Raw genomic sequence first — 144,179 nt, forward strand, 5'->3', positions numbered from 1 at the left:
ACTCCATCCTGGGAAACCCAGGTTAAGCCCAGGGGTAGCTGGGTGAGGGGCAAGAACAGGCATCACAGGGAGCAGGACTGGCATATTCTGGGATGGAATGGAAGGGAGAGTCCTCTGCTGTTCAAGGAGTGCAGTACAGCAGGGCAGAGAGGAGGGAAGGTCTCCAGGGAGTGATGAGAGATGGGGCAGAAGGTGGGCAGGGGCAGCTCATGGGGGCCTGGGCCGCTGAGTTGGGAGGAGTTGGGCCCTTGTCCTGAGGGCAATGGGATGGGTTTGCCACAGGGAAGTGGCAGGGTCAGATCGGCATTTTAAAAGTGCTTTCTGTCTGCAATATGGGGACAAACAGGAGGAAGCACAGCTGGAGGAGGAGCTGTCCCCAGGCTGGGGTCTCTCTACTAAAGCAGTAGTAGTGGAGACTGGAGACGGAAGGGCTGGGTAGAGCTGAAATCCCTTTAGGATGTAGAACCAAAAGGTCTTAGTGACTGGATTAGGGAGAAGAGAGAAGGAGGAATCAAAGATGACACTACTTGTGGTTTGTGTTTGTTTTAGGCTACTTGGTAGATTGTCTTGTCATTTGCTGAGCTGAGAACAAGTTTTGGGGTAAAATGATGAGTTTGTTTGGGGGCATCTACTTGGAACTCCTTGTCAACGGCCTAGAGCTGGTCATCAAGGCCATGGAGTGGATGGGGTCCCAGGATGTGAGTCCATGGAGATGAGGGGGCCAGGACTGAGATCTGAGAAATGGCACCATTTAAAAAACTTTTTATTTTGCAATTATAGATTCACAGGAAGTTGCAAAGATAGCACAGAGAGGTCTCAAATACCCAGTTTCAATGCCACCATTTTAAAAGGAGGATTCATCAAAGCCAACTGCTAGAAGTGTCCCAGAGAGGATGAGAAAATCAACAGGGTCTGACATCAGGAAAGCAATTTCACTTAGGATTCATTTTGGCTGTAAGTAAGAGTGGCTTGAACAAGTGAGAAGTTAATTTATTCTTCACATAATTGTCTAAGTATAGGTGTCCAGCCCTGGAATAGAGGCCCTGTTCCTCGAAGTCCTCAGGCACACAGCTTCTTCCAGCCTCTCCACCATCTCTAGCATGTTGTCTTCGTCCTCATGGTCCAAAATGGTGGCTAGAATTCCACCCATCACATTTGCTCTCCAAGCAGCAGGATGGAAGGAGGGACAGAGAAGAAAAGAGATGACAACAGGTATAAACAAGCTACCTTTCTAAGGAAGGCTCCCAGGAGCAGCCACATGACACTTACTGTTGACTAGAATTCAGTAGCAAAATTTAGTTGCAAAAGACTCTGAGAACAGTAGTCTTTATTCTTGGACTCAAAACCAGAGGTTCTATTGCCAAGGGCGAAAGGGAGAGTGGATACAGAGAAGCAACTAGCCGCCTGTGTGCAGAATCCAAGGGCAGGGGTCGTTCTGGAAGGAAGAATGTGTCAGCATCCTTTACACAGACAAGAAGTCAAGAAGGTGGGTAACTACTGAAATGCCCGGTGGATTTAGGGATGAGAAAGTCAGTGGAAACAACTTGGTGGGGATAATGACAATCGTCCATCTGACCCCAGAGCCCTTGATTCTGAGCACTCTACTTTTTCCAGAGTCAGGATGTGTCAGGTGGGCGGGGCAGAGAGACAGGTATGAGGGTGTGAGGACAGAGGTATGAGAGACAGGGGATGAGGGTACTGGACAGAGAATGCAAATCCAGACCGAGTGGTAGAGCAAGCAGGAAGTGAAGATGAAGGAGTGAAGGGCAGGATGACAGACAGCTGGCGTGTTGGGAAGAACCGAGAGGGACTGTGAGAAGGGCAGGAATGAGGACAGAGAGAGATGGCAGATTTCGTGGGCACTCCAAAGTGGGGCCCAGGAGTGGGTGGCTACAGAAGACAGAAAAAGGAAGTCTTGGCGGGGGCGAGGGTCAAAAAATTGAGGGATCGGGGTCCAGGCAAGTGTGGAAACCCCCCAGGATGCTGGCGGGGTGTCAGGTAGAGGCAGACATTGAGGCCCCTTCACCAACACTCCTCCCCGCCACCAGCTCTGCTGTCCAAACAGCCTCTTTAACATTCCCATGGTCATTATGACACCTGGCCCAAATCTTGAATGGTTCCCAGTGGATTCCCAGGAAAATGTCCAAACCCCTGACCCCTTCCCTTGATCACCTTGCATGGATTAGGATGCTTTCAGCTGTAAGCAACAGAAGCTCCTGAACAACAGACACTGCCTGTGCCTGGCTCTCTATCCCCCACATGAATCATTTGTGTCTACCAGCCCAATTTCCAACTGCCAGCTCCTGCGACTCTTTGCTGAAGACTGTGTCTGTGCACAGGAGCAGCCCTTGACCAGTGACTGACAGCCACGCATAGATAAATACCCCAGCTCCCTTGCTGTGCCAGTGGAATAACAGGCACCTTCCACGTGGCTCCTGAAGTTCCCCAGCAGGATTAAGCTCCAATTGCCCGCATTTTCTTCCCTTCCTTCCCTGTCTCTCTTCCTCACTCTCCTCCCAGTGTTTCCCAGGATCACCTCAAAATTAATGACATGCACCCAAATCCTCATCTCAGGATCTTCTTCCTGAGACAATCCAAACAACTCGAGTACAGATGCTGGGTGGTTCTCAGCTACTGTACGAGTGGCAACTCAATGACATCCTCTAGGACCTGGGTCTCTGTGGCCCTCAGGCTACAGAAAGATAGTGGCAACCATGACAACATCTTACAAGTCCCTCAACAGACTTCCCTTCAGTTCTCATTGGCCGGAATAGGGTCGCATGACCTTTCTTGAACCAATCACTGACAAAAGGTTTGCCAAGACTGGCTTAGATTAGTCATGTATGGGCAGAAAAGATGTTGGGATCAACCACAAGGACCAAAACACAATCCCTTCCAGTATGAATCTCTCACCATAGATATGTGAAATAGTGAAACCATGCCAACCAGCTCTGTTTCCTCACTATTTCACATTCATTCATTCATTCATTCATTTGCCAAGCATATAATGAGCATTTACTATGTCCCTGCCCTTGAGGAGCTCACAGGCTAATTGCTGGGGGTGGAGGTTGGGGGAGAAAAGAAAAACACAGGGGGGTGAATGTGGTAGGGTCCAAATGGCAGAAGCATGGCCTTAGGGATACCCCGACCCAGCTGTTACACCAGCTGGAATGCCCTCCCCTCATCCCCTCAGGATATGCCAGCCCCATAAAGCCACTCTCCTCCAGGAGGCCTTTCCTTATTTCCCAAAACCTGGAGGCTCCATCCTGCCTCTGTGCTTCCCTGGGTGTTCCAGGCCCTGGGCAGACACTGCCTTGGCTCTCCCAAGTGTCCTTGTGTCCCCACTATGGGTAAGGATGTTTGTCTTCCCCATTAAGGGCAAGAGCTCTTAGGGGGAGGGCTCTGTGTCCTCAGGGACCACCACATCCCTCCAGGGCTGACCCACAGCCTGGACCGAGGCCAGCCCGATCCCAGCCCCCACACCTGCTGCCCAGCCTCCTCCACCTCCTCCTCTTGTCTCTCCCATCAATTTCTTATTTCATAAAAATCAATTTCTGTCCCGTTTTTGCTGTGTACATAAAAGACTGTGGCATCAATTAGCCTTCGTTCTCTCTCTCCCCCTCTCTTTTTCTTCCTCGTCTTTTTTGGAAACCTCTTTGTAGGGAAAATCTCATATTTCAGCAATTTGCATTATCCACACACTCAGCTTTGAAGTTCTAAGTTATGGTAAGAAAAGGACCCACTTATCTGCCCATAAAAAATGTTCAAAGCTTATAAATTCCCTGAAACAGATGTACATTATCATTGGATTTGCCTTTCTTTTTGCTAGAGCATGCCTAATAGAGTTTCAGCCGCCCCCTGGCCCCCTTCCCCCGCCCCGTTAGCATCTTGTCTCCACAGAAGCCCGCTCCCCACTGGGCCAGACCGACTTCAAAGGTCCCAGGCTGTCTGTTAGAAGCAAAGCACAAAGTGGGAACATAGGGGCCTTTTAAATCCCCCACGTTTAAGTCAATATCATGCCTCCCTCTTTCCCCTCTCCTGGCAGAGGGACGTAAGTCAGCCGTCCCCTTTCAGCCTTCACGAGTGCCAATTCAGCAATTACCAGAGAGGAAATTGAGGCCTCTTTTTCTCTCTCTGTCTTTGCCCTCTCTTTCTTTCCAACTTTTCTTTGTGTTCTTTCCCTGCTTAAGATGTTGTCCAACAACAGGGAAGGAATTGCTGATCCCAGGTGTAGACAAACAAGTGTATGCCTAGCACTTTTATGAGTAAGAATGTCATAAACAACTTCTATCTACCAGGTCACCATTGTATCCTACAGGGACAGCCCCTGCTCCAGGCTACTGTTTCCAATTCCTTCTCCACATGGTGGCCAGAGTGTCACATCCTGCCCCCCCCCCGACCCCCCACATTCTTGATGCGTCTCTCAGGGTAATGAGCAAACTCCCCACCATGGCCCCCAGGCTCTGCCCAGTCTGGGCCTCCCCCTTGCCGCCTGGGCGCAGCCATCCTGGCCTCCATCGTTTGTCCAGTCTCCAGCCCTCACTACCACTGCAGGGCCCTCACTCCAGCTCTTCCCTCTCGCTTTTCACTTGGCTAATTCCTCCTCATCCTTTGAGGTCTCCACCTACATGTGGCTTCCTGGAGCGTTCCACTCCAGCCACCAATCTCAATGCTGTCCCTTCTGTTATTCCCTCGCATGTCCCCCAGAAGTTATCACAGTTGATAACAATGTAGTTTTTGTGTGACAGCCATCCCCCCACTAGACTGAAAGCTCCATGAAGGTGGGTAGAGATGATGTCTGCTTTATTTAGTGCTGAGCACGGTTCCTGACACATAGTAGTTGATCACTAAATACCTGAAAGTACGGGTGGAGAGAGGAGTTTGGAGATGAACATGGGATGGGGGTGGGCCAGGGGAAGACCAGCTGGGCCTGAGCAGGCCCTCTCTGGGCACTGAGTGACAAGTCTGGGTCACTCTTTGCTCTGCCCAAATCTTGCCCAGCAGCTCGATTTTGGCAGCTCCTTGCCACCAGGGGGTGGTCACACCCCAGAGACTGACAGTTTAGTGACTTGCACAAGACTTAGTGAGATACTTGAATGCCAAATTCTTTCTATCCAGTGAAGGAAGAAAAGAAGGGAGGGAGGAAAAGGAGAAAGGTCACATGTACCACACTGGAATATTCTGTCAGGAATTTCTGGGTCAAATCACAATCAGATGCTGCTTTTTTGAGTACAGAGTTGCAGGAAATGGAATCAGGCGTCCTCAGCTAAAATAGCCAGGGGCCTGTCTCCATCTGGAGAGGGTCTGGCCAGGGGACCTCAGCCACTCAAAGTCACTCAGGGCCCCTGTACCTGGACTGTGCTGAGAGCACAGGCTGAGTCCAGTGATGCTGCCCAGAATATCTCCAGTAGCTACCCCTCTCTGGTGACAGAATCAACACGCTAATGCATCTGTGCACTGGGATGCTGTGAGAGTGATGCTCCACTGCCCATTGGTGCTTATAAATCCAATCAACAAAGATGCATTAAGCACCGACAGCAGGCCACATGCTCGGTCCAGCTGGGGGCCAGGCGGGGGAGGCCAGGAATGTGTTGTCCTATGTTTGCTGAACAGATATCCAACAAGCACCTTGTCCTTGCTGAGCCTTTCGGATTACAAGATAATCTTTGGTGAACGTGATAGTGCATTGGTCGGTGGTAACCAAATAATCAGAGGCATAAACAAGTGTGTACAGTGGATCCTCATTATTCATGGATTTTGTATTTGCGAATTCACCTACTCACTAAAATTTATCTGCAACCCCAAAATCAATACTCATGGGGCTTGCACAGCCATTCGTGGACATGCACAAAGCAGCAAAAAAAATTGAGTTTCCCAACCACACTCTCTGTCTTCTTGTTTCAGCTCTTATCCTATAAACAAATGTCCTTTTCACGGTCTATTTAGTGCCACGCTTTTTGCATTTTTGTGCTTTGTGTTGGTAATTTTGCTGCTTAATATGGCCCCCCGGCACAGTGCTGAAGGGCTGCCTAGTGTTCATGAAGGCTGTGATATGCCTAACTGAGAAAATATGTGTTAGATAAGCTTTGTTCAGGCATGGGTTACAGTGCTGTTGGCTAAGTTTGATGTTAATGGATTAACAATAATATAGAAAGTCAGGTGTCTTTAAGCAGAAACACACCTAAAACAAGGTTATGTATTGATTGGTTGATGAAAGAGGCTTGCAGGAATCTAATCCTGTATTTCTCCTAGGAGCGTTGTTTCAGTATTTGCTATTCAGTGTTCGAGGTGACTTTATAGAACATAACACTTTGATTAATGAGAATCGACTGTAGTTCCAAATGTGATCAGCACTCTAGATGAAGGGGACCTCAGGGCACCATGAGGGCTTGGGGCACCATCTTGCCAATGCTGGAACCTCCACCAGGCCCGCAGCCCCATCTCCCAGAGCTCTCCTTTGCTCACATTTCCCTGGACTTTGCTGGGGTGATGGTAGACAAGTGGGTAGGACTGGTCTTTGCCAATGCCTGCAGGACCCTGGGAAGGCAGGGTCAAGCTTGTGTTTAACCCCATTACGCATTAATCACAAGTTGGGTAAGTTCCTTAACTGAACCGTAACTCAGTTTCCTCAGTGGTTTCTTCACAAGGCTGTTCTAAGGACATCAGCAAATGTAGGCTGAGCATACAGTAGGTGCTTTCTATGTAGTAGATATGACAATTTAGACATCTCAGCAATCCTGGGGCTCAGGGATTGGGCCAGATTCCTTTAAGGCAAGGGCAGCCCCAGATGTAGGGCAGCCAGGAACTGTTCCAAAGGCTTTCCCTTCCCCCCACCCACCCCAAAGAAGGAGCTGCTGGGCATGGCTTTCAGGCTGCCCCACCACTGCCTCAACCTTTTACGGCTCTGAGCTGCCACCCCCAAGGTCCAGCTTCAGAGCCAAGAGCAGTCTCATTATGCAAATATGGAATTTAAAGCCCAGAGAGGGTGGGGACTTGTCCAAGTTTAAGTCAGGTCAGGAAGGAATGGAGTGACCCCATTGAACTTGGGAGAAAAAAAGCAACAGGGCAGGTAAAATGGCCCTTGAGTGTGTAGCAGAGGTGGCATGCTGTCGCAGCTGCCCGCAGGGTGCTTTATCACTCAGGATGGGCACCTCCTTCCCTATATGCCAGATGGGGTCACCTTCTCCTAACAGCAGCTGCCATTTATTGAGGGCCTGCTATGTACCAGGCTAATCTGATCCTCACAACAGCTCAGTGAGGTGGGTAGTCTAATTAGCCCTGTTACACAGAAGGAAACCAAGGCACAGAGACATCAGGTCACTTATCCAATATCATACAGCTGGGAAGTAGCAGAACCAAGACTCAACTCGGGTCCAAAGTCCATACTCTCAACCATTGGCTGTTCTGCTTATCTCAGCTGAGACCCCAATCCTGTATTCTGTGATTTGGCTGCTGGATCCTGCCACCGCAAATTTAATCCACTAAGCCAAATGTACAGGATCCAGGATGTCAGGTCCAGAGAATTTGGAGCCACATGCTCCTGAGTCTGCAGATGGAAAAGGACCAAACTAACCCAAACAGTGAGATGTCCAGAGAAGAGTAGAGTGACAGCCAGTGCCTGGCCTGGACAGGGCAGCATTGGGATTCCCCACGTGCCCACTCTGAGAGCCCCTCCAGATCAGCAGACTTTCTGCTCCCCCTCCAAGACAGCTGAGGGGAACTCTTTCAGAGAGCTTGCTATGTAAGAATCTCCTATCAGATTTCTTGACTTGCTTAAATCTCCAAAGACCCTGGAACTGAATCAGAGCAGGCCTCATTAGGCCCACTCCACAGAAAAGCAAACTGAGCCTCAGACAGGGGAAGTCACTGGCCCACCGCCAGAGACTCACAGGGGCAGATCCAGATGGAATCCAGTCAATCTTGAAGTTGGGGCTCTTTCCACCCATTTTGGCTCTTTAAGGAGTATCAGGCAGGGTCTCCTTTGCCAGGGTCCTCCAGCCAACCCTGCCCCACCTAAAGGAGAAAGGGAGCCATGTTGTGAATGAGGATCTCCAGGACTGCCCCTGAAGCCCTTCCTATGAAAGTCCTCCCGTGCCTGAAACAGCTCCATCAGCCATTGTCTCAAAAACACTGCTGTGAACAGGCCAGTTTCTCACTGGCATAGTGGACCCCCAAAGGTAGGTGCTTAATGATACATGGGGGTCATGAGCTGAAATGCCCCAGGGCTAGGCATGGAGGGCACAGGCCGACAGGGGCCACAGGCATGGCACCGTTCAAAGGGGCAGATGCTACTCACCTCCTGCGGATTGTTGCCCTGTGGGAATGTGAGCCTGGGGTGACCACATTTTCTGGTTTTTATGAGAAAAGCCAAAAATCTAGATTTTCAGGTGGAAACCTTAGATTTTGGAAACTAAATCAAAATTTTGGGAACCTTAATGGGTCAAACATGGATGTTGGTGGGCCAGACTAGTATGGTCCCAGCGTTCAAAGGGTAGAATCTCAGAGGCTCCGAGTGGGCAGGGAATGGGAAGCGGAGGGGAGAGCCAGAGTTCTAGACCCCTCCACTTCTTGGGAAGTGTGGCTCTGAGCAGCTCAGCCTCAGCCCCACCATGACCCCTCTACCATGCACCAAGAGACACAGTACAGGGCTGGCACTGGACTGGCCTCAAGCAGTCTGGCTGCAGCTGGACCCTGCAAACACAAGCAGGGTCACCACAGGGGCTTCTGCAGAATCACTGAGCTGTGATCAAGGCCCTGGAAATCCTCCTCCCCAGACAGCACAGATGCTGCTTACCCCCATGTCCTTGGGTAGGCAGCTGAGGCCATAGACTGGAAAGGGGCCTGTGAGCTGGTCTGCACTCAGCTTCAGAAAGAAGTGACATTTTGGACTACACACCTACACCTGGAGCCTCAATTCTCCCATCTCTACAATGGGAGAGTAATTCTCGCCATGTCACAATTAGTTGTTCAAAAACACAATGAACATCTGACCAAATTCTCACTGCTTTCCAGGAAAAAGAAAAAACAAAACAAAGACAACACAATGAGGGTTTTTTCCTTTTTAAATAAAGCTAAATTATGTCCTTCCTTTAAATAGTAAGAGACTACAGTTTTTTCTTTTCTATTCTTTTTCTTTTTTTCACCATCCTAATTTAGCAAAATTAAAAGTTGGCAATGCTGTGTTCTTTTCCCAAACTTTTATTTGAAATGCTACTGCTTTGTAAAACTCCAAAGTCAAGGACTCACTGGCAGGAGGACATCATAAATTGACAGGAAAGGATGTGAAATCTTCAGTCCCCTTTCTCCTCCCTCCCTTTCTCTCTCAATCCCTGTCTTCATTTATTAACCACCTACTGTGTGCCATGCCCTAAGGAAACAGCAATGCTTCACAAGCAGCACCTGCCTGCAGGGGCTGTACACTCCAGAAGGGAGCCAACCACGGAAGCGGGATTCGACAACCCCTGCCGACTGCCTTCTGCCTGGGCACCCACTAAGTTGGCTCCAGGAAGTGAGGTCTTGTTGGAAAAGAAAAAAATAGCGAAGGTCAGCTTTGATGAACTCATTAGAATTTTGTGATCATAAATATCTAGAAAAGAGTTCTTTTAGTGAAGTAAGGGGAAGCCAAAGCTCAGGGTAAGGGTGGGGGTAATTCTTTCAGTACTTAGGGACCTTTATGACTCTGCTCTGCTTGTCACCCTGAGATCTGAGCAATGGCCCAGGGGTTCCTGGACTGTGTTCCTCCTCCAGACCTGGCAGTTCCCCCAAGGCCGCTGGACTTTAGTCCTTCTTCTAAGCCTCTAGTGTCCCTCTCTGCCTACCTCTCCCATCCTGAGGGCTGGGGAAGGACTCTTTGAAGGGTCTTCCCAAATATGACCCCCAAAGCAGACCCTAGAAGAGGTGTGTACCAGATCCTGTATGCCTGGTCTGCCGTGCAGCAAACTGGGACAGCTGGTGCTTGCACCAATCCCTATTCCCCAACACTGGCCTGGACCAAGGGCCCCAAAAGTGAAGTGGGAAGATTGGGAAGTTTTCAAGAGGCCACTCACATCTCTCTAAATCCAGGTCCCAGTCTTGAGCCAAGGTAGGAAAGAAATTGGGGGGTCCACTCACCAGGGGTCACTGTGGATCCACCCTAGCTGGAGGATACTCAGTCTCACTAAATCTGGCTCTCTTTGGGTGCCTGTCATTTCATGACGAGAGAAGAGGTGGGTTATTTGGGGGCCATATGGCAAGGCCGCTAGGAAGAAGCTATGCTCCCACAGAAGGCTGTCACTGAATCCTCCAGTCTTGTCCTATGGTGTGGTCATGGCCAACATCCATGAGGTGTGGTGCGCACAGCAAGTGTGGTGTGCACTTGCTCCAACATCCATGAAGTTTCTAGAAGCCCTGGTAGGGTAGGGGTCAGTGGGAGCTCTCTCTGCCTCCCCCACCACCTTACTGCACATACTCCTTAAGGCAGGGCTACTGGGATTTCCCCCTGCTTGTGCCAAGGCACAGACAACTGGGATTCTCAGACTGTGGTCTATGGGTCCAACTGTAACCCCATTTCCTGGGGATGGGGAGCTTGTTAAAAGCATTGTGCCCCACCCCCAGACCCACCCTATCCCACCTAATCTCTGGGGGTGGGCCTGGGTATCTGCCCTTAACATGCTCCCTGGGAGATGTTACAGCCTCTGAAATTAGGCATTTCCCTCAAAGGGGCCCTCTGAGGTCATCTGGAGAAAACACAGGGCTCTAGGGTCTTAGCCTTGCTGCAAAGGAAGTCACCTGGGAGCTTGAAACATCTGATACCTGGGTTACATCCCAGACCCTCGAATCAGCATCATCAGAGGTGGGACCCTGGCATCAATATTTTAAAAAATCTCCCAGATGATTCTGAAGTACTCATGGGATGAGAATTACCGGTTGTGAGCACCCACTCTGCCCTTCCCATCCCTGCCAACCTGATCGATGCCAAAGTCACATCTGGAGGGTCTCATGTCTAGGTGGGAATCCCTCCCAGGCCCATGGACTAAATGTACCAGGAGTCTCCTACTTTGTGGGGGAAAGTGGAGAAAGGGGAAACCCATCAGTAGGTCAGCCGGGGATGGGGAGTCTTGGTCAGACTCCTCCTTTTCCTCCCCAGGGTCACCTTCTGGAAAATGGGTCTCAAATCCACTTCCACTTCTCCTCCTAGAGGAAGACGCAGGGTGTAGAAAGCCATTCGCAGGGAGATACATTAACCAGGACAGTCATTCAGGGATGTGAGAAGAGGGGTGGGGTTCAAAGGTCTGCTGGTTGGCAGAAGGTGATGAGACAAAAAACCAGATCAGAGCCCCAAACAAAGGGCATGACTGTGGGAGGTGATAAATCTTTAATGACTGGGGACAGGTGTCCTGGGCACAGTTTTTAGGAGTCAATAAAGCACATGGCTGAACCATCTGTTAATACTCTGCAAATCACAGCCCTGCACACATCTGGAGAAGGGCTGATGTTGGGGCTGGCTGCAGCCGGCCTGGGGAAGCAGAGGCAGGGGCGGGAGTGTGGCTGCTGGAATGTGACCGGACAAGGGGCAAGGCTGCCTTGGGGTCTTTCGGGACGTGCAGTCCCCTAGTGTCTGCTGTGTGGCAGGCAGCCCCATCTTAAATGAGGTGAGGATGGTGGGTGGGAGTGTTCACAGCCCGCTGGCACTGAGCACATTTCAGAGGTCCCCTTTCATTCCCGAGAGTGCTGACAGGCATCACAGAAGCCGGGTTATTAGTGCTGGCATGTGACAGAAACGGGTGTTGAGGTGCAGCAGCCTTCCCACTCCTCCTGCCACCACCGAGGCTGCCTTGCCTCTGGCCCAGTAATGATTTGAGATCTAAACACTAAGAAAAAGGGGGTAAAGTGAGAGAAACAGCTCTTGACTATTTCCTTTGCCAAAAAGTGTAATTGGCATGGCTGGGCGTGAAGTGCACCAGCCCTCCCGGGTGCCCCCAGGAGCCTCCCTGGGCTGGCTGCCTTGAACACACCAGGTGTCCTCAGCGCCCAGCAATAGATCAGCAGAAATGGGCCATCCTTGTGCCCACCAGGTAGTGCTTGCGGTCACCACGACTGCCGGAGGCTCATCTCCCCTACAAGCTCTCCAGGACCCAGAAGAGGCCCCCATGCTCCTCTGGAATGCATGTCAGGAGATCTGCAAACAAGACCCAACTTCTCGCCCACACCAGCCCACAGGAAAACATGCTCAAAGCCTCACTAAGAAGCATGGTTGTCCCTTCCCGTTTGCTTTCCCTTCCTTCCTCCCTCCCTCCCTTCCTCTTTCTTCTTCCTTCAATTTCTCATTTTTCAGTACAACCTCTTTTAGAGGCCATTTACAATGGCATCGAAATTGGAATCTCGCTTGCTCTTGAACTCAGAAGCTCTGCAGGGACACTTTGCCTCGCCCCCGCTCCTGCTGGTGGGCGCCAAAACAAGCCATGCACAAGGACCCTCAGTGCAGTGTGTCTGTCGGAGCCCAGGATGAGAAATGACCCTCATGCCCACCAGGAGGGGAGGGGGCAGTCCCTGACAGCACCTCTGAGTAATAGAAGGCTGAGCAGCTGTTAAGAGAAGGGGACAGAGTTCTATGACCAAGGGGGGAAGATCTGCAAATATATTAGGTCGCAGAGGAAAGGGGCCTAAGTATGACTACTATGCTACTCCTGTGTAAAAATAAAAGGGTGGGGTGGGAAGGGGATTAAGCAGTAACTGCAGGGTTTTCTTTCTTAAAAATAGATCTGAACTAAATATTGCAAAATGTCAGCATTTGTAAGTTCTGTGTGGTGTGTTCAGTTACTGTTATACAATTTTGTTTCAAACTTTGTGCCTGAAGTATTTTAAAAATTTTTAAAATTTAAGTGGAGAGATATTTTATATAAATGCATATATTCTTGTAAAGGATGACAGGGAACACTGTGACAGCACTCACACAAGCCAGGCATTTTAACTCCTTCGATTCTGTGAGGTAGGTACTCCCACAATTCTCCCTTTATAAAGGGGAAACTGAGGTACAGTATTTCACTTGTAGCACAGAGCTGCAAAGAGAGGGAATCGGGATTTGAACCCAGGCAGCCTGGCAAAGTGTGTGTTCACAACCAACGCATTATACAGAAGGGTCCTGGTAGGCACTCAGGGAGCCAGTATCACAGATGCTGGTGGGCCTGGGATGGCGGGAAGTTCACACCTTTTTACTGTACACATTTTTGTACTATTTGAATCTTTTATACGTACACGTTACTAATTTTTAAAAGTTGGGTAAATGCCAGTTAGCCAGAAATAACAGAATCCTGACAGGTGTGGAGTATTGGGGGGGAGCGGGGAGGCAGCAGGGGACTGACTTCCTCCCAGAGGCTGAGGAACTGCCCTAAAATTAGAGGCCCCCATCTCGCCTCGTTCCCACGGGTGCAGAAATTCTGGGTCTGGAGTGCTGTTAGCTCAGGTCTGCTCAGCACCCTGCCTGCCCCCCCGTCTTCCAGTACAGACCCCGTGCCCTTGCCACAAGTGAACAGTGTGACCCAGCTGGGCCACGGTGACTAATCCAGGGGTAGGTACCATATCTAAGCCAGCCAGTCAGAATCCTTCCCTGGGGTTCCACTAGTGGAAGATCCTTTTCCTTCAGGCTGTGGGATACAGAATGCCAGCAGCCAGGGACCCGCGACAAAGCAGGTCATGGGTGAAGCAGTATATATCCAGGGAGGGATTGACAAGAGCCAGTCTCAGCTTCATTCACATCCTGGATCCTGTCATCTCAAAGCCAGCTCCCTCCCTGTCCTCCCCAGTTTGTTTACATACACTCACCTCGGTTTGAGCTGGATCCTGACTGAACGGAAACCCACAACCCAAAACAAGGGAAGCTCAAAGTCAGTGGTTAAGCCCGTCACCAGTGGTTAAGGGATCATGTGCAAGACCAGAATCCCAGCTCTGCCAGCTACTGTGTGGTCTCAAGCCAGTTACTTACCCTCTCTGAGCCTGAGATGTGCTCCCTGAGCTTCCACTGCTTGCCTCATAGGATGTCTTAAAGATTAACATATTAATCCAGTCCCAGGCACACCAGTAATTAGTAAAGCTAATAATGCGGTGACAACAACTAAAGCCCAATACCTTCAGAAATAACTGCTTACTAACTACGTTAAACCCTGACTTGAGGCTCTGGAAAAGAGGATACCAGTGGAGACACAAAACAGCAGAAAGGATGGAGGCTGGAGTCGCTTTTCCTTCTCGCGTCCCTTCAGATCCACCCTCCACTCTCCTCTCTGCCCTGGACGAATGCCCATGTGACCCACATCAACAAGCTCTCTGGCCCTCTGGCTCCCAGTGCTTTCAGCCAATGGTGCCACAGTCCAATTCAGAGGGGGGCAGGAGAGTGAGGTCAGGATGTTAGTTTCCCTGTAGGGTCCCCATGGTGGGCTGCATCCCTCAAGTGAAAGTCATAGCTCCTTTAGGTGTCCCTTCCCAGACCCCCAACTCTTTGTCTGCTGAAGGTGACTCCTGCCTTTGCCCCTCAGGCCCAGGGGTAGGAGTGACACCCCATAGGACTAGCCCCAGGATTTTCTCGGGAGGCTTAGCCCATACTTTGCAAATATTCCCTTTATTAAACTCCTCAAGTTACTGAATTTGAGTGTGATCTATTTTTTGTGGAGACTCCAACCGGTTGACAGTGGTCCTTTACCTGGTCTCCCCAGGTTCCAGCCAGACAAAATCCTTATCTGCAGAGCACACTGCTCTATGGTCCCAACTCTAGCCACTGTCCCCATTTCCCTCCAAGCTTCTGTACCCTGGCAGATCTCTCCAAAACCTGTCAGATCCCAAATCCCAAGAAAGGACCTCTGACCAGAGGCAAGTGGCTATTCACATCTGAGGGACATCGGCCCAACAGGAGACATGCAGTCACCTCTGGGCTTAGGAAGCATCCAGAGAAGCAAACCACTGATTTCTGCACACTAGAAAAAATACCTGAGAGTGTATATTTATAGAAAGATACATAGAAACGGACAGATGCCATCTATCTATAGATACAGAAAGCTCTGTTAGAGAACCACGTGGGTACATATATATTTGCCAAGGGTAAAACATGAGGTTTCCCCATCCTTGGTCACAACCAACAACATACAATTGCCCGATCTTGGAAAACCATGCTCGTTTATGAGGTTGGTTCTCTCTCTAGCAGTTTCCAAAATGAGCTGGTTTGGGGGACAGTCCTTAAATGTGTGTGTTTGTCTTTCTAAAGATGAGAAGAGGAGGGGAAAAAAAAGGAGTAGCAGTATATTTGACAGAAAAGATGGCAGTGGTTTGGGGCAAGGGAGTGATCCCACTGGAAAGGTAGGGAGGATAACTCCAGAAAGGACAACTAAGGTTTCTAGGTTGGAACATAAAAACACAACAGCAAGGAGGCCGTGCATCTGCAGTCCGTTGAAATCCCTTGTAGCATGTTACAATCAGTGAAGGGCAAAATAAAATCAGAATAATACTAAGAGGTAGCAGCTGTTTATCTTCTCGAAGATTTCGAGGGTCTCTGGAAGCCGGGCCAGGAAAGGGTATTCTCCTGGAAGAGACTGGGGTGGGCAGAGTTTTGGGCCGAGGGCTCCCATGGTGTGGTGCCATGTCCAATCCATGTGGACACTGCAGCTCCTCAGACCCAAGGGAGCCTCTGCCATCTACAGGCCACTTCCAAACCCAGAGTTATTTCCTGGGTAAGTTATACAGTCCCCCCCACATATAAATAAAAGTTTAGTTCTGTGTTTCCATATATCTTCTACATGAAGGCTAGCTAAATATTAGTGGAGTAACAATAATAATTAATAACAATAATCGTCATAATAACAATAATTAATAGAATAATAATGCCTTGGGGATGTTGGGGGAGGGGGTCCTTCATATGGTGGGGGGAGGGTCCCTGGGGAGGGGCTCTATGTCTGGTAGAAGTGGTGGTAATGGTGGTGATGTTCATGGTGGTGGTGGTGCTCGTGTCTCTGGACCGCCTGCCCGGCCTGGCTCTCGTACACCACCACGGCAGGCAGCTCCCTCACCTGCTCCCGCCCCAAGACGGCGCCGCCTGCAGCCAGCGGTGCCTGCAGGCCCCGGCAGCCCTGCTGGCTCTCCTTGGCTCGGTGCTTGTGCTTCTTGTGCCCGAGGGGTGCCAGGGTGGGGAGGAGGACTGGGCTGGAGGCCAGGTGGGTGGAGGGGGACACTGCAGGGACGGTGGGTCCCAGAGGGGGCTTGCCTCTTGCCCCTCTGGCCACGTGACCCACACCCACACTCTTGCCCTGGGCCTTGGGGGACCTCACAAAGTGCTTGCTCCCGTCCTGGGTGCCCCGGAGCCGCTGCTGGAGCTCTGAGACCTTGGCGGTTGGGGTGTCAAGGAAGAGCAAGGAGCCTGGGTCCGCGCCTTGGGGCTTTCGGTGTGGGACGTGGATGGCTTCCGGCTCATGGGAGCGAGATCGAGTGGGGTTGGAGGTGCGGGGGGGCAGTTCTGACTTCTGGGCCACTGAAGGGGAGCCTAGGAACCAATCCAACAGACATTTCATGAGCCCCTCCTGTGTGCCGGGGCTGCACCGTACCCCAGAAGTCACCCCCACTCCCAGCTCTCCAAGACCGATAAACGCCAGGTGTCCCTTCTCAGAGCTACCCACCACTGCCCAACTGTCCCTCACTGCCTTGAAGGAAAACTCTCTGAAATGGAACTTTCCCATCTGCTAGGTCTTCAAAAATAATAAACTCTCCTTCTGAGAGAGAGCTGAGAAAGAGAGATGGTGGCAGAGACCCTGACAACTGTCTAAGGTCATTGGGGCAAGAAAGAATTCTAAATCTACTACTGAACATGTATAGAGGTAACCCCTAGAGGAATGACATACATTATTAGCAGGAAGGGGAGGAGAAGGGAGTTGGGGAGTGAAATTTAGCAAGAGGCCAACGGCTGTTGAAGGATGGTGAAGACAGAGAAGGGTTGTGCGTAGTGAAACCGAGGTCCTCGCTGGAACAGCCACGAGAGGTCAAAGTGGTTGTCTTGGGAACAGGGCTGGGGGTGGGTTGGGATGAGGCACAGAACTATTGTTTTTGCTATATTCTAGGCCCTTGGATACTATTTGATCTTGTTCAACTTTATGTGTATATGTATTACTTTAATTTTGAAAATGTTTTTAATGTCACTTCCTCCAAGAAAACTCTTTGGCCTGTCCAATAAAAGCTACGTCTTTCCCCAGCCCAGGGGGAACACCACCAGCATGGCATGCCTGGCCCGTCCAGCCACACACCCCCACTCCCTGCCTCGCGAGGTGCAGGAGGGCCTTACCAGGCCCAAACTGGGACGTATAGTTTTCTATTCCGGCGAGATCTAAGTAGTGGTTTCTCCTCTCGATGTTCTCATCCACGCAATGGTGGTAGCAGCCAGAGTGCTCCAGGCGGCTGTCACCCTGGAACCTACGGTGGGGAAGACAAGTGAGCAGGTGGGCACTGGCCATGGGGTCGGTCGCCCCCCCGGCTACTGGGAAGCCACCAGGACAAATCCTTCATTAATTTCCTTCTTGGTCTTGGGAAGAGGGTGGGGGAGGAATAGTGATCACTGCAGTCTGCACCCCCATTTCCTCCCCCACCAACAGAGAAAGAGACCACTGCCGGGTCTCCATGGGGCTTCTGGGAGGAGTGAATGGGGACTTTGGTGTGAACAGGCCCAAAGCAAATGTGAGGGGTTACTGGTCAAAATGTAAAGATGCTCCAAAGCCAGGCTTCAAACCATGTGTGTCGACTGCAGGCAGGCAGCCTGATGCCGAGCCTGGTGCCCCAGGGGGTGTGGGCAGCAGAAGCCCCCCAAATTGTTGGAGTTGAGGCTGCCGACTCCATGTCCCACCCCAAAGCCCAGAATGGGCCTTACCATTGTGATTGTGTGTGTGTGTGTGTGTGTGTGTGTGTGAGTGTGTTGGGGGGGGTCTGAAGAGAGGTGCTGCCTGAGGCTTCCTCTCTCCCCTGTAGGACTCTGGGCTCTCTGACCCTCCCCTTTAGAAATCTCTGAAGTCTGCCTGCCCCCCACATGCCTGTCTTCCTCCCCACACACCCCAATCTCCAGCCAGCCTAGATAACTGTGATTCTCAGCCCTCTCCCCACACCACGCTGCATCTCCTGCCTTGACTGCCTTTTCTTTCCCCTGCACTTGCACTAATCCAACTGCAGTCACTTCCTTACCATCTGCACATGAGTTGTTAGCATATGCTCACACCTGCTCTATGACTGTTATTTACTCAATGCTGATTTTAAAAGCAGTCTCTCCCTTTCCTCTCCTCCCTCCCTTCCTTGCAGGTACAGAAATAACAACAGGTGAAAGGTAACTGAAGCCCCACCATCCCTTAACCACAATTCTGAAATCCAAAAAGGCTGAAAACAAAGATTTTTCCTGCCCATTTGGCAACCACGCCCACCCTAAAGGGATGGGGATCTGTTTATGGTCTTTAACTCCACTATTGTGAATATCCACGTATCTCCCAGCAGAAATATCAGTGTGTTAAACCCTGTAGTGCTGTCCAAACTCCACATATAATTCATGAGGAATACACTGGAGCACCTTTCAAAAGCCCAACAAATCCCGAATGCCTAATTATGTCTGGCCCAAAATGTTTTACATAAAGGGATGGGGACTTAATGTTTAGTTATTTTTTTAAATTTAGAGTTTAATTTGTAAGTCTGTGCATCTAAAGAGAGCACAGACTGGAGCCTCGTATTCTGAATCCCTCTGATATAAGTATACAGCTGGTGCTCAATACGTGCTCATGTGCACCAGGCTACTGCCTCCACCCGTGCCCGCCATACCTAAGGGGGGCTCGCTGCTTCTTCTCCCAGCTTCGTAGCTCCTCAGCAGGCTTGGTCTCCGCTCTGGGCCTTGTACTCTGCAGATCTGAGTCCCGCCCAAGAAGGACAAGAGACACCTGTAAGCCATTTGTGGCTGGCCCTGCCCAGATGACTGCCTGGCATGCTGCCCTTGAAAACACCCAGAGCAGCTTCACAGCGGCTCTGTGACAGAGCTCTCCGGGCTGGGACTAAACAGAGGGATGCCATAGCTACCTGTCCCACTTACCTCCTCCCCCAGACTCTTTAGCTGGCCTTCAGGGCCCTGCCCCACCACCCTCACCTCAATACATGCCTCACTATAGCTGCCTGCCATGCCCACGCCCCCCTCCATGGCTTTGCCTCTGCAGGGCCACCCATCCGGAATCCTCCTCTTCCCTCTCCCAAGCCTATTCCTTCAAGGACACATTTATACCCCACCTGTCCACAAGGAAGCTCCCCAAGAAAAGCCCCCAGGACTCCCTCCCACTCCTCCCAGGCAGGCTTTGATCCTTCCTGAGAAATGGGACTGGGCTGCCCTGCAGCCCCTCACCGGCGTGGTTGAGAAGGACATTCCTCTTGCTCTGGCTCCCGTCGGGAGCCACGGTGAGCTTCACCCGCAGTGTCTTGCTTGACGTTGGGGAGTGGTTAACAGAGGAGTCAACCACCTCATAGATGGTGTGCAGCAGGCTGGTGATGTCCTGGATGGGGAGGGAAGTAGGAACCCATGCAGAGACGGCAAACAGAGGGCCTGGTTGACGCTGAAGTGCTGAAACCCTTCTGGTTCCCCCAAAGTAGAGCCAAAGGCAAAAACTTAAATGTCAGAGGTTCATATGGCAGGGAGGAAATCCTCGGAAGCAGGAGTAAGGGAGTAGAGAGAGTGAAGGAGGAAAAAGCCATAAAGAAAAACTGAAGGAGAAGGTTACGGCTGTGGGTAACTGGGGCTCAGTTGCACTGGGGCCCTGTGGGGGATAGTGAAGAGTCACCTCGAATAGTCTCATCCAGATGGGGATTTATAAACTGGCTCTCATACCCAGTGGTTGAGAGGTGCCCCAAGGATGCAACATTCCCATACTTTTGGGCAGCCCTGCAAGGGCTGAGCCAGCCCCCTGCACCAGCGAAAGCTCTATGGTGAGCTCTATCTACCATGGCAACAGGTGAACTTGGAGGTGGGCCCAAAGAATATAGGGCTGGGGCATCAACAGCATCTGCTTCAGGTCTGATGGGCGCAAAAATGGAAGAGGAGACATGTCCCTGCCATGGACTGAACTGTGTCCCCTCAAAATTCATATGCTGAAGCCCTAATCCCCAATATGACTGTATTTTAAGTCAATATGGATATAATTAAGGTTAAATGAGGTCATAAAGGTGGGTCCCTAATCTAATAGGGCTGGTGCCTTTATAAGAAGAGGAAGAGACACCAGAGTTCTTCCCTCCACCACCTGAGGACACAGCAAGAAGGCGGCTGTCTGCAAGCCAGGAAGAGCACCCTCACCAGGAACCAAATCAGCTGGCACCTTCATCCTAGACTTCCAGCCTCCAGAACTGTGAGAATTAAATTTATGTTGTTTAAACCACTGGTCCATAGTATTTTGTTAGGGCAGCCTGAGCAGACTAAGATTGTCCCTAAAAGATAAACTATTCTGTGAGAACTTGACCAAATCTCTTCTCTCTAGGCCTCAGTTATCCTCTTAAGACCAGAACAGAGTCTTCAAACAATGCTCCATGAGAAGTCTCAGACTTCTGACTAGGGGTGGAGAGGTACGTATTCCCCACACCAGGCCTCCCTTTGTACTGGCATCTGTGAGGCCATTTGTCTGAGGGGCAGCTTCTTGCTTTATAATGATGCTGGACTCCTCCAGAGAAGACACATTCTCTCCACCGATTAGGCCAACAGCTGGTCAGTTATCTGGCCACCAATTCTTCATGAGTTCAGACAGACTTGGTCCTCCCTTAACCTCCTGCCTGTAAGCCTTAGGCAGAGGAGGCAGAGCCCCTGCGGGTACATGGATGGGTGGCCGGAGTGGTAGGGACCAACTGGGCACTGGCCTCCATCATAGGAGGTGGTGGCTGCTCAGCTCAGCAGACTTGCCCACTGACAATGTAGACCCAGGGTTATCCCAGAGAAGCCAGAAATCCAGAATCTTCTGTTAAATCTTCAGAATCTTTGATACTGGCAACCAATTTAATTTTGCTCTAGGGACCAGACCAGAACATCTGGGAGCCAGATTGGGATTGTGGGGGTCACCGGTTTGAGACCAGGCTTTAGTCACTCGCTTGCTGGTGTACTGGTGATGCCAGCTCTTCCATAAGGCCCACCAAGGACTCCTCTTCTGCCTTCCTTGAGCTTCTCTGTACAACCACTCACCATCTTGGGATGCCCATGGAGGAGGCGTCATTATACAGATGAGCCAGCTGAGGTCCACCAACATCATCCCCCTGAGCATCATGTTCCTTAGAAGGCCAGGGGCCTGGTGTGTGATCCCAGCAGGTTTGGCTGACTCAGGCCTTTAAGCGGGTGTGTCTTTGCCATTCCAGGTTGAAAATCAACCCCATGGACTGCACAGGGCCAGGCCCGTGGGAATAGGTGCCCATGAATATTTCCTGCACAAATGAACACCCGAAGGATGAATGGGTACCTTTCTCCAAGTTGGAAAGTCAGCCCAGACGCCGCTCTGGGCTGTGGATGCAGTGAAGCGGGAGCCTGTCAGCTCTGGCACACAGAAACGTACGTGATGAAGTCCAGAAAGCGTGGAGGGAAATGGTATTTATAGCCAGATTTGAGGAGCAACTTTGGGCTAAAATTAGACCAGGGGAAACACCAGGCTTGTCCTCCCTCGACTGGAAGCCAGTCTCCTGGCTCCTGGGTAGGAGGAAGCCACAATCCAGTGGACACTTTCTCCAGGGCCAGGCTGGGCCACCTTCCTTGGAAACCCTCTTGTCCTTCCTCTCATTACCAAGGCGGTTAAGGAGGACATGGATACAATATAGATCCAGAAAGCAGCATCTGTCTGCAGGTTTCTGCAAGAAAAGGTTTGGGGACAAACCTTTTGTGGTCAGCATGTGAGGCTCTTCAGCATCTTCTGACTAGAAAGTAATGAAGAAGGCAGCTGCAAGGGGCTGAGTTGTCTTTACTGCTGCACATGTGACAAGAGGGAGATGCCACCATACCCCCGTGAGGAGAAGCCCAGCCTGGCTGTCAGAGCAGCCAGTGAGATTTGGTTCTGGAACTTCTAAAACTGGGGGGTTGCCAAGAGGATGTGATATGGCTTAAAGCTGTCAGCAATCATCTTGATACTGCCAAGGGGAGAGCCTGCCTGATAATAAGGGAACACAGAGGAAACAGCCACAAAGAACACCTAGTCCTGAAGACACGGAGCCTCTGGATCCAGCCATGCCTGAAGTCAGTGCCCAGGGCAAATTTCAGTCACATGAGCCAATATATTTCTTTTTCTTTTCCTTTTTTTTTTTTTTTTTTTCCTTATAGCAGTTTGAGCTGGGATTCTGTTACTTACATGTCAGAGTCCTGAATGATAAAAAATCAGTCATAGCTTCCTCGTCCAATCGTTCTAACATCCCCTAAACCACAGCCTGAGGAGGAGGTAGCCTTTTAAACCCACGTTTCCCCTCTGGCAGCTTAAAGGCACTATCCACAGGGAAGAAAATACTCAGCCCTGACTCAGGGTGAGCAAATAAGACAGCAAACCTTCACGCCTCTCCGGGAGCACCCTGAAGCCCCTGCATGCCACACAAGAGAGGGCATAGAGCCCAGCCATGCTAATCTCAGGCCTCTCTATGCAGATGCACAGGACACTGGATCTGTAACAGGTCACACACCTGAAAACGGCCTCCTGGGGAGGGAGAGGAGGTCAGAGAGTGAGGGGGAGGAAAAGAGATAAGGAGGCAGAAGGAATGATTCCAGCCCTCCAGCCATTCCCTGAGCACCCAGAATCAAAGCCAAGTTCCTTGCCGGAGCCTCCAAGGCCCCACAGAACTGGCTCTGCCATATGCCCAGCCATAGCTGTGTCTCTCCCAAGAAATGGCCACCGTGCAGGTCTTCTTCAGTTCCTTAAATACCCTGAGTGCTCCCACTCCCCCTGCCCAGGACTCGCTCTGCCTGCCCTGCACACTGCATGCTGCACAGATCAACGCCTATGTTAACTCCTCCAGGAGGCCTTCCCTGGACACTTGGCCAATCTCTGTCATACCACCCTGCTTGTTTATTTCACTGAATACATCACAGCTGACAATTGTCCTATAATTGGATCTGCCGCCCTCATCAGACTGTCAGGGCCACAAGGCAAGGAACTGTGTCTGTGTTATTCCCTGCTGTGTCCTCATGCCTAGTACACAGTAGGTGCTCAATATGGAGCGACACAGTCATGGAGAAAGGGTGAGAGGAACTCAAGGAGGAGAGTTGTGGGAAGAGGGCTCTGAGAGGGGAGAGAGACTGAGGCATGCAGAGGGGAAGGATGAGGAAGGACAGGCTTGGGATGGAGCTGTGACCAGAGCTGGGACCACAGAGCTGCTCGCAGGACCCATAGAGCTGGGGGTGCTTGTTCCTGTGCCCTGTATGTCAGGGACTGCAGGGACTTTGTGTGCTGTCCCCACCCCAAACTCCTGTGCAGTATAGCTAAGTGCGGGCAGTGGTGGCCTGGGATGGTCCCAGCCCTGCCTCTAGATCTCTGGACCACAGAGAGAAGGAAGCACTACAGGACTCCTGGGGCTCGGGGTCCTTCTCTGGGCAACCCTTGGGGCTCTGCGCCTGCCCCTGCCCCTTCCCCAGCTCGAGCTGTGCCTCGGCTGAGTGCAGGGCAGCCTGGCTACCCCTTCCTCTCTGTCAGCTCTCTCTACTCCCTGGCAGCTCGGGGACACCCCTCCAGGTCTGCCAGTAGCTCCAGCTGCTGCCTGTGAGAGCCCTCTCTTAGGAGCAGGACTGCCTTCAGCAGAGAGGGCAGTGGTGGCAGGGTGCTGTGCCTGGTCCCTTTGCCCAGGAACATGGCAAGTGGCAGGAAGCTAAGCAGGCACACTCACCTCACGGGTGACCTTGCCATTGTTGTCAAAGTCGTACAGGGTGAAGGTCCACTCCTGCCGGCTGTCCTCCTCCACGGACACATCGCACTGCAGCTCCTGGACACAATAGACAGGGGGGCTTGTCACCAATCAGAAGGAACAACAACCAAGGGGTGGGGGGTACCTGGGCCCAGAGGCTATGCCAAGGGGAAGCTACCTGCCCTCTGCCCTCCCAGACCCTGCATGAAGGAGCACGATGACCAAGACATGGCCAGCCAGGGGGAGAGGCCAGAGCCCGGCATGGGAGGCCTGGGAGAAATGACTGTGGGAGGGAGGGGGCTGAGAGAAGGCTTATGGCCTCAGAAAGGCTGAACTAGGACCAAGGGCTAGAAACAACTAGAAGGCAATGGGGAAGAGCAACTTGGGAAGCCCAGGCAAGACTTCCAGATTGGGCCCCCTGAACTGGAAGCAGGAGAGGACAGGCATTAAGAGCTAAGATTCCAGACTCAGCCCAGGTTCCATCCCCTGCTTGACCCTGGACATGTCACTGAGCTTCTCTGTGCCTCAGTTTCCCACATACAAATCATGGAAAATGACAGTATCTATCCCATAAGGTTGTTGGGAAGACTGAATGTCCCATGTCCCCTCAGCCCACCTCAGAGTTTCCCTGAAGCTGTGGTAGACAGTTTCTGAACTCCCAGCTCCGGCGCCTGCTTCTCTGCCTGAGGGCAGCCCTGAAGAGGCAGGGATTAAATGTCCACAGACAACCCGAACAAGGGACGGAAAGGAGCCGGTGGACAAATGCCCAGCCTCTTCAGGCCTCCACATTCCCCAGAGGGACTCAGCCCCAGCGGCCTGTGCCCATGACCCACACATTAAGCCCCTTTACTGGCCTCCCCTTCCCTGCTCCTCTGCACCTGCCCCCGGGATCTCCTTCCCAATATACCACCTGCTCCCAAGGCCTTGTCTAAGGGTCTGCTTAGGGCAACTGGAAACAAGAAATGTAGTGTAAATACTTGTGTAGTTTACGTATGCACTTGCACACTGTCTGGCACATAGGAAAGCCCAATTAATGGTAGTAGCTGTTACTGTTTTTGCTATAATGATTAATCCAACAATAACTTCATTATTATTACTCGCGACAACCCATGGTGTCTAACTCCAGGGAATCTGAGCGGGGAAGTGGTGAGCTCCCTCACTGGAGGTTTATATGTGGAGGCTGGTCGAGTATCACAGGGAGAGTTCTAGAAAGAATGCTGTTTTGGGAAAGAAGTTCCACAAATGGCTCTTAAATCCCATAAGATTCTAGATGCTCCCAGACCATCCTGTCCCACGTCTTGCCTCACTCTACCTTGCCTTCTTCTGCTATGAAGAAGCTGGCATCCCAGCTGGTGGGTCATGAGGACAGGCTCAGGCCCCAGAGAGGGGAAAGGACCTGGTACCTGGTGAAAGTGTGCCTGAGGATGGCGTTCCCACCCCTGGCTTCTGCAACTGGAAGCCATTTCTCTCCAGCAGTTATTGGGCAGCCCATGCTGAGTTCAAAGTCAGCCTTCCCTCAGTTGTGACATGCCCATCTGATACCTGCCAAGTGCCCACTCTGCTCTCCTGGGGACCGTTTCATGTGCATGACGCATGAGCCACACAGACACACACATGCACACACACACAGCGTTTACCTATATCCAAGACAGCTTTGGTTTGAAATTCAGAAACACGGGTTGAGTAACTGCCCCCACCTACTCCACCCCTGCCATGTGTGCATCTTCCTGGCCCTCCACCCCCACCCCAGCTGGACTTCTCAGGTGAGTCCTCCTCACGGATCATGGTTCAGTCCCAAGCAGCCAGCCCCTCTCCAGAAACAGACACACTCGGCTTCCAGAGAAGAAAGAAGCCTGAGTCTGGGCCTTCCTCCTGCTGCCGGGCTCAGAGGAGACCCTGCAGGCACTCAGGTGGGCTTAGCACAGGAGTGGACACCAGGAAGAAGCTGGCAACCCTAGCTCCTCAACTAGATGCAGCCTGTCCCCCCTCAACTCCTGCATGCAGAGCTCTTGGTCAACGGTCTTGCCCCCTTTTCCTGTGCTGTCTCCCCGCATGCCCCACCATCCCTATGCAAGCCACACACTGCAGCTTGTTACTCCAGCACCGTCAAGCCTCTGGGCCTTTGTTCCTGCTGTTCCCTCTGCCTGAAACACCCTTCTTATCCCAAAAACTCCCTTGTGTGGCCCCTCTCCTGGCTCTGCACAGTCGAGAACTGCCAGTGTGCCTCACTCTGCACCCCTCCAGCCTGACTTAGGCAACCACCCGCTGTGCTCCCAGACCCCCAGCATATCACCATGTGCGCTGGCTGGGTTGGGGTCTCTCATCTGTCCCCCTTGCCACACTCCACACTCTGTGAGGACAGGAACCACACCCAGTTCACTGCTAGGTCTCCTGGCAACTGGCAGGTGCCCAATCGACATTGGTTGGAAAGAAGGAAAGTGCTTATTCTGTACCAGGTGCCCTCTGGAACACTTTAAGTGTGTGAACTCATATGCTTATGCTATCCTAGGAGGTAGATATTGTTACCATCCTCATTTTACAGGCAAGGCGAGTGAGACCACTAAGACACTGAGGGACTTGTCCTCAAGTCACACATCTACTAAGTGGTATAGCTAGGATTTTAGCTCCAGTCTGCTGACCCCAGAGCTATGTCCCAGTCGTCTCAGGACGGAGAGAGGGAAAAGGGAGGGTGGAGAGAAGTGGTAAGCTCCATGTGGGCAGGCCTGGGTCTTGCTGTCATCACCAACACTGTGCTTGATGCACAGAAGGAGCTTAGTACACTGCTGGGGTTAAGGGGAGGGCAGGATGGATAGCCTGTGAGTTCTGGGAGGGCACACCCCTTGTACTGGCCACACAGGGAAACTGAGGCCTGGAGGGATAACAGCAACACCAGAGCCCCACGTCCACTCTCATGCCCTTTCCTGGGCAGCTGGGCCACTGCCCAGCCATATGCTCTGGCCACCCCCACGTGGAGAGGCCAGGGGCTAGGCTGAGGGGGATGGGCAGTGGGGCTTGCACTGAGTGGGGGCAGCCCTGGAGGTGGCAGGAGGAACCCCCCCACAGAGGGTAGCTGTTCATGCAGGAGGTAAGGGGCCCTCCTGTCTGGATGAGCCTCAGCTTCCCTCCTCGCAAAGCACCACCTAGAAGATGAAACCCATCTCCCTAGGGCCCAGCTCCTGGAGAGGAAACTTACGTCGAACTTCAGCTGCTTCTTGGATCCCAGGCAAGATTCACCGGCCTTCTCCATCCTCTTCTCATCTCCACTGCCCAGTCCGTCGGTCTTCTCAGGTGGCAGGGCCACTGCCGGGGAGGCAAGTGAGAAGGCATGAAGAGGGGGGCCCAGAAGGAGGCCAAAGCGCTGTCCCAGGCCTTGCCCCACCCCTTTGCTGGGTCAAAACCACTCTACTCTCTAGCCTCTGGTAATGCGCAGGGCTGCCTCAGGGGAGACCCCCTCTGCATGCATGTGCATGGGCCTCTCAGGCCCCACCCTCTGCCCCAACTTTGCAGCCCGTGACTTCAGTGCCCTGCAGAGGCACATGGCCACCAGGGCAGTGTCAGGGCAAAGGGGAGATAGGGGAGGGCTGGGGGGAGCCCCGAGAGGGCGCTCAGGGACCACGGCCATTTGCTGCACAGTCTTGCTGCTTTCCATGCTCACATTTTGCCTCCTCTCACCTGCCTGGGCTCAGCATGGGGCACGTTGGTCAGGAGTGACAGAAGCAGATCAGTTGGGTTGGCGAAGGGCATGTGTGTGCATCAGCATGCACATGCACCCGCACACAGACACCCACACATAAATGGCATCTCGGGGAGCAAGCTCACCCTGTGCCTTACATCCAGCCTCTGCTCACCTCTCCCCTCTGCCAAAGGTCCTGGTCCTTCGTGTGTCCTTCCAGGAGCAGTGGGGGGGGGGGAATGGGTGGGGGTGGGGGGTGAAATTCCATGACCCACTGACACCATTTTCCCGTGAACACCACCAAGAGGTGCCTGGCAGGCAACTCGGGGTGGCACCACTGTTCATGACCTAGGACCCAGACTACAGGTTTCCTCAAATCCTGAAATGTCCCATGAGACTCCTTTGGCCTTTCTGCACATTTGTCTCTGTCTGACAGACAGGGCTCAAGATGGCTTTTCTAGAACACACCCAAAGCTCCTCTCTCATTAGATTCTCTACACTGTCCTGGCACAGTGATTTTTTTTTTTTTAATTTAGATTTTACTTTTTTTATTGTACATGTTTATGGGGTACAGTGTGTTGTTTCAATACATGCATATATCGTATAATGATCTAATCAGAATAGTTGGCACATCTATTACCTAATCATTTATCATTTCTTTATGGATATATACCATTCAAGGTCCTCTTTTCCTGGGGTGGTGATTCTGTTGTCCTGTTTTGCAGGTGAGCTAACTGAGCCTGGCTCTGACTCAAAGGACCTTCCCCCACCCACCCTGACCCAAGGGCATCCAGGGCCATGTGAGCTGAGACGCTCCACCAGAGAGACTTCTTTGGTAAGTCCAGAGCATGGGGAAATAAGGCCGCCAGGCCAGGAAACTAGGAGGGAGGACAGGGGTCTTTGCATTTCCCCTCTTCAGTACCCAGCACCGCACTCACACACCCCAGCTCTGCAGACCAGGACCCAAGAGTGGCCACTGGGGAAGGTATGGTGGGTGGGGGAGGATGCTCAGGTGGGGACTCCTGTCCTGCGGGCCCCCAGCTCTCTTCCCAGCAGGTATCCAAAGCACTTTCTGTGGTGCCTTTCGCCCTTGCACCACCATGCATGAAGACGAGGCCACAAACCCACACAGTGCCAGGCCCTGCACAGCGCCAACTAAGCACCTGCTGTTCATCAATGCAGCCCTCACTGCAACCCTGTGAGGCAGTTACATTATTAGTTCCATTTCCCAGATGGGAAAAATGAGGCATGGAGAGGCTAAGTGCTTTGCTAGTGAACAACAGAGACCGAGTGACCTGAATCAGGCTCACAGACACTCCACAAGCCTGCCTCTCTGAACCTCCAGTGGCTTGATCTGGGACATGTGGTACCTCTCGGGGCCTGCCTCTTTCCATCTAACAGAGGCAAGCCAGCGGGGGGAGTGGTCCATCTCTGCCTGGGTTCTGACCTCTTCCACACTGTGTGACCCTGGGCAGGTCACATAACTTCTCTAGACATCTCCTTTTTCCCAGCTGTAAAATGAGGATGCTAACAGTCCCTTCCCCAGAGGATTCTTGTATGGACTCAAGGATCCATGACCGTAAAGGGCATAAGAGTGAGATCCTGGGCCCAGCAGACAGGATCCTGGTCATGAGGAGTAACAGTCAGGGGAGTGACAGCCCCACCCCACTAACTCTTTTGGGAGCCAGGCTTTTGGGATACGAATGGACACAAAAGCATCATATCAGAAACACACAGTCCAGGTGGGGAGGAAGAGGAGCCAGAGACAGGGATGCTCAGCTCACCAGCTCAGACCAGGCGGGACAGGAAAGCCACAGCAACAGCTGACTGACCAGCACGGCAGCTCCATCACAACAGCTTCCTTCCCCGGCTGGGCCTGGGAGCCCCTTCCTTCTCTTCACCCCGAGCACACCGAGTGGCATGCAGGGAGCCCGTGGCCCACAGCACCCACACGTCAAGGCAACCACTCCCTACAGCCACCGGGAACTCCAGCTAGAGACCTGGGGGCAGTCTTCGTCACTGATCCTTCCTCCTCTCCTGGTGTTTCCACAGAATGAAGACAATGAAGAACAAACCTAAAAGAGTATCTGACTCCCCGGAGGACCCTGAGAGTGGGGGTACTGAACATCCTCACTATTGGGGTAGTTGTTGGGGAAGGCCACTGATGTCAATGACTTCTGATGTAGTCGATAAAACAAAGTCCTGCCCTCCCTGCTCCTCCAAAACAAACACCTCGGTGGCCAGGGTGTCCCACTGCATTGGAACCCTGAGCCCCAGGGAAGTCAGGTGGGCAATTAGCCAGGGACCCAAGGACAGTCACGCATACAGCCTTGGCCACCCTGACTCCTCCATCCCAAATCTACCTGGTGCCCTGCTGGGCCAGAGCTGCCACCATCACGGGACCAGACAGAGTACAATGCACAGCCACTTCCACCAGGCCACAAAGCAGTAGGCACTACTGTCATCCCCACAAGTTTGGGAGCTGGGGCTCTCCGTGTTCCCAGTGCTAAGTGAAGCCCTCAGCTCTAGAAGCATCCAGCATCTCTGGCAGGTGTAGCTGAGCTAGATGACAGTGTCACAGTGGAGACGGCCTGTTCGGATTCACATCCTGGGTTCATATGCTGACTCTGCTACTGACTAGCCTGGGCAGGCTTGGACAAAGCACTTGACCTCCCTGGACCTCAGTCCCCTCATCTGTAAAACGGGGATATCATGGTCTCTCCCTCATAGGGCTGCTGGGAGAGGGCAATGAGCAAAGTGCTAACTCAGCACAGTGTTGGCACACAGTAAATGCTCAATAAATGCTGGCTTGCAAAGGATGTAGATGAGCCATGGTCTCAGCTGGCAGCCTAGATCCAAACGATCCCCCTTGCCCCAAAACTTCCCCGCTGGAGAAACCATAGTGATATCATGGCCTGCAACATCCTCTATTCAATCCTCCCAGGGGGGAAAACATGAAGAAAAAGAAAAAGAAGAAAGAAAAACAAAGCCCAGCTCCATCTTCAAAGCTGCTGCCTCCCTCTGCAGAGGTCCTGGCTGGAGATGCAAGCTGGCCAGGCTTATCGAAACCAAACTTCAAGTTCAAAGGGAAGTTATCAGAAAACCACCTTCAGGTTCAACGTTGCCTTTCATGTTCCACTTGATAAAACTCAAAGAGAAGCAACCTCTGTCCCTGCTTTCTCCTTCTCTGGAGCACCCTGCCCCCAGCATGCACCACCCAGCCTGTCCTCCCCTCAGGTCCTCCCCTGCCTCCTTCCTTTCTCCTCACCCAGAAGGTGGAAAACATCTCCCTCGACCCTTCATATGTCTTCTCCAAAGACCAATGTGGTCTGGATTGTTCTCATTTCTCCAGTGGGTCCCTCATCCCATCCCAGCTCAGAAAACCACTGGACATGCACGGAGCAGCCAGATGTCAATGAACCTGCCAGGGGGTCCCTCCCAGCACAGGGCTGGGCACAGATAGGTGGAAGGACTGTGATCCTTCCTGCTCTGGGGCCTTAGGGGTCAAGAACGAGGACAGTCAGCACCCTCTGCCCCCACCAAAGACGGCCTTTCACCCTCTTGTTGTCCGTTGCCCAATGGCCAGAAGAAGTGGCAGAGAACCGGTCAGAAAGCCATGCAGACACTAGTGCCAGAGGCGAGAGCTAGGACTCAGGGCCCTGAGTCTATATCCACATATGAACCCTATGAAACCAAACCAAGTCAAACCGCCATGGCCCGCAGGCATCCCTGTGCAGATCAAATGACCCTCCACCCAGCCTTTGTCAGGCTCGCTGGCAGGCGGAAGAAGGGCAAACGGTGCTCACTGCAGGCCACCCGGGTCACACCAATCAGGGAAAGAATAATGATATTTCTGTTAAAATAAGCTTTGGTAACAGAGTCTGAGTCCATTCTTTGTCTCATTTCTGTTTAGCCTAGCAATTTTTTTTTTCAAAAGATTATCTTTTGGGGACCATAATTTCAGGGGGACTCTGATCAATTGCAAGTCAGAGTAGCTGTAGGAGACACTGTTAACGTAAAAGAAGAAAGGAAAGCAAGAAGAGAAAAAGGAAAGGAAGAGATGGGGTAAGGAGGAAAGCAAAGACTTCCACCTGTCTGCGAAGCTCCTTTGGATGACTTTGAACAGGAATTGGCAAACTAAACTGCATACACCAAACCTGTCCCACCTGCTTTTGTAAATAAAGTTTTACTGGGACATAGTCACGCTCATATGCATTGTCTACAGCTGCTTTTGCTCTATAACAGCAGAGTTGAGTAGTTGCAACAGAGACCATATGGCCCACAAAGCATAAAGTATGTACTATATGGTCCTTTACAGAAAAGTTTGTGGATCACTACTTGAGGTGAATGCAGCCTTCCTTCCCCACCAGGGTGTATGCTTGATGAGCAGGGCACAGATTAGATTTTACCTACTGCTTGCTTACTTGATTGGACACCCTTGTGCAGTACACAACCTACCCAACCATACACAGAGGTCATGGAGGGAAGAAAATGTCAACTTTGCTTTCTTAAAACCAATTCTCAGCCCAAACAAGTCTGGGGTTGGTTTGTGGAGCTCCTTCTATTTGGAAGCTGCTCTGTGTCCTTCCTCACACCACCACCACGAGGAGTTGGCTCTCTGTGTTTACCAAATGACGGTTCTCTCCCACATTAGCTCCCAACCTGGCAGCTCTCCACCCCCAGCAACTGCCAGATTAAATGCATTACTTGACCATCTTCACCCGGCTCCCTTTGATGTTCCCTTCTCAAGCTTCAAAATACCTTTTGGAGGGAGATCAGACAGCATTAAACAGAATTACTAATTAATTAAGCAAAGTTAAATTTTAAACACTGTTTGTTGTGTTAGCCAAAAGCCTGAACAGAACAGACTTTTTTCCTCCGCTGAGATCAAAGACAGTCTCTTCCCTCTCCCCTCCCCCAGTTTAAAAAGGTGGGGGGGAGGAAGAAAGGGAGAAAGAAGAGGGAGGGAGTACCCAAATGGTGGCAACCTTGATCACGGGTCTGGACTCCCATCCCCACCCCCACCCCCGCCCCCCGCCATGGGCCCAATGGGAGGCTCCTTTGGGACCACATGCTGGGAGAGCCAGGGTCACTTCCTCGGGACTGCATACCCTGGCAAACAGCAGTGACCCAGGGGAATGATGGCACAGGCCACCCAGCCAGAGCTGCTGACAGCTGGCACCACCCAAACAGCATCAGAAGAAGGGCTGTGAAATAAAACACATCCTCCTCCCACAGCCCCACCCTCCCACAGCCCCGTAGGATGAGCACCTCAGGGCTCTCTTCCCTTGGTCTGGGGTCATTTGGGGTCACTGGGAGACTAGCTCTGAGAAGCAGGCTATGCACTCTATAACTCCAAGAGGTGCCATTCACATGATAGATATCATTGATATGTGTATTTCTTATGACATTTTGGGGACAGAGGGCAGAAAGGTGTCTTGAGGAGGGGCACCTTTTTCTAATTTGTACAAACGCGTTCGGAGCTAGCAGGGTGCTCTCTACCCCCATTCACCTATCACTTTTATTCTGTACAGTCCTGTCTGGGACCTTCTGATCACTTCCCAGGAGCCTCCACATCTGCACAGCCAGAATGCAAGTTTCTTGAGAGCTGGGGTCCTGCTGGCTACTGCTCCTGGGTTGCCCACAGTGTCCCCTACATGCACAGAGCAGAAATTTCACTTTGGTTGGCTGAATTGCCCCAAATCCTACAGGTAGGCATAAGGAAGATTGGCAACGTAGCAAACAAGGCATAAATTCTGGCTTGATCGAAATTGAGAACTGGGATGGGAAGGGGATTGTTGAAATTTAGGCTAAAATCTAAATCCTGGATGATATTAGCAAATGCCAGCTTATTTTAACATAATCCAGAAAGGCCTGGTTGATATTAAACTTTGAAAGAAGAGATAAATTTGAAACACAGTTATGATTAAATCAGCCCCCTCTAAAGACCAGAAATTACTAACACTTCAAATGCATGGTGGACCTTCTCTTAGCCCCATTACCTGGCAAGTTCTAAGTTGATACAATGTAAGGTTTAACACAAACCAGAGCTTCCTTGCTGGAGTTTGGACACTTGCCCTAACATATCCACAGTCCTTTCTCAATTGTCCACGTACAGATTATCTGCTGCAAATATTTTAGTCTCAGGGTAGCTTGCCAGGATGTTTCTGAGTTTCTCCGACAGCAGCTGTTAGAGGGAATGCCGATGAATTTTAATATTAGCCTATGCCAAATATAATTAGGCGGGTAAATCGGCTGCCAGTAAAAAGAGAAAGATATCATATGTGCATTCCAGGCCAAATGGTTTCTTGCATTATGTGCAGCAGGCTCTCCTTAGGGAGTAAGGGTCCTAGATACGCAAATGTGTTTGTAAGCGCAGGCACACACATTGGCGGGCTGCACGGAAATGCTGGTGAAGTTAGCAGTTACACCATTATCTAAGTCCTCTTAATACTGTTTGCATTTTACAAAAGGGTAAACTAAGCTTAAAAAGCAAAACTGATCAAGTCGTTTCCCTCCAGTGGCTCCCTACCCTACAGATGGGTCCAAAGGCTTCCACGATCTGGTTGCTGCTGCCTCTCAGCCCCATGTCTCCACGGAACTGCTTTCCACATTTTGACCCTGCTGTGCTCTCATGCTGTTATCACTGCCAAAACCACTCCTTCTACCTCTGCAGCTCCTGCTCACCCTTCAGGTCTTCATTTTAAGCCTCCCTTCCTCTGAGAAGTATGCCCTCACATCCTCAGGGCCTGGGTTAGGTTTCCCTGCACAGCGAGCTGTATTGCACCATTATTACCATCAATCATTTAACCATCTGAATCTTCCTTCTGTTGCCCAATATATATAGTACAGTGCCTGTTATTCCCTAGGTGCATCGTCATCACCATCATCGTCATCATCAAAATGAAACAACAGTAAGTAGCAGAACCAGGATTTAAATCCAGAAGGTGTAAAAAGAAAAGAATTAAAATTCCAGTTTCCCAACTCACCAGCCACGGGTCTTTCTACTGTGGCACACAACAGTTGACACCTGTTCCTGCCTGTCCAGCAACCGTTCTCCTTCTTCTGATAATAGCATCTGGCCTTCCTCTAGTGAGCCACATTCCCCTACTCTCGATCTATGTGGTTTGTGTAGGGCTGATCCCGCTCCAGCTTCAGGGATGCACCCAGTACCCCCACAAGACCCAGCTTATTTCATCCTGACAGCCACTGTGGCTGGTCCTAAATCGTAGCAAAGTAGAGTTCATTGTGAAGCTAGTGAAACTAAGCTTTTGGGCCCTCTCACTTTCAAGGGCCCCTTCCAAGTCAGAAAGGGCCTTCGCAATGTGTTCACACGGTCATATGCTTTGTGATATTTTCAAAATCAGGAATTTTATCCTCAATTGGTTAAGACTGCTGTCTCTTTCCATTCTGACCTCCCAAGCTTCCCCTTGTGTCAGGTGGTGTTCAGGAAAAATGGGCATTTCTGGAAATGAGCTAAGGGGAGGCTGAGTGGGTGATATATTTACTTAGCTTTAGCAGGACATATATATATGTGGTTCATGGTCATGAAAAATTGAGTATTCTTTTTCTTAAAAAGGGCCTCCCAAACTCGTACAAGCTTTGGGTCCCACAAACCATAGATTCAACCCAGTCAGTTAAGTGAGAGTCAAATATCTGCAGGAAACATTGCAACTTGGGATCTCTCACTCAGCTGTCCTTGCCACCTTCAGGGGAGAGGGTAACAGGAGGGCAGAGGGGGAGATGATGGAGAGGGAGAGAGAGAGAAAGTGTGTGTGTGAGTGTGTGAGTGAGAGAGTGTGTGTGTGTGTGTGTGTGTGCGTGTGCGCGTGCACGCGCGCACGCGCATGCTCCTGAATGCAGCCAGGCCTTTTTAGGCAAGATCTAACCTAGGATTTTTTCAATTTCATGAGCCAAAAGCTTAAGCAAGTTTGGTTGAGTTTCCAAAAGAACCAAAAGAATCCCGACTTAACTAATCCATCACTTTGAGCTCCTGCTTTTCAGGAAAAACAACTACTACCACCACCACCACTACCACTACCACTACCACCACCACCACCAAAACAGTAATTTACCCAATGCAGTACCCTCTGGGGTGGTTTCTGGCTCTTTCCACCAGGGGATGTCTACTCTTCCCTGACACCAGAAATGCCACCTGGAGTCTTTTTCTTCACAATCCCGCCTCTCCATGATGCATTTTACTGTTACTAGATTTTGCTTAAGGGCCAGTTGTAACTGAGGGGAAAGAGAAAAAGGAAAAAAGGAAAAAAAAAAAAAGAAAAGAAAGAAACCTTCCCAACAAATAGCATTCTGGCCTTTTTTTCTCATCAGAGCATGAGGTTGATGGCCACTCTGCTTTGAGGTTTGAATAGGACTGAGAAGAAACATCTGTTCAAGGAGGGAGGGGGACACAGAGAGAGGGAGAGGGAAAGGGGGAAAAAAAGCCTTCTATGGGCTAAAAATATCATGTCCCTTCCCCTTTTCCCCCACCCCACCCAAGTTAAAACACGTGATGAAATTCAACTTTTACAATGTAACCCCGAGCTACTTGAAACTATTAAAACCTCCTCGGTATCTGACACAAGTCAGAATTTCCACTGTTCAAGCTGAGCTTTTATGAAGAACAGACTTGAGAGAAACTGCCGAGGTAACAAAGTCCACTTGTTCTCTCTGTCACCGCTGAAGCTCAGGCACTGGGGGGACTGCAGGGGAGTGGAGTCGGGGCCACCGACACTCCCTGACAGGCCTGGCTCTGAACTGAGGAGGGAAGCAGTGGGGTGTGGCCCGCCTGCTCCTCCGCCTGGGGGTCCCCGCAGCTCTCCAGTCAATTCTCCTCCTCTCAGTCTTCCAGGGAAGTCACCAGCCAGCCCTGTGGATCGGCCAGCCTTGCCTGGGAGTCACATGATGCTGCTGTGGCCACTTCCTGAGAAGTCCTGACTCTCTCTCCCTAGCTAGCTGCTCCCTGAACCCCCAGCTCCCACTGCTGGGACACCCCCCCCCACCTCTGCTGGCATCTCCATGGCATATACAATGGGCAGTATGACCCGACATGTCTGAAAACAGAAGGCCTGACAGTCACCCACCAAACCTCCACCCCAGAAGTGACACTGACATTTCCCCAAAGTCTAAGGTGTGTCCGTGACCCCTGTCTTGGCCTCATCTACCTCCTCACCCCACAACCCAGGCCCACCCACTTCCTTCCAGACCTACAGCTCCCATGCCAGGCCAGCGCCATCACCTCTCGCCTGCAATCCTGCAGCGGCCTCCTGGTTTTCACTGCCCCCTTCCTCCCTCCCCACAGGTCATTCTACCCAGAGCTAGAGTCACCTTACTAAACTGAAAGTCAGAGTCTGGCAGTCACCTACCTAAACCTCTTCAACCCAAGCGCGTGGTCCGTCCCCTGCCGACTGCCCCAGCCTCATCCCTGACGTCTCCTCCTGCCAAACCCACCTCCTTTCTGTTCTTCCCAAACGCCAAGTTCCTTCCACCTTGGGTTTTGCTCAGCCCTACCGCTGCTCTCCTTCCACATTCTCCCACGGCTGGCTCCTTCCTGGCATCTGCATCTCAGCTGACATGTCACCTTCTCAGACAGGCCTTTCCATGCTCTACTTTCCACTGGGTTTTACGTCGTGGCAGACCACCGCTATCAGAAACTCATGTGCTCATTCACTAGTTTATGTTTTCACCACCTGCCTCCCTCGCAGGAACATCCTAACCACAGGGCCTCCCAGTCTTGTTCATGGTTGTGAACACAGGGCTCAGCAGGACCTGCAGTGGGTGTTCAGGAAGTACTAAATGAGGAGGACACGGAGGCCTGGATTCTGTTCTCGGTCTGCCGTGTGACCTTGGGCAGGTCACTTCCCCTCTCTGAGCCTGTTTTCCCACCACAAATGAAAGGGACTAAAGGCCTCCCAAGGGCTCTTCAGTTTTGTCAGTGGTGATGAGTCTCACACCTGGGAGCCTGGAAGGACTAGCCTGGGCCCCAAGGAGGGTACGCAGGACCTGAGCAGCCGGAGGGAAGGAGTCACCTGATTTCAGTGACTTCACAGTGTTGACTTTCATTCTTCTAGTGAGTATTCATTGAGCACTTACAGCATGCCAGACCCTCCGCCACACACTTGGAGTACAAGGAGGCATTCAGAGATCCTAATAGGATTAAAGAAGCTTTGAAAACAGGCTTTCTTTGATCTGGACTAGGTAAATGATTATAAACATGGGCTGGCCCCTCTTCAAGAAAACTGGGCCCATGAAACAAGAAGAATCATGACAGCTCGCATATATCGGGCACTTACTCTGAGCCCAGGCTGTTCTCAGGGCTTACATAAATTATGTCACTGTCTTCACAATAACCCTGAGGAGGAAGTGCTATGAGGACCCAACAAGGAAAGTGAAGCACAGAGAGGTGAAGTGACTCACCCAAGATCACACAGTGAGTTGTGGTAAAGCCAGAAAGTCAGAATTAAGGGAGAACACTGCCTCTCGGGGGCTGATGAGGAAGGCAAAGTTGGAAGCCAGTGCAGAGTTGAACAGACCCCGACTCACAGAGGGAGGGCTGCTCAGCTCCTAAGTCTCAGTCCCAACACTGCTGCCCTGTGTGGCAGAATCAGTGACTGCAGGCACACCCATCCTCGGGCCTGGAAGCCCAAGTCATGCTGGGCTGCCAAGTCCACACCCAGGCTCGAGCCAGTGGGGAGCGGGCTGCTGGGTCAAAGCAGGACCTGCCCAGCAGCAGCGGTAGGAGCCTCGAGAGACGGGCCTGGCCCCTGAGGGAGAGGGGCCACCTGACTTCAGTGGCTTTGAGAGCCTTTTTTATGAGGGCAGGACCAGCAGGCTCTATACAGTCTTTCTATAGAAGATGCCAAGAGGTCAAAAGACAAGGAAGGAGGCACCTAGGGATGTGAGGGCCAGCAAGCAGAAGCCAGAGGGTGAGATACAGAAGCAAGTCAAGAGGCTGGGCAGGGGCAGGGACTGCACTGGATGGAGGCAAAGGAAGCCCAGGCAGAAGGGGATGCAGGCATTTCTAGGACTTTCTCTTCCGGTGGGTGGGGAGGACACCCTCAGACACAGCAATTCCTCGATGCCATGCAGGGTGACGTGGGTCTGCCAAACAAGCCTGGCACCTATTTTCACCCCAGGGCACAAGCCACAGGCTGCCACCACCTGGTGTCCTGCCAAGCTGGGGAGGCAGGAAGCCAGGTGGGTGCTGGGGGTGAGTGTGGGATCTCCGTTCCCCTGTCCTCACACCCCTACAGGGTCAGCAGAAGGAGGGTCCTGTTCCCCTCCTCCTCACTAAAGCCTCCCCTCCTCACCCCTGCCACGCCCAACCAGCTCTCAGAGCTTGGGACTTTTTGATGTTTACTTTGTTCTTTCCACAGTTCAAAAGGAGCTCCGTAGCCCCAGCCCTCGCACCAAGCCCAGCCTTAATCTCCCATCCCTCACGCTCCCAGCTGGCCAGTTAAGGCGGTTAAGACGCTGGATTAGGGCCGGCTTTACATAACAACGCAGGAGCTAAAGCCATCCTCTCCTGGGATGGCTAAAAGACTTCTTTTTATCTTCACGCCTCAGATGGCCTTTTTTCTCTCTTAAACAGCTCTCCAGCCCTCCAAGAGGCAATGAACTTGGCCAACAGGAAGACAAAGAGGAGATTCAGGACTCAGCTTGTTCTCCCTCGGCCAGTAGCACAGAGGGACACCCACAGCCCCAGGTCCAAGGCAGGTGGATGGTTCTCCACAGCCAGGACTCGGCAGCACCTGCTCTCACCAGACCTAGCCATGTGGTGGCCTGCCATCCACAGCCACATCCCCCACCCTGTGTGGCCAGAGAACCACAGATGGCAACTGGGCCCAGGGTCCCTCCAAGAGGTCTTAGGCCAAGCAGACAGGTCCAGGCACCCACCTGGCTCAAACCAGAGCAGCCTCACTCTTACTGCCTTGTTTCTATATTGTTTTCACTTTTAAATCCTATCACTAGTTTTTAATTTCACAAGGAATGCATGATTACATTCTTTTTGTAAAAGTTAAAACATTATTACAGATAATTCTACAAGCTTCTTTGACCACCCTTTCCAGTTTTAGTCTCCTCGCATGTCTATTATTACTGTCTGTCTAGGTCCCTAGCCACACAATAATATACATATGCGGTACCCCAAGAAATTACAGACGATTGTCTGGTGCCTTTTTTTTTTTTTTCTTACATAAACGATATCATACTGTATGCATCTTTCTGAAACCTGTTTTAACTATTTTACATTTTGTGCTTCTGTGTAAGTTTTTGTTTGAAGAAAAGTGCTGAAAAGCTTGACCAACAACCTAGCCCAACCCCTACTTGTGAAACTGAGGCAAGACAGTGGCTCCCAACCACCCCCGCCCCCAATCAATGGTGGTACCAATATGCCCAGTAAGGTGCCCAGGGTGCCCCGAAGCCCAACATGCAGCTGGTGGGCCATGGGGTCAGATCAAGCACTACCAATCCCACGCCCTTTCTCTAACAGGAGCTGGGACCCTCAGGCCCTGCATGTTTAGCCCCCACCTGTCAACCAGTGTATACAAGTGCTACACTCAGAGCAGTTCATCCTCCCTATGAGGTTTCCATGTCCTCTGAGCACCCACCAAGTCCAGCTCCATGTCACCTCTCATCATGTTACAAAGGACGAAGGGGAAGCCCAGAGAAGGAGGGACCTGCCCAAGGTCACAGAGCAAGTCTCTGCTAGAACTGGGAGGGGAGCTAGGTCTGTGGCTCATTTCATGTCTGTTTATAGGCAAAAACATCTCATGTGAAAGCAATTACATGACTTCAGACTGAGCCCCAGTGGACAGAAAAGCCCGTAGTGTTTGGCTCTAACCAGGGACCCAATAAATGATGGATAGGTGGAGAGACTGATGGTAAATGGAGGATGGTTAAATGGATTAAGAGATAAGTGGACGGATGCTGGACAGACAGTGCAGCATGGGAAGTGGAGGGTGAATAATGGATGGCTGGGTGACAGATGAGGGCTGGTTGGCTCATGAATGAGTGACAGAAGAGTAGGTAAATGAATGAATAGGCAATAGATGGAAGGATGAGTGGGCAATGGGTGAAGCAACAGACGGATGGACAGATGGATGTGTGCTGGATGGGTGGCCACAGATTAGTGGGTGGGTGGCTGATTGGAAGGTGACAGGAGAATGGTGGATGGATGAATGGATAGACAGATGAGTGGATGGGTGGGTTGTCTGATGGACAGTGAATGGATGATGGCTGACATAGACGGAAGGATGGATGGACAAGAGAATGAACTTGTTAATAAGTGGCCGTGTGAATGAGCAAGTGTGTAGATAAATGGAATGAATGCTGAAGCCCATGTAATACGTGTCAGAGGTCACCTCGATCTCCAGGGCCTGCATCCTGCAAACCTTCACCTGACTCCCCAGATTTCCTCTAGATGTCAAATCCTGGCATCTCTCCATGGAGCCAAGGATGACGGCCTCAACTGGGGAAACCCAGAGAATGACAAGAATCAAAGCCACTGAACCCAAGTGCAGCTCCAGGTCCACAGGCAAACACACTTAAGGGAAATACCCACAGCCTGGACAAGGCTTTCTGCCCACGGGATTCCTCCCCCTTGATTCAGGGCCTGCTCATGTTTGAGCAAAGTTCGACAGATACCTGGATCCCCAGCCTGCCTCCAACTTCTGGGCAACTGGATGAATGTCTTCACACAGTGCTTCTCCAAGTGCTATGTGCATATAAGTCACCTGGGGAGCTTATGAAAATGCAGTTCAGATTCAGCAGGCCTGTGGTAGAGCCGAGATTCTACATTTGCTACAGCTCTCAGGCCAGATATGGCCACCGTCCTCAGGTCTGGTCCTGGCTCCCTTATAGAACCTCCTAGGACTGTCTGCTCTCCTCTTCAGGCTCTCAGGACCTCCAAGACCTAGATCCCTCCAGAAATCTTTGCACCACAGCCCCCCTGGCTCTCCAGCCAGCTATCTGCCCTTGCCTCAATAAAGAGGTCTTTACTCTCCTAAGGCTGTCCTGGTTTGGGGATTCTCCTCTCTACCTCTGAATGAAAAATGGAAGCACTATCCCAATAGGCAAACACTCTTAGCTTCACGACACCATCTCTTCCTTGTGCCAACTCTGGTAGCCAAGCAGGGAAAAGCCTTTATTCGCATAATACAATTGTAGAAACCAAAGCTCAGAAAGGTGATGTGCTCCCCGTGGTCGAATCAGCACGCCAGTGGCCGGCCCTCTACTCTAGGGTCCTAGTTCTCTATATAATACAACGTTACCCGTTGAAGAAAGGAAGGAGTGAGAGCTGCAGATAGAGAGGTGGAGGCTGGCTCGGTGTGTCTCTGTGTGCGCACGCACTTGTGCACCAGGGGAGAGATGTGAATGGAGAGATGAGGAAACAGAATAGCTGCTATATGCAGTGCTTGCACAAGCCTAACACTGTCTGAGGGTCTGCAGACATTGAGGAGCTACTCTTACTATCCCCAGAGGGAGAAGCTGAGGTTCAACAACGTGTCCAAGGCCAGAGCTGACACAGCGCAAGGCTGGCATGTGAACCGAGGTGGTCGGGCTCCAATCGGAGCTTGGGCCCAGGAAGCTCTGCCCTCCCTCTTACTCCTCACTTCCAGCCCACCCCCAGAGCCAGAGAGTCCTCCACTGCGTCTGCAAATTTTCTGGAGTACATGGGACATGCAGCCAACTGGACAGCCCCTTCCCCACCTCGCTGCTGCTGCGAAGAGAGCAACGGACTCCAGGTACCTTCCAGCCGAAAGTCCTCCTCCTCCTCCTCGCTGAGAGTTTCTCTGAAAACTTCACCCACAAGCTCCTAGAGGAAGACAAAGTAGAGACATCAGGAAAGTATCGGGGTCAGGTGGGAACCCAGTGTCAGTGCGGTGAGGACCCTGTTCTGCCTTCTGATGGAAATTTAGGTCAACTGAGGTGGCTCCTATTGCATTTGGAAAGTTAACTATCGCGATGCTTTGTAGGAAGTAGCCTTCTCAGCCTACGGCCCACCATGAAATACTACACTGGACCACACTTCTCTCCGAGAAAGGAAGTTCCACCGTCCACCCTGGAACTGCAAAGACAAGATCAAAAAACGGCCATCCTCTATCCTGTGGAGCCAACTTGATAGATACAGGACTGACAAGCCTCCCCTGCAGGCCCCAACAAGAGATCTCCATTGGGATCTTTCCTCTAGCAGAGGATCCCAGGAAGGTTGTCTTGGTGGGCTTATAAAGAAGCCCAGAGGGCCGGGTGTGTGCAGTGAAGGGCCCCTAATACCCTTAGCATAAACCCAAGCTCTTCAGCACAACATTCAGGAACCTGCATGCTCGGACTACAGCTGGGCTTCAGTGAGGTCTGCCATATTTCTCTGGCACACACCCCTTCCAGTGACTAGCCTGATCCCTGCACTCGCCTTGCCTGTTTCCCACCAGTGAGTTAAAAATGTCTAGTATCTCATCCACACGACAGTGCTCCTCCCAACCAGCCCAGTCAGGCTGCCGCTCAGGTGTTGGCAGGTTGGTAAAGGGAGTTTGGTTGGTGCACAGGCTGGGAAATTTCTGGGATGTCAACAGACAAAGGCCCCATTTATCTGACCCACCCCAGCAGGATGACTCTAGATATGGCAGAAGCTAGACAAGGGCTTGTTAAACTGTCTTCTGTATTTATTCTGCCAAGAAGAGTTCTGTGATCAAAGAAGATTGTTTTAAACAAAGTCAAACAAGGTCTCTTACTGCAGGACTTATCAGGGCTTTTACTGCAGTTATAAATAGCATGAACGGTTATATGGTTATAAATATGGGTATAAACACTGTGAATCTCTAAGTGCCAGCGTATACTGCATTTTCCAAACCTATTTAGACCTTGGACGTTTGTTTTTCAAAAGCATCGCATGGGATTCATGTTCCAAGGAACTCACTTTGGGAAATACTATTCTTTTGGGGGACAGACAAGGTTTGGAGGGTTACCCCACCTTATCTCTCTTAACAGCCACAATGATGCTATGGCAGCAATTCTCCAACCACAAAAGGACAAGCAATAAAAAAGCCCAAACTCAGCAGCTGTCATCAACTTCTCTTTGTGAAAAGAAAAAAGAAAACAAACACCTTCTCCTTGAAAAAAAAATCCCACACCTCAGATGCTTAAAAGAAAATCCAGTCCTCATCTTGATTAACAAAAGAAAAACAATGCTTTGTATAGCTGATCTCATCAACTGGACACAGCTGGAGGTAAGCCTCTTGTTTTTCTGTTTGTTTTAAAGAGAAACAGCTAACATTTTGTGGATTTAGGGCTGGCTGTTCTTTCTTCTTTCAAATCCTTCTAGGGCATTACGCACTCTTTCTTAAAGGTTGTTAAAATGTGGCCATTCAGACTCCTGGTGTCCTATTTACTTCAAAACCAGGCGACTTTATTCCTTAAGTCAGGATGGCTCCTCTCTCCTCCTCCACCAATTATTATAATCACCGAACATTTCCTGGGCTTGTAAACTGGCTGTTTGTGTTAACAGAGCCCGAGTTGACAGGGGAGCTGGGAGACAGTGACAGGAAGGGGACGCACACAGGTGGCATCATTAGATGGCTGGCACACCCCGGCAGCCAATTAAAGCCCATCTTTCATGCCGGAGAAAGACGGGTGCCGCCTCCCCTGAAAGGCTGGCAGGCAGTGCATCCTCATAGGAGCAGGCAACAGCCTTCAAGGGAATCACAAATGTCTTCACGCTGAGGTCTTCTGCAGAGGGGGGCTCAGTGCTGACATGGGCCGCCCCCGACCGCACACTGCAAGGCTGACAGGATCAACGAGACTTGTGAGTCCTTGCATCTTTTCACCAGCATGCTTGGAAGAGTTTTAAAGACTCCAAACTTCACCACCAACAAGGTAGCCATGTGGGACCCCTATAACGAAGCTCGTGTGTAGACAAGGCACCCATTGTCACCATTTTAATGACAGCTTCAGTGCTCTCTGCTGGGAGGACCAAGCTCTCTGACATACTCACAAAGCAGAATTCTGGCAAGTTCTGGGGTTGGCCTCTTACTGCTGAAATGGTACCCTGCTCTGTAGAACACTGAAAGCTCCTCGGCACCACGGTCCACTGACACACTGTGCCAAGCAAAGGCTCAACTGTGGCAAAAATTCTTCTCATCCACTGAGCCGCATAGCCCAGCGTTTGTCATGTGCAGTATCCGTGCTCCTCAAGCTGTGAGTTGCCAGGCCAGAGACAATGTGGAATATTGAGCCAGACCCAGGATTGTGTCCAGGCTCTACTGCCTCCCTTGCCATTGGACCTCAGTCTACCTATCTGTAAAATGGGCACAGTACTAAACTACAACAGTAATAGAACAGCTGACACTTACTGTGTATTTCCTATGTGTCAAGCACCATGCTAGGCACATACACATATTAACTCCTTTCATAATCACAACAGCCCTGCTCTTCCCATCTCTCAAGAAATAAATGCTCACAAAATGATTTTCAAATTGTAAAGTGAGAGGTGTAATTGTTAACATTTTTTTTCCACAAAGAAAATGGCCCCACCCCTCAGGGAAAAAAGGACAATGATAATGAGACAGACAAACAATGCTCATGACAGCCACCCACACCCTGTACCTCATGGTGTAAGAGATACTGCTCGATGGAATCCTCACAAGAACCTCTGTAAAAGGTCTCCCAAGAGCCCTGAGTTAAATGAGGAGGAGGCTCCGACAGGCCAGGTGACCAGCTCTGGATACTTAGTGCATGTGGGGACAGATAGGATTCAAGCCAGATCCTGGGGAGGCCTCAGCCCAAGCTCATACAGTGGAACTGGGGCTCCTGTGGGCACGGGAGCAGAGGAGGGTAAGAGTCCTGGCACTTGCCAGGAACCAAGGATCACGCTCAAAGAAGTGGAAGAAAAAGAGCCCGGCCAGCACTTCCAGTGGGTCAGTGGCCAAGTACTCCCATCTGCCCAGTGGGATTCAAAGGCAACCTACAGCTCCTCCCCCAGTTTGGGGACTTGGCCCTGCCCTCAAGGTCCAGAGACCTGGCCCTCAGCACTAGCCTGCAGGAAGGCAGGTGCTGCTGGGAGCCAGGCACTTAGACCCCTTGGCAGCCATGAGCCCTGCTGGGAGCCATGGTGCAGAGGGTATGGAACTGGAGATGGTCAAACCTTGGTTCAAATTCCAGCTCCGCCTCGAACAAGCTGCATTATCTGGTGAAGGACTTTTATCTCCAGTGCACATCAGTCTCCCCATTTGTAGACAGGACAACAGCAGTCACGACATCTCAGGAGTAAGGAAGTCATTGCATACGAAGTGCTGAGTGGGGCTCAGCACACCAGTGTTACTGATGTGTTGTTGTTTATTACTTCTACTATTATTATCAAATGACTACCAGAACACTTCTGGGAGAAGCTGAAAGACTCACCAAAGGACTGCCATTATTATCTCCACTATACAGATAAGAAAACTGAGGCACAGACACAGACCAGGGGGTAACCATCTGGAAGCCAAGGACAGAGGCCTCGGAAGAAACCAAACCTGCTGACACTTTGGTCTTAGACTTCCAGCCTCTAGAACTGTCTACAGATCAAGAAAAATTGTACTTGATAAGCTGTAATTAAGGAACTACACCTGAGAAACCTCATGCATACATGGACCTCATATATATGATCACATTTTAGATTTGAGCTAATGTAGTAATGAGACAAAATTTTGGAGAACCCTGGGATAAGCTGAATGTATTTTTTCATGTGGGAGAGAAATGAAGTAAATGAATAATATACAGCAAAAAAAAAAAAAGAAAGAAAGAAAGAAAGAAACAAAACAAAACAAAACAAAACAAAACTGGGGCACAGAAAGGTTAAGTGACTTGCCCAAGGCCACACAGCTAGTAAGTGTCAGATCCAGAGCCCACAACCTTCACCACTGCACTTACAAGAAGCCTGAGTGTGGGGCCTGGTATGCAGTGACTCCCTTCGTTGCTTCTTTTGTTCACTCAGCCGTCACTCTGGCCTCCAGGTCCCATGTCCCCACCCCTCTGGCCTCCAGGACAGTTGGCCTCAGCCTCTGCTCCAAGTCCTGATCAAAGACCTTCCTGGATCTCCACAGCCCCTGCCACATCCAACCTAGTACCAGGCTGCCCCTGCCCAGTGGCCTGGCTTGATGGCCTCTCAGGCCACATGGCACAGACCTCCCTCCCTCCCAAGTCCCAGTGCTGTCCCCTCTGCTGGCCCTGGGAGCCCCTCCTCTACCCCACACTGGGCCCCAGGAAGAGAGGCCAGCTCCTCCGGGCTCTGGGCTGCTCCGGGCACTGGATGTGCGGCCAGCACCAGCCCAGAGCCCAGAATTGCAGGCACAATGCCTTATAAGGCCTCCGGGGACGGGAAAACCACATCAAAGCGGGGCCTTGGGGAGCGGGCTGGAGTCGGGTTGGGGTTTTTCCTCTTTGTCTTTGAGATTTCATACTCCTGAACTTAATATCTTCCCCCACCCGCCTGCCCCAGCAGTTCTGTGTCAATCTTTCTGTTCTTTAAGAGCTAACAGATGTTGGTGCCACAGGGTTTCAAAGCAAACTCCTGGTGCCCACAGAACACGGCACAACTTATAGATTCCAAGAATGTACAGGGCTGAGACACGCCAGGGGAAGAGAAGGGTGGGGGGCAGGCCCAGGCCACCCCCATAACCCTTAGATCCAGCAGCCTGCCCTGGAGCTGCCCCAGGAAATTCCTGGCAAGCTCTCTCTTCCCAGCATACTGTATAGATGCAGCCTGGCCAGGCGTTCCCAGGTCCTCACTGAGAGTTAGCTGTGGCCTTCCTCTGTCCCCTCTCAGGAGGAAGGACAGGGATGTTCTATTCCCCAGCACCTGGGTGTATCTGAGAGTCAGGGTGCCAGGGCCTAGGCCCAACCCCACTCTCGGCAGCTGAGAGGCAGCAGACACATTACTTAACTTCTCTGGCCCCCATTATCTTCTTCTGTAAAATGGGCATTTAGATGTCAAAGAGGAGTCAAGGAAAAAATGTAGACAAAATGCTCAGGATGGTGTCTTATCCAAAGTCGGGGAACACTAAATATCAGCTTCTTTCCTCCTCCTTTAGAGCCATACTTCTGACACGTGCTCAGGATCATTTTCACAGATCCTCCTTACAGTCACCTAATGCCCAGCAACTCAAGACTTCAATGCCCACCCTGGGACAATACTCAGTGCATGTACCAGGAGGCACATTCATGTTCAGTGATGCTTAGGGCAACACAGTTCCTATCAACCAACAGTAGAAACACCCCAATGCTATCAAAAGAAGCTGCGCTAGATCTCCGCACTGGAACACCACGCAGCGGTTCAAAGGACAAGGAGGACCTAGAAATCTCGGCACCCAGAGTGCCATGGCACAGGAAGACACATGACCTGGACATCGGGAGAAGCGCCTAACACTCAGTGTGCCACCAGCTCCTCCACACATAGGTGGACACATGGAGACAACAGCCATGGTCACCTCCAGGGGGTTGGGGGAGGACAGAGATGAAGGGGGCAGGGTGTGGATCAGAAACCTAATTTAACAGAATCCAACAATTACTCACTTTACAAAAGAGGGAACTGAGGCTCTGCCAGGAGATTAAGCGACTGGTCAAAGGTCTCATGGAAAGTGTCAGAGTGGGTTAGAATCCTCCAGGCCTCAGCCCCCTCGTCTCTAGAATGGGGTGGCAGGCCAAGATGTTGCTTGTAGTCCCCTAGAGCACAGACCTTCTGGGGCTCCGGCCCCCTGTCCTAGCAGTGGAGCAGATCTCTTCCCTAGGGCTATACCCAGGAAACAAGAGAGAGAGAATAAACCAAGGCCGTCCACTTCCTGGGCCTCAATTTCCATATCTGTAACATGCACCTCTCACCTGGGGACCTCTGTTATTTCTGCACACACAGTCCCCCTTTCTGGACGCCTCAGGGTTTTCTCTACCCATAAGCACGGCAGGCTAAAAGTGCCAGGAAATTACCCACCTATCCCAACCATATTCAACACGCAGGCCAGTGATGCCAGAATCATTATTGTCCAAGGGCTGGAGAGATGGGAAAGAGGGTACTGGCCACAGTTGTTAGGAATGGCTCCTGGAGGCACTGGCTCCAGTGATGGGGGACTGGGGATGCCCTCCTCCCCAGAGATGGGAGGGAAACAGGCTAGCTCCTCTGGGCAATTGTCATCAGAAAACAGACCTCAATGTGCTGCTTCCAAAGAGAAATGGCATCTCTTCTCAAACGAGCTAAAATGTCGGGGAGTGCCTGATACATAGCAGGCCCTGGATAAATATCTGGTGGATGAACCCTGGTCCCGGCCCACCCTCCTCTGCTTTTCCTGCGGATGGGATCATTACAGAAGCCACAAAATTGCCTCATTGCTTACAGCAATCCAGGGTGGGCTTCTGTTACTTGCAACTGAAAGCTCTGACTCCCACAGACCCCATAACCCATCCACAGTCTCCTACAACCTGAGTCCAAGATTCCCAGCCAGGCCTGGGAGCCCGCGGGAGGAAGCTTCTGCCACCCTGCTGTCCCGCGGGCCCCTCCACAAGTCTCCCCCACAGACTGGGCTCTGAGCAAGCACGCGGAGGGGAAGCGGGGAGGCAGGCTACCAGGGCTGCGCGTGCAGAGCTAGCTTTTCGTGCTCAGCTAGCTTTTCGTGCTCAGCCTACAAGGACCAGGCCTTCGAGAGTCCAAAGATGTGGAGCAGCAATTAAAATTCCTCAGATTTCTTCCTGCTATTTTTATCTGCTCTAGATGAAATCAATGTGCTCCTAACTTTATATCCCCAGCCTTTAGCTCCCCACATCCTGGGGACTCCAGCCTGAGCTTGCTTCCTGGACATGAGGGTTTGCTTACGGAAAAGTGGATGGCCAGCGGGGAGTGGGATGGCAGAGTTAGCAGGAAGGACTTCAGACCCTGGAGCCTGCCTCTGAAGTTACCATGTTCCCTTCCTCCAAGCCTCAGGCCCAAAACCCTACAGGTTGCAAATCATCCCCAGAGATGGGTTTGCCCACTTCTGGAATACAGCCAGCCATAGGGATCGATGGGCCAGCAATGTCCACCTCCTGGGCTGTCACCCCAGCAAGCTGTAGGCATCCACTGCCAATGTCCCAACTTCCTCCACAGCCAGGTCCCAGCTGGGCTTCTATGAGTGCTGAATGCCTCTCTCTAAATTGGCCCTCTCTGTTTTCTTTTCTTCCTTTTTTTTTAAACCTAGTCTTGCCATAAGTAATACGATCAGTGAAATCATGGCTGTGAGTCCTAGTTACACTTGGGTTTTTTTAAAAATGTAACTCACATTAAACAACTACAGAGTCAGGGCCGACCCCGTGGCTCACTCGGGAGAGTGCGGCACTGGGAGCGCAGCGGCGCTCCCTCCGCGGGTTCGGATCCTATATAGGGATGGCCGGTGCGCTCACTGGCTAAGCGCAGTGCGAGCGACACCAAGCCAAGGGTTGTGATCCCCTTACCGGTCACGAAAAAGGACAAAAAAAAAAAAATACCAACTACAGAGTCATTCAAATACAAGCTGTCTACCACTTATACCTCAAGTCCCAACCCCTCTTAGAATATGGACCGTGCTTTCGGAGCTACAAGATTTAAAGAGCCCATTGGTGAGGTCCTCTACCCTCCAAGTGGTCAGGCTGCTTCCAGCAGGTGGGGAGAGGGGAGGGAGGAAGAAGAGAGAAACCAGGCAGGGCAATGTTCTTCCCACCTGGCCACAGGCCCGCCTCGAAGGCTCGTGTGATTTCTGGGCATGTAGAAAAAATGGCTGATAGAAGAAAAAAGAGAAGACCAAAAGCAACAGAAAACAGCAAATCTTGGCATTACCCAGAATGATCTCTAATCTCAAACTATCGGCATTACAGTGCTCTCAGGAGATGACATGACTTAGAGCAGACTGTCCGGAGCTGGGCAGGGCACAGGGCTCAGAGACTTTGCTGTTGGTCTGACTAGGATTTTCCCACTACACCGTGTTCAAAGGCATTTTTACAGTGGAAACCAGGATCCAATGGGCTTGTCGGGTCACGGGGGGGGAAACTGAGTTCATGAATATAAAGGACTCAAGGATAATCACAAGCATTTAGTAAGTGTGGGATATCTGCCAAGTGCCTTGCTAAGCACTTTAGGTGCATCACTAAATACTCCCAACAGGCCTAGAAGCTGGATTCTGTTATCATGCCCATGTCAGCCACAGTGAAACTGAGGCCTGGAGAGGTTAAGTGACTCACCCGAGCTGTCAGTTAGGCCTGAGTTTCAGCCCTGGCTCCTCTGCATCATACTGTGTGACTTCGTACAAACGACTTCACCTATCTGTGCCTCAGTTTCCTGAGCTGAAAACGGAAATGACAGTCCCCGGCTGGCAAGGTGTTGTGGAGGGGAAATGAGAGCGCGGGTGTAAAGCGCTCAGCACGCTGCCTGGCACAATCGGTGCGTCCGTTAAACCGCAGCTGTTGCTTTCTCTTCTCTCTGGGCCCTGGTCTCTCATTCTCTCCCCTCCCACCCTCTCTTCTGCCCCCACCGTCTTCAGGGATGATCAAGGCCAGACCCAGCCCAGCCTCACACACCCCAAGGCCTCAGGCAGCCCATCTCCGGCTGGCTGCCTGCACCCAGCACTGGTCTGAGTCTCTGACCTCCCACCACACCGCTGGCCTGCATGCCACCACCTGCCATACCACTGACCCCATGGTGCCACCACCTGCCATACCGCTGACCCCACCATGCCACACCACTGACTCCACCATGCCACCACTTGCCATACCACTGACCTCACCATGCCACAAAAGTGACTCCACCATGCCACTGGCCCACCACACCGCTGACCTGTCTGGCCATTGGCCCGCCAGGCTGCACAGCCGAGTGCTAATAACAGGAGAGGCCAAAGGGGCTGTTTGTGCCTCTGGCCACCAAGCAGCTGGGCTGCTTCTACCAGCAGTTCCTGGCCCTGGGACAGGCCTTGGATCTGCTGCCAGGGTCCGGTGCATGTGCCCTGCTGAACAGGGTGGCCTCGAGCCAGGCTGCTTATGACAGACAGCACTGTCATCTGTTGACCAAAGAATGGTGCCCCCTGCAGCCCAGGGGCCACCCCACTGTGGGGAAAGAGTGTGTGCTCCTGCCTGGGCAGAGGCCAGTGGTCGGAAGCCCCAACAAAGCCTGGAATTCCTCACTCTCACTCAGGAGGGAGGGACTTGGCCTTTTTGCTTCTCCTGACTTAAATAAGTGCACGGAATAAGAGCCTTTCATTTTGTACATCCAGGGAGTCCTCATTTTTTGGAGAGGACAGGAGAACAGTGGTTCAGGCCAGACTCTGAGACCCTCCCACCACTGTGGCTACACACACACACACACACACACACACACACACACACACACACACACACACACACACACACACGCACACACACACACAGTCCACCCCAGTACTCAGCACTCTGCAGAAAGCATACTGCAGAAGTTACATTCCCACCTGCTCTGATCCTAGTCCACCCTGGACTCCATTCCTCATCTCCAGGCTGCTCCTGTCCCCTCAGCCCGAGAATACAGCTCTGAGAGACTTGTCACCATCCCTCTCACAGGCTAGACCGCCAGCTCTAGCCTCCAAACCCTTGCGTGTGCTGTTTCCTTCACCTGGAGAGCCCTCTTCCCTTCAGTGCGGTGACATCTTATACCTGCCCCTGCACCAATGTGGATACTGACTCCCCAAATCCCCTCCTGTTCAATTTGAGCAGAATCAAGGGTCGTACCTCTGAGACCCTAGAAGACTCAGTTCATTCTGAAACTTGGCAGTGTATGTGTCACCAGAACTGTGCTTTTAAGTCTCAGTGTCCACATCTGGAAAATGGGGGCACTGATCCCACCCTGCCTGCAACACAGGAGTGCAAGAGGGTCACATAAGGGGGTGGAAATGAGAGAAAACAGGAGAAGAAAAGGTGCCATTCGGGAGTGAGGGCTCCCAGGGTTCACGGTGCTGTCAGGTGGGACAGCAAGTGAGGTACAGTGTAGAGTCCAATCTCATTGTGTCAATAAACAAAAGAGGCATATAGATTCTATTCATATAGACACACAGAATATTTCCAGAAGGACACATTACACTTGTCTCCTTCAGCTGTCCACCTCTCTGGACTATTTGAATTTTGGGTTATTTTTCTTCTCTTCTCCTTTGGTTTAACTGAGGACATGTAATGCTTTTACACTAAAAAATTGTCTAAAAGCAGCTGTTCCATTTGAAAGAATGGGATGGCTCCCTGCCTCATGACATCACCGAGATGCCCAACAGGCATCTCAAACTTCACATGTCCAAAACTAACTCGTGGCATCCCCCAACATGTGCTCCCAGGTGTCCTCCCTGTGTTCAAACATGACAGCATCCTCCTTCCTGTTGCTCAAGCCAGACACCTGGGGTCCCCCTGATGCTTCTGTTTCAACCCTTCATTCACTCTAAAGTCCTACCAATGCCCAGCAAAGCCCCACCCAATCTGTCAACCCTGTCACCTCCCTGACCTCATCTGTTATTCCCTTTCACTTACTCTGCTGCAGCCACACAGGCCCCTTGCAACTTCTTGAACATGTTTGGCACATTCTCACCTCAGGACCTTTGTACATGCTGTTCCCTTTGCCTGGAATGCTCTTTGTCTGGTTAGGCCCTCCCTCCTCCCCCTCCTCCACCACTTGCTCACTGTCACCTCGTCACCTGGTGAGGTCTTCTCAACCTATTTAAAGTCACAGTCTCCATCCCCCACATTCTCTTACTCCCTTCCCTGACTATCTTTCCCTGGGGCACTTACCACCATCTGACAAACCATATATCAATGCCTGACACAGGAGGCACTCAACGAGTATGTGTCCAATAACCAAACGTGGCTCTATCTTTACTGACTCAGAAAAACATTCCCTACATTTTCTTGAAAAAGAAAAGCAGTTGCCAAAGAGCAAAAAGAACGCGACCGCATCCGCTAAAATTATCTTCCTATGTTTCCATGTGTCATAGTGAGAGGCGCACATCTGGAGACGGCCACCAAAATGCTTCCGGAGGTTGTGCCTGGTGCTGGATTCCCAGTCATCCAATTGTCCACCAGGAACATGCACAATTACTTCTACAATCGGAAATGACAGCAATGCATTTTGAAGAAAACTCATTGAAGCAAACAGAGATGGGGACCCAGATTGGTTCTAGGACTCACACACAGAAGTCTGCTAGAGGAGTCTTGGCCCTAGTGGTAGTGAGTGCAATGAAATGGGCGGTCTTTTGATTCCAGCTGGGAGGGGAGGTGCAGGCTCAGGCTTCCGTGCACCCAGACCCTACGGTTCCCTCCCACGGCCACGCCCTGCACAGACACCACTACCAGAAACCCACCTGCTTCTCACTGCTCTTGGCTGTACACGCATAGGAAGCCGGGGGACTACAAGACCCTTTTTTGTGGCCGTGTAATGCAGACAGGGCTTTGATTCCAGAAATGGCATGAGGCCAGCTGAACGTGTCAAACCAAGCTGTACTGGGAGCCTGGGGGGAGCAGGGTGGTGGCTGCCCCCCCACCCCCACACACGAAATTCTACTGTTTCCATCTCAGGCAAACAAGATCTTGAAAAAGAACAGTAGTGGGGATCTGGAAGGCAGCCGCCTGCCCCTGCAGGTGTGGTCAGCAGCCCATGTTGGGGGCCCATGTAGCCACAGAGTGGTCCCCGGAGAAGCCCACAGAGGTCTGGGAGAAGCTTGGGGTCACCATGGAAGGTCTGAGGACGCTCTTGACCTGGGGGTAAGAAGGTATTCATTGGCAGAGACTCTGCCCATCACACCTGTACTTAAGAGGTCAATAGGTGAGCTACCACCCCTTTTCCAAATGGGGAGACTGAGGGTCTGAAAGGGGAGGCAAGGAAGTGGTGCGGATGGGAGGGGCCGAGTCCTCCAGAGAGGATGGCCAGGGGTCTTGGGACACTGCGCCGGATATGTGCCTGGAGTAGAAGAGAGGCCTCCTGAAGTACAAGGTCCACTCAGCCTCCCCAAACAGAGCCGTCGGGGCCAGACCAGAGCCCTGGTTAACAGGTTCTGACCTGTAAGAAGGCCCAAATCCCTCAGAGAACGTGCCCCCAGAAAAATGCCACACAAATAAAATTGCACACTGAACATCAGGGATTCGTGAACCGCGCCGCTACAAGTCCATTTGCAAACTTTAGTTTAAGAACCTCTCAGAGAACAGATGGGGAAATTGAGGTCTCAGAAAAGGACAGGACTTGCCCAGGGTCCAAAGCCAAAGAGTAGCAGAGCCATGATTAGAATCCAGAAGACACAAAGCAGGCAACCAAAGAGCCAGTCAAAGACCGGTTCCCTAAGGGAGCAGAAAGAAATGACCAGAGCCCCCCGACCCCACCGACAGCCAGGAAGCGAGTGCACCCACCAGCTCAGTTCCTCAGACGGGTCTCCATGACAGGGTTCTGTGGCCCAGGCAGTTGCCACATAAACAAAGATCCACATAGTTGTTAATACAGGACTTCTCAAGCCTGAACAGACCATTTGCGTCAGGAACCCCCACTAGGTACACACAGCATGCCTGATTTCCCCAGCTTCTCCAGACCTTTTGATTTTGGCCCACCTCCCTAGAGGCATGCCCTCAGGTCTCCTCTACGATTTTTGTGTGCCCCCATCCCCACCTTCCATGTGCATTCCCTCCCAGCAGCCCATACCTGTGAGGCTTCTTCAGAGGCCTGCCCTAAAGCAACCCCCGACACCCCATCCAGGTGGGCCTGAGCCTGGAGCAGGAGAATGGAAGCCCATACCCCCAGTGGGGACAAACCTGGAACATACTCTAGAGCTACCCCATAGGGTCAGGCTGAAACCAAGACTTTACCTGAAATGGCACCTTTGTTTATCTTCTTTCCCTCCTCTGTTCTGCTTCCTTCCCTCCCTCACTGGTCGGCCCTGGGAGAATACCCTTAATGAACCACTTGCACACAATCCTCGCCTCAGGCTCTGCTTCTGCAGTACTGGCACCTGACCTAAGATGGCTCTCCTCTGAACTACCTGGGTAGCTAGAGGAATCCTGACCCATTTGGTGAATTCACAGGGAGCAGACAGGCCAATGGGTAGCAAGCTGGCTCAGACAAACCAGATGCGATATTGGTCCAGCCCAGGAAGGCAACAGTTGCACCATGGCCAGTCCAGATAGGTGAGGAGCCAGGGGCCCTAATGCCAGGACTCGGGCCTGACTAGCAGGCAGATGGGAATGGATATTTTCTCTCACCCAACCCCATCCCATCCCCACTTCAGGAATCCCTCTCTCTGTCTTTTGGGGCCTAACTGAAGTACAGAAGCCCTTTCTGAGCATCCCATTTCCTAGGAACTTCTCTCGCTGAACATCCACAGCTCTTAAGGCTGACTTCACAGACTGTATCTTCAGGAGGAGTTCCAGGCTGAAGGAAAGCTCTTTGCCCCTCTTTTTGCTTCTGCAGCAAGCATCTGTGATTTGGAAGCCTCTGTCCCCTGCACCCATTCCTTCTTCTGGTTACACTTTGATTTTCCTTGAAGAGCCACCACTCCACAGGCTTTCTAGACTTCACAAATAAAAATATAGGACATTCAGTTAAATCTGAATCTCAAACGACAAATAACTATTTAGTATAAGTATGTCCATGCAGACTTTGAGATAGACTTATAACAAAAAAATTATGTGTTATCTAAAATTCGAATTTAACTGGGCATCCTGTATTTTATCTGGAAACCCTTCCCCTCCACTACTCTCATCCATGTGGTGCGGGCAGAGCTGATTTTGCCCTCTAACCATGAGGGTAGGCACATGACCCAAGCTAGGCCAAGAGATACAATCCTAAGACATTTGCTCTCTTTCCACTGACATTGGTGAGATGTAACGGTGGGAATCTAATACTGCAGAGAACATTTTACCTCCGTACAGGGAGATCCTAGCTAAGAAAAAAACCAACACAGAGGACAACAGAGCCACAGGGTAAAGCAAAAGAAAATGGGTTCTGACAACATCATTTGAGCCCCTGGATCAAACCACGCCTGAAGTTAGTGCTTCCTCTAGATTTTTCAATGACACAAACCTCTAAATCTCCCCTTTTTGCTGAAGCCAGTTTGAGCTTATTTTCTACCGTGTGTCATTGAATGAGTCCCGCTCAATCTATCCTCTCACCCCGCCTACCCCTAGCACAATGTTGGACACAGAGTACAGGCTCAGAATATTTAGGTTTATCCTTCACCGTGGAAGACAGTATGGGATCATGGGAAAGTCAGGGCTTTCATGTCAGATGGGCTCAGTTCCCATCCAAGCTCTGTCCCATCCTCATTCCACGGCCTTGCACAACTAACTCAAGTCTCAGTGAGCCTCAGTTTCCTCATCTGTAAAACAAAGATATATGCATCTGGGGTGCCCATATAATTTTACTGCCCAAACTGGGACAGTTTTGACAGTGAAAGGGAATGCCATTAATAACCAAGCCAGGACAACGGAAGTGACTGGAACTGTCCTGGGTACATCATCCAGTGAATGTCCTGCCTACAACTAACCCTACCTATTTCCACCCCCCACTCCCCTGTGGCCAGAACCTTCTATTCTGCCCATCTTCCCCTCTCTCCATCACTGCCCTTGCTCGCGGCACGCCCCACCTCTCTTCTTCTAGCTTCTTCTAGCTCTTTCCTAATTAATTCTCCCAGCCTCATCTGTAACGTCCCCTCTCAGAGAAGCCATCCAGGGAGCCCCAGCCTCAGCATAGCCCCCCTCTCTGTGTCCCCCATTGCAGCCCTGAGTGCTCCTGTGCATTGCCAGTCTCTCTGCCTGGCTAAACTCATTATGGACAGGGTCTGCAAATTTCTCCCTCCTTACTAAAGGCCCTCGGACTTGGCACGGTGCCTGGAACACATAAAACAGCACAGCAAAAAGTAAGCCTCCTTTTCCTCCTCTCTGCAGGTTCTGTATTCTCTCTGTGTGTTGATAAAGCCATCCTAGGTGAGAAGTCAAGCAGGGACAAGTGGGACTATGAATCACAGAGTGGGCAGGGCATAGGGCATGAAGCATGGGCAGGGGTAGGACCCACCTCGTGTGGGCCCAGGACATGCTGATAATGTTCTCTGGGGACAACAGCCCCCAGGCAGTGGCGGCGGCAATGCGCTAGCCCTTCGACAGCTTTCATTGATCTGAGGCCAAGGTGGACTGGACCTGAGCCGGCTGCCTAATTCAGCATCTAGCCCTGGCTCCTGCTCAAAACGCAGGCCTGGCGTCTCCCTGCGGCTTCAGCCAGCTCTGTCCTCAGCGACAGCCAAGTCACTGCCCAGAATGCAAATTGGGCAGGTGGAAAGGGCCTCTCCGAATCAAGACCGAGGCTGTCCCATCCCACACATGGCCCAGGTTGTTCCACTCATGAACAGACAGCGTCCCCTCAGGTTGCTCAGCCGCCTCCTACATGGCTCTCCTGGCCCACACCAGGGCTGCCTCCCTGCCTGATTTCTTGGTCAGACCAGGCTTACAGCAGAGGTCAGCTATCTGGAGCAGGCTTTGCCACATCAGCTCCCTGGCTCCCCCGCAGTCCAGATGGCACACTCCTTTATTTTCACAGGACCCCTCCCCTTGCTCTGTAGCCCTCAATAGCTCCCTATTCCAACCAACTCAAAACCCTGTGAGGTCTTGCCCTACCATCTCAGTCCTGCTCACTGGGAGACAAGTGGTTATGGTGTGGGAAAATGCTAGCCTGGGCTTTGGGTGTCCTGCCTGTTTCCCCATTTGTACAAAGGGAGGAAGTAGGGCAAGAGAATATCTCCAAATGCTTTCCTGCTACAACAGTCTGTGATCCCATGAGCTCATGATAGGATCAATTTAGCCAGGCCTTGACCTGTGTCCTTCCTCTGTCTTCAGGCCACCCAGAGGGGCCATCACCCACTTGCAAAGTCACTCATCAGTCCTCAGGAGGCAAAAGCACTTCAAGAGAAGGAAAGAAATGTGTGGCATTTGAATGCTTCCCTCAACCAGACTCTGCACCAGCCCAGCACCCAGCTCTCCCAGCCCCAAACATCCTGCCCCAGGGGAGCTGCAGTGGCTGCAGAGTGGGAAAAGTTCAGCTCACAGATCAAGACCAGCACATATACACCTGCACGGGATGAATGGCTAACAAATACTTGCATGGAACAACCCAGGAAGGATCTTGGCAGCCTCAGCATGCCAACTTGCATCTCAAAGAGTAATTATCAGGTTAATTTTAAAATAAGTTGAATCCTAATGGCAATGAGCTCATAATGGTACTAAAGGCACAAGTAGAGGGGCCCAGATTCTGCCTAGACTGCCTGGGGTCTGGGGCTTGATTCTGCCACTTACCAGCTGTGTGATGCTGGGCAAATTAGTAAATTTCTCTGTGCTTCCATGTCCTACTCTATTATCATGGGAAGTAATAATATCTACCTCATGGAGTTGTTGTGACAATTAAATTAGGTAACATTTGTAAAGCACTTAGAGTAGTGCCTGGCTCATTGGGAGCGCTATATAAATGCTTGTTAAATAAATAAAAATAAAGGCTAATGTAAAGTACATAAAGACACACTTGTAACATAAAGAAGGATGACCCCCCCCTTCCCCTCAAGAAAAAGAAGGATGATTGTCTCTAAATATCTTTAGCATGTATTGGTTTTAACATACAGGAGGGTATGAACATACATGGGTACTTCTTCCTTCATGAGGCATATGCCAGTCTTATATGAGGTATTGATAAGTTCATGTTCTATCTGTACCAGCACAGAAGGATCAATATGAGATGAAGTTAAGCCCAAGAGTCCTGGAAAAGGCTGGGCCTCTTCCAAAAACAAGAAGCCTAGACTGGCAGGAGAGGTCACCTATAATACCAAGGTCAAAAGAGCATTCAGCAAAGAGCTCCGACATGATCCATCTGCCCGAAGCCTTGACAGGGGCGTGAACTACCCAGACTGGAGCCACCACCACTAAGAGATGAACCCTGGAGATGGCTCCACTCATTATAGGATGATACTAGCAAGGCACAGTCCTGTCTTAACAGTGCCTCCCACCAGGCTGACTGGAGTGGGCTGCAACTCCTGGCTGTACAGGGCTTCCACCATGCAGCACCTCAGGGCACACAGGACTATAAAAAAGCAAGACCAAACCAAACCCCACAAGCAAGGCGTGGGTTTGAAAAGCTCCAGTATGCCACAAGTGAAGCCTAACGCTTAAAAAGGAAGTCAAGAAAGTTGACTGGCTGTTGCAGCTGGGGGATTGGTACGTATTCTCGCTACTTTTGTGTATGTCTGAAATGTTCTATAATAAGTCATTTTTTAAAAAAAGGGGGAAAGCTTAGTCTAAAGACCAGGGGCTTGCGTTTGAATCATCTTGGGAGAAGTAGCCAGGGAAGACACTAGATTTTTTTTTAGGCACAGTGAGATCACAGCAAAACAGGGAGGGACCAAATGATGTGCCACATTGACTATGGGCCGGATGCCATACTAAGCACTCTGTGTTTACTAACTGTCACTTAATTATCCCTATGACCATAAGTCTTCATTGCTACTTTCCCCATTCTACGGATGAGGAAACAGAGACAGACAAGTTAAGAAACTTGACCAAGCGGCTAAGAAGTGGCAGCCATGGGATTCAAACCATGTGGAACTGCCACTCCATCTCAGTCCAGAGCAGATCTCAGTCCAGTGGGGTCAGATATAGAAACAACAATGAAACGATGGGTTAAAGCTATCTCATGGACACCATAGCTTTGGAACAGGTGTAACTGTAAGTGCAATGATAAGCTGATAATTGCTGTATCTAGATGCTGTTAGGATATCTGATCTGACCTGTCATTCTAAACTTGGATTCTCAGTCCCAATTGTTTATTAGAATTTATTTTGAAATTAGCATTTAAATCTTTAAGAAAAATGGGTTCTTCTATTATTATGTAAATTGAATGAACTGAGCAGTACATAAAGCACGAAAGAGTGTAGGTTTTCCTTTCCACGCAGGGTGTCGCCTGCACATCCCATCAGCACTAGGGTGACAGCCCATTACTCACTACCACCTGAATTAGCCACCCCGCCCTGAGGACAGGACCCTCTGGGATTCCATTTACTGATTCAGCTCTGGGCTTGGTCACACGACACATCCCAGAGGTAGGCATCTCTCCCCCAAGACTCACACGCTCTTTCAGGTCCATCAAGATACATACAAGCTGCAGAGCACTTTTTCTGTAAGTCACTGGTTCACACTCAGAAGCCAGAGAACAAAAGTTACCTTGATATCCCAGATAATATCTTTTCCCAATAAGAAATACAATGTTAGGCTGCATTAATACAAGTATTCAATCTTTATCATGGGAGGTGATGCATTCTACTACCACTGGAACAAGATAAATGCCACCTGGAAAATGGAGTTCCATATGTAAAGAAAAACACAGATACACTAGCCTTGCTATTCAAAGTGTGGACTGAGGGCTAGCAGTCTACATAATCTGGGAAGCTGTCAGAAATGAAGTCTCAGGCCCCACCTGACCTAGTAAATCAGAATCTGCATTTTTTTTTTTTTTTTTACATGATCCCCACACAATTCATATGCACATTAATGTTTGAGAAGCCCTGGTCTAGAGATGACCAGAATGATGACAACACGATTAGAGCTAATATTCACATACTTAGCACGTACCAAGCCCTATTTTAATACATATAAGTACTTTACATCTATTAACTCATTTAATCCTCAAAAAAAGTCTCAGGTAGGAACTATCACTATCGCCATTTTATAGATGAAATAACTAAGACTCAGGCTAAGTAACTTACTCCGGGGCACACAGCTTTGGAGTGGTAGAGCTGAGAGCATAACAGGCAAGGGGTGGGAGCTCAAGGCTGAGGGCCTTGGATAAACTGAGAGATGGGGTGGAAGCAGCCAGCTTCCTGCCTTCCCACAGGGAAGAATGGCCCCTCGGCATCGGGAGGAGGCCAATTCTGGATGCCTCCTGAAGGCAAAGCAGGACTAATGGCAGGGAAGGCCCAAATTCTCTATTCTTCTAGAAGCTGGAGTCTTACAACAAAGGAAGAGGCCACTCAAGGTAGTGAGCTCCTTTTCACAGGAGGTACTCAGCAGAGGCTGGGAGGCCTTCAATACAGGGTGCACTGGAGAGGATCCTATTTCATGGAGTCCGTCTTGATGGGTAGGACTTTTCTCTCTAATCCCAAGGCTAGGAAGATGTTTTCTATATCCACTGGGAGGACCAAAAGGTAGGTATGTCCCCCTTCGCCACCAAAAGCTGGCTGTGGGTAGCTACAGCCCATAGGAGCCTAGAAAGGCTCTGTGGTCTTAAAAGTCTGAACTGATGATGGGGCCTGTTCTTAACCCTCCATTCCAGGCACCTGCCTTAGCCTAGTCCCCAGACATGTGGCACAGCGTGGCCCGCAGATAACAGGCCCAAGCCTTGACTAACCAGACCCCCCTCGCTGGCATGCTCAAGTAACTGCCATTTTTGCTCTGCTCATAGAAGAACAAGGTAGAAATGGTAAACCCTGATGGGAATTCATCTTCTAAAATGTCAAAGACCAGGAAAACTCTTTACAGGGACAGAGAGCTGGCCTGGAGGCAGCAGAGCCATTCCAGCTCCACGTGTGAACGGACCACTCTGTGCCTCAGACTCTTGTCTGAACATGAAAATAATGATGATGATGATGATGATGATGATGATGATGATAATAATAATAATACCTATCTTGTGAAATGTACTCAGACCAGTGCCTAGCACACAGTAAGCACTGCATCTGATAAAGCAATAAACACAAAGAGTGAACAAAAACATACTTGTAATGCAGAAGAAGGATGAACTTTCCTGGGAATGTTCTTTAAATAGAGCAAAGACTCAATGAAATAACGAACACAAAGCACTCAGCCTGTCCATGACACAGGAGTCTCTCATCAAATGGTAGCTCATCACTGTTGTTCCTGCTGCTATCGTTTTTATTACTATTACCGAATTCTAATTGTAAAGAAAAAAGCCCAGGGGCTGAGGTACAGAGTGAGGTATGAGACCAAGGGCTGCAGAGGGCAGTGCTGGGGACAGGGGTAAGGCCCTGCCTGGCTAAAAGCTTGGCGGCCAGATTTTGGAGGCAGCAAGGCCTCCAGAAAGCCAGCTCTATAGGCCTTAGAAGTCAGGCCAGTTTTTGGTTCCCGACATTCCAGCCCCAAGTCCCCAATCGGGCCTGCTGCCCAGGGCGCTCAGATTCTTCCAGGGCCCACGATGTGCTTCCAAAGCAGCTTCATTGCAGACTCGGGCCCAGAATTCCTTGGCCGGCAGGGACTGTGTCTCCCTGAGGTTGACAGAGCCCAGCTGCTAGGGCGTCTTCCCCTCTATTCCCACCAAGGCCCTGTCCAGCTCCCGAGCACATGAACCAGCCCCCCACCCCAGCCACACATTTGTCACAAAGGCCAGCAAGGGATTTTAGCTACCTCTCTTGGTCCCTTGGTGCCTGAAAGGTGGTCAAAATCTGAATCCAATGACAGGTTTCTCCATCTACCTCTTCTCCAGCGACCAGAACGAAATCTCAGGAAAGGACAAGTTTTGAGGGAAAAGAAACAAAAAAGAAGCCTCTCTGTCCTCCAGAGCAGCACATCCCAAATCTGGAACATCCCAGATTGTTCACAACAGCCAGGGAAAATGTCACTCCCAGCCCCTCAGCAGATCCCTTCAATCAGGAATCTGTGCACCTAGATCCACATCTGGGACCCTCAGTCTGGCGGCCAGGGACTTGTTACATCTGCAGACAGAGCCCTCAGGTATAGGGGCACTACAGGATAAGTGTGGTGGAGGAGGGGTCATCAAGAGGCCCCTGCTGTCCATAGTCAGAGAGGGCTCAGCAAGGGCGCTAGATGGAACAGACCTTTGTTTATCCATGGAGATCAAACAAAAGAAACCAAACAGCCCCAGTGCTGCCAATGATCCATGTGCCTACGACCTAGGGCTACTTCCAAGGTGGCTGATATTTTAACAATCGCTAACATTTACCAGGTGCTTACTCTGTACCTGGCATTATGCCACACACTTTACATCTACCCTCTTTTGAAGCCCTTGCAACGTCCCTTCTGTTATTATAATATCCACTTGATGCATGAGAAAACTGAGACACAGGCTAAATAATGCCCAAAGTTAAGCATTTGGAAAGTGGAGAAAACAGGATGTTGCCCAAATCCAGGACCTCTGAACAGAAAAAAGACCCCTCAACCCAACCATGGTAGACTGATTGCATTACGTCCCCCCACACTGAGTCTGGGCTTAGCCATGTGACTTGCTCTGGGCCATGGGACAGTAGCAAAGGTGATGCAAGTAGAGACTTGATAAGGCACTTGGGACTTCTACTTCCTCTCTTAGACCTTGTCACTGTGATGAGAAATGTCTGGGCTTGCCTGCTGGAGGAATGTGAAATACACATGAAGGAGAGGCAGCTTGTCCCTGCCAATTCTATTCTAAACCAGGCAGCCACCAGCCAACCTGCCATCTGTCCTCAGAAACACAAGCAAACCCAACCCTGATCAGCCCAGCCTAGATCAAAGACACTGCTCCAGCCAATCCGTAGATGTGTGAGGGGTAACTAATGGTGGTTTCACTAAGCCTTGGGGTTGTTTGTTATGCAGCAACAGCTAACTGATATACCAAGTATACTGCCTGCCCACTCTCTTTTGACAAAGGGAAAAAACCCTCTGAGAATTAACAGGGTGAATAGTTACACTTTGAATAAGAAACCCATTTAAATCAAAAGGTTTGCTTTAAATGAGGGATTATCAATGAGTTTCTGTGTTTAGAACCAGGATTTGGATCCTAGAATTCTTGAAAACATCCATAAAGGGATCGAGCCATACCTGCAGTCATGACCCTATTCACTCCATTACACCTGTGCTCTGTGTCCCTTAAATGGAACTACTTATTGCTCCACCACTGCTGTCTTATCTACTGCTGAGGCAATGCTCTACCATGTGCCAGGGCACAGCACCTTTCTTCCACGCCAGCCTGACACTAAGCTATACCTGTGTTTTGGTTACCTACGTTGCATAACAAATGGCCCCCAAACTTAGTGGCTTAAAACCCCCACTTTATTATCTGTCATGGTGCTGTAGGTTGACTGGGCTCCACCAGGCAGCCCTGCTGGTCGCACCTAAGTCTTGTGTGGCTGCAGTCGTCACAAGCTTGACTGAGCTGAACACCCAAAATGGTCTACTGCGTGTCTGATGCTAGGGCAGGGCTGGCTGGAAGGCTGAGCTCAGCCAGGACACTGGAATGATGGGGCCCCATCTTTCTGAGAGCCTCACTCTTCGCACTTGGTTTCTCCAGCAAGGTAGCAAGACTTCTCATACGGCAGCTTGGGGTTCTCGAAAACTCAAAAGCAGAAGCTTCCAGGCTTTCCTAGGTGTCCTTTCCTCTGCCTTCTGTTGGTTAAAGCAGTTACAGGGCTTACCCAGATCCAAGGCAGGGAATCAGCTCTACCTCTCAGTGGGAGGATGACAAAAAAGTTGCAACCATTTTAATCCATCACAACCTCTTACTCCTACAATACAGCCTGCTCAGCCTAGCACCCAAGTCAGCGGCAGCAAATATCCTGAAGTGGAGCAATAGTGCATTTTACACTCCAGTATCCATGTGGCAGCATCAAATAAGCAAATGCCGCCTTCCCACCAGAACCAAGAGGGAGGCAGCAGCCTTTGGACCCTGGCATCCCTGCAGGTCACCAGAGGACCCTGAGATCCCCTTCCAGCGTGAATGTGTGAAACAATCACTGATGGCAGTGACCCCCTGCCCCCTGCACATACACAGGGACATCTGGAAAATGTGAGGCAACCACATTCTTTGCAAAGATCTCAGTATGGAAATGGGCACTGTAAGATTTAGACTCCCCTGGGCCCTGGGAGGAGGCAGTTCTCTCCCAGGACAGAAATGAATCTCATCTTGGCTGGGGCTCTAGGCACAGGCTGGAGGAACTGCTGTAGGGAGGACAGCCCTGGGAGAAAGCCCTTAATCGTTTAACTAAAATCACATTCAAGGCATAATTAGCAGACAGCTCCAAATTCATGATCTGAGGCCCATCAGCTCTAATGGGCTAATTAGTTAAGACATCCTTGGACAGGCAACACACTCTGGCCTTCTCAGAAACATCCCAGGGAGCTCAGCACATCAAGGCTGGCATCTAGGCCACGAGCTGCCTTCCTATGGCTGGGCAAAGAGACAAACACATTATTGGGCAAGAAATATATCTTACAGTGTGCACAGCTTAGAAGGAACAACAAGGCAATCTCCCCACCACCCCCCAACAACCAAACCTTGCAACATTCAGGTCCTGGACACAAAATCCTTCACTCTCAGCCATCGTCCATCCCCTGAACTACCCAGCCCTTGCCAAATTAAGGCTAATAGTGATAAAGGACACACAGGCCTACACACACAATTCTGCCCTCCCCAGATCCCACTCCTCTAGCTCTATTGGCTCGCAGTGACTGAGAACTGTTGCAAAATAGTGCAACGTTATCCTGGATCAGAAAAATTAATCACTAGCTCTGTGAAACCCCCAAAGTACCCAGAGCCACGAATCCACCACAGATAGGAGGCACTTGCCATTTAACCAGCTCTCTCGATCCAAGTTGCTTCTGAGCAAGTGGCAGGGATCCCACACAGCAATGAAGCCTCAAAATCTCAGCGAGGCACTGAAGAAGACAAAGCCTTAGCAAAGGCAAAGTCTGCATCTTTGGGAGGCCCTCTATGTGTCTGGCATAATAGCAGGTCCATGCAGGGCCTGCAATACGTGTGCCGAGTGAATGCAAGAGATAGCACCCAAGAGAGCAAGAGGGCTCAAACCCTAGAGCACTGTTTCCCAAAGGGTTCCCTGGCCAGAGAAGATTGGAAAACTGGTCAGTAAACTGAAGGAACACTGAATTATACGAAAACCCCATATTAAAGATTCACAATGCACATTAGCACAATAAAGGCTCTGAGAAGTCCTGCAGTAAAGAGACTTGTTTAGTTGGTTGTTGTATTCATTGTTTCCCAAACTTATTTTCACATAGAATTTTTTCCCCCAGAATCTCTAGTGGGATAATGTATTTGGGAAGGACTGTCTATGGGAAGCAATATATCAGTAGAAAGCAGATGTCGTCAGCTCCAATACCACAGGAGCTAAGTTATTTAAATAAGTGAAGTACGCCAGTTTAATATTTGCATAGAAAGCAGATAGAAACATTATTTATTTCCATGAAGAAATAAGCTTTCTCCCATTTTTCTTAAAACAAAGAACCATCTTGGTTCATCTTCCTCCCCTCCCCCATCTTTGATAGCAATTATTTTTTCTATGAGAAAAATAGAATTTTTTTTTTAAAATATCTTTGTAAGACAAAATATACAAGAGCAATGATGAAAGGCAACAGAAAGAGAAACAAGAAGCAGGACCAGCCGGCTCTGGGAGGCTCTGGGGGACACAGGTCCTACCCGAAGGCACAGCCACACCTGGCTCCAGCTGAATGGTGCCAGGCTAGGAAGCTCAAGCAGAGATACCAGCTTTTCCAACTTTCAAAAAGTCAGAAATCTGGACTTCTACATGAAATCCCTCACTTTTAAATGTTGGCTTAATTTTTTAAAAATTGAATGGGTCAAATAAGACATTCCTGGGGGTTAGATTCAGCCCACCACATTGTAATCTCCACCCAAATGGACAGAGTAACACTCATTAAACTGGTGCTGTCACCTGTTTCCCAAACTTCTCTGGCCAAAGAGCCCTTTGGAACATGGTGCTATAGGGTTTGAGCGCACTCCTCTCTTCGGGGCTGTCTCTTGCATCCATTCGGCACGTGTATTGCATTCACCTGCTATTATGCCAACTGCACTGAGGGCCTCCCAAAGATGTAGACTTCACCTTTGCTAAGGCACCACCCCAAGCACTGGGCCCTCTCCTCCACTTGGGCTGGCCCTGGCACACATGGGAAGGGGAGGGCTATGAGACCAGTGGGAGACCAAAGTGGCCAATCCATCAAGGGGACACATCACGGTGTCAAAATAACTCTTACTAAGGTCCCTTTCAGAAGTAGGATTCGTTCTCAAACCAAAAATAAAAATAGGAAGCCCACCACCTGGAGAGACCAACCAAGGAAGACATAGCCTATGGGACAAAGAGAATGTGCGTGCGTAGCAGCCTAGGCCGCGGAAGCACGTACACCAAGTGGCCTTGTTAAATCCTCATAATGGCCCGTGTGATATGTGACCAGGGCTTCACTTGAATGTTTATTTATTCTTAAAGATGAGACCATGGATGTAAAGTGACTTCTCCAGGGGATCACAGTGACACATGCATTCTCAGGGACAAAAGCAGCCCCTGACGAAATGAGGCATCACCAAAGCAGTGACCCAGGCATGGCCTGGTGGTCCTGTAGCCAGGCCGGCTCTCAAGCTGCCCAGGAGGACCACAGTCCTGTAGGAGGCCTTATGGGCACGTTCAGCACCATGAGGGATAGGATGTATTCTCACACATTTCTCAGAATCTGAGGGAAGTCACAACAGTGTGAGAAATGCAGGCAGCGTGGGCGTCCACTCAGAAGCTAAGTGTGAGCCTCTCAGCAAAGCACCTGCACCTCCTGAGGGGCAATGCCACTCCACAGGGTAGAAAACGCAGAAGCTTCTGGAACATGAAGCTAGATGTGGCCAGCTGAGGAAGTAGAAACTGGCAGAATAGGAGGCTCAAACACCAAAGGCACCTGCAAAAGGAACAAGGACTCAAGCTGGGGCTGTGGCAGAGACGGCTACCTGCCCCCAAAGATTCCTGCTCCCGCTTTCACAGTGTGGGGTCATCACTTAGAGGTGGCTGCCCAGACAGGACTACATTTCCCAGCACTTCTTGCATTGGGTGGGGCCATGTGATTAGTTCTCACCAATGGAATGAAAGCAGAAGTGGGGCATGCCATCTCCAGGCCAGGGATCTTAAGTGCGGAGAGTTTTTCCACTCATTCCTCTTTTGCCACATGGAAGCTGAGGACTCACAGGCCCTGGCAGGTGAATACAGCACAAGATGGAAGGAGCTTGGGCCATTAAATCACCAAGTCACCTTCCAACCAAGATACCTGTTTTGGACTGGTACATGATTGATAAATAAAATTATAGAGTGTTGAGCCTCTGCAATGTCAAGGTTTATTTGTTACAACAACTAAGGTTACCTCATCTAAAACAAGAGCAGAACAAAAGAAAAATACCATGGGCAGAGAAAACAAATCCTTAGCAGGGTGAGCAGCTCAAGGAAAAAGCGATGCAGAAAAAACCCATTTTGCTAAGTTGGATCAGCCACCACCTCTTACATGTAGCCCACCTGAATGCCCCAGAAAGAGGTCAACTAGTTATGCCTGTCTTGATCAGGAATGACTTATAAAGACAAATATGATGTTATCTCAAGTTATATGTGGAATCTAAAGTAGTCAGACTCATACAAGTAGAAACAGAAAGTTGAATGGTGATTTCCAGGGGCTGGGGGGAGGGTCAAGGGGTACCAAGTTTCAATTATGCAAGATAAGTACGTTCTGGAGATCTGCACAGCTTAGTGCCTATAACTAACAATACTGTATTATATACTTAGAATTTTCTAAGAGGGTAGATCTTATGTTATAAGTGTTCTTACTACTCACACACACACGCACACAAATAATTATAACAAGTGGCACAAGGGAAAAACTTTAGGAGATAATAAATATGTCTATGACCTTGATAGTAGTGATAGTTTCATGAGTACTTACCCTCAAACTCACTGAGTTGTATACACTAAAGAAGTATAGCTTTTATCATGTCAATCATAGCTCAATAAAGTGATTTTTAAAAAGAATGATTTATGAAAACTCATTTTGGAAAAAAAACCCAATAATATCTCTACCAAGAGTTCTCTGCCCACACACCCAGTGACCCACTGGGAAGGTATTCCTACTATCTCCATTAACAGGTGAGGGCCACATGGTCAAGAGGTTTAGTGACTTGTTCAAGGTCACGAAACTGGTAGAGGCAGAGCTAGGTTTTTACACAATCCCCTGCTCCTTCCCCCAACCCCTCCTGCTCTGGACTATCTTACACCTTTTTCCACAAGTCACTTTCTGCCTAGCAAGAGTCAGCCAGGCAGGGCGGCTTCCCTGCTGCACTGGGGATCTCCCGAAGGCAGATGGTGCAGACTGTCTGTCCAGTTATCAGCATAGCCTCTCAGTGCTCTGCTGGGGGCCCCTTGTCACTCTCCACAGGGAGTCACACACCAACCTGCAGCTGCTCTCGGGCCAAATTCTGATGTCTTTTGAGTACACTTGGGAGGCTCACACCCCAAATCCAGCTCTCTAACCCAGCTCTCTCCACAAAGGGCCATCAGAAATGATGCAACCTACAGACTTACAGCCAACTGACCTTTGACAAAGGCAATAATAACATACTTTGGGGAAAAGACTGCCTCTTCAATCAATGGTGCTGGGAAAATTGGATATCCATATGCAGAAGAATGAAACTAGACCTGCACCTCTCACCATATGCTAAAATCAACTCAAAATGGATTAAAGACTTAAGTATTAAGACATGAAACTGTAAAACTACTAAAGGAAAATATAGGGGAAACACTTCAGGAACTAGGATTGGGCAAAGACTTTTATGAACAAGAGCCCAAAAGCACAAGCAACAAAAAAATAAATAAATGGGATTATATCAAACTAAAAAGCTTTTGCACAGCAAAGGAAACAATCAACAGAGTGAAACAATGACCTACAGAATGGGACAAAATATTTGCCAACTATACATCCTAAAGGGATTAATATCCAGAATATAAAAGGAATTCAAGCAACCACACAGTAAAAAAAAAACCAAATAACCCAATTAAAAAATAGGCAAAGGAGCTGAATAGACATTTTTCTAAGGAAGACATATAAAGGGCCAAAAGGCACTTAAAAAAATGCTCAACATCACTAATCATCAGGAAAATGCAAATTAAAACCACGTTGAGATATCACCTCACCCCACTCAGACTAGCTATAATCAAAAAGATGGAGAATAACAAATGCTGACAAGGATGTGGAGAGAAGGGAACACTCCTGCACTCTTGGTGGGACTGTAAATTAGTACAACCACTATGGAAAACAGTATGGAGGTTTCTCAAACACAGATAGAATTACCATATGATCCAGCAATCCCACTTCTAGGTATATACCCAAAGGAATGGAAATCATCATGGTGAAGGGATACCTGCACTCCCATGTTCATCACAGCTCTATTTAACAATGGCCAAGACATGGAACCGTTAACCTACATGTCCATCGACAGATGACTGGATAAAGAAAATGTGGTATATACATACCATGGAATACTACTCTGCCACAAAATAGAATGAAATTCTGCCACTCACTGCAACATGGATGAGCTTGGAGAAAGTTATGTTAAGTGAAATAAGCCAGGCACAGAGGGAAAAATACTGCATATACTCACACATAAGTGGGAACTGAGAAGGAAGGAAGGAAGGAAGAAAAAAAAGACCACAGTGGTGCATTGGTCTTGCAGAGGGAGAGGGAAAGCTCATACTTAGGGCTGTCAGGCCAGGGGCGATGTAGGAAGGGTGGGGGAAGGTCGGGGATTAATTGGGTTGGGGATATAAAGAAAAATCACAATTTGTGGTAATGGGCATGCTGATAGTATTGATCTGACCATCACATCTTGGACACAAGTGGTGATGGTCAGCTTTGTATGCCATGAATATGCATAATCAATAAAAAAGAAAAGAAATGTTACGATGGACAGGCACAGCTTCCACTCCTGAACAATCACCACTTGATCACAGAAATTTGTCTGCGGATAGATAAATTTTATTAGTTGTTAGTTATCAATAGTTAAACCAGCAATTATCATCACTGGGGTCTGCATCTTCTCTGCTGTCTGGGGGAGGGGAGGAAGTGGCCAAATGCCTTCATGTCACTGGACTTGGTAAGGATAGTCACTCCTCCCAGTTCTGTTCTTGGGCTTGGATAAGCCACACACATCTGCCTGCCAGCAAGCATCCATTTGTCCAGGGCTTGTTCTAGGCCTGGGTACGACCTTCGGGGGAGGGTGGAAAAGTTAGCACGTAGTGCCAACTTTGAACAAAAGGCACAAATAAGCCAACAAGCTAGCAAACAATCTTGAGAACTCAGAATCTTCTAGAATATTCTGAAACCCAGGTAGTGGGCTTGGTGGGTTCTGTAACCAGGTGGAACACCATTGTCATTTGGGGCCAGATAATTCTTTGTTGCTGGGGGCTGTTCTGTGCATTGCAGGATGTTTGGCAACCTTCCAGACCTCCACATACTAGCTGCCAGGAGCACCTTCCCTCCATCACAACAGTGAAGAATGTATCCATCCACTGCCAAATGTCCCGGGCTCCCATTGGGAACCCCTGCTCTAAAGTGTGCAGGGAGAACGGTGGCCAGGCCAAAATTCAGACCCGGTGTTTTCAGATCTCCCATCCTCTCATATCTGGATTTTTAGGCGATATGTCTCAATTTTTAAATTTGGCAATAAATTACATTTCTTTATGCTGTGAGAGCCACAAAACATGAGTGCAGGTCACTAGCCACAGCCTCTGCCAAGCCCTCTGCTAAGAGCAGACAGGAAATGAGAAGGACATAAGCCACTTTTCAACATTTGAGCCCCTGAGCACCCTAAAGGCCAAACTGTGACCCCACAGCCCTGGGATGTGTGACTCCTACAACAAAGAGATGGATAAGGAATCCAAGTTATTTCCGGGGGAATACTGTCACCACATCAGCTGTCAAAGCACTTTTCAAACACCCTCTCCCAGGAACATGGGCTGACAAAACCCATCCTTCGAAACCCAGAACAAGAGATTCCCTTTGTAAATACTCACCTCCGCTTTGCCCCTTCTCCCCCCAAATACAATTACCCTCCTGATGATGTTCCTAAAGCCCAAGCCCTAAGCCGGTTCAAGTCTAAGAAGCAAACTCTCATGAACCAGCTGTCTATAAAACCAGCTGGCCTCTGGGCGCTGGTAAATCATTTAGTGCCAACATTCCCCCCAAAGACAGGTCTTCCTATCTTCCAGTCCTTAGTTAAAGAACTTGTTCTGAGCTAGTTTCCTTTACTTCCAGTGAAAATCTGGGTTACTAGGGGGAGGGCAGTGGAGAATCTAATAAATCTTAGAATATACTTCTTGGCTAAAGGGAAAAAAAACACACCTACTTACTGGTGTCATGAAACAACTTTCCAGCTCTCTCTGAAGACAGCCGGGTTCAGAAGTTACTATTGTATTCAAGCTGTATTAGATCAAGCTGTGAGAAGCACCAGGTTATGCTTTTAAAGAATGCCCTGAGCCAATTCTGATGTTTAAAGGGAAAAGGAAAAAGTTTCCAAGGCTTCCATAAATTCCGAGGAGAGGAAGTTTCAAACTTGGGTGTTCACAGTCCATGGCCCCCACATGGAAACAGCTTGGTTTCATGTATTTGGTTTTACTGTTCAAACTTTAGGGTCTTTTAACTTTTTATTTTCACAGGGCTCAGAAGAAAAGGGAGAGGGAGCCATTTGCTCACCAAGTGCCAAAGAAAACCCCAGCGCCTCCCTTGGAGGCCCTCTGCCCAAGACGGCAGCGAGGCAGGGGTGTGGGGAGGAGACCCCCTGGCTCCTGGCACACCCAAGCACAGCGCTCCTGCCTGCTGAAGGCCAGGCCTGCAAGGCCAGCTGCTAATTAACTCTGATGAGCTCAAATCAGGCCAGAGCTCACGCAAGCGGAGACCAGGCAGGACTGTCACTCTGCTGTGGCTGGGCTTCAGCCACCAGCAGCAGGAGGAACAAAATGGAAACTTTCCAAAAGCAAGATTAGGTCCAGCCAAGACCCAAGGAATCCTAAATTTAGTCCCTGAGGGAAGACGGCTGTGTCTGCTCAGCCAGGGCACCAGTGAACCAGTGAGGCCCAGCATCCCTTGGAAATGTCAACCAAACCAAGCAGGCACTCCCAGGACACCTCAATTCCAAACCCTGAATTCAAGAAGATCGCCCTCAGTCAGTCAGCAGGGGTGACTCATGCACACCAGTTTCCAATCCCCAGCCCCCACCCTCCAAGTGCTGTACACCCAGGAGGTGGTCAAGACAAGGGAAGTATACCCATTTGACAGGTGAGGAAACTGAGTCCCAAAAGAGGCCTTGGTGAGGCAGAAGGAGCACAGGCATCCTGAGTTTGGATCCAATATCAAGTACTTCCATGTGACCTGGAAGACGGCAATTTGTCACTCGAAGCCTCAGTTTTACTATTTTTCAAATGGGAGTGAGAATGCGTACTTCAAAAAGTCTTGAAAAGACACAAATACAATTTAAAAATGTATATGTATTTATACATATGTATTATACATACACACACGTGTATACATATCCACATATGTGTGTTAAAAGGAGAGACACCTGGGCCACACCCCAGACACACAGAGTCAACAGCTATTGTTGGTGCCAGCTCAGCATCCCTCCCCCATCTTGTGGTGACAACACCCTGCTATTCCTCTGGGTCACCACCCCTCCGCTCTCTCATCCCCTGTGGCTGAGGCAGGCCTGATCATTTCTGTAAGTGTTCTCGGACACCTACTAAATCAGAATCGCCAGGGGTTGAACCTGGATTATTTATTTATTGAATTTCCCAAGGTTATTCTGATGCACAAGAGGCTTTCTTAGGAACAGTGCCAGAAAAACTCACAGGGCTCAGTGGCTGCACTCAGAGAGGTTGTTAACAACAGCCTCTGGCCCACCCCCAGGAAGCCACACATCTGCAAAGAGTAGCTTCCCCTTAACCTGATGGGGGGTGGGGGAGCAGGAAATGTCCACCTGCCCACAGGGCACATCCAGCATAAGGAGGTTTCCATAGCAAACCTCCAGCTGGAGTAATGAATGAATTACCTGGCGACCAAATAGGGGGGGACACTGGAGAGATGGGGATTGGGTGCTGCTGAAGGGCAGGGGTGGGGGTTTTCCAGCAAGGAAGGAAATAACAAAGACCTTTCCATGGCAGGGAAAAGATTTCCAGAAAGACTTTTCCTTCCTGGAGGAAAAGATAATTAGTCATGATAAGAGCAGCTTTACTGAGCACCTCATCTACCATGCCACATGGGTTCACAGATCTTACTGAATTCATCACCAACCCCAAGAGGAGGTTCAACTGGTAGCACCATTTCACACACGGGGAGACTGAGGCTTCAGAAAGATTAGGAGAGTTGCCTGAGGTTGCACAGCTGGTAGGTAAGCAGGTCCAGGATTCCACTCTTATAACTTCAGAGCCCATTCACCAACTCTCTTCTGCATAGGGCTGGTAAGCACCCCTTCTAACCTCAACATCCTCTGCGCTCAGCAGAGACTGGCTTTGGATCCATCTCTGTCTGTCTCAGAGGCACACTCAAGCACCAATGCTATGCTGCATCTAAGCTGGTTAAGAAAGAGGACCCATAGGGTTGGTGAGCACCCATTTTTAGAGATGGACTAGTTGGTGCACAGAGAATGTCTCTGTTTCCCAGGGTCCTACACAGCAGATCCCCTGAGCTCCTGCCTAGCTAGAGCACAAAGGATAGGCTGGGGCAAACAACCCCACCACACCCAGCCTTCTAGCAGCCCCTAGTAACACATATGGGGCTCATTCCCCAAAATCCAACATGGCAGCTATTTAGCTTAATCCAACTATCCCCTCCCCCTACCTTACAGACAGGGTAGTTGAAGCCCAGAGAGGGGAAGGAATTAGTCCACAGCATATACCAAAGCAATTTCATTCTCCAAGTATGAACAGATTCCTGCTATGTGTCAGACACTGTGCTGTACCTGCAGCTCCAGGGGTTAATGACAGTAACCTGCCCCCTGCCACCACAGAGTTGATGTTCCTGTGGGAGGTGAGCAGTAACTCAACTGCCACATGAATAAGTCCCTAATGACCAATGGTGATGAGCACCCCCAGGAAGTGGGAGGAACAGGGTTTTACGAGAAGGAACCGCTGCAATCAAAGAAACTGGTTCCGAGTGAGGCCTCCAGAGGCTGCTCTGAGGCAGACATGGAAGCTGAGTCCTGATGGGTGAGCAGGGGAGAACCGGGGAGAAGAGTACTGGGAAGCATCTCAAGTGAAAGGAACAGCATGTGCAAAGGTCCTGAAGGTAGGAGCGTGATGGGCATGTTCCAAAAAGGATCAGAGTGGCTGGGACAGAGTAAGTGAGGGGAAGGGCAGCTGGGGATGAGAGGGGGAAAGAGGGCAGATTGTGCTCGATCTTACAGACTACAAGAAGGAATTTAGAGGTTCTTCTAAGGGCCATGGGAGGTCCCATTAGAGATTCAAGTACATGAGTGATGTGGTCTCATTGCACACTGTCAAATCAGCCTGGCTGAAGCATGGAGGATAAATTCAGAGGCTGCTGGAGTCCTCCAGGTGCAATATGATGGAGGCTTAGACCAGGGTGGGAACAGTGGTGAGTAGTGGACAGATGTGAGATTCGCATAGTCATAGAATTGACAGTATCTCTTGGCTTTTCAGGTGAGGGAGGGGCGGAGCTAGGAATGACTCCCAGGTCCCTGGCCTGAGCAACAGGTGAATGCAGAGCCATTCACTGGGTCCAGGAGACCTGGAGTGCAGACAGGTCTCACAAGTAGCAGAGAAGAGAGGCAGTTTCAGACAGGTTATGTTTGGGTGCGAGAGCCACATGGAATGGAGGATCAAGCAGTGTGTACCCAGGTCTTCAGACCACTTGAAACCCCCAAAACTGCCATGTGCACAGCCAGGTTCTGACAGGCTGTGCAGCCAGCAGGTTGTCCTCACCCTAGCTACGATGTTGACCTGGCTCCCTTCTTATCACCTCTTCCCACGAAAGGCAGAGCCTCAGCCTCCACATCTCTTAAACAGTGATTTCAGGAGAGGCAATCCGGGTTTGTCACTGGAAGGCTGCTGTCACAGTCCCCAGGCTAGGGCCCATGTCACTGACAATTTCCAAGGCCTTAAAAGGGACCTTTAATCCCATTGTCTGTATCAGGCAGTCAATGGGCAGCCCCTTCTCTCCCCTCCACCTTCCCCCCACTTCTCCCTTTGAAGGCAGCCGCAGGGAGGAGATACCCAGCACAGCACAGCCCTGACAGCTGGACACTAGCACAGCCAGAAGGGTCTGCCATGAGCCCAGTGAAGACCACTGCCAGCCAGCCCTCAGTGTAGACTCCTCCCAGTGCCTGGCATGGTGCTGTTATGGTTGGGGGGGGGGGCTGCATCACTTAAATACCCTCCAGCCATATTCCAAACTCAGCACAAAGTGCCACACATGCCATGGCCCTCCCAGCGAAACGTCTTCCTGATGGAAACACCGAGGCTAAAAGACTTTATGGTCACTCTGTAAAGTGAAGTAGAAGTACTACCCAGGTCTACCTCCAAAGGCCATGCTTGTTACGTACAATATGAATAATAACAACTGTTCTATGTATTGCCTGCTTTCTGTGAGCCAGGTACTGAGCTGAGTGTTTCACGAGAATTCTCGTTTATTCTACACAACAGCTCTTTGGGCTAAGTACCGTTTTTACTCCCATTTTACAGATGAGGAAACTAAGGCACTCACCCAAAGGTCACACAGCTAATAAGTGGCAGAACCAGCACTGAATTGGGCCTGGCTGTCTCTGGAGCTGGAGAAATGTTTCCCAGTTTTCATTTTCCCTCCCCCTCCCCTATACAGAGCCTATTTAGACATTTATTTTTTCTGATCACCCACCATGAAATTTTAATACCAAAGATATTCTATGTATCTGTCTATACACTGTATGTATATATGTGCTTTATACTTAAAAAGCATATTTATTTTTTTTTTGCCCCCTAAGAACCAACTTTGCCCCCTTGGGGACAATATCATCTTCATTGAGAATGGTCTAGAGTCAAGACCAGGGCTGTCCAATAGGAACAGAATACAAGCCATACATGTAATATTAAGTTTTCTAGTAGCCACATTAAAAGAAAAGAAACAGGTGAAATTAATTTTAATAATGTTGTTTAAGCCAATAGGTCTAAAATATTGACATTTCAAAATATTATCATTAAATATAAAAAATATTAAAATTATTATGAAGAAATTTTACATTCTTTTTTTTTTTTTTTTTTTACACTAAGACTTCGAAATCCCCTGTGCATTCTCAATCCAGACAAGCCATACTTCATTCTTTGGGGAGGCGGGTGGCAGTTGGCCATCCAAACCTGTGACCTTGGTGCTACCAGCACCATGCTCTCCCAAGTGAGCTAACCAGCCAGCCCTAGACAAGCCATGCTTCAAATGCTCAAAAGCCACATGAGGATAGGGGCTACCACAATGGACAGTGCTCACTCTCCTAAAGCAATAATATTTATGTTCCCCAAAGCTCCTGGAAATCAAGCTCTAAGGGACTTTAACCAACCAAGGAAGTCTTCAGAGAGTCACTACCACTCCTAATGAGGGGGTTTCCACTTAACAGGTTCTCAGGACCTGCTATGGACAAGACACCATGCTAAAAAGCTCTCCAGAAGATACATAGATGAGTAACAACTGGCCTTTCCCCTTGAGCAGTTTATAATCTAGGGCTGAGAAGGAGAAAGTGAAATATTTCCCAAACCCTACTGCATACCAGACCCTGAGGCTCCCACCCATTATCTTTAATCCTCATACTCATGCCAGGAGATGGGCTCTGTTATTACCATCCTATTATACTGATGAAGAAACTGAGATCTGAGAGACCATGGAGCATGCCCAGAGCCCACCTATCTGACTTGGCCAACCCAGGGCAGATGGAAGGCGGCATTGGCAAAGTGACATGAAAGCTTTCAGGAACAAAGATGGCAGCTCCAGAGAAGGCTCCAGGGAGGGGTGAATGAAATGGGGGCAACACGAGAAGGTTGAAGAAAGCAGCACTCCAAGGACAAGGAAGGGGCACGTGGATCTGCAGAGTGCAGAAGCAATGGATGGATTCTCAATGGGCGGAACAGCATAAGCGGAACCTTGGAGCCAAGAAAGAGGCAGGAATTCTGGGCACTAAGATGCCTGAGCACAAAGCCCATGTACACACACGGTGTTGTATAAGAAGAGTCCAAGTTCAATCACCTAATCATGGAAAAGCACCCATCGCCCAACCTGCGGGCCATAATACCAGTGGAATCCAACTTCCCAAAATATTTACCAGAAGGCTCTGGGCACCAGACTCCATTCTGTAAACTTGGATGCCATTCCAAAGCTGAGACGACAGATCTCCCGCAGAACAAGATAAACTCTCCCTCACATTCTAAATAATGAAAGGGAGTGGGGAAGAGAAGGAAATAAATCAACACTCTCCAACCGCCCAACTTAAAAGGGATTATGGTCAGAAGCAGGAATGGTGCAATGGGTCCATCTCCTTATCAGGCACATGGCTGCTCCAGACACAAACAAAACTTTTGGCAGGCATCCTTCTTCCACGTCGCAGGAGGGGAAAATAAAGTCTTAATCCACAAAGATTGAACCCATCCTCCTTGAGTACAATCAAGCCAGTATTTCCCCTGCCCCTAATTTCAGGAGAGAACAGTCCCTTCCATGAACCAACTGGAGCTCAAGGAATGAGGCCCATAAATCTCCAACTCACTAGGGCAGCCCAGATTTCAAGTCTCCCACTGCCCTGGCCCACTGCACTCAAAGGCACACGCAACATTAGTCACAGAGTGAGTTGGTTTGGGAAAGTGGATGAAGGGAGGCCTGTCTCCCTGCCTCCAAGAGTCACCATCAATGTCATGGACTGGGCAAATGAGTAAGCACTTGACATAGATGATCTCATTTATCTGCATGTCAAGCCCAGCAGGTGGTACAGCTGCTCTCCCCAGTCTACAAATAGGAAAGCCAAAGTCCCATGGCCAGGAAAGGGCAGAGCCCGCCTGACCCCAACTTCCTGTCTCTCCAGCTGAGAGGGCCTCACACACTGAGATAGCACTCCCACTCCTCCCTGTCTATACCATGCATCCTCAGGTGAAAGCCCAGCTCTGACCACCTTCCTTCCCTACTCAACACCCTTGGGCCTCCTTCTGCCTGCAAAACAAGCCTAGAATCCCCAGGGAGGGTTAAGAGAAAATGGGTACATGTTCAGTTCCCCCGCCCCAGGCCTCCCCAAGCCATCTCATGCCACCCACTCCCAACTCCAGAAAGTCAGCCCAGCCTCTCAAATGGTCCATCCAAGAAGCGGGCTTTCTATCATAATATTTTCCTCCCACAGAATGTGAGAATAAAGGGCTCTTTGCTTGTCTCCTGAAATAACTGGCTCTCACCATAAAGCAATCTTCTGCCCAGTAAAAATATTTCTGTAAAACTTGGTAACTCTATCTGTGGTTCCTTTTCTGAAAGTCAAAAATCTCAGAGAGTGAAATATGGCCGGGCAGACTCTATGACAAGCTCATGAAGTCATGTCTACCTAAGACATTCCCTCTTTAATGCAGTGATTAATTTGCTGTTAACCACACTGACTTTGTGTCTTAATACACTCAAAGAAAAGCACCAGTTCACATTTTTACTAGAACAATACCCACTTCCCCAGACCTGGTATCCAGCCAGGCAGGCAAAAGAGCCATGGCTGGTTTCGGGGGCCAGAAAGGATTCAGTGAGATCAGGGAACTCCTTCAAGTGGCACAATGCACAGGTGAGCTGTCACCTGTAGCTTGTCCTTGGCAGGGAAGAGTGCAGCTTACAAAACAAGTGAGGGATGTCATAAGATCAGAGTGTAAAGGCTCTCACAACCAAACCAAACTAACTCCAAGATACCTAGATAAGACACTGACACCTCCCTAGGCATTGGTTTTCCCATTTGTGAATAGAGAAGAATCATCTCAGGAAACCTCAAGCAAACAATGTGATGTCCTCTCTGAACCTCCACATGCATCAAACAGCAATGGAGCCCCATTCAGGTGCTGTTTTAGGTCCAAAAGAGATGGAGTGCATTTACTGGGAATCTTCCAGAACAGATCAGCAGCGCCAGAAGCCTTACAAGGCTACCAAGTATGTTTACTGAGTGTTTACTGTGTGCTGAGCCTTAAATGTCTATGTGTATTCACTTAATCCTTGAAACAACTCCAAGAGGGTATTCTGTTTCTCATGTTACAGGTGAGGAAACTTAAGGCCCAGCGTTAACACAGTTCAGTATAAAGCCAGGTCTGAAGTCCAGGTCCAAAGCTCTGTGCCCCCTTGAATTGGGAGAAGACCCACGTAGGACGGAGAAAAGTTAAATAATGTAATGAAGCTTAAAAAAAAAAAAAGAAGAAGAAGAAGCTATACAAACTAAGGCATGGGTTCTTAATCTAGTGGCTATGGATGTCCTGGAAGGGAGTTAAGAATGTAAAAGCCTTTATCTGACAAGACAGACACCATCAGATTCAGTGCATTCCCAAAAGGGTCTTGTTACTGACCCCTGAGGATTAAGAGTCATCAACCTATAATCATCATGGAGAAGTTAAGAGCTTGAAAGGAAGGCTGTGACCCACGTAGGCTGCATGGAGGAGGTGGCAAACTACCCAGGCTCTTCCAAGATCCAGTGGCAAGGGTTGGTTCTCCCCAAAAGTCAGCTAATTTGCCTGGCTGCCTAGCTGCCCTGTCCCCACCCACCCTCGCGGCTGCTGGTTGGAGCCTTGCTCAGTGACTGGGCCATACACAGCTGTTGGTTCCATCCACCCAGTGCGCATTCTGCAGCCCTCTCCTCACAAGGTGGTTTCTCTTTAGTGAGGTTGGCACCTGATCCAAAACTGTCAGAGGAACAAGAATTGGCTCTGGGATGGACATGTGACCTAAGTCATAACAATGGGAGCCCAGCCTGGGCTTTTGCTAGAACTTTCTCCAGCAGGTAAAGATGGAAGTCTGGACTGTTAAAAGCCAAATTGCCACTACCTGGGAAGAGTCTGCCTGAGGATGAAACCGATCCAAGAGAAACCAGAGCTGGAGACTGTGATGGCTGTCCTGGGGCATAGTGTGAGCTCTAGGATCCAGCTGTACCTGAAGTCAACTTCTCAGCTACACGAGCCAATTATATAAAACAGTTGAAATGGGCTTGAAACCCAAGGGGTCCTAATCAAGTGACACAGGAAAAGGTCACACTCGCTTAACGCCAACCTCCCCCTGAAGCTGCTTCCCTCCTGGATTTTGAAGACACCAGTCAGGTGGAGAAACTCTGCCTTTGCCAGAAAAAGTAGTAGAGCCACACCTGGAGGTCACATCAGGATGTGCAGTGTGTGTGTGTGTTGGGGGCACCAGGGGAATAGAGAGGGGACATAAAAGCACAATTACAGAAATGCACACTGCAGTCTAAGCCAACTACAGGCAAAAGCCCATAAATGATCTAAATGCCCAAAGATAGGGGATCAGAGTAATACATTGTGGTCCATTCTTCTAATGGAAGGCTCCATAGCCATGAAAAATGATAAGATTATATGCACCGATATGAAATGATTTCCAAGATACACTGGCAGTTTTAAAAAACAAGATGTATAATGTACATCTTAAGCTAAAAGAAAATGTTTAATGTCTACCTCACTTTTTTATGGTTCCCCACCTTAAAATAATTTTTCAATTAACCTACAACACCAATTCTTCCCAGTCTTGTCAGCCAAGAGGGCTCCTGTGCAGAGATGCGAGTACACACACAGAGAGCACACTAGAAGCACCTCAAGGAACCCATAACAGCAGACACCTCTGAAGAGGAGGTGGAAGGGGAAAGGAGGCTTCCTGTGGACTGCATACCCTTAGTGCTGTTTTGGATTTTCATTTTCTTTATTTTTTGCCAGGTGTATGACTTAATTTACCAAAAGGAAAAAGGTAAGGACCCTTTCTTCTTTTTTTTTTTTTATTAAAAAGATGACCAGTAAGGGGATCTTAACCCTTGACTTGGTGTTATTAGCATCACACTCTCACAAGTGAGCCATGGGCCAGCCCTAAGGACCCTTTCTGAAGGGCAGGGGAGAAGCAAGCAGAGGCTCTCTTCAAAGGCACAGAGCAGCATGGCCAGTCGGCCGTGTGAAAAGAGGTGGGGATTTGAAGGGTCAGGACCTGAATCCCCAACCCCTCTGCAGCTGTGTGCCCTCTGGCAAAACTGCAAGGTCCCTCTGAGCCCCATTCACCTGGCAAATGTTCTTTGAGCATCTGCCTTGTGCCTTGCAGTACAAAAGGCCCTGGGGATACAATGGTGAGCCACACAGAACATACCCCATAGACTGTGCAATCTGGACTCAGTTTCTCCATAGGAATAATACTTATCCTGGCCAGGTTTCTGCAAATATTAAATGCCTGACAAATCACTGTGAGGAAAGCTTTGCAAAGCATGAAGTCCTGGATAAATACCAGCTGGAGAAAAGCTGGCCCCACTCAGGGCTGCTGCCTCCAGCCCCAGACCAGAGCCAAGGGGACAAGTCCTCACCCAAGAACCCCAGACGCAGTTGCCAAGTAGGACTTCCGGGGTTAAGAAGCTAGGAAGGCCCAATCTGTGACATCACGAGAAGGTGCTCCAATCTACCATCTAGAATCTACCATTCCCAGCCATGCCCATGGCAGTGGCCAGCTGGGGCTTCCTCCCTCCAAGCTTGGGCAAAACCATGCCTCTGAAGAGCAGGCTCTGGGTAGGTCTTAGGAGAGTTGAACCAGTGCATCTCAGCAGGGAGAGCTTACATTCCACCACCACCTGCTGCGAATAACTCTTTCAACCCCTCTTGGGAGGGAGTTTAGCCTGACCCACTGAAGCACTGGAACCCTACCGCCCCAGAACTGTGCTGTCCAATGCAGTAGCCACAGCCTTATGTAGCTATTAACATTTACATTTAAATCCACTCAAATAAAATATATCTTCAAATTCAGTTCCTCGGTTGCAGTAGCCACATTCCAAATACTCAGGGTATTGTAGATTCCTATAGCGGACAGTGTAGACATCATCGGAACATTCTGTTGGCCGGCACAGTCTGGAGGCCCTGTTAACTTCTTCTTCCTTCCAGTTCTAAAAGGAGATGGCTGGCAGCCCTTTAAAGTGAGGGCAGGTATGAATAACTGTAAGTAAAGATCTAAATCCACTTGTAAGTTTAAGTAGCCATGGCCACGGGGAGTGGGAAGAGGGAGACACATGCTGAGAGCCCATCCTGAGTCAGGAATCATGCTGGCTTCTCTGTAGGGCCACCCATCTGATCCTCACTATTCTACAAACTGGGAGCCCTTCTTCCACAGGCCTTCCCTACCCATGCACCCTCCTATCACCTTTCCTTCAGGGCCCAGTTAGCACAGTTGTCGCCCAGCACAGAGAGGTTCTAACTCAGAAGTGGGGGGATCCAAAAACTCTGCATTTTAAACAGCACCCATGAGGTTCAGAAATACGCAGTCCTCGGGCCACAGCCTGGGTCCTTCCCACCCCTCCAGCCCACTTCAGCTCGTCTTCTCTCTCCACCCCTTCCAGTAAAGCTTCTCCATAGAGTTGCCTACACTTGCTATTTCTTCACCTCTCACTCGCCTTTAAAATGTATTGGCTTATTGAAAAATACAAAAAGTAGTATGTACGCATTGTATTAAAAAGTCAAACAATGTAGAAATATGTAATATGAAAAGTGAAACTCTCCACTCCTCAAGGAAACCATCTTTGGCAGTGTATCCTTCCAGATCTTTATGCACCTGCAAATACAGTCAGACATAGCCTGACTATTCTTTTACAGACTGCAAGAAACAGGACCACAGTCCACTTATGTTTTGCACTTGGTTTGCTCATTCAGCAGCATTGCCTGCTCTGTCCTGCCAGCACACCAGGCCCTAACTCACCCTGCTTTCACCAGTTACAGAAAGATGCATAAAGTGGCTATGCCATTGTTTACTAAGCTAATGATAGATACTTGAGATGCCACAAATGTTTCATTCTTCGAAATAATGCAGCCATGAGCGTTCTTGAAAGTGTTTCTCAGTCCCTTCATGACCCGCTCTAGTCTCACCTCTGCTGCCCCTTCACCAAGACAGCTACAAAACCCAACTATGACCACCAAAATCCCAAATCCAATATATACCTTCCAGTCCTTTTTTTTTTTTTTTCCACCCCATCTCTCAGCAGCTTTCTTTCCAGGAAACCACATACTCTCTAGTAGGCTACACTGATGGCCCCCAATGAATCCCACTTCTATGCCCCTGTGTGGTCCCTTCCCCCAAATCTGGGCTGGACCTGTGACTTGCTTTAGCAGAAGGAATGTGGTGTTGACAGTTCCAGGCCTAAACTTTAATAAGGCCTGGCAGTTTCCACTTTTGAACCCTCAGGGAAGCCAGCCACCAGGTAAATGTGAATACCTGGAGATTGGCATACTAGGAGGAAGCCCAAGCTAACAATGGGGTAAGGCCACCTGGAAGAGAACTGAGGCCTCAGATATATCACTCAAGTGAAGCTGCTGCAGTCAGACCCTGCTGCTTGAGCTACCCTAACTATGCCACATGGAGCCACAGACAAGCCGCCCCTGCCAACCGCTGCCCAAATTTCATAATCTTAAGCAAATCACAAAATGATTAAGTTCCTAAGTTTTGGACTTTTTTACATAGCAATAGAAAACAAGCACCCTCTTTTTCTTCAATACATTTCTGAGAGGAGGAAGCCAAGGCCAGGAGAGGTCACAACAGATACCCAACAGCTAAGCTGTGGCCACGCCCAGGCTCAGGATTCCCAGCCCAGTGCTCTGTCCAGGCCCCAAACACTCAGCCATGTCTTCCTCCCAGGATGTAGCTGCTGCTGTTCAGGTTCAGATGCTGGCTTATCAGGTGAGAGGCCCTCATTCTCTTCATCCCCTAAGCAAAGGGAGTGGGTCAGCAAGAAAGTACCCAGGCAGTCCCAGGAGCATCTGCCCTGGCCAAAACATCAACAAACCAAAAGGCCCTGAAGCCAAGAATGAAAACTGAGGCACAGAGAGGTTAAGGAACTTGCCCAAGGTCATATGGCTAGTGGGAAATAGAGCTAGGGCTTGAAACCAGACATTCAGGCTCAGAACCTGCACCAGTGACCAAACACCAGTGTTTTTCTAACACCTTGATCGTGACCTATATTAAGAATTAAATTTTATAACGGGCCTCTGTATATATGGATTTGGGCACAGATATTTGTGTGTGTATATATACATTTTAAGTAAACAAAGTTACATAAAACAATATTTACTCTTACTATATGTGATGTTTTCTCATATTTTTATTCTTTTCTATTTCATTTTTTTAAATGTTGGTCACTAAAGTGATTTCATGAGCCATAAATGGTGTTGTAACACACAGTTAAAAAATAAAAACAAAAACAAAAAAACACCTATACTGATTTAAGATGGCTCTAAAATCAGACTGACCTATATCTGAATCCTGCTGGAGCAAGATTCCACTTCCAAGTCAAGTGACCTGGGGCAAGGTGGTAGAGTTCCTTAAGGCCTCAGTTACCCCATGGGTAGAGTAAAGAGAATAACCCCTACCTTATAATGGTGCTGTGAGAATGGAACAGCAAGGACAGCCATGGCCCAGGACCTGGCATCAGTAAATCTGCAATCAACAGTAGCTCTATTGTCAGCCCTGGCTCAGCAGGGGGCTATCTGTGCACACAGTGGGCAGTCAACAGACACACTAAGCCTGCAGCCAGAGAGCACCGAGAAAAGATACATGTGCCCAGGACTGACGGAGGCAGTAGGTGCCTTTGGACTTTCCAGGACAGGGGAGCGAGAAGAGAAAGCCCCCAGGACCCACTGAAAGGGCAACTTTGTTCCTGGCTCATAGGTGTTTTTTGAAATCCTCTTTCTGCCTTTGAAAGGGGAAAGAAGGATAAAACAATGATGTCAAGGTCAAACACTGCCCTGTAACAAGGCTCCCTCCAGAAGCCAGGCATACAGTGGGCACTGGCACCCCATCCAGCACCCCCAAATCCACTCCATGGAGCCACCCCAAGCCAAGGCCTTTGAGCAAGGGGCCCCAGCCCACGAGCCTTCTGAAGTTAGAAAAACATCCTCAGGCCTGGCCCATTTGGGAGGCTGTGGCCTGAGGGTAGATGGCCCATGGCACTAACAGGGGCCCTTTATGCTCTGTCTCTACCCTCCCCAGGGCCCCAGCTCCATACTCAAGGCCAGGGGGCTTGGCCAGCACACAGCAGGGAGCCAATCAGCTCCAGAATGACACTGTTTCTTGTGACTGAGAGGTTCTCCCCCTCCCTCCTGCCACCTGTTCAGAAAGGAGAGGAGCTAGAGTCAATGGACATCAGTAAAACTTCAGGACATCAATAAAACTTCACGGAGGAAGATCTGCAGTGCGTAGACCAGGGCTCACAAAGGGTTGCAACATACAGCAGCACCACCCACCCTCAACAGGCACAGGCCCTCTGCCGGACCACATATTTCTGCCCTAACACCTCAGGGACCAGAGTCTCATCCTAGGTCAGACACTCAGAAGCAGACTGAGGACAGACTTCTCCCACGCACACATCATGCGTGCCTCCAGGCCTTTGTACTTCCCATGCCCTCTGCCCAGAAGGCTTCTACCAAACCTTTCATCACCTAGCTAGCTGCTATTCTTTGGGTCTCAGCAACTTAAATGTCACTCCCCCATCCAAAGGAGAATCCCCGCTTATTCTCCTTCACTTCACCCCGCTCTCTTCCTCACCACACTTAGCACACGGATAGCTCACTTCACACATATCTAGGTGGTCATCAGCAAACACTAGAAAGCTGCAGGAGGAAGGATGACATCTGCTTTATTCTCCAATTTGCTGCAACAAACTCATTTCACCCTTAGAACAACTCCATGAGGTAGGAACTATTGCTCTACCCATTCCACAGATGTGGAAACTGAGGATCAGAAATAAACCATCATGCGGCCTAAGTCCACAATGCTGCGGAGAGGTGCACCTGGGATTTAGACCCAGGAAGCCTGATTCTGCAAGCTCTAACCACACCTCTGGCACCTTCTATGTGCAAATGCTGGTCTTCAGTATAAAGCAGCCCAAACCATATCTTTATCATACTCACTCCACCTGCCCTCCCACACTTTTCTCCCACTAAACTGAAACACACTGTCCACAACTTCCCAGCACTGAGCCTTTGGTTGGGCTGCATCATCTGCCTCAGATGCAACCTGAATCTGGCTCTCCCTGATTGGGCTCGTGATTCTGACTTGCTGAGCCTGTCTCCCCATCTACATGAGAGGGGAATAATACATATGCTAGCTGCAAAGATTCAACAAGAGAATGCATGTAAAGCATTAGGCATGGTTCTTAGTACATATGATACTCAGAATACGTATGTATTATTATTACTAACATACTGATGCTCCACCACCGTCGCCATCAAAATCTTCGAGGTCTAAATCAACAATCACAAACCAGAGTACTACAAGCCAAATCCAGCTGTCTGGGTCAACCAAAGGAAGTGTTTTCTAAAAATTTTAATTAGTTGACAATAATTTTTTAATGGGAAAGGTTTCACACAAAAATCCAGATGGCTCGATTCTCTTAACAACCAGACAATGTGGCAACGCCAGAGCCATATTCCCATGTGGCAACAGTTGGCTGGGCTGAATAGCACTGTCCCAGAGCACCCCAGTCCTCACCCCTCCCAGATGTCTCCCACCCAGCCTGCAGCATTCATTAATATGAACTCTCTGACTCCTGATCTCAGTTTTGCAATCTTTCAAAGCCTTACTCACGTGCCACCTCCTTCAAAAAGTCCTCCCTAAATCTCCAGAGCCCTGTGCCTCTCTTACAGTTTTACAACCTTAATAGCTGACTTGTACTGAGCGCTTACTATCTGTTGGGTAGTTATAACCATTTTACAATTTGAGTCCTCACAACCCCCCTAGGAAGCCGGTGCTATTATCCTCCCTGCTTTACAGATAAGGAAACTGAGGCTCAGAGTTGATTATTCTATTGTCATCTCCACCTCCATCCATTCCCCACCCTTCTCTGTGCTGCTCTGTGCCCCAGCATGCTGATCCCTATGGACTGATTCACTAGGGCTTCCTTGCCCACTGGTTCTAGATTCAGCCAACAGGAGACTTTGGCAAGATACTGGAAGATGGAAAAAAAGGGAGAGGTTGGGGTATTTCTCTCTACCTACTCACTACTATAGCACCATGTCTCTAACTACAGTTAATCCTCCACTCATCAGCTGCAGCTCCTACAAGGATTCAATAAAAGTATTTCCTTCCCTGGCCCTTTCTGCCCTAGGAGCAGTAACAGCTTCCCACTGTTGCTAGTCCCTGAGTGCCTCCACACCCCGAGAGGGTTCCCTCCACCCTGCTCATACCTCTGGAAGCTCTGGAAGCCTTTTCCTCTAAACTATCTAGGGTGGATCTGTTTCCCGCCAGACCCCCTGGCTAACATAGGGGTTCAACACTCTGCCAGAGGTCCCGCAGTTAGACAATGGTGTATCCAGGATTCAAACCCAGAACACAGGGCTCCAAAATCCCTGATCTTTAACTTAAAACCCTATTCTTTTTCTCTGGGTCTCTCGCCTTCCTGTAGCCTCCTCAAGGGTCCCCTCGATGACCCCCTAAGAACCAAGCGCTGTGCCTGGCCCAACACAGACATTCCAGAATCTTTCACTGAGCCCACAGAATACAGTCACTTAATTCCTCTTTATCCTCCAAAGTATTTTTACAACCGAGAGCCCCTCCCCACATTCCTCCTCCCCCAACACAACAGATCACGGGGCTCGCCTTTGCCCTGCTGGCCCCTCACACAAGGCCAGCCACTTGTCTCCCTTCTGGACAAAGATCCAGGCCATGACCCCTCTTCAGCCAACTGAACCTTAATCCTCATCTCAAACAACCTGCCCTCTTCACCAGGCTCTCCCCCGTGCCACTGGTCCACCTACCAAACACTCATACTGCCATGACATCCTCCTCTCATCCCTCCTCCTATTTACTTTTGGGTCTCAGCTTAAGCCAAATTTCCTCCAAGACTACCTCTGACCCTAGACCAGTTGGCACTCCCTGCTCCAGACCCTCAGAGCCCCTAGAATGTCCCCTAACATTCCCTTAACATTGTCTTCATTGCATAGTATCTATCTTCCCAAACTATAAGCCAATCTAACAAATATCCATGCCAAGAAAGTAAAGTAAAATAAAATATTAGCACACCAAATTCAGCCACATTTTAAAAGAGTAATCTGTTGTGACAAAGAAGGATTTTGTTAAGGAGTACAAAGAAGGTTGAACACTAGGAAATCTAGCAGTGTAAATCAAGCATACAAATTGCACATCATGTTAGCAAAGAACGATCCATTCCATCAACACCCCAACAGCATTTGATAAAATTCTATAATTATTCCTGATTTTACAAATCTTAGCAATCCAGAAGTTGAAGAAAGCTTTCTTAATTAGAAAAACAACAAACATCATACTTAATGGTTATTAAACAGAGATAGGATATTCCAACCAAAGCAATAAGAGAAGAAAAAATAGATAAAAGGCAATGATGAGAGCTTAGTCCCACTAACTCTAAGTTCTGTGAGGCAAAAACAACATCTATTTCTCATAATTTCCACAACATCCTAAGCACAGTGCTTGGGATAGAGAAGACAGTCAAATATTTGTGAAATGAATAACCACCCAGATGAGGTCTGGTCCCTATTATATGTACTCAAAGCACCCAGGACTTTTTTAAAGCACATATCACAATTTCAATTGTACAATTTGTTTTTTAAAATATTTATCTTTTCCTACTAGATTGTAAGTTTCATGAAAACAGGACTTGCTCTATTTACAGAGCAAATGTATACCTGGCCTAAAGTAGGTACTCAATACTTATTGCAGATGCATGAATGACTTGAACAGAACACAGCCAATAGATAGCTGCTAAGTTATAATGATTATATACTACTTCTTAGCTGGAGAATCCAAGGCCCAGAGCTGATGCCACACCACTGTGAAGTCTACTAGGTACCTCGAGGTCCCCTGAAAGGCATCAGCCACACACAAGGCCACACACATGCCAGAGAGCATGGGTCTCAGCGAGTAAGGAAAGTGAAGCCCAAACCAATTTCTCAGAGCCCTCTAAATAAACACAAACCCAGGACCCAGCCCGGAGGGCAGAGCCATGCTGGTGAGAGCTTGTGTGTGCTGCCATTCTAAAGCTAAGGATGACTTCAGTGGGGAACCTGAGGCTTTCCTGCCCAAGCCCCATGACTGGTGCCCACATGGATAAACAGTCCCCTCTGCTTTCCCAGGAAGCTATCAAAGAATTACTTATGTCTCTGGAAGTGCTTGTTTAGAAAAGGTCCTCCACCCCACCTGGATTGGCAGGAGCGGAGCTATTACCAGGCTGCCCTTTGGGGAGTGATCAGGCTTTCCCTCTGGCCTCTGAAGGAGCTCGGCCGTGCTTCTTGCGGAGAATCTGAGGCCATAAAGAAGCAGGCAGCTTCCCAGGATAAACGGAGCCGGTGACATCAAAGCCCTCCTTCCAGATTAAACAACTGAGGCCTTCAGCTCTCTCTGGCATTTCTTCCAGGATATTCTGGGCTCCTGCCTCAGTTCTCCTTCAGATGGAATGGCAGATATTTTGTTTGTGAGAGTCTGAATTTTTCCCTTCCTCAGGGAGAGGGGGAGAGGAGGAGAGGCAGAGTAAGGGGAAGAGAAAGAATGTCTATGAGAGACAAGAGCTGCAAAAAGAACATGTATGAGTGAACAAGAGAGATGGAAGTCAGGGAGGCAGCCGGAAGTGCCTGTTTTGGAATCTAACAAGCAACCTAAAAATTCCAAAGTTTCTAAACGAAGCACACTGTGAATCCACAGCCACTGAGTGACGTTGCAGGCAGCCCCAGACTTGGAGGATTCTGGGGTACCTGACTCACCAATGCCAGGGGATCTCCTTGTGGACCAATGCACTAGCCCCTTGACCACAGGGTTACTTTGCACCCCCCTTTCTCAGACAAATCTGGTAAGCCAAGGCAAGGGTACTCTTCCCTTAGACACAGGCACACTGCAGTTCGGAGACAGGATGGGTTCTCTCTGAGGGTGGCTTGTCACTGCCTCTTGTCCCCTGGCCCTTGAGGTGCCTCGCTCTGCCCTTGAGCAAATCCCACCCCTGGAGATCCCCATACCCACCACAGCTGGGCTGCTGGTCCTACAGTCGACTTCCTCCCCCAACATGACAGCAGGGGCCACCAACCCATTCAAACAGCTTGGGCAATGCCCCCAAGTCCCCGTAGACGACAATGCACATGAATCAGCTCCATGGAGCATGCTGGCAGCTGTGGTGGCACACTGACTGCCCATCCCACTCCACCCCACACACCCATCCAGAGGGATAGGTAGCTCAAAAGTACTAAGAGCTGCCAACATGCAGTGCTTTCCAAAAGGACTGAGTACCAGGAAAGATTTCCAGTCCTCACAGGCTGCAAAGCCACTTGGAGCCAACAAGTCCTCCTATCAGCTCTTCTCTGCACAAATGCATTCCCTCCCCCCACGCCTTCTTCCTTACTGTCTTGGGGATCTTGGTGTAAACCTGGGCAGCCTGCAGATTCCCAAGCACACCCTGACTGCTGCCTGCACAGGGCTTCTCACAAGTGTCATTGCCTATTAATGTGCCTGTGTACTTGCTGCTTCTTTGTCTCCTTTATGACACTGGAAGTCACAGGAGGACAGGGGCCACGTCTCTTTTATCCTCCACTGTATCCCTGGTGCCTGGCACAGTTAGGAAATTATTAATTAACAATTAACAATTCATTATTGATAATTAATTAATTAATTAGGCCAAGTGCCTAAAAGAAAAGGCCTGGTTCTATTCTTCCACTCCGGACAGTGAGATCTTGTAAAAGATAGAACTTGGAAGTAGGAATAGAGGGGAGAAGGTGGCTGGGGAGAGGATCTGGGAAAGGAAGAGGCAAGAACGATGACCTCATCTATCTTTCTATCTTCCTCCCTTCCTTCCTTCCTTCATTCAATATATGGTGAGTGCCTACTGTGTGCCCTGGGGATACCACGGGGAAAAGTTTTATTCAGAAAGTGATTCTTTTGTTGTTGATAGTTCAGCCTTGGTGTTTTAAGCCCTCAAGGGGACAGTTTGGTCCCACGAACTGTGCTAGACCTTCCTGGTACAAATAAGAACACTGTCTATCCATCCATCACCCACCTTTCTCCACACTTCCAACTTGCCCACTGGGCGAAGGGAGAAAACATCCCCCCAGTTCTAGGACCATGCAGAACATGCAGTGGATGCCTCCTGGATTAGATTTTCCCTGGGTTTCCTACAGAAAATGAATGTACAGAGGGTGTTCCTGAATTCTAGGGAACAGAACACATACACAGCTTGGTTCAGAGGGATCTAGCCTCCTTCTCAAAGAAGAAAAGTTCCAAAGGGAGGACAAAATACTCCTCGAAATCTCTACCAGAGACCACATCACAAAGATGCACTATAGCACTCAGAATATGACACCCCTGCCCACCAGCCACCTATCCTGAGGGACCCAGACCTATTGAAAACCAGAAGCCACACCAGGCATTTTGCTGGGCCCAAGCTCTCCTGGTCTCTCCTTCCCATTCACCAGGAGTAAGGAAAGCACTCAGGCAACACTATGTAGCTGGCCCTGGGTGCCTGTGGGCAGGAGACCCTCCATGGAGAACTCACAGATGCCAGAGAGCAGAGGCCCAAATGCCTCCACCCTGAGTCCTTCACAGCCTCAGAGCAAATCATCTTTTAATTCTGAAACACTAAATATTTAATTTATGTTTTACCTCAAATGTCAAGTCCACCTCCCAGCACATAGCTTTGAAACCACGTAAGGAGGTCTAACACTTTCCATATGGTGAAGACATGGGGCCTTTTAATTGTGCCAACTGGTATCATTCAAGGGTAATTCCCCTGGAATCCAGCATTTGGGCAGCAGCTGGGCCAGCCTCCAATCTCATCACCCAGCCCCATACATCCCCTTGGGCTCCAACTGGGTCTGTACCTTCCTAATCTTCCCCAAATATCAAAATGCACTAGGTGCCCCCTAATCAATTCACCAAACCGCCTGACAGCCGCCTTTGATCCAGAGGCGGGCTTGCCTGCACGGTGGTTCTCAGCCCTACTTCTTCAGGCAGCTCTGCTATAAAAGAACAAAAGGGTCAGACCAGTGGGGTGGCAGGGAGATAGCTTTCAATCTAGCTGTACACATTCATACATGCACACAGGTACACGCCATGTGAGCATGCACAGAGACACACAGGGTCAGCTTCTCCAAGTGTTTTCCTACCTGATACCTGAGTCCATTATGCTATTCAGTCAATCTATTAAGATTCCTTATTCACCCACTATATTTTCCATACTCAATATGTTCCATTGGTTTTCTTTTTTTTTTTAAGATGACCGGTAAGGGGAGCTTAACCCCTGACCTGGTGTTCCCAGCACCCTGCTCTCCCAAGTAAGCTAACTGGCCATCCCTATATAGGGATATGAACCCGTGGCCTTGGTATTATCAGCACCACACTCTCCCGAGTGAGCCACGGGCCAGCCCTTCAATTGGTTTTCTTTTGTAACCACCTGTTGCTGCTTCAATTTTCCAATATCCCCCATTATCTCTTTGAGACTATTATGCTTATTTTACTTTCTAACTCTGTTTAGCACATTGTTCTCTGGCGTATATATTGCTCAATTTATTGTTCTTTCATCATTACTTTTCTCCTGTGTGCTCATATTCTCTTGGACTTCATCATGCCCCCATGGAAAAAGCTTAGCCTGTGTCCCTCCAAGTGAGCCTGTCGTGTAAGAGCAGAGAGGGGCAGAAAGCCTCTGGTTTCATAATCTGGGCGCTACCCCTTCCTGCTTGTGGGTCCCCACCTCCATCCCTACAAATGCCTCAGCGAACCTTCTAGTACCTGTAGAGTTATCTGCCATAACCCTGCCAGGGATAAGAACATTGCTGCACCCATTTTGCAGATGAGCTAATTAAGGTATACAAAAGTAAAATGTCTTACACAAGGTGAGAAGCTATTGTGACAGAGCCTGACCTCACTTACATCTGTATTTAGGAGGGCAGGCTTAGGTTAATGCCAGTGTGGTGGTCCTCCCACACCCTAGGACCTTGCATGCAACATGGACCCACCTTGAACCTCCACCAAGCTCTCAGACCCCGTCAGGGAGGAAGAAGCCAACTAGGGCCACTCCTGCTTCTGCCTGCCCCACAACCAGTGCATCTTGAAGCGTTCAGCAGCTGGGTGGCGCACCACCTCTCTGGGAATTAGTAAATGCAGCACCCTCCAGGCTGATGCTCAGGTACAAGGCCTCTCCACACATGACTACCTTTCTCCTAGAACATGCTCCAGAAAGGGAGAAAAACTGTCCACACCACCTGGCTGTCAACTCTAGAGGGTTATGAGGACGATTAAGGTTATGTAAGCAAAGTGCTTGACACACAGAGGCACTTAAATGGTAGCTATCATTGCAATAACAAGAATGCTAGTTGGATGAGCCACTAATGTGTCCCCAGCCACTTTGGTAACAGGCCAGGTGAAGGAGTGGAGACAGAAGCCATCCCCAAGATGGGCCTGGATCTGGTTGGAGGACCTCTGCCAGCCCTTGGGACCCAGCAGACTTTGGAGCCCACACCCTCCTACATCCTGATGACATAACGGACAAACCTGCCAGTGCCTCTCCCGTGCCAGTGGGAATCATGGAAATTAAACTAGACTGGAGGTTGCCCACTGCTGTCCTGTTCAGCATCTCGGTGTTTCCCAAACTTGGAGCATTCCATTCCCACATTCACAATTTCAACCACTTGTACTTAGTATTTTTCTTTGAATCGACTTTCAGACTATCTCTTTCAACTTTGCTTCATCCTGAGCAGTAATATCCATGAAATTATGGGTTTGATGTCTTGGTTATTTTTTTCTGATTAAAAAAAATAGGTAACTATGAAGGTTAAAAATATTCCTCCAGGTATCACCAGAAATGGTCTCACAGGCTCCCTACAGCATTGCCCTACCTTGAGCTCACCCTGGCTGTCCCCCAGGGTGGACTCACTATCTCTACCTCTGCAGACACAGTTGCAGGGCCATCCTAGGCCAAGGCTTGAGAGAACCCAGCTGTCCAGGTCCCAGTCACCAAGAACAACTCCCAAGGAGGCAGAAGCATCCCCCCTTTAACATCTTGATGGCTGGGGCCCACCCACCAACTACCTGACACATGTCACACCGATGGCTCTGTGCCTCACATCTTCAAAAGTACTTTGAATAAACATTAATGACCCCTTGGCATTTCTCTGACGGAGGGGGCGAGGGAGGGAGGGGGGCAAACACCATCTCATGCTGTCCTCGGCAGCTGGGGGAAGAAACCAGGCAACAAAATTCCGTGACTTCACCAAAGCCACAGACTTAAGCTGGGGCCCCTCCCCACCCTCCCTCATTTCCCCCAATGGCAACTTTTACTGGCTTGAATTCCTCTTGCTGGGAACACTACTATTTAATTAAAAACGACAGACTTTTGTTTTCCTCTGCCTCTTTCCTCCTCCCTCCCATCCTCCCGGACTGGATGCCAAGGAGACCCACCAAAAACATGCGGGTAACATTTGTTATGGCTTTGAAGATAAAAGTCAATTGAAGTAAGCCCTTGCTGTATTTCAAGTTTCCCCTCTAGCATGGAGCAAGCTGCCTGGCAGTTTAGGAAAGAAAAAAAAGAGGGAGGGGGAACTGCAAATAAATGTCATTCTGCAGGAATACTTTGTAAAAATAAACAGGCTGAAAAAACCCCAAAACTTGATTAATGGAAATCCACTCAGTTGGCCTCTGTCTTGGGTTGCAAAGGCATTTGTTCATATGGCTAAATTGGATCATTTTCATTGGCCTTTAAATAAATAAGTAGATCAAAAACTAGAAATGGTGGGGGAAGAAGGGGAAGTTTGTAGTTCTGCTTTTAAAAGGCCCCAACTGCAGTGCCCCCCACCCACCAAGTTTTGACCTTTACTAGGGGACAGCAGCTCTAATTCCAACCCAGCCAGCAGATGAAGAGAAATGGAAGCGAAAGCCCCCAGCTAAGCAGTGGTGTGGAGGAGGAGAGGGGGCTTCCCCGGGACTCAGAGATTATTGCAGACATGCTCAGGAATCAACTTTACCCAGCACCCAACATCAGCCCCTGCAACTCAGCTGCCAGGTCCCACCACCCAAATACACACACACACATCTGAAGACTCCGCTGGCCTCTCCCCAGCCCATGGACAAGACCAAAGAACTAACCAGACCTGAGACTCAGTCTGTTCCCCCTCTAAGTTAAAAAAAAAAAATTAAATGTCACATCAAAAAGTTGATTCATCCTTTGATCCTCGGCTTGCGCGAGTTCCACGCAGACCGTCTGAAAGCCCCGTGCAGAGTTCCGGAGCTCACAGGACATCTGTGAACACTAGTCCTGGGCCAGGAGCTGGGGCTGGACTTACTCATTCCCCTGTCACACTTACTGCTCCTCTGGGAACAACTCCAACCCTGGGGGACCCACTGAGTAGAGGCTCAGGGGTGGGCCCAGACTACAGTGGAATGAGGCCCTTTCTCTCTTTGTGGGCCAAGCTAAGGGGTCTGCCAGGTCTCAGTGCCCCCCAAGCTCTGCCACCCAAATGGCAGCCTGCTCTGCTGGGGTTCCTGGGCAGATGGCACTGATGAATGCTGCAATTGTAACACATTCAGGGGCAGCCACAAGATCCTGGGGCCAACACATCCCTACCCTCCACCCAGACTCTGCTAATGCCTCCCCTCTCTCCCTAGCCCCACCTCCAACTCCACCTTTGAATATTGGCCACAGAAATAAGGTAGAAGTCAGAGCAGGCCCCCAAGACCCTCCAGCAACAGACAAGCTTCCTCATCAACTGGACTGCACCACCTTCTCACGAAGAACCTCTCCCCCCAGGCAGCACTCTGCCTCCAACTGGGCAGGAGACTGGTGCCCACCTGCCTCTTAGATTCTTCCCCAAGGCATGCAGGCACAGGGTCATGTTGGTGGAGCAGGGGGCAGCTGAGAAGGGATTTTTAGAACTAGAAGCTGTGTCAGCAGGGTGCTAAAAGCTGGGGGGGTGGGTATGGAGACCCCATCCCTGGGTCTGAAAGGGGGCGAGGGGGTGGGGCAAGGTAGGAATCGTACCCGGGTGCCTCGGCCAACGGTGCCCGCCAACCGCAGCTGTCGGGGTCCTGATACGCCGACCGGGCAACGCTGCCTCCCGATCCACTCCTCGATGCCCCTCCGAGCCCAGGCGGCGCTCACGGCGAAGCTGTCACCTGGGACAGGGACGACATAAAACCCCTGAGTCCGGCCCCAGGCCGAAAGCTACCCCAGAGCAAAGCGGAGGGAAGGAGTGGGCGCGGCAGAGGGCTGAGAGCAAAGGCACAGGGGAGTCGGGTAGGGGTTCGAGAGCTGGGGCAGAATCTGAGAGAGGGACGTAGGTAATCAGGAGAAGGGGCTTCAGCGAAGCCCCAAGAACAAGGATCCAGAAGGGGTAAGAGGGGTGAGCAGAACCCCGGGAGGAGGAGTTCGAGGATCAGACGAGGGAGCGCCAGAGGCCAGGACTGCGGAGGAGAGGGTTGAGGGTCAGGAGGGGGGTGCAGTGGGCACAGGAGCCAAGATCTCGGGAGAGGGGACTGGCGGCCAGAAAGAGGAGGGCAGGATCTTGGGGGAAGGCACTGGGGCGTCTGAAGAGGGGGCGCAGTGAGCTCGGAGGCCGGGGATGCGGGAGGGGGAAGGGTGGAGGGTCAGCGGAGGGAGCGCAGGACCCCGAGGCGGGGGGAGGAGAAACAGGGGAGGGGGCACGAAGGCTGCTCCGGGAGCGGGTTTGAGGGACTGGTGGTTGGAGTTGGAGCTTGGGGGTGGCCTTGGTAATAAGACCCGGCGGGCTGGGCCATTCGGCTGCCGTCCGCGGGGCTCCCCTGATCCATCCCCGGGGTCGGTGCCCCGCGCGCCCCTACCTTCCGGGCTCTCCCTGCGCTTGCACACGGCGGCTGCAGGCACATCGCGCGCGGCGGCGGCGGCGGCGGGAGCAGGAAAGAAAGGAGAGGGAGAGAGTTAGCAACCGCAGTGAGGAGGACGGCGGGGGCCAGGGGGCCAGGGGCCGGCGCGCGGGCGGAGGCACTGACCCGGCTTGGAGTGAAGTTTCCCCATGCTGGGGGCGCGGCGGGCGGGGGCGTCCCTAAGCCATGCGCCCGGCCCACGGGCCCTGCGCCTCGCCTCGCTCTCCTCCACCGGAGCGGCCCCGAGCCGAGGAGAGCCCAAGGCGGCGCCGGGACGCGCTCTTGCCGCCGTCGCCGCGGCCCGACTGACGCCTGGGCGCGCCGAGCCCCCAGCCCGCCGCCGCGGCCCGCGCCTCCCCGCGCGCCCATTGGCCAGGCACGGCGCATCAAAGGCGAGGCGGGCCGCGGCGGGGGCGGGCTGAGGGCGGGGCCTGAGGGCGGGGGCGGGGCGCGGCGCGGCACGGGAGGGGCCTGACACAGCACCCTGCTCCGGTTGCGGTCTCGAGCAGGGGGGCCCAGGGGCTGGGGGACCAGGGGCTGGGGGACCAGGGGCTGGGGACCCGAGTGGGGAGGGTCTGGCCAGGAGGTGTATTGGGACAAACACCCTCTTGGGTGCCGCCCTGTGTAGAACAACTGCTCCCCTCGCTAACACTCCTGTGCCTTCCCTCTACTCTGTATTTCCTCGAAGCGGGCAGGGCAGGACTCGGCGGTTCCAATTTACAGGTGGGGAAACTGAGGTCGGGCGAGGAGACTTTAGCTGCTCCAGCGCAAGCATCTGCTGCGCGCCTGCTGAGTGGCCTCTTCTCAGTCTTCCCACGACCTGCCTTCTGCAGAAAGTGTATGTTTATTACCCGCCCCATGGCCCCCTAGGACTCCTTTAGTTTTTTATTTGGGAGTCCGGGAGAAGCTCCCAGCGCACATCGGGCCTGTGTGGGCCCAGCCCACTCCTGGCGGCAACGAGTGTCCAAAAGCTCCGAGTTGTCAGCTCGGATCTCCTCGTCCGGGGGCCGGTGGGTGCACACCCGGGGTCGGGGCACGCTGCCAAGCTGCGCGGCCCGGAAGGGGGTAACCGCTGGGTCTTTGATCTTCCCTGGTTTCCGCTCCCCGCTGCAGTTCGCCAGACCCAAGGGTTTGTTTGTTTTGTCTGGGGAGGTCTCTGCGGAGGAGAGGGCGACATCAAGGGGTTCCACCCCACCTTTGTGGCTCTCAGAGAGAATGCCTACTCTGCTGGGGACACGCACCATCAGCCGTGTTAAGCTCATCGTGGGACCAGGCAGCTGGATGTGGGAAAAGAAAACCCCAAGCTCAGACCGTCTCTGCCCTTTTGACTGAATTCTCTGTGTAAGCCTCAGTTTTATGATCTGTAAAATGGAGGCCCAATTCTGCCCTTTTTGCCGACGCTCTAGAGCAGCACTGTCCAGTAAAAATATAATGTGACCCACATGTGTAATTTTAAATTTTCTAGTAGCCACATTCTTAAAAAAGTAAAAAGTAACAGGTGAAATTAATATTAATAATATATTTTATTAAACCCAATATATCCAAAATATTATAATTTCAACATATAATACTTTTACATTCTTTGTTTTGTACTGTCTTTAAAATCCGATGTGTATTTTACACTTAAAACACATCTTAACCCAGACTAGCCACATTGCAAGTGACCATCAGCACATGGCTAGTGGCTGTTATAAGGGGCAGCACAACTCTGCAGCACCTACATGTCTCAAAAGGACATTGGGAACTGCATGGTGTCCAGAGTCATAAATCTCTTCGTCCAACCATGTCCTACTTCCATCCTCCAAGCTTCCTTTTTTACACACTCTTTTTGGTAGAAATGAAAGCTAATCTTATAAGCAGGTATATTAATGCTGCTGGCAAGGTGGTTTCATTTGAGGAGTGCCAGGATCACAAAAAACATTACTAATGTCATTTTTATATTGCAATTCTTTATCCAATGCCTACTATGTGCCAGTCATTATCCCATGTCATGTACAGCCCTCACAACCACTCTCTGATGCAGAGTTTTACTTGTTCTAGAAAGGAGGAAACCTACTAGGCTCAGAGAGGTGAACTCACTAGCCCAAGGTCACACAGCTAGTCAGTGACCTGGTTAGGAACTGAACCTAAGTCTGTTGATTCCATTGCCCATGCTTGTTTTCACTACATCAGGTTGTCCCAACACAGTCCCAACCTAACATCCTACCATTAGAGAGAGAGTCCCCCATCTGGAAACAAGTATTAAGTGGCAGCTATGTGACAAGCACTGTTTTAGGTGCTTAAGATACATCAGCAAGCAAAATAGACATTGCCATTCTCATGGAACTGACACTTTTCTGGAGTGAAGATGGGCAAGAAACAATAAACGTAATGAATCAGTAAATAGTGTGGTAAGTTATACAGCAACACCAGCTATAGCAGGCAATTTAATCCCCCAGGGCAATGTCTGGAGGCATCTAGCAAGTAGAGGCCATGGTTACTGCTAAATATTGTACAATGCACAGGATAGCCCCCAACAACAAAGAATTATCAGGCCCCAAATGTCAGTATAGGCAAAGTGAGAACCCCTGAACTGTAGGAAAATGAAAATGTAGAGCAGAACTACAGGGGGTCAGGAGTAGCAGGGAGCAGGGGTTTTGCATCTCTGAACCAGAGGGGGAGCCTTCCTGCAGACCCCCTCAAAAGGAAATAGCATTCCCTTGGGGGTGCTATTTGTCTTTCTCACCCCCACCCCCCACCGGTGCCAGGCTGCATCTAAATCAAAGTAAAACTCTAAGCGTTCTTTCTCACAGTGTTTAGAAAGTTGGTTACTTCCTTAAACCAGTCATGGCTTTCTTCTTTCATGAGAAAAAAGTATCCCTCTTCCCCTTGGGAATTTCTTTTTACAGTTCAAAAAGATAAAAGCAAGAATTAAAACTCTGCAGTTACTAGTTTGAGTCTTAGGGGAAGTAAATCCCAAATGTCCAGCCCAAACACAAAGACTCTCCTCCACCTTCGGCCTGGTCCTTCCCAGCCCTACGGGCTCTTGGAGTCCTGACACCTCCCACCCCACTTGGCCCTGGGGCCAGAAACCAGAGAGGTGGACCTTGTGGGTGAAACATTAGCCTGGCCAGCACTCAGAGGAGGCACTCCCCAGAGGTCACCAGCACACTGTGCACCTGGGGTGACTATTTGGCCTCCAGGGGCTTCCCGCCCCACAACTGACTGTCTTTTTATGTGTTTTAATAATTTATCTGGCCCATTTCTTGGGCTGTATATACTTACAGTGACACATCTTTTTCTTTGAAGATTTCCCATCCTTTGGGGGAGGAGAATGGGAAAGGAAGGCAAGGAAGAGATAAGAGAGAGAGATTATAACAGAAACGGGTTTCATGGGGCTTGAGATTTAGCGAGGCGGGTTTAGGTGAAATCTGTCAGACGCAGAGCTGGGAGAATTATTTTAAAAAACACACATCACCCTGGTTGGCCTCCCCCACGCTTGTCCCCAAGTTAAGCCATCTGATCTGGCCCTCTTCAAACGCCACTTCCTAGAAGAAGTCCTCCTTGACCTTCCAACCTGAAGAGTTCTTCTCTACTCTGAATAGGCAATGTTTCCCTCCCCCCTCCCCACCTCCACTTGGCACTCCTTATTTTTTAATGTTGAAGCTAAGTTTCCCTCCTAGAATCTGGACTCCTTGAGGCAGGGGGTCTCGCCTGACTTGCATCTCTGGATATAGTGCGCAACACAGCCCTGCTCATAGTAGGTACTCTTGTATGGAAGGGGAAGAACCCACCCTGCCCCACCTCAGCCCTGGGGTGTGTTGAGGTCAACGGAGGGTGGGAGGGCTGCCAAGAATGTGATCTGGAATACACTAAGGGAAAAAAATCAATTTTCCTACTCTCCACTGGTTCTTTGTAGGTCCCTGGAGTTGCTTCTTTTCACAGTTCCCTGGTGAGCTTTGGCATTGCTAAGAGGTCTAGAAGCCTGGTTTGGGTGAGGAGGGGAGAATTCAACTGCTCTGCGTGAGAAAGTACAGGAATTTTGGAGACAGCAACCAGGGAAGGGAAGAGAAATGTCCCAAGGCAAACAGTATGAGAAGAGAGTAACCATAAGGGCCTAAGAAAGGGGCACACCCAGTGAGGTGAGGAGCAGCAAGTAACTCTCATGACAGTGAGGTCTAACATGCACTTGGCAGGTGTCATCACATGTTCAGCTTCATGCTGTAGTCTCCCTCCATTACTCTAAATCCTCAGCAAAATCCTAACCACGTCCCTGGGTTAGTGGCGCAAGACAGAATGAAGGCATCAGAAAGACAGCCCAACTCAGGTCATCAATGGGGCAACAGGCGATCTTCAGAGTGGAGATGTCCAGCAGGAGAAAAGACGGGAGCGAGAGGCAGTCAGCGGGGAAAGCCAGCCCCCAGCATCAATCCTTGGGGATGGGAGGCCAGGCTTCCCCCAGAACAAAGGGTGGGTTTCCCAAGCCACTCTGTGTGGGTATGAAAGAGGCCCCAGAAGACAACTGCTTTAGTCCCCTTTAAATATTGGTTGAATTGAACTGGGTTTTTGTGCCACCAACTCCTCCCGGGTCTAGGCTGTTTTAGCAGGTTCCGGGAACAGGCACCCCCGGTGAGAAAGCCAGCTCAGTCTCACCATCTCCTCCTCAGGGCGGCCTGCTCTCCTCCCCACCCCTGTGTCTCTGCTCTTTCTTGGGCTCATCTGAGAAGCCCTCCTAGACATGGAACCAGTCTCTATTTCCAGACTTCTTGTACAAAAGAGACAAAGAAACCCCTCTCTCTTTAAGCCTTTGCTGCTCAGTTATATTCAATCAGCCTAGGCCTGACCACCCACTCAGCACCCCCATCTACAAAACAGAACAAAGGGTTGGGCAAATCAGCATTTCCCAAAATGGGTTCCATCGAACACTGGTTTTGTGAGATGCTATTATTGTGTGAAAGAAAGGGCTCCATGAGAGACTTCGGGCAGCCCTGGCTTAGCCAAAAGGAGACAAGTTCCTTTTCTGCAGGACTTGTCAGAGCCTTCAGTGAGTGAAAAGCTTTGAAATTCTCTAAGAGGAAGACATCATGAGCAGGGTTTCTTAAACTCACCATACCTGGGAACCCTTTTGGGGAAGTTCCAGTAAAAACAAGTGTTTATGGAGCACAGTTTGGAAAATTCTGGACCAGATAACTTCTCAGGATCCTTCTAATCTTAGATTCTAAGTACTAACTCCAGAGACTAAGAGCATGGTAGGAAGGAGAGCTCAGTGAGGACAGAGCCAGTGTGGAAAGTCTCCCTGAAGGAGAAAATCCACATGTCTATGGTGTGCCTTTAACATGTTTAGGACATATTTGTCCACTTTGAGGCCTCTGAGCACTTGGACACTTACTGTACATGCAGCTCCATGCTGGTACCTCAGCTGCTTAAGGCCACAGCTCAAGGAGTGAAGGAAAAGTGGCCACTGTAGCAAAGATCATGGTCGATTTGCCTGTATCACCTGCCTTCCCTTACAGTTTAGCTTCTTATCCTCCCATCCCACTGAGCACAGCTTCAGGTGGCCCCTGCTGTCATGTTAGTAACACATAACCCCTTCACTCCTTGGCCACAGCTGATTGCATGCCTGGTCCATGAGCCTAACCAATCAGGATGTCTTTGCAGAATTTGAACAGAGAGGCCCAGGACCTGGGATCCATTGGCTGATAGTCTCTGAAGGTGGAGGGCTCCATAGTCCCAGGGGCTGGAATAGCTGCTTGGGGTCCACATTGGCTGATGAACAAGCAGAAAAAAGCAGGAGTAGGAGCAATTAGAAGCAGAGAGAGTAAACTATGTGGAAAAAGACACACACAGAGACTGTCTTAGGCCCTGGGATTGCCTATATGCTATGACTTTGGGTCCCTGAAAGACCCTTAGTCCCCCTTTCTTGGGCTGGAGTTAAAGAGCCTAAATGTGAGCTCCCTGGAATTTAATGTGCTTACGAATCCCATGGGGTCTTGTTAAAATGCATTATGAGTGGGGCCTGAGAATCTGCATTTCTAACAAGCTCCCAGGCAAGGCTGATGTTACTGTTCTATAGCTCACACACACTGTGAGACTCTAGAAAGTTCAACCTTCTCAGCAACTTGGGTTATGTAAGTTCCTTCTGCATAGAGTAAGTAGCAGCACTGGGGAGAACAGAGAGAGAAAGAAGTCAGGGAAGAGGGAGCCAAGAAATAAAAGTGTTTCTTTTATTAAGTCACACAATGAAGATTTGTTGAGGGCCTAGTTTATACCAGGCTCTTAGGTCCACAATGCAGACCAAAATTCCTGCCCTCATGAAGCTTGCATTCTAGTGGGGAAGACAGACAATAAATAAATGTCAATTAAACACATGGAGTGTCTATGGGGGGAAAATCAAGTGGGAAAGAGGAGAAGAAATATCAGGGCAGGATGTAACAATTTTACACAGACAAGTCAACGAGGGTAACCTTTAAGCAAAGACTCAAAGGTGAAGAAGGAAACCATCGGATGTCAGGGGAAAGAGGATCCAGGCAGAGGATTCAGCAACTGCAAAGGCCCCGAGGTGGGGACATACCGTGAATGTTATGGGAACAGCAAAGATGCCACCAGCTCTGAAGCAGAGAGAGTGAAGGGTTGGGAATGGGGGGAGAAGAGGAGGTTGGAGGTGACAGGACCAGATCATGAGACACGTGAGGGCCTCTGCAAGGGCTTTAGCTTTACTTGAGGGAGATGGGAGCCATTAGAGGACAGCCGTGACCCAGAGCAGCTGGGCTGCTACGTTGAGAAGAGTGCAAATTGGGAGGTGATGGCGGGAGGCCAGGCACGTAATGATGGTGGGTTAGACCAGCGCGATAGCAGTGCAGGAGGTGGAAGAAGTTGGATGCTGAATGTACTCCAAAGTTAGAAGCAACAGGATTAGCTAATATATTGGACCTGGCCTGGGAGAGAAAGAGAGGCATTCAGGAAGAACACAAGTTTTGGGGCCTGAGCAACTGGAAGGATGGAGCTGCCATTAATTGAGATGAGGAAGTCTGCAGGTAGGGCTAGTTTGCAGGGCAAGGAGGATGGGTAGCTCCGTTTTGAGCATGTTATTCTGAGAGGCTTGCAGAGTATCCAAGTGGCGGGAGCAGATGGGCAGCTGCTTCTCTGAGCCTAGAGTTCAGAAGCAAGCTGCGGCTGCAGACACAAATCTGGGTGTCATAAGCATATAGATGGAGTTTATAGCCCAACACTGGATGAGATCCCGCAGGGAGTGAGCACAGGCAGAGAACAGAAGAGGGCCAGCCCTAGAGCCCTGGGCCCTGCACAGGTTAGAGAATTGACACTGTCCATTCTGCCTGCCTCCTCCACATCCCAGCACTGCAGTGTCCTCTTAACCTGCATTCAGTCCTCATGGGTCCCACTCCTAGAGAACCCCATCTCCATACCTGCTCACCACCACCTCAGCGACCCCCCAACACACACACATACACACACACACCACACACACCACACACACACACACACACACACACCACACACACACACATACACACACACACAAACACATACCATACATACACACACACATGCGCAGCAGACTGGGTTCCAGGCTCCACATCTGGACTCTCAAAGCACTTCTTTGTTCGAACCAGCCTGGAGAGAAATGAGACAATGCGTGTGAATCGCTCAGGGCATCCCACCGGCCAAGGGGGACTGTTAGATGGCAGCTGTCTCTGATGTGGTGATTGTAGCAGGGCACCCCACCCTCCGCTCGCAGCCTGACCCCGAGTTAATCTTCTCCGTGCCGTGCCTGCCACACAGTAGGGGCTTCAGAAATGTTTACTGTCGGCTTGAATGGCTGAACAAATCGGCTCAGGTGACACTTTCCCCCACGGCGTCTCTTTGCCTTCCCCAAGCCCCCCTCCCACATCATTTTGTTTCTTCTGACTCAGTGCCCAGGAAAAGGTCACTGCCACCTGCCACCCTATCGCTCCAAGCAGCCTTTGCCCATATTGGCCCCACCCCCCAATCCCCAGCCAGAGCAGGAAAACAGACTGAGGCCACTGTCATCTCTTTCCTCTGAAACCACAAGGGATAGATGTTTTCTTCTCGGCACAACTGAGAATTCTCCAATTGCATCTTCCAACAGAGAGCTGGGGTACATCCTCCACCTGGCGCCTCTTTTAACATCATCTTCTGTGGACTTCTCCGGGTGACAAGTATCTTTGTGCTGGGCCCCCACTTCCCAGCCCCTCCCTCTCTGCCTGGATTCTAACTCTCTCGCAGGCTTCCATCTGCACAAAGGGACCATTGAGAGGCAGGCCGTGGGATGCCGCCTTTGATCTGAGGTTCTAATAACGTGTGTATGTTTGTGTCCCAAAACAAGGCAGCAGCCTCGCTGGCTTAATGGAGGCAGGGGGAGGAAGAGAAGTCGGCAGATCGTTGCACTGGATGCTTGGTTGTGAGCGACAGCACATCTGGAGAGCATCCCCACAGATTCTCTCTGGTGAGGTACACCCATCACACAGATGAAGAAACTCGCACAGTCATGATTTGCCAAACCGAGACCTGAGAGGTCAGTGGGACTGCCCAGATGCCTCAAAGAGCCATAGGTCACAGCTTCTCCAGGGGAAGGAAGGAAACATAAGGGAGGGACTTGAACCAGGTAGATTTAGTGGCTAACTGGACAGCACACACCCAGCGCAAAGGGACAGCTGCTGCTGAATACCAGCTACCAGCTGAGGGCCCAGAGTTGCTAGATCTTTTGACTTGTCAAGAATAGCTGGAAATCCAAGTTTCTAGGTGAAATCTCCCAATTTTTAAATATCGGTGATTAATTTTAAAAAATGTTAAGTCATGGTGCAGACCAAACAAATATGCATCCCTGCTGGAATCCAGCCTGTGCTCACCAGTTTCAGCCTTTGCCTGGGAGAACCTACCCGAGAAGAAATGATCATGGGAGGCAGGGAAGGTGGTGGGAGGGTAGATAATTCAGACCAGGCCCCAGGCTGTCTCCAAAAGGGAAAGATGGAGTGGGGATGCCCAACTGGTACCTGCTGCCTCTGTATCCTCCAGATACTCTCACTGTCCTCAGCGTTATTCCTCCAGGTCCCTCCCACGTGCCATGTGCTGGGCACAGAGGATGCAGGAATGAACTAGGCAGGGCCCCTGCCTGCCCTCAAGTGCACATGGGGAAACAGAAGGGCAAGAAAATAAACTGTACTGAGGGCCCACTAGTGCCAGGCTCTGTGCAAAAGGATGTGCCCACTTTGTTACCTCACATAATCCCAATAGTCCCCTGGGGAGAAGGGACTATGATTACTATCCTTACTTTATAGATGAGGAAATGGGCTCCAGGAGAACAGCGGAGACTCTGGACAAAGTAACAAAAGCTAGATTCAGACCCCAGCTGCTTGTCATCTGAACCTTTGCACGTGGCCACCACTGTTCACTCTCACAGGCTACAAGATGGGTCACCCCAGCTTATGCCACATAAACTCCTGGGGTTGTGCAGTACGAAATCTGTACAACTGTATATGCACAACTGTGGTAGAACAGACAAATTACCGATTAAGATTTCATGGAGGTATGTATAAAGCCCTGGGGCTTAACACAGGAATGTCAAGGCTGGGCTTCCCCTGAGATCCCTCTTCCAACACATTTTGCTTCTGGTGAAGAAACACATCCCTTCTTTGCCCAGATCCTCCATGGATATCTGAGAGAAGCAAAGATCACACAGAACATTAGCATTTCAAGGCTCCACTATTCACCCTCAGTTTTCTCATCTGCAAATGGGGATTGTAGCACTATCCTCACAGAGTTACTGCTAGGCAATGAATCTAACATGCCTGAAACAACTGGAGAGGGATTCTAGGCTAAACGAGGTGGCTCTGACTTCCTCACCTGCAAGCTGGGTGACTTGGGCCAGCTGCTCGCCCTCCCTTTCTTCATCTGTAAAATGATATACAGTGCCTGGCTCAGAGTGGGCTCTCAGTAGGGGTTAGCCATCATTAACGTTGCCCCCTTGTTATCATCATATCTCTGACCTCCCACAAGTGGAAGCATGCTCAGGAGGGGGTCCATGCCCCTCTCCTGCACACAACCTTCCATTGCTCCCACTTTCTTCAGGCACCAGCCAACTCCTTCTAAAGATTTACTAGGCAGCAGAGCATGGTTGACCTTTCCAGTAGCATTTACAACACAGGAGCAGAGTGACAGAGCTCCCACGCAATGTAAAGTGACATAGGGCCGCCACTGTCTGCTGCCCTCCGTCCTTGGACACTACTCCCCTGAGTGGGTAGGAGTGGAGGGTGGTAGGGACAAGAGACAAGACCCCTCCATCCATTGTCTTGGGTCTCTCCAGGGAAGGCACTGGAGGAAGGAGGGCCTGGTGACAACACAATATCCGAGGTTGGCAGGTCAGGCCATAAGAGAATGGAGCTGGCCTCAGAAAGAAACGGGGAGGGCAGGGGAGGGGATGGGAGTGGAGGGCTGAGAACTGGGCCTGGAAGCCTCTCCCCCTTTGCTCCATGCCCCTCCCCTAAACCCTTAACCTTCCTCTTTGTAAGAGGACATTATCAGGGTTCTGGAAATAGAGGGGGCCCAAATGGCTCTGGGGTACATACAGAGGACACGTGAACCTTTGAAAACATCCTCAGCCTCACTAAAAACCTGGGAAAGGGAACTAAGCAGCAGTAAGATACCTTGAAAGGGTTTTAAACACGGGCGAGCTGAAGCCACTTTCAAAACAAATGTTTCCTTCATTCAATTCAACATGTAAACATTCTAAATATCTCTAGCTCCAGGTGAAAATAATTCTGATTTCAAAAAAAATTTAGTGCCAATAAAAATGCCAGTTTTCCTGTTCTTAAAAAATATAGAGATGTGCTAGAATATCAAAAGCCAGTGCTGGGAAGTCCACTCTCTCCTCGTCTCGCCCCCCAGGCCTCCTTGAGCTCCACCATCTGGCCAGTTCTTCGGAATCTGGGTCCCCTCCATGCTGTTCCCTTCTCTGCTCTCCTGACTCCTGGCTCCTGCCCACCCTTTAGTCTCAGCACAGATGCCACTCCTTCCTCCACAAGCCTGCTGGGGCCCTGGGGAGGTCTCACCTTCACCCCAGGTGGCTTCGCAGAAGCAGAAAGTTCCTCATCTCTCCCTTTCTCCCCACAGTCCCCAGAAGGAATTCTGGAGCCAGTTGTTAAAATAATAATAGAAAAGGCTGCTTAGGAAAGGAGGGGCTGAGACTGGGGTTTGCAGGATGAGCAGGGGTGGGAACTCTTCCCACTTTTACACAGCCATCTTCCGAAGATCGGTCCCCAGCCAATCCCTGGCCAGAGGGCCAACTCCATGTGGCCTGTGGAACCTCGGTGGTGACAGACTGTATGCACTGAGTACCCCATTCACCTCACACTAGATACTAAGTTCAAGGTGACCTATTGAGGTGTTTATCATTAGGCTGCCATGCTCCCACTGCAGGACAGGCACCAAGCTGGTGCTCTGAGCAATGTTGAGGCAAATCTAACCTGCAGGAGATTATGCACAGTGGGGGAGTGCCACCACGCACACAAATGACTGCAGACCAAGATAAATCTCGAGCTAATGTACAGAAGTGCTTGGCACAGAGCCTAGCAAATAGCAGGCATGCAGTAAAAGTGGCTGCCATTATTTTATTATAAAGCCTCAAAGCAATGTTTTCTTTAGGACTTTTTAGTTATAAGGCACAGCGACAGCACCCAACTGAAACTAGCCCAAGCAAAAAGGAAACTTATGGGGTCACATAACCCAGGTATTGGAAGAACAGATCAGGGCAGCTGCAGACTTATAACCAAACATGTTGAGAGTGAGAAGAGAATTATTCTTCTCTAGCTTGGGTGAGGAAAATACTGGGGAAGGACTCTGATTGGTATAGCTTGGGTCATGTACATATTCCTGGACTAATCCCTATGGGAGTTTGATTGGTCCAACTTAAGTCAGATGCCCAACCCTGTGGCCAGATGAGTTGATTGGCAGCCCCACCCCAACCACAGTACTAGGTGGGAAGGAGCAAGTCTGCTAAAGGAAGAGATGGAAAGGGGGATGTTATCTTACCTGAGGAAGGCAGAATGTCCTCATAACTCAGTTCCTCCAAAGCACAGAACTCAAGGTCTACAGACATGTGTTAATCTCACTTTATGGATGGGGAAAGTGAATCTCACATTTTGTAGAATAATTTGCTCACAGTCATATGATTTATAAATGGCCCTGGGACTCAGCAGGAGGTTCTGCCTGCATTGTTTTCCTTACATCTAATCCCCGTGAGCCTGGCATTCAGAAGGAAGAGAAAGATTGGCCATGTGCAGGTGCTAACATTTCCCACAGCTGGTCAGGTACTGCCTGAGCCAGTCCTGACATGTCCAGAACCAAGCCTGGTCTTTGGAGATGTCTTTAAAAGGATGAATTTGACCTCTTGATCAAGGCACAAGAAAGGGCAGCTAAACAATCTGAGGAGCAAGTTAACAACTGTCCTTGGCCCTGAATCACTAGTGACATGGAAACCAGAAGCCCTAGATCTGAAGGAAAGCCATTTGGTGAGACAGCCAGAGGAAAAAATACTTTAGTGAAAAAAAAGAAGTAAAAATATATACCATACACTGACCCAGGACTGGACCCAGGACTCCAAGGCCTGGTGTCAGTGCTGCTCGGGAAGATGATTTTTGGATTCTCTCCCACTGAGGAGAACCATAAGACCTCCTTCTTCTAGTGGGCCTGGGCCTCCAAGGATAGAGGGAGACCTTGAAAAGATGTTGCTATCAACATTACCCCCTGGATCAGCCAGCACCAAAGGGAGGACAGCATTGCCACTCTTGAGGGGGAATAATTCAGTCCTGATAACATCAGACACCAGCCTCTGTCCTTCTCCTGACCTGCTCATATTACATCTTACTTTGGCTTCTACAGCCCTCTTCTCCCAGGAGCATCCAGTATTTTTCCTTTTCCACCTCCCCTGCTATCAAAGCTTACCTGTCCTGTGTCCTCTTTGGTTAGTGCTCTATGAGAAGCCCAGCTAACCTGACTGGCTGATGCCTGATGGAGTGATTCTACCTGGACAAAGGTGCCAATCGCCTTTCTCTCCCAGGGAACACATTAATACCTGACAGAGGGGCCATTCCAGGAGAGAACCCCATGGGTGACTTTAAGGTTTGAAGTGTCCATCCTGACAAATGCTCAGGGCAAGACTTTCTGGGCATCCCCAATTCTTCCTTCCATGACCAATAAGGTGCCAAGTTCTGTCCATTCTTCCTAAGTCTTTCTTGAATCTGCATTCCCTCCTTCTACACTGTCACTGCCCAGGTGTGACTGAGTACAGATGACCACAGATTATTCATTGCTCTTCCTATGACGCCCCTGAGTCTGGGCTGGCTCTGTGACTGCCAAGCCAACAGAGTGTGGTGGAAGCAGTGCTGCACAAGTGCTGGGTGCAGCCTTTAAGAGGACAAGCAGCTTCCGTTTTCTCCCTCCTGGGACGCTCACTTCTGCATCATTCTCTCTCAGAACCCAGATGCCATGCTGGAAGTCAAAGCCATGTGGAGAGGTCACGTATGTGTGTCAGTCAACAGCCCCAGCTGAGCTTCCAGTGGATGGCGAGCAACACCTGCTAGCTATGGAGTGTGCCACCAATGAGTCCCCCAGTGACCAAAGTCCCAGCAGGCAGCACATGGAGAACTACCCACTGAGCCCCATCAGCCCCCAGAGTCACAAGAGCTAATAAAATGGGACATATTTTAAGCCACTGAGTATTGTCGTGGTTTGTTACACAGCAATAGATGCCCAGAACACCAGGTCCTCATCCTCATCCTCTCTTTTGGTCAGTTGCAACAGTTTTATAACTAACTTGTCTCCTAGCCTCCACAGCCACCTATTTCCCAAAGTTATTTTCCAAGCCCAGTACGTTTTCCTGCTTAAAAGCCTTCCGCGGCTTCTCATTGTCCACAGCAGTGGTACTTACCCCATGAGAACATGCATCAGCATCAACATGGCAGATTTTTCAAAATGTAGATATTCTGCTCAAAGCCTTGTAATCAGGGTATCAGATTGTAAAAAACACTCCTGGTGTGATAGCTTAAATTTTGTGTCCATAATTCTTCCTTGTCTACCTCTATCATGAGTCACCATGAGCAGAGGGGACTGTTCCACATCAGTGGTGTTGGACTTGGCCATGTGATTTGTTTTGCCCCAAAACTGAATATTTCTATTCCTCTCTCTTGTACTCCTGCTATTCACCAGATAGACACTACCCTTTCAGCCTGGGTCCCAAAATGAGTGACTTACAGAACAGACCTGAACCCAACCCCCAGCCTGGATCCAAGCTCAGCCAGTTCTAATCAAGTTCATCAGAGTCACCCCAGCTGATCTACAGACCTGTAGTGAGAAAAATACATTTTTTGTTGCTGTATGTCCTGGGGGCTAGGGGTCACTTATTATACAGCATTATTGCATTAATAGCTAACTGATAAGTCAGCTCATTCTGAAGCACATCTGTGGTTAAAAACCAGTAAACCAAAGGATAAAGCCATAAATGCTTAGTCCAGCAGTCAAGACCTCCCTCAGTCTGGCTCCCATGTCTATCTGGTCTCATCTCCCAACTCCCTCTTCTCGGGGCAAAAACAGAACCCAACCCTGATTAACCCTAACAGAAAAGGGACTCATAGGTGGCTGTAAAATCAGACTGAGAAGATGGACAGAAAGCAGGAAAAGTCAGGCAGCTGGAGTCAAGGCCAGAAGGGGCCAAGGGTACAATTCAAGAAACCATCACTGGTTACCTACACACCAGGGCCTGGAGCCTCAAGCCACTGCTGGCAGGGAGGGAGTCTTCAGCTCTCCCTGCTTCTTTGGAGAGGGAAGAATCCCACTGGCCTAGCCATGCCCTAGCCATTATGCAGAAAGAGAACAGGTACAAGACTCCTAAAGAGCATGGGGCTCGCATGCTAGGCAGCCCAAATCCCCACAAACATCTCTTATAGCTTCCCATTCCCTACAAATATTAACTGAGTTCATACTTGTAAAGCTCTTGAACTTTTTCCAGCACATGGCAAATGCCATGACTGTTCTTCAAACGAATATTAAAATATGTAACTTCTAGACCAGGGGCTAAGGCCAATTGATAGCCCTTTCTCAATTCGGAAAAATGCAGGTTCTTCAAGGCCAACTTACAAGCAACCCTTCCCTGATCTCCAGGTGGAAAGTGATGTCTCTTTCCTCAGCATTCCAGATACACTTGACCTTCCTGTCTTTTTCGAAGCACAGCAGGGACTGGTGTCATCTGTGGACTTGTGAGGCATGGAGTTTTCCCCGGTGCTGAGGCCAGTGCCTGGTACCTCGCAGGTGCTCAGGAAGTACTGAGAGAACACCTGAGCGAGTGGGCCCTTGCCAGCTGGGAAATTCCCCCTGCCTCTAAGCCCTCAAAACATAGGCAGCAAGATGGATAAGTAGTTTTTCTCTATTGCCATGAGCCTGGGCCAGTATGTGCAGCCTGACCCAGCCCATGGCCTGCTGGTAAAATGCCCCGGAGCAAAAGGCTACCAGGTGGGAAGCCCTGATTCCTCAGGCTGGGATTTTAAGCAAATGCTAGCAGTTTTAGAGCTGAGTACACAAGCCTCCAGGTCTGCTGAGCCTTCTATTTGGAAGAGCTTTGCAAATGGGCGGCTCTGAGGAGAGAGTCCTGGAGCCAGAATGGGTGAGCTATGACCCAGAGGGGAGAGGCTGCTGAGTCTCACCTCTGTGCCTTCGCTAGCTCTGGCCTCTTTGTTAAAACCACTTCCTGCTTCAAGTCTGTTATGTGAATAAGAGAGAGCCCGTGAGGATGGAGTGGGCGGGAGGAGTGGGGAGAAGGAAGGCTCCACCAGTATCTCCTCTGCTCCTTTACCTGACCCTAGTGTGCTTTGACTCCCAACAGCCAGCACCTGCATCTTATTCTCAGAAGGCTGCCCTTAGCCTGCCAGACAGCCCAGCCAATGATTGGCAGCATGAGGGTGTCAATACCCTAGCCACCTTGCTCCCCACTCATGCACACTTGTGCCTCCTACGTCTCCACAGCTTACCTGTAGAATTGAGCCAAAATTACCCTCTGTTGGACTTTGCTTGATATCACACCCTTGCTTAGTCTCCTTCCCTTCCTGCCCCACTTTTCACCCCCTACACATTTCCTCCTCTTGGAGTTTGCTTCTTGGGAACACAACCTGAGAGGATAGAGAAAGAGGGGAATTAAATGATAAAAGTGGCCTCCATTTATTGTAATGCTCACACCAAGACCCTTTTATGCATTAACTATCTTAATTCTCTCAACTACCATATAAGGAATTTTCATCCCCATTTAAAGATGAAGATATTGAGTCTCAAAGAAGTTAAGAAACCTGCCCAAGGTTATATAGTTAAGTATTAGTTCAAGATTTTCTAACTGCTATATGCACTGCATCCCATTAGAAAGACGCTATCTATAAGGTCTACACGTATATCTATAAGTTAAAAACCATTAAACCAAAATGAGAGACATATAGAATAGACCTGGATCCAACCCCCAGGAAAAAGTATAACCAATCCATTAAACAAACATGGGTAATGACAATATGCATTTATGGGGGAATTGAATGCATGATGGTGATTGTTTTTGTTTGTAAGGCATAGCTCTTCCTCTTCACCCCATTTTCTTCTAGAAAGGGGTGGGCATAAATCAGAATTTCTTTCCCCTGACTTGGCCCTTGGACAGAGACTCAGGGTTGGAAGGTGGCTGCAACAGAAACATCAGGTGACAGACCCTCTGTTGCTGACATCCTCTGAGACATAAGTTCCAGATCTGGTTCTTCAGCCCTTTCTTTAATGCTCTGATTGAAGCTACCCCAGGCTTATTTCAATAATAGCCTAGAAGGCTCAGGTTAGTGAGAGCCTGTTGCTGCTGCTTGTCAACAAGACATCTCAAGTGATGTAGAAATTGGTACCAGGAGTGGGGTGTTAAAGTGACCCACCCTAAAAATATGAAATTGAAGAGTATATGAGCCAATAAATCTCCCCTTAATTCTATAAGCAGGTTTGAGTGGGATTTTTCCACCTGCAGACAAAGGGATCTTGAGTAATATACTCTTGAACAAAAAGGGATGAAAAACCCCCCTTCCTTAAATGACCTACCTTAAGTTACATCCCTGTGCTTGTCCTTCTTTTTGATTGTGTGATACAGTTCTTTTCCTATTTAAAGTATGTTAGTACTTTTCAAGGTAACACAGGATAAGGAATCAGGTGGTCAGCTCAGGTAGGAAGTCACCTGATATGTCCAGGAGGGAATGGGTCCTGTACATCATCATAGAAATAGTCATGTGATGCAGCAGGAAGGCCATGGGCCTGGGGAATGGGAGAGCTTGGTTCTAGGCCCAACCCTGATTCTCACTTGCTGTGTGTCATTGGGCAAGGGTCTTCCCCCTCTGGGGCTCAACCTCCCCTTACAGAATGAGGGAGGATCTCTCTACAGTCCCTTCTAGATCTAACATATTCAGATGTTAGAGGGAAATGTGAGAACACATGGCTTAGATCACATGCTTAGACTGATCAGGTGAGAAGAGGCATCATTGCTGGAGTGCTGAGTCCATGCAGGCCTCCCTCGGCTTTCACCTGTGTTTCTTTTGGAAGCTGAGAACCATACGTGCCACATTCTTGCTATTCCCACATTTGTCTCTCCTGACTCTACACAACTCTTATTGTAGCAGAAACTGTTATCTATCCTCCAGTATCCATTCTCCCCTTGTTCTCTTTAGTAGCAGAATGGCCACACAGCTAGAGACTACACTTTTCAGCCTCCCTGGCAGCTATGTGTGAATGGGATATGAGCAGAAGACACACATGCTGGCCCTTCACATCTCCCCTCTGTCTTTTTGCAGGTTGTAATGTAGACATGCTGCAGAGATCCAGCTTCAATCATGAGGTGGGGGAAAAAGAGCAAGAGGGAAGTCACTTGAGTCCCTGATGCATTTCAGGGTGTCAAATTGCCCTCCACTCCCAGACCACCTCCTAACTCAGAATTTTACAAGAAAGAAGTAACCTTCTATCTTGTTTAAATTACTGTGCAAGTATTTGGGGGACTGTTTGTACAGCAGCTTACCCTGTGCCCTAACCAATACTTCCTCTCCCGTGTCACACTCAGTTCTCAGACATCTTGCCAGCCAGGGCAGAGGAGCTAATCCCCACCAAGAAGATAGAAAAGGGAGGAAAGAAATGAGGTGGGGAAAGATTGCATTTATTGGACATTCACTCTGTTGCAGGAATTTATCTCCATTATCTTGAAAGCTTGCGTTTTATCATTGGCAACAAATATGGTCCATTATTTTCCTTGAAGTCACAAGCACACTCCACTCATTTTTGAAAAAATGTCTGCCAATACCCGAGTCAGAACAACCGTAATTTCTCAGTTAGTCTTCTTTTTTTTTTTCCAGGTAAAATTGATGTTCAGCCAAGTCAGTTCACAATTCAATTGCACAGCACTTTTCCTGAAGACAACTACTGTACTTCAGAATGCAGGAGAAAGGCTTTATGCGAACTTCTACCTGGTCGCCCAGAAAATTAAAATGGCATGTCCGCAAGGGTCAAGAAATGAACAAATTAATAAATTTTCCACTTCAAGATCATTCTTAAGTGATGCTGTCTCCTACTCTGTCTTTTGTTTTACCCCAAGAGCATCCCAGCCTGACTCAAGCTACAGCACTAGCAGGTTAATCTTCCACTGTTCTTGCACCATCATTGCAAATGTTGACACAGTGAAAAGGGCATATAACATCTTTGTATTTTTACAAAAATAGTTTTGACCTTCTAGATCCCCTGAAAGGGTCTTGGGGACCTCCAGGCATTCTCAGATCACACTTTGATAAGCACTGCCTTTCACTGTTCTGCCTTTTTTCATACGCATAAAAATGTGCACACGTGCACACGCATGCACACACACATACACAGACCTTCTATCATTTTATTTTTAAAAGGGCATTTGAATATCAAAGAGAGGAAGGACGTCATCTCAGAAGAAAGGATAGTCCATTAAACTAAATGCATTTAGTTTTATGAACAACTCACTGCATTGTCTTACTTTTCTGATTTTGCCAAGGCCAGGGGGCAGATCTTGGCATGGAGGACTGGAGTTTGGAAACCGCCTCCAGCCTGACACACCCCCTTCTTGTACAGATGAGAGAAATTATGCCCCGAAGGCTGAGCACTAGCAGGGATGCACAGCTAAAAAACGGTTCAACTGAGCTGGACCCTGGCGTTGCCTCCAGAGAGAGCACCCACTGGCAGAAGGGCTCTGGCTAAGCTTTAACACCCACACCCACCCCTCCCAGGAGAGTGGGAGCAGAACAGTCCCACTAGAAGTCCCCAGTGAGGTCCGCATGGAAGTTGGGTTGAGTCTAAAAGAGGTGGAGACCTCAGTCCCCTAATGAGGATCCTGGAGAATCAATTTTATTCATTAACTAGCCAACACTGCTGGCCTCTCCCAGCTCCCCTTCTCCACCCAGTCCAGATTCCATTACCAGAGTCACTTTGTAAGAGCCACACAGACTCACATACATACCTATGTGCATGCTGCACACACACCTGCCACACACCCACAATTCATACTCATATACCCCCCATTCATGTTATTTTCATCATCTCTACCCATCATGCCTACAACCCTCTGCTCACCACACCGCACTTCCACCGGTCCCTGGGGATACACATGAAGACCAGGGCCTGAGGACCAGGGCAGCCACCCTAGGCAAGTCCCTTCCCCACTCTGGGCCTCAGTTTCCCAGCTGTAAAGTGGGCGAGGAGGATTGAAGAGGACGCTCTGTCTCTAAAGTCCTCACCAGTCCAACACTTTATGTGTCTACAATGGAAGGGGAGCCTTCTGAAGGGTACCCGGCAGCCCAGGAGGGATGGAGGGAGAGACCTCCAGAGGCAGGAGATGAGAAGGTATCAACCGTGAGGTGCAAGTGGCTGGGACCACCCAGGCCCAAGGCCCTGGGATTGGATGTGAGGGTGGGGGACAAGTTGGGAAAGGGTAGGCCTGAAGGGTAGAGCGGGGAGAGAGCTCAACAACTTGGGTGTGGAGTTGCAGTCTAGGGGTGCTAAGGGCTCATTGGCAAGGACAGTGAACACAGAGCATGGCCACATTTACCCTGGCAAGTTCCCAATGACCCACAGAGTGACACATGCCTCTTCTATCTGCACAACCCCTTTCCCCCAGCTATGCCAAGCCAGCGGGTACAGGGACAGATCTTCATCTCTCCTTGAAGGAGCTGGCTTCTGTGGGAGACTGTGATGGTGAATTTTATGTCAGCTTGACTAGGTCACGGGATGCCCAGACATTTGGTAAAATATTATTCTGGGTATGCCTGTGAAGGTGTTTTTGGATGAGATTAACATTTGAATCTGTAGACTGAGCCAAGCAGATCACCCTCCCCAAAGTGAACAAGTCTCATCCAATCAGTTGAGGACCTAAAAAGAACAAAAGGCTGAGTAGGAGGGACCTGCTCCTACCTGACTGCTTGAGCTGTGACATGGGTCCTTCCAGCCCTCAGACTTAGACTGAAGCATCAGTTCTTGGGTCTCAAGCCTGCCAGCTTTTGGGCTGGAAATCTCACCATCACCTCTCCTCGTTCTCAGGTCTTCAGACTTGGACTGAATTACTCCATTCACTCTCCTAGGTCTCTAGCTTGCCAACCACAGGTCATGGGTGGGACCTCTCAGTCTCCATCAATGCATGAAGCAATTCCCTACCAAACAAAAAATCTATCTCTCCACATACACACACACACACACACACACACACAAGGGTACTTCAAAAATTTGTGGAGAAAATATAATTAAAAAATAATACAAATCATTTCATGAACTTTTTGAAGACCCCTTGTACATATGTACATATCCTGTGGGTTCTGTTTCTCTGGAGAACCTGACAATACAGGAGCTGTGTGACATAACTCATGAGAAGCACAGTCTGGCAGGAGCCATTCTCAAAGGAGGAGAGGCACATGGGGACTAAGATTCTTCTCTGTTCTCACACTCCCTGTGGAGCACACCCTCATCTCTTGCCCATTCCATTTAAATCATTCTTTCTCTCCTCCAACTCTCTCTGTCTGTCTCGTTCTCAGTGTCAGATGGGTGTTCTGGGAAGTAGAAGTTGAGATGGAGTTAGGAGAGCTGACAGTTTTCGGAGGTGATGCCTGTGAAAGATACAAGGGGGGGGGATGCAGGATTAGCAGAGGAAGCCTCAGACCAGGATGCTGATCTGCCACTTAGGAAAGGAAAGTGGGAAGGAAGCGGGATTGGGCTGGGGGAGCCTCAGACCAGGATGCAAAGCTGACAAAGTCTCAGCCAACTCCACAGGCAGCTCTAAAACAAAGACTGCCCGTTAGAGGAGCCCTACATCGGCAAAAAGAATACCACTTCTAGGCTCTAGTACCTGCACTATTCTCAGTCATGGGCCAGGAGCTTCCTGAGAAGTGTTTGGCCGAGGCAGATCCATAAGGTTCTGAGGCTGAGGCTGTCTCCCAACTGCACTTCTTGCAGCTGAATGGCAAGGTTTTTCTTAAAGGGAGATTCAAGAGGTGCACCTTTCTGGCTGCCACATTGTGCGTGCATGTGTGCCTGTTCACTTTCTCTTTGGTCGGGCACAGATAGTTGAGTTAAATGCACGTAAGATGCCACATCTATAATACTGAAAATATTGATGCTGACAGGTGGCATTCATTGAGTGCTTACAGGATGTCTGTCTGCTAAGTTCTTTACCTACATTATCACATTGGATCATGACGTCAACCCTGCACAGGTAGGTGCTGACCACTATCCCCCTTTTTTAAAGAAACTGAGGCTCAGAGAGGCCATATGAGTTTCCCAGGTTCTCACAGTGTGTTGGGGCTGAAATCAGGTTTTCAATCAAGGTCTCAAATCTGGAGTCTGAGCTCTTAGAGGACCCAAGAAAACAGGCCTATCATTCCCCCATAGCTGCTCCTCTCCCTGGTGCTCCATAGGCAGTTAGAGAGTTGTGCGAGATGAATATCAGCTGAAATCTGCCAACAAAGGAGTCTTAACTACCCCAGAATGCTAGACAGGGACTCTCATCAATGTGCTTTGTATCTTACCTGGATATATAACTAAGCAATGTGGTTGACACTTTAGCAGGGCAGAGCTATGACTTCATGAACCTAACTCAAAAGTACAATGGATTTTAAAAGTCTGTGACCACAGAGAAGAAAAACGCACATGTGTCTCTAAAGTTGCCTCCAGGGTGGCCTCCTGGATTTGCTTGTCCTTCCTCGGGCAAGAACTGGCTCAACCTCCCAGGCTTGGTGATTTCCTCGGTTTCAAGAGGTAAATTTGAGTCACGACTCCAGATCCACCCTTCCCTGAATCCCTGTCCCTCCTCCAGCCGCAAGGAGGATGGAAGATAGTTGCCTCCTTGGGGGCCTCTGCATCTTCCCAAGGAAGTTGCTTCTCATGTCACTGAGTAGATGGGAATGAGGCTAATGTCCCAACTACATCTACTTACTGGTAATTTAGGAGCAATGGATGTTAAGCTACACCAGATTAGTTGAAGCTAATAATTAGAAACAGAAAAAATAAAAAATAAAAGTTAAAAGAATCCCATGTCGAGGAAAGGACTGCCCTCTATTTTCTATGTTATAGATAAACCCAGACTGTCCTCAGGCAGTCTCCCTAGAAGCAGCCCTTCCCCCACCCTCCCATCGCCCTTCGCCCTTCGTAGGGAGGGAGAGAGAGAAAGACTGGGTCCTGCTGCCTCTGGAACAGAGCAGGCCGGTCAGCAGGCGGCCCCTGGGGAGAGGTATGCTGGGTGATTTGGGTACCAAGAAGGAAGAAGGCTCCATTGCCCCAGGTAGTTCCTGCTGAGGGATCTGGCCCACTGGAAAGGGACAAATGTGGTCTGGGACGGAATAAATATTCTCTTCCCAGGCTTTCTCAGGTAAAAAGAATCACCAGTTCAAAAGAGGGGAAAAAACATATCAGGCCAAGCAGCCTGAAATGAGGTATTCTAATGATGACAAGACGGTGCAGTGGTTTACATCATGGGCTTTGGGAGCCCAACTGCTTGAGCTCAAATATGCACAACTCTGCTCACTAAGTGTCCTTGGGCGAGTTACTTCAAGTCCACTCTGCCTCAGTTTCCTCATCTGTCAAATGGAGATGATAATAACCACCTCATCAGGGTGTGTAGGGATTCGATGTGCTGATATACAGAAAGCCCTAGAACAGGGTCTACTAAATCCATATTTCAATACTAAATACACAGTCAGTATCGTGTCCTGATGTAGTGACAAAAGAGCTTCAGGGTTCAGGAGGCTCCACATTCCCAGCTCAGTCATCTGGTTTGGGGAACATCATTCAACTCTTCTAAGCCTCAGTTTCCTCATTTGAGAACCAAAATGACAGCTCTGTAGCATTATCATGAAGAAATATAGAATTATGGAAAGAATCATTCCCCAGGCTGTAAATGGCATCCCCGAGGGTTGTGCAGTGCACAATCTAAGTGACCTTATGCAGCAGCCCTGATGATGAACGTAAAGCAGTTGGCATGTTGGAGATACCACCCCATGCCTCCTTCTGTGTAAGCTCACCTATTAAACCATTGCCTTTAACTCTTTTCTTTGAACCTTCCTCCATACCGAGTACAGTGGATGTAAAAGCTGAGGAAGAACTGTGCCATCCCCAATCCATAAGGGTTCCTGCCTTAAAGGAACAAAAGTCTCTAGCAAGAAACAGCCCAAGCCCTGCTGCAATACAGGACTAAACTGCATGAGGCAGGCTCCAAAGAGTGAAGCCACCCGACAGCAGGAAGAAGAGAAAGGTCAGAAACAGCAGGAGCATCTTGCCAACAGGAGGGTCACTGGGGATGACCCTGACTTGACATGAGTCAAACGAAAGAGGGGAGAAGTGGCTGGTACCTGCAAAGGTGAGAAGGGCATGCTTCGGAAAATAGGGTCATGCTATCTCTTCTGGTTGCCGTCTTGGGTGTGCCCAGGAGTGCGACCCCACCCCAGTGTGGGGATGAAGGTGAGGTCCAGGAGAGGCTTCAGGGACTAGCCCCTTGTCCCCTGTCCCGTAGCAGTCAGTTAATCCACTTCCAATAGGGCAACTCGGAGAGAATCCCAAGTGACACCATTTTTCTATTACCCTTCATTACAGCCACTTAGATCTTTTATTTTATTACAAACATTCTTTAGCCCAGTCACGGGCTGATCTCCTAATTGGAACTGCTGCCTCCGCCCCCACCCAGATCAAAGCCGCCCTATTTGTTTGTGGAGGATGGAGGATGAACTGTCCTGCCGGCCTTTGAACATGAAGGCCCCTTTGTCTTCCAGCTGAAGTCATCCCTGGCACCAGGCAGGGAGGAGGCTTCCGGGAGGGGCTCTGGGGGGCAGGAATTCTGCAGCCCAGTCGGAAGCTTGGACCAGAGCTTGAGTGGGGAACAGCTTTCAAAGGCCCCAAACCTCCCTGCCTACCTCTGAAGAGGGGTCTCAAACTGGCAGCCCCAGGATATGTCTTATTCGACCCCCATGATGATGCTTTATTTAAATACTAATTCAAATATTAAAAGATTTTAAAAGATCGAAAAAATATATCAGATACTTAAATATTTCTCAGAGAAATAGATTATTTCCTTTCTGATTTCTCCTTAAAAATCAGAACATCTGGCAGTAGTGGCTCTCTAGGGAGAGAATGAGCTAACCAGTTTTCTAAAGGTTTTTTCTAATCCTTGGGATATTTGAATTTTCAATCCTATTCAGCCTTTTTTTTTTTTTTTTTTTAACTGTTGCTGTAAACTATTGTTTCCCTTGAAATTCCTGCTTTCATATCCTGGGCCCACCAGAACCTCACCCCTGCCACTGGAGACAGAGGGAGGCAGGTGGAGAAATGACTGTGCCCATTTTACAGATGGGAAAATTGAGGCCCTGGGGCATTCAAATAGTTGGCCCGAGGTCACACAGAGGTTAATGATAGACTCAGGAAGCAAGAAGAACAAGACAAAAGGAATTAGCACATATTTGTCCTCTCTTATTTTGATGTTATGGTCAAGAAAAGAAAAGCACAACAAAGCTGCCTTCCCATAACCCAGAGATGCTTGACGAGGGATCTATTATGTGTAAGGGGCTGAGTAGGCATTACCTACTCTACACAAAAATCCTACAAGGTGAGTTATATTTTCTACATTTTACAATTGAGAAAACTAAGGCTTTGGATGCTCAAGGACCTGCCAAGGTTATACAGTGGGTCCCACAAAAATACTTTTGCAAGGGCTGAAGAATCCAGGTGAATGATGACAGCACCTGGGTGGTACACAGAAATAAGAAAAGGTACATTGAAGAGTGCAGGAAGGACAGTTTCACATTACCCATATCACCCCTTGCCAAGCTTGGGCAGCAGGGTACAGACAGGGATACCTTCCACGTGGCAGAAGGAAAAAGAAGGGAGTACCTGACTTTATCAGAGACCCAACACCAGACCCGTCCCAGTGAACCACGATGCCAGGACAGCCCCTGTGAACCCAGGTCACCTTCATGTCCCCAGGCTTCAGTCCCACCCCAGCAGACCCAATCTCCAGGCATGCCATGGCACAAAGCCAGCACTCATAGACACAGGCTCCAAGCCAGCCCCTGTGGCCCTCTGCTCCAAGCCTGGACTGGCTCAAAGCCTGGGCCAACACCAGGCTTGCCCCTGCAGACTCAGGCTCCAGGCCTGCCCAAGCACCAGGCCTGCTCCTGTGGACCTAGGCTCCAGGCATCTCATAGTGCCATGCCTACCCATGTGGCCCAGGCTCTAGATTGGCCCCAATGCCAGCCAGGCCTGTGTCAGTAGACTCCAGCACTGGAGTGGCCCCCATGGACCCAGGACCCAGGTCCAGCCCCACAGACCTAGGCTCTAGGCCCACCCCATTGGACCCTAGCACCAAGCCAGCCTCTGCAGACTCAGGACTAGGCCCATTCTCATAGACCCAGGCACTAGGCCCACCCCAACACCAGGCTGTTCCCCCTGAACTCCAGATTAAGTCCTGCCCCAGTGCCAGGTTGGCCCCTGTGGTCCCAAGTGCTAGGGTCTACCCTAGTGGACCTTGGCACCAGGCCAGTTCCTCAGGACCAAGCCCATCATATAACCAGGCTGGCCCTCACAGACTCAGGCTCGAGGCCCACCCACCCACAGACTCAGGGACCAGACCAGCCTGCCTGAGGACTCCAGCAGAAAGCCTGCCCACAGACGCCACCAGACAGCCTGCCCAGAATGTCTGTATAGGCTGACTGGTGAAGGGCTTCCCCTGCCAAAGCCAGTCTGTAAAATCTTAAAGAGGTGCCTAACTCTTCAAATGTTCAGACACCAATGCAAGACTACAAAAATCACAAATAATCATGAAAATATGACACCACCAAAGGAGCACAATAAAACATCAATAACCAACTTCAAAGAAATGGAGAGCTACAAACTGCCTGACAAGTAATTCAAAATATTTTCTTCAAGAAGCTCAGTGAGCTGCAGAGAACACAGATAGATGACTAAATAACAAATGAACAAAATGAGTTCAACAAGGAGATAGAAACTAAAATAAAGAGCCAAACAGAAATTCTGGAAGTGAAGGACACATGACTAAACTGAAGAATTCTATAGAGAGCTTAAACAACAGAACCAATCAAGCAGAAGAATCAGTGAGCTTGAAGACAGGTCATTTTAAATTATCCAGTCAGAGGAACAGAAAGAAAAGATAGTGAAAACAGTGAAGAAAGTATACATGAATTATGGGACACCATCAAGCAAGCTAATATTTACATCATAGGATCACCGGAAGAAGCAGAGAAAGAGAAAGGGACTGAAAACTTATTTAAAGAAATACAGAAAACTTCCCAAATCTGAATAGGGAAAAGAACAGCCAGAGCCATGAAGCCTAGAGAGCCCCAAATCAATTAACTATAAGTAGATCTTTACCAAGACACATAATCAAATTCTCAAAAGACAAGACAAAGAATTTTGAAAGCAGTAAAAGAAAAGTGACTTGACTCATCACATACGAGGAAACCTCCAAAAGACCATCAGCAGATTTCTAAGTAAGGCAGGTGAGAAAGCAAGGTTTCTAAGCAGAAACTTTGCATGGCAGGTGAGAGAGGGATGATATATTAAAAGTGCTGAAAGAAAAAAGCTGGTCACAAAGAATACTATATCCAGCAAAGGTGCCCTTGACAAATAAGAAGAGAAAAAGACCTTTCTAGACAAATAAAAGTTGTGGGAATTCATCACCATTAAACCTGCCTTACCAGAAAATACTAAGGAGAGTTCTCTAAGTTGAAATTAAAGGATGCTAACTAACAACATGAAAACATATGAAACTATAAAACTCACTGTAAAGGTAAGACTATAGTCAAAGGCAGAATACTCTAATACTATAATGATGGTGTGTAAAATACTTTTAACTCTAGTATAAAAGAAGGCAAAGCATTAAAAATAACTATAGCTACAATAATTTGTTACTGCATACACAATACATAAAATATGTAAATTGTGAAATCAATAACATAAAATGTGATGGAGAGAATTTAAAGTGTAGAGTTATTAACACAGTCAAATTTAAGTTATTGGCTTAAATTAGGATGCTATAACTATAAGATGTTTTATGTAATCCTCATAATAACCACAAAGAAAAACCTATAGTAAATACACAAAAGACAAAGAGAAAGAAATTAAAGCGTACCACTACAAAAATTTCTCAAATCACAAAGGAAGACAGCAAGAAAGGAAGAAAGGAACAAAGAAACTACAAAACAGTCATAAAACAACTAATAAAATGGCAATAGTAAGTCTTTACCTATAAGTAATTACTTTAAATGGAAAAGGTTTAAATCTTCCAATCAAAAGACATAGAGGGGATGAATGGATTTAAAAATTAAGATCCAACTATATGCTTCCTATGAAAGACTCACTTTAGCTTTAGGGACACACATAGGCTGAAAATGAAGGAATGGAAAATGACATTCCGTGCAAATAGTAAACAAAAATGGCAGGGGTGGCTATACTTATATCAAACAAAATAGAACTAAGTCAAAAACCATCACAAAAGATAAAGAAGGTCATTACATAATGATAAAGGGGTCAATTTATTAAAAGGATATAACAATTATAAATATACATGCACCCAACATTAGAATACCTGAATACATAAAGCAAATATTAACAGAACTGAAAAGAGAAATAGACAACAATACAGTAACAGTAGGAGACTTCCATACCCCACCTTTAACAATGGATAGATTATCCAGACAGAAAATCAATAAGGAAACCACAGACTTGAACAACTCTACAGACCAAATGTACCTAACAGACATACAGAGAACATTCCATCCAATAGTTGCAGAATAAACACTTTTCAAGAACACATGGAATATTCTCCAGGATAGAGGATATGTTAGGCCACAGAACAAGTCTTCGCAAATTTATAAAAATCAAAATCATATCAAGCATCTTTTCCAACCACAATGCTATGAAACTAAAAATCCATAACAGGAAGAAAATTGGAAAATTCACTAATATGTGGTAATTAAACAACACACTCCTGAATAACCAGTGGGTCAAAGAAGAAAACAAAATAGAAATAAAAAAATATCTTGAGACAAATGAAAATGGAAGCACTATAAACCAAAACTTACAGGATGCAGCAAAAGCAGTTCTAAGAGGGAAGTTTATAGTGATAAACACCTACATAAAGAAAAAAGAAAAATCTCAAATAAACAACCTAACTTCATACCTCAATGGACTAGAAGAAAAAAAAAACTAAGTCCAAAGTTAGCAGAAGGAAGGAAATAATAAATATCAGGTCAGAGCACCATGAGCTTGCCAGGTGCAGGGTGGAGGCTGGAACAGGACCTATGCAAGATGTAGGATCTGGAGAAGGATCTAGAATCTGGCATAGAAGCCAGAACAGGATCCACAGCAGGAACCATGGCATCATCTGGGCTGTGTCCATGGCCGCTGCTCCTGCTGCTGGTGGGCACTGCATGAGCGAGCCTCAACTTCTGCTCAGGTCAGTCGTTTCACCAACCCTTGCCAGGGTGCAGGACATACCCCCAGCCTCACAAGTTCCTAGTCCCATCGGATCTTACGCCAGCATCACCAGGAACCAGCACTTCCCCCAGTACTGCAGCTCCTGCTGGGCCCACAGCAGCACCAATGCCGTGACAATTCAGATCAACACTGAGAGGAAGGGCATGGCACACAGCCCTCCATCCTGCTGTTGGTGCAGCATATCATTGACTGTGGCAACACAGGCTCCTGCAAGGGAGGCCAGTCTGGAAGTATGCCCACCAGCACGGCATCCCGAGCGAGACCTGCAACAAGTACCAGGCCAATGACCAGGAGTGTAACAAGTTTAACCAATGTGGGACATGCACCAAACTCAAAGAATGCCATGCCATCCAGAACCACACTCTCTGGAAAGTGGGCAACTATGGCTCCCTCTCTGCGATGGAAAAGATGATGGCAGAAATTTACACAAATGGTCCCATCAGCTGTGATATAATGGCAACAGAAAGCCTGGCTAACTACACTGGAGGCATCTGTGTCAATACAGTGACAGGACCTACATAAACCATGTCATTTCCATAGGTGGGTGGGGTTCAGCGATGGGACTGAGTACTGGATTGTTTGGAATTCATGCGTGAACCATGGGACAAGAGAGGCCAGATGAGGATAATGACCAGCACCTATAAGTACGGGAAGCGTATGAGTTACAACCTTGCTGTTCAGGAGAACTGTACATTTGGGGACCCCATCATTTAAGGGGGATATCTCTGGAAGAGCAGTTTTTTAAGAAATTATATCATGAACCATAACCAGAAGGGATCCTACTATTATGTGCACCAGGAATTGGTTGGCAGGAAGTGGGGTGACTGTTGCATATCAATATTAGATGGCTGGTAGCAGCACTAAACACCTGGCCTGGAAGGGGTGCCTGTAAATATGAGAACCAACGTGATACTGGCTGAAAGAGCATTCCCGACAGAAGAGTTGAAAATGGAAGAAGAAGAGTTAGTGATCTATAACACTGATGCCAGAGGTAGAGTCTGGGCAGGGGGGTGGCCGATAGCCAGCAACCCACCCAATCCTCTTACCAGGTTCTTGACTCTGCCACAGGAAAGTATTCAAGGGCAGAATCACAGTAGACAGTGAGAACAAGTTTAATAAAATAGGAAATACATGTTCCACAGAGACAGTGCAGCAAAGCTCCAGAGACCGAGCAGGGCCCATACCAAGTTTAACACAAAAGTAAGTTCAATACAAACATCCAATCTAACACAAAAGCAAGAAATACACACTTTAAGTTCAGTACAGAGTGCAGGCTGTCTCAACAGAATGAGCAGTCACCTGCTGAAAGTAAGTTTGATACAAAGTAAAATCTACACACCTCAGCCAGTGAAGTGCAGTTGCCTCCAGGAGAGTGAGCAACAATCCCGCCTTCTGCTGGGATTTGGCTTTTATAATTTCTCTAATGCATATTCAGTTAAGGGGGTGGCTCCCAGTTATGTAACATTTAGATTTGCACATGCTCAGTCGGTTTCTTCCTGGAGCATGTTCATTGGTCAGACCCTATCACAGGCATATTCAATAGTCTGTGCTCTCTATTGAGCATGCTCAGCCACCAGATTTGCATAAGCCAGCCCCTCCTGGTCTCATTTTCCCCCAATTGGTGCTGAAAATAGGCCTAACTGGCAACAGTAACTTTCCTCCATGGGAGAGCCCAGAGGAGGGGGCCTGAGACCTGCCAGAGCGGCTGGAAACCCAGAGGCATGTCTTGAAACCTGAACCCAGGGAAATTGAGCACCTCCTATGTCAATACAGCATTTAAGAGGTAAAATAGTTCAGGCTTATCACCAGTTCTTAAGTCACCTTGGAATCAAGGGGAGTGGGGGGAGAAAGATTGCAATTTTGAATTGCCCAAGTGAATAAAATACCCCACCTCACAAGAGAAAAATAATCAGGGCAGAAATAAATGAAATAGATTACAGAAACACTAGAAAAGATCAATGAAACTAAGAGTTGGTTTTTTAAATAGATAAACAAAATTGACAAACCTTTAGCTAGACACACTAAGAAAAAAAGAGAGAAGAATAAAAATAAAATTATAAATGAAAGAGGAGACATTATGACTGATACCATAGAAATACAAAGGATCCTAAGACACTACCATGAACAATTAATTATATACCATCAAATTGGATAATGTAGAAGAAATGGATAAATCCCTAGAAATATACAACCTACCAAGACTGAATCATGAAGAAATATAAAATCTAAATAGACCAATAACAAGTAAGGAGATTGAATCAGTAATCAAAAACCTTGCAAAAAAGAAAAGCCCTGGATCTGATGCCTTTGCTGGTTAGTTCTACCAAATATTTAAAGAAGAATTAATGCCAATCCTTTTTCAACTCTTCCAAAAAACTGAAGAGGAGAGAACACTTTTAAACTCGTTTTACAAGGCCAGCATTACCCCAATACCAAAGCCAGACAAAGATACTACAAGATAAGAAAATTACAGGCCAATAACCCTGATAAACATAGATACAAAAATTATCAACAAAATACTAGCAAATAGAATTCAACAGCACATTAAAAAGATTATACACCATGATCAAACGAGACTTATTACTGGGATTTAAGGCTGGTTCAACATACACAAATCAATAAATGTGATATACCACATTAACAGAATAAAAGATAAAAATCATATGACCATCTCAACAGATGGCAGAAAAAGCAGTTGGCAAAATGCAACATTCTTTTATGATTAAAAATCTCAATAAATTAGGTATAGAAGAAATGTACCTCAACAAAATAAAGGCCATATATGACAAACGTACAGCTAACATTAAACTCAATCACAAAGAGCTAAAAGCTTTTCCTTGAAGATCAGGAACAAGACAAGGATGCTCACTGTCACCATTTCTATTCAAAATAGTACTGGCAGCCCTAGCCAGAACAATCAAGAAAACAATCTCATTTGCAACAGCGTGAAAAAAAATAATTAAATAAAATACATAGAATTGAATTTAACCAAGGAAGTGAAAGATCTGTACACTAAAAACTATAAAACACTGATGAAAGAAATTGAAGAATATGCCAGTAAATGGAAAGATATCCTGTACTCTTGGATTAGAAGAATTAATTTTGTTAAAATATCCATACAACCGAAATTGAACTATAGATTTAATGCAATTCCTATCAAAAGTCCAGTGGTATTTTTCACAGAAATAGAAAAACAATTCTAAAATGCATATGGAACCACAAAATACCCTGAATAGCCAAAGCAATCTTGAGCAAGAAAAACATAGCTGGAGGCATCACACTACCTGATTTCAAAATACAGTACAAAGCTATGGTATAGTAGTCCCCTCCTATCCGTGGGAGATACATTCCAAGACCCCCAATTGATGACTAAGACTATAAATAGTACTGAACCTGACTGCCATCAATTGGAACATATTTCTGTTCATGTCTTTCACCCTCAAATTTTTCCATCTTATCTAAGAACTTACCATATATTGTGGCCATAACTTCTGCAGTCTTAGGTGCAACAGCAAAACTAACATGAATTTTTTTTTTCTTCTTCACAATTTCACAGAAGATTCATTCTTACTGTAGATCTTAGCAACCTCAGCATAGATTATGTTTCTTTCCTTATGAAGTCGAGAACTTACACCTTTTCACTTAAAAGAAACACTTTCTGGCTTCTCTCTGGCATATCTGGATTGCCAGCTTCGGTACTCTTGAACTTCGGGGCCATTATCAACTATAACAAGGGTTAATTGAATGCAAGCACTGGGATATCATGACAGTAGATCTGATAACCGAGACAACTACTAAGTGACTGACAGGCGTGTGGTGACTACAGCACAGACACACTGCACAAAGGGATGATTCACACCCCAGGCAGGACTGAGCAGGATGGCACCAGATTTCATCACATATTCAGAACGGCGCAAATTTAAAACTTATAAATTATTTATTTCTGGAATTTTCCAATTAATATTTTCAGATTTCAGTTGATCACAAGTAACTGAAAACTTGGAAAGCAAAACCATGAACAAGGGGGGACTACTATAATCAAACAGTATGATACTGGCATAAAAAAGACATAGACCAATGGAACAGAACAGAGAGCCTCCAAATAAATCCACAAGTTTACAGTCAATAGATCTTTGACTAAAGTGCCAAGAGCACACAAAGGGGAAAAGACAGCCTCTTCAATAAATGGTGTTTGAAAAGCTGTATATCCACATGCAGAAGAATGAAATTGCGTCTTTTATCTCACACCATATACAAAAATCAATTCAAAATAGATTAAAGATTCAAATATAAAACCTAAAACTATAAAACTACTAGAAGAAAACATAGAAAAAAATGCTTCTTGACACTGGCCTGAGCAATGATTTTTTGGATATGACCCCCAAAGCACAGGCAACAAAAGTAAAAATAGACAAATGGGATTGTATCAAACTAAAAAGTTTCTGCACAGCAAAGGAAACAATCAACAGAGTAAAGAGACAACTTATGGAATGGGAGAAAATATTTGCAAACTGTACATATGTTAATGGGTTAATATCCAGAATACATATAAGGAACTTAAACAACTTAATAGCAAGAAAATGAATAACCCAATTAAAAAATGGACAAAGAACCTGAATGGACATTTCTCAAAAGAAGACATACAAATGGCCAACAGATATATGAAAAACGCTCAACATCACTAACCAGGGAAATGCAGATCAAAGCACAATGAGATATCATCACCTCACACCTGTTAGAACAGCTATAATCAAAAAGGCAAAAGATAACAAGTGTTGGCAAGAATGTGGAGAAAAGGAAACCCTTGTGCATTGTTGGTGAGAATGTAAATTGGTACAGCCAATATGGAAAACATTATGGCTCTTCCTCAAAAAATTAAAAATAGAACTATTATATGATTCAGCAATCCCACTTCTCGGTATATATCTGAATGAAGTAAACAAAATTAGTCTCGAAGAGCATCGGCACTCTCATGTTCATTGCAGCATTATTCACCATAGCCAAGATATGGAACCAACCTAAGTGTGCAATGATAGATAACTGAATAAAGAAAATTTAATACGCATACATACACACACACAATAAAATATTATTCAGCTTCAAAGAAGCAAATTCAGTCATTTGCAACATCATGGATGAACCTAGCGGACATTATGCTAAGTGAGATAAGCCAGGCACAGAAAGACAAATACTGCATGATCTCACTTATGTGTGGAATCTTAAAAAGTTAAACTCAGAGAAGTAGAGAGTAGAATGGAGGTTTCCAGGTCTAGGATGGGGAGGAGGGGTGAGAAAAAATGGTCAAAGGGTACGAACTTTCAGTTATGCAGAATGAACAAGTTCTAGAGATCTAATGTACAGCACGATGACCATAGTCAATAAAACCATATCGTGTAATTGAAATTTACTAAGAGAGTAGATCTTAAAGTTCTCACTACACACACACACAAAGTAACTGTGTGAGGTGACGGTATGTTAATTAGCTTGATTGTGATAATCATTTCACAACGCATATGTATATCAAAACATCACACTGAATACCACAAATATCTAAAATTTTTACTTGTCAATTATACCTCAGTAAAGCTGGAAAAAATGTAAAATAAATACATAATAAAACCAAATTAAACATGACTACAAGCACCCTTCCAGCAGCCTGACTAGAAGTTTGTTCCTGGTCACTGTGGAGAGGTCCCCATCCCACAGCAGAGCCAGACATCCACACAGGGGCCCTCGGAGGCTGCAGCTGTGATGTCTCCAGCAGCACCAAGGTATAGGATCTTTGCTAAGGTCTGGGGCCTCAGTCCAGCCACCCCAGGTGTAGCCATTTCCTTCAGAGGGACTACCACACTCCTCTCCCCAGGTACTGTCCTGTTACTTGAGGGATCACAGAACCCACACACCCTTTTCCACTCTCGGGGACTTTAATTTTCCTCTCATCACCTCTTCCCTGTAAATCAGCCTCCCCCACTCAGTCACGCTCCTCCTTCTCCTCCCCTTGGGATGATCTAATACAGTGCTCCTCAAAGTGTGGTCCTGCACAGCAGCATCAGCCTCACCTGGGAATTTGTTAGAAATGCAAATTCTTGGCCTCCTCCTAAGACCTACTGAATCACACCCTCTGCGGGTGGAGCTCAGCTATCTGTGTTTTAACAAGACTTCCAAGAAATTCTGGTGTAAGTTCAAGTCTGAAAGCCACTGGTCCAGTGTAATCCCCACAGTGAAATTATACTTTTAAAACCAAAAGCCAAGAAGGGGGTTTGTCTTGAGACAACTACGGGTTCTGGTCTCTGCTACATAGCATCTTCCTTCCTGGAGAACAAACAACAAGTACCACAGCCCTTGGCTAGGGAGAGACAAAGGACCCGGCTGGGGTGGATGGCAGCATGGGCTGTGCACTGCACAATTCTAAGGGCTGTCATCCACATAAACCACCATGTGAATGGTACAACATGGGGAAATGGGTGGGAACATCAAGGAACCAAGGGACATAAAGAGGGCTCTTGTGGGCGTTGATGTAAGCGGGTTTTGGGGATTCAGTCCCCAGCAAGGGGCCATTAGAAACATGGGAAGAAAAACTGCAAAACCTGAACTCAGCCCCAGGGGGCGCTGTATGTGTGGACTCCACACATCACAGGGCAAAGGCAGAATGCATTATTCAGAGGGGTCTCAAACTCAAATACCTGCAGGAGCCAGGCTGGCATGTAAAGAGGCAGAAGACTGGAGGACACAGCCCCTGTAAAGAGGCAAACACTACCCAGCTCCTGCCGTTGTTGCCACACCAGATACTGAGCTCAACTTTGTAAGATCTTCCTTTTTAAAAACAAACAAAAACAGAAACCCATATGTTTACATGAAATCTCCTGGAATCTCCTTAAATATTTTAAATAGATTCTGATTTTTAAAAACACTTCATATTGTATCCAGAATATATCAATTACTCTTAAAACCCAATTAAAAATAAAAAAAGCAAAAGAATTGGAATCTTCACCAAAGAAGACATACAGATGGCAAATAAGCACATGAAAAGATATTCAACATCATTGACTCAAATTAAAACCATAATAAGGTAACACTATATACTTATTAGGATGGCTACATTTTTTTAAAAAATGATAATACCAAGTGCTGGGGAATATGTGGAGGAACTAGAACTCTCTTACATTGGTGGAGTAATCCAAAATGGTTCCACCACATTGATGACCACTTGGCAGTTCCTCACATAGTTAAACAATCTCTTACTATGTGACCCAGCAATCCCACTCCTAGGTATTTACCCAAGAGAAATGAAAATTTATGTTCACACAAAAATCTGTTTGTAAATGTTTATAATGGCTTAATTCATAATGACCAAAAACTAGAAACAATCTCAATGTCCCTTATGTGGGGAATGGATACACAAATTGTGGTATGTCTGCGACAGAACAGCAATAAAAAAAGAACAAACTACCTATACATCCTATGCAACTGCTGAACTTCAGTGCACTCTGCTGAGTTAAAGAACTCTGACTCAAAAGACTCCATAATGTAGAATTTCTTTTTTATGATATTCTGGAAAAGACAAAACTATAGGGACAGAAAACAGATCAGTAGTTACCACGGGTTGGGGATGGAAGCAGGGATTGACCAAAAGGGACATGGGGGGCATTTGGTGGATTGATAGAAGTGATCTGTGTGTTGATTATGGTGGTGATCTGTAAAATTCACAGAACTGTACACTAAAAAAGGGTGAATTTTGCTGCATGTAAATTATATAATAAAATTATACCTTAAAAAAAAAAATAAAATAAAATAAAACCGCCCTGTTGGCCAAACAACACAGCACTACCAGTGGAGTCCAGCCTGTGGATGGGCTGCGCTGGGCCTCCTGAAGGACAGAGAGAAGGATGGAAAGACCTCGCCCCTGGCCTCAAGGAACGGAGCGGCAGAGAGGCTTAACCTTGTTCCTCGGTGACTGCTGCTTTTCTGTTTTCCACTTGAGGTTACTCGTAAGATGCCACCTGAAGCAAACAAAGACTTCCTTATCTAAAACTTTTTGGAAAAGAAAAATGTCCTGCAAACAAAGGTGGACGTAAGTATAAAGACTCCAATGTGAGCCCACCTCTGCCTCTACTCCCTGCGTGATCTTGGGTGAGCCTCCCAGGTATTCCTGGGAGCTCCCAGGTGAGAGAAACCCCAGAGCTCCTAGAGGCCTCACCCTGTTGAGGGTGAGGTGAGAGTAGTTTAAGTCTCCTCTGACCTCACAGACCTGGCCGGAAGGTAGGAAATACCCTACGGGTAACCTCAAGACTCAGACTCGGTAAGGAAACTGACGGTCGCCCAGTTTGAAGGCAGGGCTGCTATGACATCAGCCCGAAACCGCATCAGCATTGGCACCTCCCCTCCTCTGGGCTCCAGGCCTCTACATGCTTGGAACACTGGAGTTTGTAACAAGGAAATGCCCCAGCCTCCTGGTCCCCTTCCACTGGGGACCCCACAGAGTTGGTGGCAACCAAATGCCTGCTCAGCCCCACGCCAGAGGGCACCCAGGCCCTGTCAAGGTAAGAGACAGGTCAGGGCCCTAGCCCCAGGCCTGGAGGATTCAGGGTAGATAGGCGCAGAACACCAGAGGAAAGAGATTTTGGCAATGTAGGCCTCAGTTTCCTCATCTGTAAAATGGGGATAAATAACATCAACATTACAGGGCTTTTGTAAAGCTTAAATGGCTCTAATATGCCAGGAATATGGTCAGTGCACAGAGACGGTGGTTTCCTTGTTGAGACTCGCCCCACTCTCAGCAGCCATCAACTCAGATGATGAGGTGTCTAGATCCCAGGGAAGCTGTGCTCCTGCTCTCCTGAGCTGATGGTCCATGCCCAGAACTGGATGAAAGGGCTTTGCCCCAACCACATCTTCTGAAAGGACAACCACAAAGAACTGAGCTGGAGTGGGGAGCCGGGCTGTCCTCCACGGAACATGGGGACAAAACACCAAGGACAGGGAGATTGAGTGGACCTAAGAAGCCAAATGGAGGAGCCTGTAGGATGGAGAGGGGGTTATGGGGGCTCTGAAGGACAAGCCATAAACAGCCCTCTAAAATGTGCCCTTGCACACATTAGCCCTGGGTCCCACATCAGCTCCTTGGGGGACCATATTGATCCCCATTTTTCAGATGGACAAGCTGAGGCCCCACAGCGCACACACATCTAATAAGCGACTTACCAGGGACTCAAACCCAGGTCTCTAGAGTCACTTGGATTAAGGTCCCTGCTCTGCCATTAACTTATTAACAGAGCTTAGGAAAGTCCTTGCTTCTGTCTGGGCCTCAGTTTCCCCACTTTGTTGATGACTGGAAGGCTGCCCAGGTGCTAAAACCCCAGATTCTAGAACTGTGTGGCATCCCAGCACCAGCTTCCCCTCCGTTCTGAGACTGGCTGCTCCTGCAGGGATTCCCCCTAACCCCCAGGCTGCCCTGACTGGGCAAACAGTGTCCAGACCTCCTGCCCCTGGGAGTTACCCCTGATCAAGTGCTCAGCTTTCTGGAAGAATGACCCCATTCTTCTCACACATCGCTGTCCCCAGCCACCCCACGCCACTTCCTCCTCCCTGCCCCTGCAGACAATGCTCCAGGCCCAGGCGGGACCCCCCCTGCTCCCTGCTGAACCCTCCCCCACACCCGACACATACGCACATTCAATCCCCCAGCCCTTCGGCACCAGGCATCTGCTACCCTTCTGGAGTCTGTGACAGCCAGGGCAGGGGCAGGCAGGCCTCCAGCCCCAGAGACCCTTGGGCCCCTGAATGCCCTCTAGGCCCCCCAGGGTCTGCCCAGATTGCTTGGAAAACCATTTCAGGTCATTTGAGACTACCGGGAGTCTTAGCTCTGTTTTGAGCTAAACAGCACGAAGAAACAAACCCCTGTCTGTCAAAGTCCATCGGGCCGAGTTCTCCTGCAGGCCTGGGAGTCGGCTATATACTTCTCCAGGGGTTTGCTCTTCTGTGCTGCTTTTTTATTCAGCTCCACAAATATTTATCAAAGGAGCTGCTACTGGGCTGGCATTGGCGTCCAGGGAGGTTAGTGGGGGGCAGGTATGCCATTCAGAGGAGAGAGGGGAACCCTAAGAGGGACCAGACTAGTCCCTGTCCCTGGGGACTTCGCTTTCTCAAAGCAAAGGTGTCTGATATCTGTGCTATGAATGGCCTTCCCTGTAGCAGCCGATGGCGTCTTTCACTTCTAAGTGGTTCTAAGGATGGAAAGGAAAGACCGCAAATGCTATCAGTCATTTTCTTATGGGAGGAAGACATTCTCATTGTCCTTTCCTGGGTTTCCCAATTTAGTGCCATGAGCAATCATTACTTTTGAAATTGGAGAGCAAAGGTTTATGGGCCTATTTTTTTTTTAAATATGGAGGTGATTTATCAGAGGTGGCTATAAATGCTACTCTGCTCGTTGTAAAAACTCACACAATCATAAAAAACAGTGAAAAAAGTAAAAAAAAAAATCACCCATAATCACTGATAGGCCAGGAAAAATCTTGTCCTTTTTCTGACCGACCACAATATAAGGCTAAAAGAAGTCTGCGGAACCAGAGTGGCTGGGGCTTGGCTGTGAACTTCCCCCCACAGTGGGGGTTCAGGTTGCACCTGCAGACTTGATCCTGGGCCAGTGGAGCTGTGAGCATCGGCTTCCCTAAGCCTGTCCTTCCCGGAACCACATCTCAGGAAGGCTGGGAGCTTCTGTCAAGAGAGGAGTTTAGCAAAGGCTGGTCCATGCACACACCTTCTCAGTGCGCTGAGAGGCAGAGCGCCTACATTAGCTATCAGGCAACAGTCAAATGTCCCCCAAATTTGGCTTATCAATATGATATTGCCAACCTTTTTTTGTTTTTAAAGATGACCGGTAAGGGGATCTTAACCCTTGACTTGGTGTTGTCAGCACCATGCTCAGCCAGTGAGCTAACCAGCCATCCCTATATAGGATCCGAACGCGTGGCCTTGTTGTTATCAGCACCACACTCTCCCGAGTGAGCCACAGGCCAGCCCGATATTGCCAACTTTTAAAATGTGTATTTTAGGCCAAGAAAGGACATTTAAAAAGAAAATCAGCAACTCTTCCTTATCTCCAGGATTTCACAAAAGAACAGATATTTGAAAACCAAAAGTAGAAAAGACTCTCACAATGGAACACTTAAATGAAAAATTCCTCACCTGCCTTATTTGGCTGCAGAGGATTCAAGCTCTTGGATGAAGGGCTGCTGTTCAGAGCCAGGCTCTCCACTCTCCGGGCCTCAGTTTCCTCATTTGTCTACCATTATTCTCACTTAAAAATTCTGAACCCCTTCACCTCCCTATCAATCCTCTTTCTTTTTTTTTTCCAGTGACAAACAGCTTTGTCCCAATGGTCACTTTCTCACCTCTGTACCCAGCAGGCTGTTTGAAAGTGCCCACACCTAGACAGACCAAGACAGTGACAACCTAGGTGACGTAGCAGGGGGGTGAGGTTGGGGAGGGGATGGGGAGCAGGGCAGGGGGCAATGCCACAGAGGCAGGCAGGTCTAGAAGGGGAGGTGGTAGTGAGGAAGGAAGGAGGAACACAGGGAAAGCCTCACCTGTCTCTGTGTGTTCTAGAAAGGGCATGAGGTGTCGAAGGTGTGGTGAGAACACATCCAGAGGTAGTCATTTGGGGGAGGGTCTTTCTGAGATATATCCCATCTGTCATGGGTTAGTTCACAGGAGGGGCCCCACTAGGAACCACAGGTGGAGGGATGGAAGGAGAGAGCAGAGCCCCACAGCCCTGCCCTGCCCTCCCCAGCACCCCACGGAGCCCATGCACTTGTTCTGAAAGCCCCCCAGCAGGGGCCTGTCCTTCTGGGGCTGGGAACTCATTAGGAGCACATGATGGGAGCCAAGGAGGCCCCAGCACCTGCCTTCCCCTCCAGCACCCTCAAACCTCTCCCCAGTGTGACCCCTTCCCCATCTGCTAAATCCAACCACACAAATAAAGGAGGAGTAGTGGGTGATAGAAGTGAGGGCTGAGGCAGGTTTGGACCATCTCATTCAATCGTTCCTCACTCTACAGAGGGGGAAACTGAGGCTAGAGAAGGGAAGCCATCCATGTCAATAAATTCATGGCTGAGCTGAAACAACAATAATAATTTCATCAATAATAATAATAATAAAGGCTTGTTGAACTCCAGTGTCCTTTCTCTCACTCCAAGACTTAAGCTGGAAAATTGGATACTGAAGCTGACGAATTTTCAGGCCCTGTGGCCGTGGGTGGCCTGGGGAGAGGAACGTCCTGAGTGCCTCTAAGGTCACCCCACACAGGCACCTTCACATATGCGTGAAGCCCACTCAGGTGCACAGAGTCTGAGTGTCTGTGGGCATTTTTAAGCAGTTAGATTTTCTAGTCTTTCCAGCCCCTCAGCCCCACCCCCACCCCTCCCAGCACATGGATAACAGGAAACAGCCAAAGCTTCTTAACTTTTCTTTAATCTTCCCCTCTCTGGCAAACTGAAAAATCAAACGATAATTGTCTGGGTGATCTCATTATTGTCAACAAAATCCAAGCCTTGAAGTCCGAATCCACTGAAACACTGACACATTAAACACAAAAGGAAACTATGCTCGCATGTTGTTCGATAAATAAATAAGGCTGGCGGGATCGCGGCGCAGGCCTGGCACACGGAGGGGCCGGGCTGTTTGAAATGCAAGGACAGCGAGATGACCACGGGGACCGAGGAACCATGGCATCTGGGGAAGACTAGGTCCAGGAGGTCAATGTCCAGTCCTTCCTGTCTGTATCGGGCTCGGCAGGAAACAGATGGTACCTTCCCAAGGGTAACTGAGGAGAGTTTAATGATGGGGCCACTTGCAGGGGGTCAAGAACCAGAAAGGGTTGGTGAGGCACCCTGGGACTAGCAGCAGTGGGAAACCCTTACCACCACTTGGCATGAAAGACAAGGGCACTGAGCAGTTTCCAGAATCCAGAGAGGGTGGCATTTGGAGATGGCCACCTGTAGGAGCTGTGACTTTTGGGGGAGGAACACCACGACTGCCAAACTGTGGCCTGGCAGGGAGAGGATAAGAGAATAGATAGCCAGACTTCTCTCTCCTACCCGCTTCTGACCTCCCTCCCAGTGGTACTGCCCCTTTGCCAAACCGGAGCAAATGCCAGAGGGCAGGAGTAGGGATAGAGCTCCCCAGAGCCTGGAGCTGGGTCTGCAGGGGCAAACAGAGAACACCCAGTATCCCACGCATGGTGGGACGCCCCCCTCCACTGTGCACGTCTGGCGATGGGAAGCTCAGCCCCGCCTCCACCTGCAAGTGTGAGCATTCCAAATCTCTGTTCCTGGCAAAACCAAGTTCTGGCATTGGGGAGCAGTCACATCCAGGGGCAGACCCTATTTGAATGTCAGGAGTGTGAGCCTGGGAAGGGCCAGGGCGGAGCTAGAGGACGAGCCTGCTGCATTGGTTGATGGGGGGTGGGGGGGTGGTAATCACAGAACTAAAGGTGCACCCCCATTTGTCATTTGTTCACCTTCTCTTTATGCCTCTCGGTTTTGGTTTTTCTGCCACTTCATCAGAATCCTAATAGATCTTTACGGAAAGTGGGACACTTTGGGAGACTGAAGTGCAGTGGGGTGTCACTACCCCTACATCTTCCTTCTCACAGGAACAGACCAGGCTGCCCTGGAGGAGAGGGGGCAGCAACCCCACCAGCAGCAGGCCAGCACTGCCTATGCACAGGGCTTGTCATCTATGTGCCACAGATCTCCCTTTCTCTCACAGTCCCAGATGCAGTGGTGGAGAGTACGGGTGTGGAGGGGACTGGAGACCAGGAGACCTGAGTCCTCACCTGCTTCTGACACTTCCTGGTTGTGTGGCCCTTGACAAACCCTTCCCTGCTCTGGCTCTCAGTTTCCCAACTTATAAGGAAAGGGACTCTGATCCTGATCAGGGCCAGCCCAAGACCCCAACATGGAGGAAGATTCCCCTCCCCTCTCCACATAATCCCTCCCGTCCCAATTTCCTTCTATCCAAAAGGGGCAATGGCTACTTCTACACTGAGAAGTTAAATCTTATTTTTTATTTGTGAGAAATTCCTGTGAGCACCCTGTATTTTTCAAAGGGCTTCTCATTGTATTTGTCGCATTTGGTGCTTTGCAAACAACACCTTCTGCTTTGCCTGTTCAGCCGTAGCATGAGCAGAAGAGACGAGGGAGGTCCCAGGCATCCCGGACCCACTCCTCAAGCCAGAGGCTCTTCCTATCCCCTCACTCCCCTCCTTCCCTGCATGGTGGCTGCATGACGTTGGCAGATGAGCTCACCTCTCTGAGTCTCAGTTTCCTCATCTGTACGATCGGGGTGTTCATAACAACCACAGGGGTGATGACACATAAAGCATTCAGCATGCAGCCTGGCACACAGTCAGTGTTCCATAAACAATGGGTTGTCATTGTCCTTCTTTCTGTCCACAAGGAAATGCTGAGGCTCCAGCCTCATGTCCGACCCTCCTGGGAGGCTTGGTGCCATTGTATCTCCCCTGCAAAGCCGGCAGATTCTGACACTTGCCTGTCAAGTCATTACATGGGCCCCATCGCTTGATTCCCTGTCTTCCCTCCCCACAGGCCCCAGGAGGATAATTGCTCATCAGAAGACTGTGGAAATGAGGCTGAAAAAGCCTTCTGTGAAATGCAAAGGACCTCATGCTTCTACGGAATTAAGAAAATATGGTGATCTTTTCATTTATATATGCCTTGTCACCTTGAACAGGTTCTAAACTCTTCAAGGATAGAAAATAAAGGTGGGAAACTAATGTTTATTGAGCACTGTGATAGACATTACATGTGCTCCCCAACATCTCACTCAGTTTGTCTTCCTGTGCGTATAGATAACCACAACGGTACTTCAAAAAGTTCATGGAAAGATTCATATTATCTTTTAATTCTATTTTTCTGTGAAATTTTTGAAGTACCCTGTTTATATCCTAGCATCCTTGCTGTGAAGTGGAGCCATGTGGCTAGCTTTGGCCAGTTAATGGGGAGCAGAAATGTTCTGGCCAATTCTTTAGTTAATCACTTCCTCTGCCATGGTGAACATGGCGGCTTCCTATTGAAATGGTGGAGCCAGAATTTGATTTTCTGGATCATGTGTCATACGTGGAGAAAAGCTGCCCTGCCTACAGCAAACTTTATGGGAGTGAAAAATAAACGTCTGTTGTGATAAGCCACTGAGCTTTCAGGGATGCTTGTCACTGTACCACAGCCTCACCTGGACTGACTGGTACAAGCACTAACATGGGCAAGTGTTTTTATATGTATGATTATCTCATTTGATTCTCACCGCAGCTCTAGAGGCTGGTATTATTATCTCAATTTTCCGGATGAGAAATGTGAGACTCAGACATATTAAACAATTGGCCCAAAGTCAATAAGAGGTAGACCCAGAGGAAGAACCAGGTTTATTTTCCTCCTGAGCCCTAGATCTTAACAAATAGGTTTCAACACCCAGAAAGGGTGAACTTGGAAGGCAGGCGTGTAAATGGCCAACTCAATGTAAAAATGTCCCTTGGTCAGCGTGGGGTCTTTGTTGAGTAAATTGTAAGCTTTCAAGTGTGGCCTTTTAGAGTCTGGGAAAAAATGTTCCCAGCTAAAAGTAGCTACACCAGAGGGTCCCAGCCAAAGTACAACTCTAGGTTGGCAGAATTCTTGGGTGGCTTGGAATTCCTGCTGGCCAGGGTTCCACTGGCATGGAAGTGTTTACACTCGCCTCAAATTAGTTCTCCCACGCCTTCCAGAGCCCCAGCCATATTTGGGATGGAAAAGGGAAAATGATTCCCAGAGGGGATGCAAAAGCATCAGAAAAATTCCACAGGGGCCACGGCCTCTCCGTGTGGGCCAGGACTCTGGGCAGGCACATCCCTTGGTCCTTCACACCTGGACCCTGTGCCCAGCTGGGCAGCAGGACACAAATCCCCTCAGACACGAGTTCAGAAAGAAGGCATTTCTGGAAGGACTGTTTTATGGGTCAGTACAACTCCACAGTCGAATCAAGTATAAGAAATGAGAAAGTTTGGACTCACATATGTAATAAAACCACACACACACACACACACACAGACATGCACGCGCACACACACAGATGTGCACACACACACAAGGGAATGATAGACACAGAATTCAGGACGGTGCTTATTTGTGGAGCAAAGAGAGAGGCAGTGGTCAGGGGGCCAGTTCAAGAGGATCACATGTGGAGGAGTGACCACTGTTGGCAATATTCTAGATCTCGAGCGATGGGCTCACACGTGTTCATTATTTTAATAAGTATACCAGAGGCATGTCATGAATTGAGGCTTGTGATTAATCCAATTCTGTCTACGTAAGATCTATTTTTAAAGGGGAACTAAATAGTGGCCACCACTTATACCCCATTTCCTGAGTGCCATGCACTATTTTAAGCCCTTCACACATATAAACACATTCACACCTCATGGCAGTTTCATGAGGTGGGTCTAATTCTGTGTCCATTTCACAGATGAGGAAAATGAGGCAGGAGCAGTGAAGCATCTTGCCCAGGGCCGCACATCTAGTAAGTGGCAGGCAATTGGGCTTCAGAGACCTCCTTCTTAGCTGCTGTACAATGAGAATGCTAATTACTCATACAACTACAGGACCAGAGACAAGGCTCCTGCAGGGTGGGTGAGTTCTAAGTTCAGTGACACCATGAACGGTAGTGTCCTCAC

At 49.0% G+C, this 144,179-nt stretch overlaps 1 protein-coding gene and 1 pseudogene across 1 annotated transcript; one reads left to right on the forward strand and one right to left on the reverse strand.

Moving 5' to 3' along the window:
- Window positions 1-15,908: 15,908 nt before the first annotated feature.
- NKD1 (NKD inhibitor of WNT signaling pathway 1) lies at window positions 15,909-98,546 on the reverse strand. The gene is made up of 10 exons (XM_063112956.1): window positions 98,522-98,546; window positions 98,354-98,386; window positions 97,536-97,669; window positions 42,287-42,353; window positions 27,059-27,165; window positions 23,848-23,943; window positions 19,367-19,514; window positions 18,799-18,883; window positions 17,291-17,418; window positions 15,909-16,498 (listed from the first exon to the last, which is right to left on the reverse strand). The coding sequence occupies exons 1-10, from the start codon at window positions 98,544-98,546 to the stop codon at window positions 15,909-15,911; spliced, it is 1,413 nt and encodes a 470-aa protein (XP_062969026.1).
- A 28,810-nt stretch (window positions 98,547-127,356) lies between these two features.
- LOC134387456 (cathepsin Z-like) lies at window positions 127,357-128,170 on the forward strand (annotated as a pseudogene).
- The last annotated feature ends 16,009 nt before the right edge of the window (window positions 128,171-144,179 follow it).

The sequence above is a fragment of the Cynocephalus volans genome, chromosome 10, assembly GCF_027409185.1.
Source record: "Cynocephalus volans isolate mCynVol1 chromosome 10, mCynVol1.pri, whole genome shotgun sequence".
NCBI classification, from domain to species: domain Eukaryota; kingdom Metazoa; phylum Chordata; class Mammalia; order Dermoptera; family Cynocephalidae; genus Cynocephalus; species Cynocephalus volans.

Bases quoted from the DNA above. Each gene is read 5' to 3' on its own strand.
- NKD1 (XM_063112956.1), bottom strand. From the start codon at position 98,546: ATGGGGAAACTTCACTCCAAGCCGG. The intron at 27,166-42,286 runs GTACCTGGAGTC...CCTCCCCGGCAG, and splicing joins GGAGGACTTTCGGCTGGAAG to TGGCCCTGCCACCTGAGAAG. The intron at 17,419-18,798 runs GTATGGCGGGCA...TCCCCACCGTAG, and splicing joins AAGCAGCGAGCCCCCCTTAG to GTTCCAGGGTGACAGCCGCC.